This window comes from Topomyia yanbarensis, chromosome 3, assembly GCF_030247195.1.
Source record: "Topomyia yanbarensis strain Yona2022 chromosome 3, ASM3024719v1, whole genome shotgun sequence".
In the NCBI taxonomy this organism is placed as follows: domain Eukaryota; kingdom Metazoa; phylum Arthropoda; class Insecta; order Diptera; family Culicidae; genus Topomyia; species Topomyia yanbarensis.
This window is the reverse complement of record NC_080672.1, coordinates 54,391,521-54,518,392: the sequence shown is the minus strand read 5'-3', so window position 1 is coordinate 54,518,392 and position 126,872 is coordinate 54,391,521. Positions and strand designations below refer to the sequence as shown.

General features: G+C 39.9%; 3 protein-coding genes across 4 annotated transcripts; 2 read left to right on the top strand and 1 right to left on the bottom strand.

Annotated features, from left to right (window-relative positions):
* Positions 1–14,382: 14,382 nt before the first annotated feature.
* LOC131686737 (activated Cdc42 kinase Ack) lies at positions 14,383–91,567 on the bottom strand. 2 transcript variants are annotated; one of them, XM_058970675.1, is made up of 6 exons: positions 90,774–91,567; positions 50,034–51,147; positions 49,798–49,971; positions 49,578–49,735; positions 47,542–49,510; positions 14,383–15,792 (listed from the first exon to the last, which is right to left on the bottom strand). In XM_058970675.1, the coding sequence occupies exons 2-6, from the start codon at positions 51,134–51,136 to the stop codon at positions 15,699–15,701; spliced, it is 3,498 nt and encodes a 1,165-aa protein (XP_058826658.1). In that variant the 5' UTR covers positions 51,137–51,147; positions 90,774–91,567; the 3' UTR covers positions 14,383–15,698. The 2 variants fall into 2 exon arrangements, with proteins under 2 accessions (XP_058826658.1, XP_058826657.1); XM_058970674.1 differs by lacking the exon at positions 90,774–91,567 and adding an exon at positions 60,602–60,866.
* Positions 91,568–98,006: 6,439 nt separating this feature from the next.
* Positions 98,007–102,272, top strand: LOC131690390 (inner centromere protein B). Its single transcript, XM_058976119.1, has 4 exons — positions 98,007–98,370; positions 98,988–101,074; positions 101,130–101,437; positions 101,523–102,272. Exons 1-4 carry the CDS (start codon positions 98,290–98,292, stop codon positions 101,714–101,716), a joined length of 2,670 nt encoding a protein of 889 aa, XP_058832102.1. The 5' UTR covers positions 98,007–98,289; the 3' UTR covers positions 101,717–102,272.
* Positions 102,273–119,040: 16,768 nt separating this feature from the next.
* Positions 119,041–120,429, top strand: LOC131691730 (leucine-rich repeat transmembrane neuronal protein 1-like). The gene is made up of 2 exons (XM_058978342.1): positions 119,041–119,161; positions 119,220–120,429. Exons 1-2 carry the CDS (start codon positions 119,139–119,141, stop codon positions 120,139–120,141), a joined length of 945 nt encoding a protein of 314 aa, XP_058834325.1. The 5' UTR covers positions 119,041–119,138; the 3' UTR covers positions 120,142–120,429.
* The last annotated feature ends 6,443 nt before the right edge of the window (positions 120,430–126,872 follow it).

The window sequence follows — 126,872 nt, the reverse complement described above, 5'->3', positions numbered from 1 at the left end:
ATAATTTATAGTTGAAGCACCGACGTGCCACATGGAACAAAAAATGCGTCAAATGTTGTCCTAATTGTTTAAATTAAAATACGTTGTTACACTAGCGGCGTGCGTCTGTATAATGGTTCGCGTGGTAGTCTTCGTCGATAACACAACAGTACGCAAAAACCAAGGTGTATCGACGTTGTACAAGGTATGCTAAAACAAACAAACTTTCTTTTAGCATGTTGAAGATCGTTTTTCCAGCTTTTTACTATCCTATGTATGCACTATTTAACGAAACTGTCCGTTACAAGCAAAAAAGTAACAGAATACATACTTTTTCAATGAATTCTGAATACTGTTTTGAGGCACACATACGCAGCTGACGGAATGGCACACCTTCTGTAATATCAATATACTTATCGAGAAGCCTGCCCAGATTCAAACATGGCGGAGCGATCTGTAGTAGTTTGACAGTAGTGATCGCTTCATTTCAAAACAATCGTTATTTTGTATGGGACACTTTTCGAATGCCTCTGTCATGTCGGTTCGTTGGTGGTTGAAGTACACACGAAATGACGAAAAACATCGTTTCTGTTTTATCTCTAGCAGATCAGCGTCGGTTTTATGACCATTTCAATATTTTCTCAATATTTGTCGATAAAAATGCAATTTTACTTCAAAACGGAATCTCGGGATTGACTCAAGTGATATGTAGATTAAAAGTGTTGTTTTATGTAAAAATGTCTGAGGAACATTTTATGTATTACTAAGAAAAATGAACTTTTAATTTTTACTTGAAAAAATACCATTATTGGCAGCACTGCCGCTAAAATTAATATTTTTTTCTAGACTCCTCCAACAATTTCCTTCTAAAAACGTCTTGCAGGTTTCTAGAGTGAATAGAACCGGAGATATAATCAAAAGAAAATCAAGGTTTTTAGTAATTTGTGAAAACGGGGGATGCTCCCATGGACCGAGGGGTGATCCAATTGATACAAAAAAAAATAGATTTGGATATATTGGCCCTAGATGAATAATTGCTCTAAAATTTGTTCAAATTTGTGTAGGTCGATTTCAAGTTTCCATCTTGTCTTGATCACTTCGCGCGGAAAGTTCTGCTATTAATATTCCCACGGTCGGCTGTGTGAAGTTGAAATTGCTTTAGTTTAGAAAACATAGGATACTCTCGGTAGCCGGCTACCCAGAGTTAAAAAAGAACCAAAAACTAAACAAGATCTTCTGTTTTCGAGTGATCGTGTTCTCGAAAACTAACTAAACTACTACCTAATAAACTATGCTTTACAGGTCGCATCGCTTGCTTGGAGGGAATCCTAGACCCTATTCCCTTCCAAACCACCAACTCCGCGACACCTATGGAAGAGTCTGATGAACCTTCTGTATAAGATTCCGCATTTTATTCAAACGATCGCCATATTAGAGCCATAGTACTCAAGTGAGAGCAAGGATGTGAAGTAAACAGATCGGAAAACTAGATGTGGCAGAGTCATTAGAACAGGCTTAATATCGTACGGGCTTAATTTTTGTCTTCTGCTAATGAGGGTCGAGCTTAGGCAGCATAACTACGAATCATCCTGCCGCTTCTAGTTTTCCGATCTGTTTACTTCACATCCTTGCTCTCACTTGAGTACTATGGCTCTAATTTTCATAACTTTCCCTACCCAGTAATCTCTAGCTAATTGAATGTCGTTAAAATGTTTTTCTATATATTTTGATGATTTCTCCAATACACACTTAATTGCTGGCCTACTTGGCTCAAAATTGAATGAGTCTTAGAATAAAATGGCTAACCATTGGGGTATCCCAAAATGACATCATGTTAAAAAAGTCATCGAGCTCACTTCCTAAATGAAAGGTTAGGGTAATAGAACTACTTTCTTCTTAGGAGTGAATTGGCCAAAACGCTCCCTACTTTTGAATTTCGATTTTTTGAAAAATGGGCCGATTTTGGGTAATATTTCAAATTCATGCCTGTTGAGTAGTTCTGAAATGTCCTAGATCTTTTGAGTATTTTTTTATTTTCCTGCAGATCCAAATGTAGAAGTTTGGTTAGTTAGTTTGTAAAAATTTTGGATTATAAAAGTAGCAGTAATCGATCTGTAACTTAGTAAAAAGTGTAATTTTTGGTATCATACGTTAGTTTTTCCTCAAAACTGGGTATCTACAAAATCTTAAAAGTATAGGAAACACTTCAAATAGTTTCAGCCGTGTTGAATTTAGGGGCGTAATTTTTCGGAAGAAAGTGTATAGCTAAGTGTATGTGTTTTTCAGACAACAAGTTGTTTAGAAACGGGCCAGCTTCTCAGAAAGAATGTTGAGATAAACCGAGTCAAAAGCCCAAACTGATGCCATCTGCTCTTTGCTAGCATTTGGAGATCTTTTGATAGCAACGCAAGACAATCGTTCGTCCCTTTGAATTTGCGAAGGCCAAATAGTGTATCTGACAGTAAGACATTTGCTTCAACCCAATTGTCGAGGCGAAACAAAATCATTTTCTTGGACAACTTTCGGATACAGGACAGCATTGCAATCGGTCGATACGAGTGGCGGTCAGAGGAAAATTTTCCTGGTTTTTGGATGGCGATGACCATCACTTGCCTCCAATCATGAGCCAATTACAATGACAATGTTGCCCTAAAGAAACATATTAAATAAATTCATCAAGCGCCTCTTGGTAGATTCTTTAATATGCTAAAGTTGAGGCTTTGTTGTTACATGATAAGAAAGCAAGTGAAAACTCCACTATCGAAAACGCTGTTTCGTTCGCGTTATCGTGAGAGGACGCGGTGCGGTAGATCTTCTGTGCTGGACGGAATCCGGACAAACCTTCTTGGCAAAATCAAATATCCAACGGTGTAAATATTCCACGATCTCGTTAGTACTGTTTCGGCTATGCCCAGTAATTACGTTTCTTGGCTTTCATCAAACTCTTCATTCGCGTTTCTAACATTGCGGGTAGCCCGTCGTCCCGGAAGGGCTTATACGCGGCGGCCTTCTTCTTCTGTAGCTCTTCCTATCAATATTTCATGTGAGGTTATACGGTACATTAATTGAACCGTTAGCATAATTAATTACGATTGGCAGATGGTCGCTGCAGTGGGGATCAGAGACTACCTTCCACATGCAATCTAATCACAGTGATGTTAAACGAAGTCTTAAGCACTCGGGTGCGCTAAAGGAGTTAGGAAGATGGACAATCATCATGAAGACAACCCCATGTCGTACCGTAGGAATTAATTTGTCCTAATACTAGCCACGGAGAGGTGTTTCAAAATATAACAAAGCCATCGGTGGGTAACTGCCGTTCTAGGGGAATACAAGTGGAAACAATGCAAAGGTATTTAATTCTAATTTGACAAGCAACAACCTCAATGTCTGGGTGAGGACGATTCGATAGAAAAAGTAAAATTTTTTGATCCTTAAAAACAGTCCTCCTAAAGAATTTGCTCGATCCAGGCGAATAAAATTAAAATCGTGAAAGATGAGCTCTATTTCTGAAATAAACCATGAATCGCATTTCATTTCATTGGCATTTATTAAAATTTTAAGAGAATGGATTTTGGGAATAATGCTTTTGCAATTCCACTCTAAAACAGTTATGAAATCCGTGACTTCAGGTCGTTACAACGAAGCTTAGGAGAGAATATGTTCCTCCTTTTTCTATTGTTTCTATGTACATTAGCAGATACTATGGGGATGGGCTGGGAATTATCAGAGTCGCCTTCGTGAATACAAAAGTTGGTATAGATTTTCGTAGGGACCGGTGACGTATATCTCTAACATTTTTGCAAAAGATCACATAGAGGAAACGCTTCAGTTTCTCCTTGCGCTGTTTGGCGAGAGACCATGTGCACTACCCCACAGTAAAGACACTTTTCGACATCGTACCACAAAAACCATCCGCATGATTCCCACCGCTTTTCCCACAACGAACCATTAATGCTGCAATGAGTGGCTGTGTGTCCAAATTATTTGCAAATATTTCAGTTTATGACCCGTCGTACAAAAAGGTGAACAGGTAGACGAACCTTGTCAAAGAGGAGGTTGTTGAGTAGAACAGACTCGGCGAATGTTGCCTTATAAGAGTCTGAATTGGCATATGTCCACTTCCCAGCAGCTGCAACTGATGCTAAATGAGATCGTATACACTTCACTTCTTCACTGGTTGAAGCATGCGGTCTTTAAATCAGCCAAGGTCGTGTTTCAACTGATCCGCGCCATGCAAACTCGAATCGGAAAATCCCCATATATTTCGACCTGGTTGACTGGCACATATACTCTGTACTCTTTCGTAAAAGACCCTTAGCTAGCAGTATCATTTGTCTGCTTCAAACTATTTACCACCCACCGATGCTTATCAGGGCGAACTTTCGATAGTTCTGTCACAGCCGAATATCGCTCCATCAGAACTCGAGAAATCTCCATCAGACTTTAAAAAAATGTTGTCTTTGGCCTGGAAAAAGATCGCGAAGGGGCAAGTTTTATTGTATTTCGACCTCCATCTCAGCTTGGAGGCGAATCATTGTCAGAGGAAGACATTTTTGCACGGGTCTTTTGCCAAGTACTGGATGGAAGGGAAGGCAAGAATGGGTAATGTAATAGAATAGCGGTACTTGTTTAACGATATCCAGGCAGTACACAAGAAAAGAAACAGTGCTACTCTACTAGCACTCCTTAAAAGCGGATTAGCAAGCTTTGCACTATACTTTATCGCGTTAAACTGCACTTGGTTAAACGTCTACTCGGTTCGAGAGTCACAGTACGAATGGGTGCCCCGATTGTGATTTCTTTACCACTGGCTCAACGCAATGGAAATCGATCAATCCCTCGTATGACTTAAAACACAGAAGCAGTATGCGACCGCGATCTCCGAAGCAATCGTTCAGAAGATCGTCTGCCGGAGCACACCAAATTATTATTTTTTTACAAATCATTAGTATAATTATAAACATAAATAATGCCATTAAATGTGGATATCAATATTTTCAACACAAAAAGTGAAAAAACATCTTTTCCAGCTTTAAGCTGTTGGTGAGGACAGAGGAACGGAAGGCAAATTCCATAATTCGTTGTTTGTCAAAATTCGACATTTCTTTTGGTACCTTATTTGTTTTGGAATAAGAAAACTACTTTGACTGGGTTATTTAACCCTCCGACAGTCACACTATTATTTACATTCAGGCGACCAACTGCAGCTCTAAGACCTTTTCGTCTGAATTTGACAATGATGTGTAGAGATGGGTAAACCGATTCAGTTTAGTGAGCGAATCGTGTCCGATTCACTCGGGAAAAAAATAATCGACTCTTGGTCGATTCAGTGATTCATTAGGGAATATTAAAAAACATCTGTTTGATTTCGATCTGGAGTAGATATTTTGATTCCATATATACAATAAAGAGTGCGTGTGAATAGAACTTATTTATTTTTGTGTGTTTCATGTCCACTGCATTTGCTAGCATTTTTTTAGGATCATAGTGCTTCATTAGTTCGATGCAGCGCATTCATTCAATTATTTTCGGTTCAAATTCAATTTCAGTTTCCAGCTGAATTTTGTTTCTGTGCTGGCTTTGAGTGGGATTATCGAGCAAACATGCATCAGACAAGGATTACGCAATTCACTTATGCTCTAAAATTTAAAAGATGTATTCTGGAGTCACATATACCAAATAAATGGTTTTATTTGTTAATTAATTTATATTTTTTCTCTGAACTGAAGGTATTAGATTCTGTGTGATACTTAAATAATAAATAAATTTTACAAGAAATATTCCGTTCTAAATGTTGGTATTATACATTGCCCAAAGTCGCCTAACAAAAGATTTTTTTTTTAAATTCGCAACTTTTTGAAAAAGAATTGTGGCTCAATCACTTGTTTTCAAGTTTTCTTTTGATCGATTCGCTATTCATTCGCCCATCTCTTAATGTTGTGCACTCGAAAAATTTTTTGCCATTATGTAGTTTTTTTACAGTGCACCAACCAAAACCAGCTCCTCTGGGCAGTACGCCCTTTCTCTCCATCAAACTCAGCTGGGTCGAGTGTGCGTTTCACGCAGTCGCAGAAGACGAAATCAAAACAAACTGCCCAACAGCCCGTTGAACAGCGAGACTGGAAAATACAATAATCAAATCCTACAAGCTACAAATGCCACAAAGACTAAAGATGAAGAGAAAATGCGTATCGTAGATAAAGTGAATCTACTACAGTAATGGTTCGGATGAAGATGTCCGACCTTTTACGGTGCTCGAAGCTTTTTCAAGCTGCTTCAAGGTGTTCAACAAAATCTACTCCTCTATCATCCGTAGTAATTTCACATTTTGGGGCTATCGACACTCGGTGCGGTGTACGGTTATTTTATCACAGTACATTGTACCCCGGGCGGTATCTCGTTTGATGAAAATTTGTTCCATCGTGGGTTTTTATACCGTACATCATAAAGCAGCGTTCAACTCAATCAAGCGACTGAAAATAGGCATATTAAAAATGGGATGACACTAGATAATTTAGGTCGATTTGCAAATTAACCATCGCTTGCTTCGCCCAAAATTCCAAGTAAGAGCATTGTTACGAGAAGGGCTATCACATAAATCTGAAAATCTTTAGTAAAGAAATAAAACCTACAGTCGTTTTCACATTATTTCGAAGAGCCGTGCCGACCGAACGTAACATAAATATAAACAACCTACACATTCTGCACAACATCCGCAAGGGTTATCACCCGAAAAACTGCACCTCCATCGGTCTAATGATGTAATGAATGGGCGTCAAACATGCGACTCCAACGCGCTCCGTTCGAGACCATTAGCATATTTTTCCTTTCGATAGTTTTTGATCAGTGATGTTTGTTCGCCTCTCGACGCCCTCCGAGTTACCGATTTGGTCGATAAACGATGCACTGGACGGTAACGAAACACAGCACGTGGCCTAGCCATTTCTAGGTGGAATTTTCTTATCATTCGAAGCCGAATAAGACAGACAGACCTCTTCGGCGAACGATTTCCCCCGCGATTTTATCTCCAAATAACAGTTACATAACAGTCCACGATCACCATCCTGCGCCTTTCTCCTTTTCCCATTATCATCAACATTGTGTGCCCCATCAATCGACGTTGGTCAGGTATTGAATTGTTAATTAATTATGTGTTTTGTTATCGTTGCCTGACGTCATTCTTTATTGTTATGTATGGTATCTTTTCCTGCAGTGTGACGATGCGAGTCAAGCGATGAACGAGCGGCGAAGTATTGTGAACGGAATAAAGGGTTCGTCTCTTTTCGGCCACTGTTGTCTTTTAAAGATGCGAGATTGGCACATGTTGGATAGAGTGCGCGGTGAGTTGATTATCAAAACACTTCCGTACGTGTGAATTGTACCATCACTGTAGCCAGTAGCTTCCATCAACGAACAAAGAGACACCATTGCAGGCCAACGTTAGAAATGTTAATTGGAAATTCCGTGACGGGGCTGACCCGTAAACAGCCTTGAGATTCAGCGAGTTTGTACAATGATTTCCGTGGTTGCTGACCATCACCGAAACGAGACCTAATGTAATAAAAGCAAACTTGAAACTATCCCTGTGGGGCATGAGCGGACACGGAACAAACTGCTCTAAGCTGGCTTTACGTTCATTAGAACGCAATAACTAATTGTTCGCAATGAAAACAAGTTACAACCATGACGGTACTGGTTATTTTTCGAAAGACAGAAAAATCTCCAGGTGTGATTCCAGTGATGTATACCCGATCAGAAAGTCGTAACAGAAAGCAATCAAATTTATATCTCATGTTGATATTTATTACTCACAGTGCTATCTTTATGATATCCCAATCAGCAATGCAGGTAAGCTTATATCAAGATTATATCTTTTGGCGATATCATTGGATATTAATATTAATGTACGCAATATTCTTTCACAATTATCTTTGAACGCTAACGGTAAACTTTGAAGGATCGTTACATTACACAAAAGGCCGTGTATTTGCAAATACACTGAAGTTTCTTTTAAACGGACCACTTCAATATAAACTGTGGTAATACTACACCTGAATTATTTGATGTTTTCCTCTGTTGTGACAATCTGAATAGCGTCCAAATTTCCTCAATACCTAAAACAAAGTATAACAAATACTTAAAAATAGTCGTTGAACCTAACTATTTATCCGTTACGCAGATTTCCTGTCCGAAAAAAAATGAAGTGCAGTGCTGATCCATCCACTATAGCGCTCTCTGACATTGCAGCTCTCCGAACATTTATCTACGTAACCGCATAATAGAAACCACTCATCATAGCTTGATCCCTTCGTAGTAAGTAGAGGACGCTTAGAATCCACCGTTCCGTGGAAAATAGCACGAAAACCGGAATTTCCTGTCCAGATTTTTTAATAAGTGCATGTTTGTTTACATGGACTTCGGCAACGCTATGGCATACGCAGGTCTGACAAGAGGGGAGGGGGGACGTGGTGTATTCCCCCGAGGGGGCCCGGACTTTGAACAGAAGGAATGATTTTGTCAAATATTATTTCAATAACAATTTATTTGAAAATCCAATCAGAGTATCAATATTGACGAATCCCGCGCCAACTTGAATAAATGTTGGCAGCACACTCTCAGGTTTTAATGAAACTTTCTGTACATGAGAAATTTGTCACAAAAAGCCACTTTGCATACCTCGTTTTTTTTTTAGAGTTGTCCTACTGGAACTGTAGAGCTCCCCGTCAGAATCACATACTACAATGTGCAGACGAGACAGGCAATGTTGCCCACTAAAACACTGCATTAGGCCAATTGTAGCGGGCCGTGATTCTGAATGTGATATTCATTGTACGGTTCAGGTATGTGCGGGCGCAGGGACTCGCGATCGCGTGTATCATCGCGAACAGCTCGAGCATTTGTACGTTAACGTGTTCGATCGCGTGTGCGTTTGTATGTCGTGTGTGCTAACGTGTATTTAGCTTCGCGTGTATGAATTCTATTTTGTAAAAGTGTGCCTTTCGCATATTCGCGTGTGTTCTTGGATAATCGCGCGCGGATCGTGAATCTAATACTTTACTTTTTGGTGTACTGCTAAGATGCTAAAAGAGTGTGAGATCTTCCATATCACATCCATATTCTGATAGTTAGTTTTTGGTGTACAATTCACATTCTGACAGGGAGTAAGTTACCCCATATCACTAGAGTCCTCGGTCATGTCGCCATGTAACGTGGTGTCCAGTGGATATGAGAGCTTTCTTTTTTTAATTGATCCAATTGGAGGCATGGACCCAGTCTGCTGATATCAAGGATAGAAACATCCGGAAGTGACCCATTCATGATCGTGCGAGTGCGGGAGTTTTTAAGTACACGCTTGAAACCGCGTTTGAAAATTTATAGGAGCTGAGACTTTATCACCGGGATGTTATCATGTTATCGAGATCGCGGATGTAGATGCCGGGGATGGTCGCGAAGGGCTCAAGCATTTGTATATTAACGTGTTTGTCACGTGTATGTGACTTCGCGTGTATAATTTTGATTTTATACCGATGTAGCGTGTATTCTTGTTTGATCGCGCGCGGACCGTGAATCTGATGCTTAATTTTTAGTGTATGGTACAGATGGTAGTCCGTTTCCCCGTATCACTTGAGTTCCAGGTCATGTCACCATGGAACGTGTTGTTCAGTGAATATGAGCGTCACTTTTTTGATTGGTTCAACTGAAGGCATTAGTCCAGACTGGTAAAACTTTCGGACGTGACCGTTTCATGATCGCGCGAGTGGTGGGTTAATGTTTGAGACCGCGTTTGGAAGTTTAAAGATGCCACGTTTACTTAACTACCGGGGTGTTTTCATGTAGGCGAAATCGCGGGCGTAAGTATATGTGGATTATTGCAATTGCATGGTGGATTATTGCAATTGCATGTGCCCAGGCTTGTGTTATCGCGAAGGCCACGAGCGTTTGTACCTATGAGTATAGATAGCGTATAGTAGAGATATACTAATAAAAGGAATCATAACATGCCGAATAAAAAGTGTATAAATTGAACAATATTATTTTGGTAGACATAAATAACAAAAAAGCAAACTAATAGATGTACAAAAGAAACAGACTAATGAAATAGAATAGAAAAACACATGTAACATGCAATCAAACTTGTCTAAATGCAGCAAATGTTGTATATTTAACATTAACGACAATTGCATGCTGTTAGATTTTCATCATGCTATGCTGGCCGGGAATGGATGACTCACGCGGTGCGTCGGTAAATTTATTTTACCCTAATTTATATAACCCGACTTTTCCGAATGAATAGAACCAAATGCTCAGATTGATCACCAGAAGTATTAGCCACTATTCTATCATATACGTCAGCTCTGCATCCATTCACTGACCCAACTGTCACAAATACTCAGACGAATACATACATAGATAGACATACGACTAGCACATAACAGTTGTACACTAGTACGAAAAACTACCATTATCACAAAGCTACAACTAATAGGTTTCTACTTATTCTACTTTATTAAATTAATTTAATTATTAAATTAATTTAATTATTAAATTAATTTAATTAGTCTATGCACGATGACGAAGTCGGCCGATAAATGGACACACAATGACTCCATCTGTGAGCCCCGTCCACGAATACCACCAATAGAACAATATTTGCAAACACGGCATACAGCAAAAGTCAATCTACGTCGATCTGCCAGCCGGCCACGTCACCGCGCATAGACCAGTGGTTTAGCGCTGGTATGCGCAGGTGCAGAGTATGAAGAAACATATAACATAAAAAAGGCGCATAAACCCTCTCGGTCTCCTCGATGCACAACTATCGAGGCGTAATGCAATACCCATCTTAAAGGAATTGTCTGTCAGAGGTTCTGTAGGACTGATGCACGCAATATGCTTGACGATGTTTGCAATACCGTCAAACCCCTAAACCTTGGGGAGGGAACTTTGCATACTTTGTTTTTCCAAAAATAATCTAGACTGTCTTTTGAAAAGGGTCAAACTTTTTTTACCAATTTTTTTTTCAAATGACTATAGTCTAAAAATGACTAAAAAATCCTACAAAAAATTGTTGTGGAAGTGATTTTCACAAAATTTGTTAAATTTTTGAATGAAAATATTGAAAAAATTCTTAATTGTCTCCTACACTGAAAACAATCGATTTAAAAAATTTAAAGTCGTTTTTCTGAAAAAAAAAAACCATCTTTCATTTTGATGAAATGTTGTTCCAAGATAGATAATTATGTTTTCTACCTACCGTCAAAAATTCAAGCTGGGTACTTTCAAAGAAAAAAAGTTAAAAACTTTTCCTTGTCCCAACAAATTTTCTTTTTCAGTGTATTTTCATCGAAAACTAAACCAATGAAAGTAAAAATCGTGTCAGAATCTAATTTCCCAACTGCTAGTTGCCTGATACATGCAAAAAAAATCAGTAACGAATTTGCTATATATTCATAACAAACTTGAATGAAGACTGATTTATTTATTTTATTATTTTAATTTATGTTAATCATTCTATCCCTTTTATGAATAACTTTTTTAGACTAGTAAAAAAAGTTAGAGGTTTTAAAAAGGTTCTTTCTTGAACCAGAAGTTTGTGAGTCAGATTTGGAAGACCAAATAAAATTGTTTTTGTTTAATTTTCGTAACTGTTCGACAAGTGATGGACAATTTTCATCAGGAAAATTTTTCTCCTTTTCACCTAAAACACTAATTGACCTAATTGACCCGAAAATGTCTTATAAACACTATTTAACTCCATTAACACAGCATGTACCACAGGAAGTACCAAATGATGTGATTATCGCAAAGGACAAATCTGCGGCTAAGGTAGCAGATCCTTTGGATAATCTGATGGCAAGGGATGAAATGTGGTACAAAACCACAAACCTCATAACCTTGCACGATGGATTAAAGTTACTTTTCCAAACCAACTTTTTAAAAATATTTCACAGGTGGAAATTGGAAGCGTCAAAGTCACCACACGCAAAAATCAGCTTGGGACCGTAAATGTGGACCCAATTATACGGCCGACCGTATATTTCCTTGGGCAAATGCCAGGAACGACGGCCGAGATCGACGAGGGAGAAGATTTTCGAAGTTTCCCGGACGAAGAAATGAGAAGGGACAAAACAGCAAAGTAAATTTGTCTCATCGCCTATTTGGCGATGGAAACGGATTAAATTAATGAAGAAGGATAAAAATTTAATTATAATTGATTATAAAGTTTTGAATTAAATAGAATTGATAAATGTCAATTCCTTTCGATATTTTTACATTAAGATTTTAAGAGGGAAGAGCTGTTATGTGACGCTTTCGATAATAATATACCTCCAAACATAAATGTGTAAATTTTTAAACATTACAAAGCCCTTCGTCGATTGTCTAGTACTTCACTTTATATAACTGGTAGATGCAAAACCTGAACATTATAAACAAGTTTTCTCCTATTATCGTGAAATTCGTCTTAAATATTAATTTTGAATGGCATCAGCAATTGTGAGACAATATTGCTGTTACTCATCAACTGTATTTTCGATAGTGCAACGAAAAACATTTACATAGGCTCAGTTTCATGAATCAATGCGTTTTCGAGTTGCATGATTGAGTATTTCTCAAAAAAAAATTGTTAAGCGTTCATTAAAACAACAAGTCACTCGCTGTTTACACAAAACTCCCGGTTGCCAAAAATAGTAGACAAAGTAACTTGGTAAACCGTGCGGCCAAATTCACTGTTTTTCTCTTCGCGTGTCTTTCTATTTAAAACATGGTCTTTGACATAGAGCAGGTCTCTTTTGACAGTTAACGTTCATACCGTACAGTTCTCGACAAACATATGATTACGGCCTAAAAGCCAACTGTCAAAATCCACTTTGAATGGAAATTCCGGACAAACCGTTACCTGCCGAACACAGTTCACAACAGTTTATGAAAGAGAAAACTTTTCTCTTTCGGTTACTATAAACATCTGTGATTGGCGCGTAACGGTTTGTCCAGAATTTCCATTCAAAGTGGATTTTGACAGTTGGCTTTTAGACCGTCATCATATGTTTGTCGAGAGTTGATAGTCCGAAATCCTTGTTGGCTGTACAAGTGAAAGTTTTTATAATTTGAAATAAAAATTGTTACTTTTCACGAAAAATTCCGCCATTTTTATGGCGGCCGGTGGGTGGACCATTTTATAAAAGTGTTGAATTGGTGAAACATGCACAGTGGAAATGATTTGCTTCTCCCAAGTATCCCTTTCTTGGTTAATTGTGCATTTTCCCTTATTCGGTCAATCATGAAGTGCAACTAGGGGCAGTCTAGTTAAGCTAAGCTTATTTATTATTTTTTCTTAAATTTGGACATTTTATTTAATTCATAAATTATATTTACTTTTTATGTTATTCATTTAGCAGTATTGTTTTAATATTAAGAGCCATAGAAGATACTTTAGAAAAAGCAAGGCGGCGAAGGATGACAGTTTAGAAAAGAGTGGAAGATTAAAGTTTCTCGAAGACTTAACTCTTTGTCTCCAGGATGCATTGGTATTTTTATCATTCCTATATCCATCCAATCATATTTCATTCTACAATCTTTATAGACCGATTTAATCGCATTTTTTCTACCTAGAGTTCCACGATCTGAGAATATTTAGAAAAGCATTTAGACCCACGGAAGGTATGCTCCGAGTGACCCTAATTACTGCTCTACAAACTAGTCTTTGCAGTTATCTCATTTTTTTCCACACGTTAGTCTCTTTAGTTTTAGGCCATCATATTTTTGAAGCATAAATTATTCATGGGAGTTGAACTTCGTACAAAGTGTGTGCGACGGGTATCGGAATAATCGCCGCGCTTATAATTCCACCACAACTTCATACACATCACCAGCGAACATAACCAGTCGAAAATTAAAATTAAAAACCTTCACAAGTCGAGTGCGCGCTGTAAATCGCAGTTGGCATAATTGTGGTCGGTACGAGAGCACCACATTTGTTTAACACATGCGGTATACTGAAAAAATTGATTACAATTACGCCTATTAGTAGAAACTTTACTGCCACAGTCGACTGTAGAAAATGCAAACAGTCAATCGTGAGATAAGTTTTATGAATACCTGCCCCACCTGATTCGGGCAGCTTGTATCTGTCTGAGCTCTCATTTGATTGATTGATGGTTTAATTTTCCTAATTGTAATTTTCGTTGAATCTTGTTAAAATTGAACCCACATTTTTTATATTGTGCATTCGTTATATTCTTCTTTTGAGAAACAAAAATGCAAAGGCAAATGAATGTTAATCAAAAGTCTGCTAACAATTTTTTGACTAATGGCACAGGCATTTGTAGTTAGACAATCAACGGCAGTGATATTTAATACAGAAAGTTTTAAGTAATCGGATATTATTGAAACTAAATTAAATTAAATTATTTGATTAAAAATATATTTTCATAGCGTTTTTGTAACATGTAAATAAACTATTTTAATGTTATTATCTAGCGGCCCTTTTCACATTCATACGCCGCGCATGAGTAGTGTTTTGTTCGCATTATGCGAGATTTCCTAAATCTGTTCCAACTGCCCACGTGTGGGAGCCGAAGTCGGCTCCATCACATACAACCTCTTTCACCAACTATAATTGATCGCTGTTCGATACTAACTGTATCGATTCTGAATGAGCATTTCGCTAGCCTAATTCTGTGCTTCTCTTTCAATTAAGCTCACCAACGTCTGATAGCTTGTTAACATAGGTATAAATATTTGCGAACGCATCTTCACGCACACTGTAACTGGATATTAGTTGTTCGACTCGGATCATCGGACCTATCTAAGGCATGTAAGACCGGTATATGGTTTTAAAATGATGTACTACTATTTACTATTATTATTATAGAGAAGCTCCGACAGGGCCGTTATCATTCTTCGGGTCCGGTTTTCTAGCTCCATCCCTAAAATGACTATTGTTTTTCCCAGCCATAGACGGTCAGTAGCGGTTAGAGAAGCTCTCGAATATTTTTATTTTTCATTACGCTATTGAACCACCGCCACGGAGTGAGAGTACGATCATCACGCGATACCGTAAATTATCGTTGGTTTATAGTTTATCTTATTTTCATGTTGCTCGGTACTCCCGTAGTACATGGTACTGTTTAGCTACAATGGGCGGTACGTTGTTTAAAGCCAATTTATGAGAAGCCGATGTTAGTGATGCTGCAGATTCTGTTCAGTTTAAATGATTTATACAATATACTTGGCTATGTTAAGGAGAGAGCATTTGATTGCTTAATTCGAGTTTATTTTCTGAAGATTCTGTTGCATACTTGCTGAGGGGTTTCGAAACCGTTTTCATGTATATTTGGATTGACAGCTCTTGTAGGTAGCCGTCAGTAGATTTATACATCAAATCAATTAAAATAAAAAAAGGTTTCTGAAGTGATCGCTAGTTACCCGAAAGACAATTTCTCCACGAAGCATTTCCACATAAAGCTCTACTTCGAAGTAGCGTGTTCCAAAATCCAGACTTCACACAAATGTTTTTCGGGTAACAGGTAATGCTATTAAACATAAATATTTACATTGTCATGTAGTGAAGAATGGCTCAGTAGTTAAAAGTATAAGGACTATCTGCACTGTCCAGCAATGACTTGACCCAATTAAAACTTGCAAAAGTGAATCGTTGTTCGAACGGGACTCCAACAGTTGAATTCTTACTATGGAAGGGGTAAGGGAGGAAGCGATTAGGTCTCCAGCAGTATGGACGCCGCAAGCTGAATGCTCCAGCCCGTTTTTAGTAACGCTTCTTCGCACTTGGTTCGATTGGCCACACCGAGGCTGTAATGAAAATAGAAGAAGGGAAAAAACACGATATAATAACAAATTTGCAGACTAATTCACAACTATGTGTGCCTTAACTCGATCGATTGAACAGTACAGTTGTAGGAAGTATGATCACTTCATTAATTTTTCTAGTGTTTGACCGTTTTACAGTCTACGGTACAGTGGCAGTGATTGGTTAATTAGTTGTGGCTATCATGCAGAAACGCATGCGCTATTTTATTCGCTAATCAAAAAATTCATTATGGTGAAGTGTGAAGTTGTGAAAGGATGACCACAGACTAACAGATATAATCAAGCATAGCAGTTTTTCACTCATAGCGCGGGTCTTTTTTTTAGAGTTATCTTACTGGAGCTGTAGAACTAGGTTCATGGAAGGGCACCCCGTCAGAAACACTCACTACAATTGCAGGCGAGACGGGAAATGTCACCCACTAAAACACCAATGTAGTATATACAGGTATGGCGAAGAGGGCTCTTTGGAATTCGTAAGATGAATCTTACATGAGTGGTGTGAGTGATCACAGAATAAATCGACTTGCTTTCGTCATACCGTTCGTTCCGCTCCCATTGAATCGTGTGAACGCTATGACGTCGACCGGATGTGCTTCTGGATTGTTTACATATTTTTGGTTGCCAATACTAGCAAAACCGCGTGTTCTGCCACACCTATATACCTATACCTCATTGCTAAAACACTGCTTAAAGTAAATTGCAGCGGACCGTGATTCTGAATGTGATATTTATTGTACGGTTCCGATATATGCGGGCGTACGTATTTCACGATCGCGAGGGGCTCGAGCGTTAACGTGTTTGATCACGTTGGCGTTAGTATGTCGCATGTGTTAGCGTGTATGTAACTTTGAGTACATAAATTCGATTTTATAACTGTGTTACCATTCGCATATTCGCGTGTGTTCTTGTATGATGACGCGCATACCGTGAATCCGATACTTAATTTTCGGTGTACGGTTCAGATGCTAGAAGAGGTCTTCCACATCACTCAAGTTTCCCGTCATATCGCCATGGGGAACGTGTTGTCATTTGAATATGAAATATGAATATGACTGTCATTTATTTATTGGTCCAACTGAAGGCATAAGCCTAGGGTGCTAGAACCGACGGTAGAAACTTCCGGACGTGACCGATCCATGATCGCGCGAGCAGGGGATTAATGCTTGACATCACCTTTGTAAATTTATAGGTGCTGAAACGTTCACTTAATTACCGGGGTATGTTAATATTGGCGAATTCGCGAGCGTAAGTATGTGTGGATAATTGCAATTGCATGTTCACGTTTGTGATCTGCTTTTTTGTATTACCGCGAAAGCCACGAGCGTTTGTACGTTTGGGATGAGAGATTGTGAACGTGTGTAGGAAAATATGCAATTGATCGTGTTAGTGACTGTTAGAATGAATCTAATTAAAGATATACTAATAAAAAAAGAATCACATACCGAGTAACAAAAATACAAATTCGTTTATTAGAAGCGTATAAATTGACCGATATTATTTTTGGTATACATGAGTAGTGGGAACGTAAATTCCTAGAAGTACAGCAGACACAGACTAATGTAGTAGAAGAAAAGAACATATGTAACATGCAATCAGACAGCTTAAACTCATCTAAATGCCAGTAAATGATATTCTTTACCATTAACGGCAATAACATTCTGTTAGAATTTTATTATGCTATGGTGACCGGAGATACCCTAATTAAACCGATTAATCCGATTTTCCCGAATGAATCGAATGAAATACACGAATAAAACATCGGAAAAAAAGTAATCAACGATTCCTAGGAAGGATTACAAATGCTGCAAAATTTCAAAATCAGTTACCTATTTCTGCTTGTATTTACCGAAACCAACATTCGGATTCACTGCCTCCTTCATTCATTAACTTTCCAACTGACTTAAATTTCATGCGGAATGGAATGCTTAAGTGCAGAGGAAATAAAAATTACTTTACCAACCAAAGCATTAATTTATTATATGGACAGTTTGAAGGCAGATGTTGGCATCTTCTACATTTTCGAGCATAAGTGAACTGCGTAATCTACATCTGGTGCACCTTTGTGCAATAATCCCTCTCAGAGCTGGCATAGAAACAAAGTTCGGCTTGCTTCTGAAACCGAACATATCCGAACCTGAATGCGCTGTATCGTGAAACCGAATAACGAAACATTTAATTCATCTCGGCGGGCATGAATTGAAATTCGTTTCTCTTTCGAGTTCATGCCGAGATGTCAATTTTTTAAGTTCTAAGGATTACTCACTATTCTATCATATACGCCAGTTCTGCATCCATTCCCTGACCCAGCTGTCACAAATACTCAGACGAACACGTAGACGTATGACGAGCACATGACAATTATACACTAATCCTAAAAGCTACAATTATTACTAAACTAACACTAATAGGCTTCTATTTTCCATTTCTTTAAGGGGGAGTAAGGGTTTCAGCGTGAAAAAAAAACACCTTTTTGCGAATTTTTTTATAACTTTGCGTGAAGCGAAGTGATGAAAAATTTTGTACCCTATAGTGTATCATTTCATTAACATGTTGCAATTTTTCTATGCAAAAATATCGACAAACGGCTCGGTGACGAAGCTTTTTGTAGAACGTCTCTGGAAAAAAACATGGTTTGCGGTGTTACCTGCCATTCAAAAACTACTTAACCGATTTCTTTCAAACTTTGCATACACATTCTATGTTAAAAATACCTAACCCCTACGTTGAGTTTTTGAGATTATTTTTCATTTAAGAGGGTGTTTACTCATAAAAAGGTGGAATTTTTCGTGAAAAATAGAAATTTTTATTCAAAATGAGTAAAAAACCCTTAATTGCAAATTTATCTCAAAAACTCAACGTAGGGGTTAGGTATATTTTATATAGAATGTGTACTGAAGCGAAGCTGACTGATAAATCGACACACAATGACTTCCAAGGCAAGCCGTACAAGTTGTTCCACAGCTTAATGATCACTGCCATTAAGCTGTTGAACAATGTTTGCAAACACGACCCACACCAAAACTAAATCCACGTCGACCCGCCAGCCGGCCCACGCCAGCGTGTGCAGGCTTGTGGTTGATCGTTAGTTAGGGCTGATGCAGAGTATGAAAAAACACAAAACATAAAAAAGACACTCTCGGTCTCCTCGAAGCATCATGGTCGAGGAATAATACAGTAACCATCTTAAAGCAACTGTCTGTCAGAGGCTTTAGCACTGAGATTTCCCAAAATATCATTGGCAAACCTTTTTACTTGTGACTGAGATAGTGACCCCATTGATCACGTTATGACCTTTTGAAACATCCACCAAATTCACAAATTTAGTAGTTTTCCAAAGTATTTTTGAAGTCGAATTAGAATTCATTCATTTTTATGACAAAGACATGGACTCTGCCAGCCAATCTGGTTCAAAGCCAAATAAGTATGCATTGCTCCAACACCAATTATGTTCCGATCACAAACACGAGTTCAATGCAATAATAATCCTGAAAAAAAACTTTCGAGAATGTCAGAGTTTTTGAGCCAGTTTGGCGGATGTTCCGAATCTTCCGAAAAGCCTCTACATAACAAATAAGAGGTCTACCAAAGTCACAAATAAGAAATTATGCCAATGCTACTTCTACAAATAATTTAACACTTCAGAGTTCTAGGACTTGGTTCAGGAATTGATGGTACCTATAGGGTCGCTCCCGAACTTATTGTCTAATGTAAACTACCAGTCAAAAGTTTAAGCTCACCTGCTTTTTTTAATTTTACATAATTGAGAGGGTTTCTCAGTAGACTTTTTCAAGCACGTGCGTCTTGACTATATCATGTTGCTACACGCTACTGGTCAGAGTGTACGAGGGGGTTTGATGCCTTTGGATGACGCGTATATCACAAACAAACTTGTTATGACAGTTTGTCCAATGTAATGACATTTTAAACAGCATCCCAACACATATAGATAATGACAGTATTGAAATAAAACTACATGACTTGACACCGCGTACTAGTCCCACCGCTATCAATCTACTCATGTCAAAATATGGAGAGGTGGGTAGTGTTAAAGAAGATACTTGGAGGAACTTCTTCCCAGGACTTTGCAACGGCGTTTGTGTGGTGAGAATGCGTCCGACAAAACCTATTCCCTCCTACTTGACACTCACCACCAGGTCACCTCAAGGTGTTACATATTCTCAACGAACACTGGTCACGCACCCAGGGCAGATTCCTACGTGCGAATACTGTGATCAGCCGCTACACCACGGAAAACCTTGTGGAGAGGCTCGTGTGCTAAACCACAACAACTGCGGACTAGGCAGTGACCAGCACCAGCTCAACAACGATCAAACCCAGTACCACCAAACCAACTGCCATTACCAACAGCGAAGTGACAACTATTACACTAAATACCTCTAAACCAACAACCAACACCAGCAATAAAGAATCAAATACCGATGAAAAAGGATTTATAACAGCGACCTTTAAACACAAGAAACAAACAAGAACATCCGATCGTGAGTGTCACGAATGCAGTACCGATGACGACATGGACGTGAACGGAAATGCGAAAGACCGAATGACCCCCAAGATGCGGCAGACAACGTACCCCATGTTTCACCACCAAGGAAGAGGATCTCAACACGCAGCAGCAAACTGCGTCAACAAGACCCGATGGACACATGAATGTTAATTTAAATTTTTACGTATTGTGAAAATTATAAAAGAACCACGACTCAGTTATGCTAACGCATTGAGCCGTGTCAAATAAACAAAAAAAGAAAAAAAAATGTTTGCCAAATCACGGGCATACGTTTGTGTCGAAGATCGCGATTGCATCTTCGCTTTTGTGATCGGGGTTGTATTGTCGCGCAACACACGAGCGTTTGTATATGAACGGGCTCGATCGCGTGGGCCTATCGAGCTAGGTAGCTCGACGGTTTAAGTAGGCACCAAGATGGCCTTCTCCTCTAGTTAACTGAATGGTTGGTATGGTTCACTTCACTGCCCATGATCGCATTTTTGTCTCGTTTTCTATGTGATTTCCTATCTTTATGGGACAGATTTGCGACCATAGACAGTTCACCTTTATATCGATATCACAACTGAATTTTATTAAGACACGTTTTATGCATTCACTCACCTGAGTCAATGTGAACGATGGAGATTATCAGATGGCAGTTCTAAGCCAGTTTCCAAAAGTTTCCTGTTTCCTGGAAATGGCAACTGACGATCCCCTTTCCAATCGAGCCTTTTTAGCAGCTTGTCATCGGTGTTGTTTTGTGTATTTGATATGTATGCAGAGCCGTAGCGGTGTCATCTGGCGCCCTTGGTGAAGTCTCAGTTTTGCACCCCCTTTGGTGTTAAATTTGTCATTCTTTTAAGTTTAATATTCGAACCATGACTTCGTATGTGTATGGAAATAGCTCTTTTCTCCTAAGGCGGTGGCCACAAAGGAATTTGCAGTATTGTCAGCGAATATGCCGCGGTAAACATGAATCCTCCCGAAGAAAGACTTCAGATGTAAAGATTTAAGCGGGCGTCCAGTGTAAAGTGCTCAAACCGAAGGTTATTTTGGTTTACGATTTTGAAGGCAAGTTAACAATGGATCTTTTTTGTAATGTTAAGATTTATTTTACATTCATTGTGTACGAAAAAACTATATTTTCTGTCACGCGTAGCCACACATACGAGCAACAGTAGACGTCCAACCATTTTCACGTCGAGGAGCACCGCGGCGAACTCGATAACTCTCGATAAAATTGTAGTTGGTCGATGAACCACAAAAAAAAGAAAAAAGTTCGAGTTTCGGAAAATGGCTTCATGAAAACCGAAAAATCTCATATTTTACTGTAAAATTCGCTCATTTTGAATTTTGAAGAAAAGTGAAAATAATAGGGAGAACAAATTTTTTATTCAGTTTTCTGTGGTTCATCGACTAGCTACACATATTGCACATTCTCGTGAAAAAAATCAAGTCAATTCGTTGATTAGTTTTTGAGTTATCGTGTTCGCCAATTTGGAAAACGCGGTTTCGAGAAAAACGCTATTAAAGGGGGTCCCACATCAAATTGCATCACGGAAAAAGCCCTGTAGAAAATAACCCAATGGGTATTTTCTTTTGAAAAAATTGGGTAGAACTAGCTTAGAGTGTATTGTTTACACTGTATTTTTATCGCTGTCAGTTTTTCGAAAATTGTGGCCGATAGCTTGAAATCTGCGTACATTATAGCAAATATGCACGAAGAATACATTGCTGTTTAAAACAAAAGAAGTTTAGCGTGGCTACAGAGATTGCGGGAGACTATTCTAGAAATTCAACACTAAAAATTAAGCGCATAAAGAAGTCGATTTTTGGCGCACTACACCAGACGCCCCCTTTAAAGAACTTCACTTAGACTCGAGGAGCAAATGTTTCAGTCCGATAACATCAAATTCTTTCGTGAATTGGGAGGGTCAAAGTAATGTTACAATGCAGTCGGATGTTTCCTCATTTTATAGGTAATCACATAAAAAGTTTTGTTGACTTGACAAAACAGTTTCGGTTAAAAACCGTTGGGAATGTCATCCCTTGCGGACCCACAAACTTACCATATGTTTGCAGGTTTATCCTTTAGCTTGTCTTTTAATTTATTATATCTACCGTAATTTCTGTTTTCACATTGCGCCGGGCTTTAGGCCCGGGCATAAATAAACTCTCCTGAAAAGACTCAGATTCCGACCACCCGTTTAAAAACATTGATTGAACTCGGTTGGACCCTATTTGCGCTTCTTTTGGACCAAAGATAATCCGCTAAGTATTATAAAGATTTTGACAGAACTAACGCAGACATATTCTACTGTGACAGATATCCCGAAAGGTGATCCAGATAAGTTCAGAATTGTGATATTCTGTCTAAAGCAAGTAAATGACATACTATGTTGCGTTTCGGCTTCGCCTCATCAGAAACCGACACTAACACATTGTCGGAATAGATTAGCGCCGGCTTGACGCAAATCCCTTAAAACTAAAACACACTATGTGTTTCAATCAAACGACTGATCAAACGTGATGTCCCGTTCGAGCAGAAGTTCTGTTTATGCCGATGAGACACAAGTGAAGCCGAAACTTGTCTTGGCTTAGCAGGCCTATGCGAAAGCACTATGCTATATTTCACCCTAAGGAGGAAAATTTGGTAAAACCAAAATTTCTCACTAGGGTGAAAATTTGTTGGTAAAAACCAGTCTTTGTACAGGAGGGCACAAATCCTTATTTCATACTATGTTGCGTTTCGGCTTCGCCAAGACAAGTTTCGGCTTCACTTGTGTCTCATCGGCATAAACAGAACTTCTGCTCGAACGGGACATCACGTTTGATCAGTCGTTTGATTGAAACACATAGTGTGTTTTAGTTTTAAGGGATTTGCGTCAAGCCGGCGCTAATCTATTCCGACAATGTGTTAGTGTCGGTTTCTGATGAGGCGAAGCCGAAACGCAACATAGTATGAAATAAGGATTTGTGCCCTCCTGTACAAAGACTGGTTTTTACCAACAAATTTTCACCCTAGTGAGAAATTTTGGTTTTACCAAATTTTCCTCCTTAGGGTGAAATATAGCATAGTGAAGTAAATGACGTTAGTGGCGACAAGGCTTGTAAGAAGGACTTTCGCGTCTAAATCTCTTCTTACAAAGTTGACATTGACGGTGGGGTCACTGATTCGAAATTGTACGTGGATTTACTGAAGTACGGAGTTGGCTGTTTCAAGGTCCCTTTGCATCATCGAGCAAAGATTTTTGAATGGAAATCGCACTGGATGGGACAAAATTGTCTGTCCCTTCAAACTCATATCCGGTGAACTTTGGTGTTTAATTACGTATTCTTCGACAAGAATCGTCTGCCTGTTCGGCTGTTTTACCGATAATCGTGATGGTGACTTGCATTAAGAATGCTGAAGAATATGAGAATCCATATGATCAAGGATCCTAGGAATCTAAAGCGTTCCCTTTAAATACGATCTAAGCACTCTAGCAGAAAAACTCAGTTTCTTCTCGAGCAAAAATTGCATTCGTTTTGCAACCCTTTGGTACATTCTCTTGTTTTTCATTGTTCAGTTCACTTGGAAATAGCACATCATCTTCACTAATTTCATGATTTATCGTCACAAAATTTAAAAAGCCGGTCATGATTTCAGCGCCCCTTTGAGGATGACGCCCTTGGTGGGGGCCAACCGCATGCTACGGCTCTGTATGTATGGTGTACTTATTTTGTATATGTTTTGGGTATGAATTAAGCACTTTGAAGGTTCCAGATTCTAAATTGGGGTAAACCCCTGTATTTATGCGTAGGTGCATATAACCTAACTTAAATTAAGTCATATTTTTTGTGTTTCGGATTCTCCTCGTCAGTAGCTAGCAGCTGAGTGGGCCGCTAGCTAGACACTAGATCCAAAAAATAACACATGTGTACGGTACAGTGTACAGTAAACGACTGATAGTTCTTATTTTACATTGGCGTGTAAGTCACAAACGGGGGACCTTTTCTCACATTCGCGTCACTTGGTGACTAGAAGAAAATTTTCTTCTAGTCACTAGGTGATGTGACTGTGAGAATGGGGCCCCAGTTTCGATTCAATTTGGTCCTCATCAGTAAAATAAGAACTTCTGTACAAACCGGGACATTAGTCTTGATCAGTCGTTCACTGTACACATAAGTTATGTGTTAGTTTTTGGATCTAGTGTCTAGCTAGCGGCCCACTCAGCTGTTTGCTACTTACGAGGAGAATCCGAGAGACAAAAAATATGACATAACCTTGAGAGTTTCTTTTGATTGTAATTATGTAGCAACGACAATCTAGTTCGATTCCTATAACGTACAAGCTTTTGAATGTTCGCGCAATCCGCGATTTTGAGCGTACGGCACAAATCTAGAAAAGGAGTGAGCTCTCCCATGTCAGTAGAGTAGGTGAAGTCCAAAGTCATGGAACTAGGTCTAAGGTAGGAGCTTCCGGACGTGCCCGATTCACGAGCTTGTGCGAACGGGTGTTTTTAAATTCGTAAGTACTAAAATATTGACTTGATCAACGGAACGTTCTTATGTATGCGAGATCGCTGGCGTAAATGTGCGCGAATGATCGCGCACCCGTGACCAGTATTATCGCGAAGAAACCTAGCGCTTCTATGTTAACGTGTTTGATCACGTGGCTCTTTTTATGTAAAGTTTTAATTCTGAGTGTACGGTGCAGATGAAGGGACAACATGATTGGAGTCTACAACGATTGTTGTCTAGTGTATATAATTTTTGTATTTTTGAGTCGGAGTTCCCGGACGAGTACGATTCCTGATCGCGTGGAAGCGACCGTTAGTATGTTGGCTCTTGAGACCGCGTGTATAAAATCGTAAGTGCTAACACGTTGACTTAATTGACGGGACGTTTTTTATGATTGCAAAATCGTGGGCATAGGTATGCGCGAATGATCGTGTTTGCGAGCGGAATGTATTATCGCGAAAGCACAAGCATTTATAATTTCGTGTGTACTAATACGTTTCTATAACCCTGTAGTCATTTTCCTATTTCGCGAGCTTTTGAGTGTCATCAGCAAAACAGCAAATGAAGATACAACATATTAATTAGACATGCATTCCGTTAGGTTTAGTTACGACTCGTATGTATCTCTAATTCTATATATATTAGATTCCATGTTCAAATTTATTCCGAACAACGAAAAAATAGATACTATATGAAACATTTGCTGCGCTGTGAATGTTGTTTGAGTTATAAACGTATTAAGTCACAATAGAGGCCAAGTTCCAGTTGATTTGTTTTCCGTATGAATAAAATAACACAAAAAGAAGATCATTGAAAATGTTTGCATCTCGACCAGTAGCTTGCCCTCCGTTGTTCGTTGCACACAAACTATGCCACAAAGCAAATGAAACATCAAACCCCGTCAATTACAGCCAACTTACGATAAGTTTCACAAACCTCTTGCAGCCCCCCAAAAGTGTCCATTCAAAACATCTTCGAGTGAAAGCGTCATCCCCGTATCGGGAGAAGTTTCCACCGAAATGCTGCTGGCTGCGTGTGCCACGCGCTTTGCTTTCTCGTGAAGGATCATCGATCGTACCGCAAGCCATCGACCACTTAGTATGCTCCAAGCAAGCAACCAACCAACAAATGATCGTAGTTGAAAGAAAATCTCGGCCACTTAAAGTGTCCATCGACAAATTGGGCCGAAATATGAAATGTTCATTTTACATAAAACCCTCGATTTGAAGCGGCAATGGGCACTTGATTTTTCGTACGGGTGCGTAAATGAAAAATTTGTTGAAATTTTAGGCGAACCTGGCGGGCACGTTGTCGGGGTGCAAGCATCAGGTGTGGTCACGATGGGTGATGGATAAATGAATAAAATAAACGCTGGTGCAATCAAAGAAGCGTTTTGTTAATTTGTTTTGGTGTATCCACTATTTACCAAAGCCAACAGAAGTTGGGTTGAACATGGTGGTTTGTGTGATTACACAAAAACTTTTTTACATCAGCTGATTTCACACATTTTGTCTTTAGGGGAAGATGGGGTAAAACGCACCCCCGGGGCAAAATGCACCCCTTGTTTAAATCGAAAACTGCTGAAAATTTGTAGAAAAGGGTAACACCTGTCGAAAGTCCTTCATAGTTAACTTACTCTGTCAAAGTTTGATAACCGTACATCAATAGCAACTCGAGAAATAAAAAAAATACTATAACGTGCTCTTCTCGTGTAATTATTGTGGCTCCTGCAACAAGGATTTTCCACGGTGTATTTATTAGAACAATTTTATGCAAACAAATTCAGCATCTCTGAAACTTCGGAATATGAAAGAATGGGCTTTCCCCTTTCATTTGAAACTAAGATCAAAATAATCCGTCGGGGGGTCCAGAGCAACTTTTTTTTTGAAGTTTTTTTCGTAACAATATAAGTTTTACTATTGGAGATAGTTCATATTTCTGTCCCTAGATGGTGCTTTATACATTCGAACAACACTAAAAGTGAGAATTGTATAGAAAATTTAATTATCTACAAGTTTGTTGACCACTAAAAATTGATCTGAAATCATCCGGAAAAGTTGTTTAAGATTTTAACAAAGTTATATCTAAGATAGTTTCACACGAGGCCTAGTGATTTGGAAATATGTTTTCTCGCACTTATTATATTACAAAAAAAAATAATTGGGTTTAGTGGCATAAAAATATTAGACGGGATTCATTACGTTGACAATTCTAATTGAACTTCTGAAAATTAGGATGTTTGACAGAGTCAGAAAACTAGTTGTGCTTTTGGTTTGTAATCTTTCCCGATAGGTTCGAAGGGACTACCATTCATCGGAAGGTATTGCTTGCTTACAAGGGTTTGCTTACATTTATGTTCTGTTACACGGGTGTTTTAGAAAGGACCATACATCGTATAATTTAGGTTATGATCGCTTAAGTCAGCTATTATAATTTCGTTCAAGACACCGTTTCTAGTTTAACGCAAACCACAGCAGTAACTGTCCAAATTAGTGGCTAGTGTGAAATTTTCTCCGCAAAGCATATTGTGGCAGTTGGATTTTACGGCCATTTCCTATCAATTATGCGATATATCGTTACTAAATTGATCCTAGATTATGCGATATGTATTACTTTTGAAAACAAAATATGATTTGAGTATAACAATTACCTTATATACTTAAAAGTCCTAGAATATATCCTAAAAAAATTATCTTGATCCAAAAACTCAAAGTTTTTTGTTCACTGTTTGTCACATTGAGTTAATTTTGAAAACGGATAATCAGCGTTTTGAACCAAGCGTTGCAATGAAATCTGCGAGATATTGCAATGGTGCGTTAAAAGTTTCATTGAGTTTGTTCAAATATAAAGGTTGAAGTTCAGGACAAGTCAATTTTATACGAAGATGCTAACAGAGTAGGAGATTCATGTAAGAATAGTTATCAGTCATCCCTGAGAACAATCGAAAAAATGAAAAAGATGGCATACATAATTGAAAAGGCTGTTTCTGCGGAAGAAATCACTTACCATCATGAAAAAGAATATTAATATCATACTAGTTTGGTCAAAACTTATCTAAAACTTCTCATCCCACAAATATGAATGGTGCCCTGTATCAGAGAATTATAATTTTCAGCTAAAAGATGACTTTCCAAGCTCTCAAATTCCGCTGAATTCACTATTGAACTAAACACAACTATTTGGCAAATAAAAAAGTGCTTGTGAACTAACAAACCACTAGGTCTTCTGTGAAACTAACTTAGACTTAGAATTCGTTAAAATATTAAACTACTTTTCGGGATAATTTCAAATCGGTTTTTAGTTGGTAACAAAGTTGTAGACAATTAAATAATCTATCAGATTCTCACTTTTAGTGTTGTTCGAATGTCTAAAACACCATCTAGGGGCAGAAATATGAACTAGTTCCATTGTAAAATCTATGCTTTCACGAAAAAAAACTTCAAAAAAAAAAGTTGCTCTAGACCCCCCGACGGATTATTTTGATTTTGGTTTCAAATGAAAGGGGAAAGCCCATTCTTCCATATCCTGAAGTTTCAGAGATGCTGAATTTTTTTGCATAAAGTTGTTAAAAAAAGACACCGTGTTTCAGCTGTTATAAATGCCATTTTACTATTATATTAGTGCATTCCAGTTCTATTTATCCCGTTGATCATTATTCTGTCGCACTATATATGAAAAATCTACTAAATAGTTCACTTTTTGCTAAATTTATATCTCTGCTCCATCGGGGGCAAAATGCCCTCTTCTCTGATTTTCCTGGTTTTTAATCGAAAACAGAAAAATCGTTCTGAAAACCTACCAATTGCACAACCTAAGGCTATTTAATGGCACACTTTTGTGATATCTCGTTAGAAAACAAAACTACTTGCTTGTTCGCCGAGCATTATGCCCCGTTGTTGCGGTGCATTCTACCCCGTTGTTGTAGTGCATTATGCCCCGTTGTTGTGGTGCATTTTGTCCCCGCACGGGTGCGTTATGCCCCGCTTATTTTTCAAAACGTGATTTTTAATGATTTTGAAGAATTGAATTATTTTCATGTTTTTGAATATTTTGCAAAGCGTTATGATTTTGATTACAGAGAAAAATGATGGCTAAACGATATAATTAATTAAATTCTCCCAATTGATGCTCTGTAGCTTAGTTATGATAATATTCCCTTAGGGGGTGCGTTTTATCCCATCTTCCCCTATATTTCAAATCGTTGAAAACGCGCGAGGCCGTTTATTTTCGCATTAGTATGGGATACATTCCATTCAAACTATCTATTATGTTTTAATTTTGGTAAGTTTTGATAAGAACGATTATTTTTTGTGGCGGGCCGATGACACTGCCAACGTATGGTGTTGGGGCGGAGTGAAAATAAAACACCGGATAATAGCAGCACGTTCCATCGGTGCAGTGCAGCTTTATACTGCAAATGTATTAATTATAATTAGGCCAGAAAATCATCTTAAATTTACCTACACTTTCGGTATTTTTCACCGGATTGGCAAGCCACCCTACACGTGGGGAATTTAATACACAAATCCTAAGCAAACTTTTAGTTCTGTAAATGTTTTAAATAACAATTAGGTTTTACTATATGAATTCACTATTTTACGATTTTAAACTAGAATAATAAATTTAGGTTCAATTTTAGTTTTAACCACTTCCATAGGATTAGCAAATATTGAATATTATAGCACTATCAAATTTATATTTAGTTATTTATCGAACTACTTCACAACATCACTGTTTTCAGATTCGCTGACGTTTCTCCCAGGCCTACACGCTAAACGCGCATACCCCAGATTATAGGCTGTGCGCCCAAGAGAAACATCCCCTCTCCCCCGTAACACTGGCCACCGATCCTAGTTTTACCATCACCCTTTATATCGAAGACCGCAAGTTTAGCGACAGGTCTACGTAGGAACCACCCCCCACCACGCAGTTCTCACAATAGCTTGAATGATCCGTCCGTCGCTCACGGGTACGAGCTCCAACACAGCTATTTCTTTTTCCATCGTCCACGACCAGCACCAAGTCTCCAACTGCTACCATCTTCTCCTCATCGAAACCCTTCGTCCTTTTCGTCAATGTCGGCAACATTTCCTTGATCCACCGCTTCCAGAAACAATCCAGCTTCTCACAGCTTGTACATTCTATTCTCTACAGTAGAGTTGCGAATACCGTTTGAGCACCCCAACAGAAAGTGGCTCGGGATCAACGCTTCACTTTCGTCCGCATCCAAAGGTAGATAAGTTAGCGGTCGGCTGTTCACAATACTTTCGGCTTCTGTGCCGAACGTAAGAAGTGATTCGTCGTCCAGTTTCCGGTTAATGTTGTGCGAGCCCATCATCGCCTGTTTCACCGATCGCACCATGCGTTCCCACGCTCCACCCGTGTGGGGCGACGAAGGAGGAATGAACACATTGAACACTCACTTGGTTGCCGTACTGGTGAATGTTGCGGCAATATCCTGCTGGATCTCCTGCGTCAGGATGCGTTGAGCGCCCTGGAAGTAGGTGCCGTTGTCTGTGTGTATTTCTGCTGGAGCACCTCGACGGCACACAATACGACGAACTGATTTAATGCAGGCTTCTGTCGAAAGGTTGTAAACTACTTCGCAGTGTACCGCTCGAATAGTAAGACAAGTGAACAGAGCGATCCACCGTTTGGCGGTAGGGGAATTATGGTTAAAACCGACACCTTAAGCTTAACAATTTTTATAAGTTGCCACAAAACCAATAAAATTATAATTTTTATGCAGAATTCTTCTTCAGAAAATTCTTAACAAGACTTAATTTTTTCAGCGCTTCAAAAAATTAATTTCATTAAAAAATATTGGTTGTAAAACTTGGAAAACAAAGTGACTTTTTGTAAGCACTGCGGGTAAAACCGACACCCCATAGGGGTAAGATCGACACCCCCTTTAATTTATTTTCTCTCCACTTTATTAAAATCTTTATCTTTATTAAAAATGAGATATATGCGTGATTAATAAAGTGTGAGTATGTATGATGCAAATATGTGCTTTTTATTGCTTCATCATGTAGTGAGGGGAAGACAGTTCGAAAGCGTAATACTATAAATAAGAGTATTTTATGCTATAGGATTATTTATTGATATGAGTATTTCCAAATAATCCTTGCGCACATCATTGCAACCTCCAGTGTCATTTTATTTGATAAGAGAAGATTTTCAAGCGTTCTACGCAATGTTGCTTTAGCATCTTCATCCCACCGAAGCACTGTGAACACTGATCAGCTGCATTCGTTCCATTTCCTTCTTCGCCTTTACAATAAACTTCATGTTCATATTCAGACACGAATGAAGCCGACGGTTCGTAAGCGTTCATGCGAATGAATTATCCATACAGTCGGCCTTGCTACACATCAAGCGAACGAACGAACTGCACGAGGAAGCTTTGATATGAATAACGAATATAGGTTCAGAAAACTATTCATCCCCCAAGCGATGATCATTTATACCTATAGGCGAAGATGACTAGTTTTATCTTCGCTGAAGAGCGGCCCTCGAAGAATTATATTTCTATTCTGATGCATTATACTGTAGGGATAGACCGGATACTAGGGAATAAGCCAATGTATGCGCTGGAAACCACATGTTTTGGACAAAAATCTGTTAAGGTTTTTTAAATGTCCCTAAAAGGTGATGAATGTGGTTGTGTTTCTGTATAATCTAGTTAAATTATAGTAATATAGCGGTATAATTCTCTTACGTTTTGATACAGTACTAGTGTTGAACTTAATTTGAAGTGCATTCCAACTGAAATGAAGGTTAGTGGGGAAAGCGTATTAAATCCTGCTCTAAGTAAAGACATACGATACTGTGTTGGAACAGTTTTATGTGTGCTAAAATATTCTTGTTTTCAAACATTATAATTTTGTTACGATAGATTGTTACCATTTCAAAAATCTACAGATTCGGTTGCATGTCTGCAAGAAGCAAATAATACAAAAATCGAAAACGAAAAAAGCGTATTTTTCCATACCGTGTTTTCTATTAAGGGTAATATTGATAATGCAAATATTCTCATTTCGTTTCTCTGATAAACTTTAGTCGATAAAATAGTAATTGCAATCGAATCATTAATATCCAAATCTCATTGGCGGACTAGACTACTTAGACAAAACTAGGTGGGAATTCCAATGTTGACCTATTTTTTTAAATTAAAATTTATTCCGCATTCGATTAGACTTAGACGCAGAATTAAGTGATTTTTAAAAAATCGATATTTCACAGAAATTAATTTTTTTATTGACTTTCTTTGTCGTTTGAAAGCATCGTTTTTTTTTCAAATAAGGATAGTAAGTTATAGGATGTTTTTCAAAAGCGACACCCTTCGATTTTTTTTAATTTAGTTTATTTGATGTGGGCGAATTGGCTTTTTTTATCGAAAATTCCCATAACTAATTAGATGAGCAGATCTGAAAAGCATTGTAAGTAAGGATTTCGGATCATATTGCATATTAAGTAGCCGATGAACGTATGGTGAAGCTGTATTTTTAAGCAAAAGGTATTTTATTTCTCAAAGTTATTTTCAAGATCGTTTACAACTGTTGGAAGGATGTCGTTGTTCATTTTAATCATCATAATATTTCTAAGTATTTGATCGCTTAGTTTCATTCGAGAATCTATTAAAATTTGTTTCGTATGGCTGAACAGACGCTCAACGGTGACTTGCGTAGATGGCGCAGACAGTACAGCACATGCCAGTCGGTACAGCCTCGGACTTGAATATTTTTGCTTATTCCAATACAAAATTACATCAAAACTATCCTCGCTCGTGTTGGTAAACTGTGTTTTGGACGATGATGGAGTTGCAGAGGGTATTCGTTGAGACGTTATGGCTACCTTTTCGCGCGTCTCCAGCTTGATTATGTCACCCAAAATTTCTTGTTTTATTGGTTGCGCTGGATTATTTGCGGTGGCTTCTTCGCAGAAGTAACCACTTAGATATTTTTCAACAAAATCTTCCTGCACTATATCATTATTTGAATCCCCATCGACTTTGAAACCAGTCACAATGTCTAGTTGACTGTTCAAGTTAACGAGATATTTCTGAAAACATCATTTTGGTACAATAATCATTTTATAAAGTGCTACATTCAATGTTGAATATGTTTGAAATTTAGAATGCGAGTGTTTGAATTAAATGCATCACATACATCAGTATACGAATTCTGGAGTAATCATGTTAAGCTAAGAAAAAACTCAATTTTTTTTCTTAGCTTAACACAGGAAACAGGAAAACAATGTCAATGTCCTCCTGTTCTGTATTTTATTCAGCAAAACTTTCTGAGGACGAGTTTGAGAGAATGAATATTTATGTGCGAAAAAAATATACACTGAAAAAAATTTTGTGTCATTTTTCACAAAAACAATAATTTGTGTTATAATTTAAATTGTAAAAAAACCCATTTTTTCTAATTTTTTATATTTTGTCAACGAAAACCACAAGAGAAAAGAAACATTTTAAATGTGATTGTACGATGGAGAACTTATCGGTAAAAAAGGTTATCTAACAATAACATTATACATGTTTTTAAATTTCATGCTAATTCGCATACAAAACTGTAATTTCATTACAGAATATAATTCTAATTCTTATTTCAAATCAAAATGCATTTAACAAAAATCTTCCAAAATGCGATAGTTTTCGAGTTATTTGGAATTTTTTTTCCAACAAAAACAGTTGATTCGTGTGATTGTTTTTTTTTAAAGTAATGCGGATCCCAATTATAAAATGTCAAGAATCTAATGTTTATCGTTTTAAAGACGTAAAAGAAACTTTTTCAGTGTATTTGGATCATGGAGAAACTTTCAAGAAAATTTTTTTCCTAGCAACAACTTTTGACATATTTTTATAGTTTTTACTATTTGCATTCAAAAATACAATTTTCTTTTTGAATATGATTCTAATCGCTATTTTAAATTAAAATGCTAATAACATAAATTTTCTGAAATGTAGTAGTTCTCGAGATATTGCTAATTTTGTTTTAACAACATAATTCTTTTGTTTTATTACGACCTTTTCAGAAGTTATTCGCGTTTCTCCATTAACAATAATAAGTTTTTCAAAAGGCCCATAACATTTCCTGTAACTTTCTCTTTGACATCAAGATGATATTGTAAACCATTTGAAAGCTATACGAAAACATTCAAAATACTATTCAACCATAGTCTTATGATTAAACTAAATATTTTCGATCATATTTTGGTTGTTTAAAATAGCGTTTAAAATCATATTTAAAAAGAAAATTGTATTTTTTACTGCAAATGGTATGAATACAAAAATATGTCAAAAGTTGTTGATAGGAAAACTTTTTTATTGAAAGCTTCTCCATGATCCAACTTTTTTCAGTGTATATGTTTTTTCGCACATAAATATTCATTCTCTGAATCTCGTTATCAGAAAGTTTGGCTGTATAAAATACAGTAACTGAACGAAAAAATTGAAATTATTGCACGTGCAAAATCAAATGTACATCAAATAAAAACTTATTAAAGTTTCAAGTGAGCAGAATTGAACTAGTAGAGTATTCAACAACTTTAAAAACATTTTTTTTTAAATTTCGAGTTTGGTAAACATGAAAATAAACATGTGATCCACAAATATTATATAAGCGTATATCAGCACCTTCTGAACTGATTATTGATCGGATGATTTTCTCACGATATTGACGAATAACTAAATTATTTTATATTTTTTTGAAAAACTCTAAGATGATTCTTTTGAAAAATAATCATTGTTTTCGTGCTAAACGGCTTAAAATTAGTCTGCAAATTACTTTTTCTCGCAACGTATTTTTAGTATACTAGTGTTATCAAAAGTGTCATGAAAAGTAAAAAATGCAAAATTATTTACCTGTGCGATACTCTTATCTTCGGCGCTCAATCTACCCGAGCCGATGAAATTAAATCGAGGGTCCAAATAGAGGTTCGTTTTAAAAATCGCTGTTTGTATTAACATTTTGACTCTCGTCTCCATAGCCTTCAGAAGTCGTACTGCCAAAATATTGTGTTTCATTAAATTTAGTTTCGCTTGGCAGATAAGCCAATCTGCATAAAACTGACTCAAGGGTACATGCTGTTTTTGTAGCTTTAGCGTCAATTCAAAGGTAGGTTCAAACGCTGCGCAAAATAACTCGATGAAATTCCAATGGTTCGATAAATCTAAGAAATTAAAATTTAATACTGTTTTCGATTTAAAAAAATTAAATAAAGTTACCAAGTGATTTATCTTGATTTGCCATTGCAGCAAAAAACGATCTACTTTTCAGTTCACTAAGATATTTGAATAAAATATACCACATATTCCATCGAGTTTCGTTGGTTTTTGGCGGCAACGGAAATTTCTGTGCGATGAAAAGATGATGGTGTACCTTATGACGCATTCGGATGCAAATTTGATTTATTGCAGCCATTCTATTTTTATACATTTTCATAATATCCCACACAGCTAACTGAGCAGTGTGGGCAGCACATCTTGTACTCTCAAGATCGTTGAATACAATTTGCTCCTCATCGTCATAGGGTTCCAAAAAGTATTCTGTATTTCCATTTGGTTCAGAGTCAAAATCATCCAAAACATCTGGATCATATACTGATGTTTCTTCCTGTTCATCATCATCATCGCTACTTTCATAATCCAACTGAGATGGCTCATTATGCATTTTAATAATATCATTTTCCGTGGGCATCAATACATTCAGACCCATATTCTCTCCATCAGCCATTATGCGCTTCAGTTGTGAAACAGCAGCCACCATATTCGCCCCATTGTCGCTGGCAATTGTCAAAAGTTGATTTCTCGCGATTCCGAAATCCTCTGCTACAGTTTCCAATACAACAGCGAGATTTTCTTTTGTCTGTCGCTGCACCATTTCGCATAAAGCTTAAAAATATTATGTTATACGCATGTTGCAACAAAGAGACAATAGAGGGATTCCGTGAGAAATCGGCCGATCACAAAATATGACCATCGTCAATTCGAACAAAACTTTGAAGTTGAGTTCAGTTTATGAATCTCTTTGATTTTCTCTGAGAATTGCAATGTTTTGATACAAGAGCAATTTTTGAAAGGAGCGTAGACATTTCTACGTGCATTAATTTCAATTTTTTTTTGCGCGTTTACTGTATTTTATACGGCAAAACTTTCTGAGAACAAGTTACAGGGAATGAATATTTCTGTACGAAAAAAATATACACTGAAAAAAATGTTGTGTTATTTTTCATAAAATCAAAAATTAGTGTTAAAAATTTTGTGTTAAAAATTGCAAAAAAAAACATTTTTTCTAATTTTTTATATTTTGTTAACAAAAACCTAAAGAGATAAAGAACATTTTGAATGTGATTTTATGATGGAGACCTTATCGGTAAAAAAGTTTTTCTAACAATAACATTATGCATGTTTTAAATTACATACTGATTGACATACAAAACTGCAATTTTATTACATAATATAATTCTAAGAAATTAAACGATTCTTAAAAAATCTTCGAAAATGCGATAGTTGTCGAGATGTTTGTTCCAATATAAACAGTAAATTCGTGTGAATATTCCCTTTTTAAAAGTTAATCGTGTTACCCCGTCATAAAATGTCAACTATCTAATGTTTATCGTTCTAAAGGCGGAAAAGAAACTATTTCAGTGTATTTGGATCATGGAGAAGCTTTCAATAAAAAAGTTTTCCTAATTGCATTATAAAAATATGTTAAAAGTTGTTGTTCGGAAAACTTCTTTATTGAAAGATTCTCCAAGATCCAAATACACTGAAAAAGTTTCTTTTGCGTCTTTAAAACGATAAACATTAGATAGTTGACATTTTATGATGGGGTAATACGATCAACTTTTAAAAAGAGCACAATCACACAAATTTACTGTTTATATTGTAACAAAATCCCAAATATCACGAAAACTATCGCATTTTGGAAGATTTTTGTTAAATGCATATTGATTTTAAATGAGAGTTAGAATTATATTCTGTAATAAAATGATAGTTTTGTATGCCAATCAGTATGGAATTTAAAAACATGTATAAAGTTATTGTTAGAAAAACTTTTTTACCGATAAGTTCTCCATCATATAATCACATTTAAAATGTACCTTTTCTCTTTAGATTTTTTTTGACAAAATATAAAAAATTAGAAAAAATGGGTTTTTTTCACAATTTAAATTTTTAACACAAATTTTTGTTTTTATGAAAAATGATACATGTTTTCAGTGTATTTGTCTTTCGTACAGAAATATTTATTCCCTGTAACTCGTTCTCAGAAAGTTTTGCTGTATAAAATACAGTAATCAAACCAAAAAAATTGAAATTGGTGCACGTAGAAATGTCTACGCCCTTTTAAAAAATTGCTCTTGAGTCAAAATAATCTTACTGATAGTGAAAAATGTTTAGTCTTACATGCTGCTGAAATGTGTAAAGTTTCATTGGAATCAAAGATGGTTAGCCACGATTTTGAAGATTTTCGGACGGATCTTCGTGGAATTCCTCAATATAATTTAAGATTTTACTGATACAGGGGAAACCCGATTTTGTCAGCCCAATTCGACAAAATTTTATGTACGCACAATTGAAAGTTCGCGATTTAAGAAACCGGTATGATCATCGATGTTCTTTGGTTTCCTATACGTTGTGCATATTGAGTTCTATATGGTTACTACATATCACATGACGCAATGTCAAACAATTGGGCATGTTAAACATGTTAAATGTTTCGGCTCATGTTAAACGTGCTTGTAGCGTTTCAATTTGTATAACTGGGTTTGGAGCTCAAGACAAATCAGCATTTAATTCTGCGTAGCTTATGAACCGAACAAAATTCGTAAAAAATTGTTATGATATCATTTTTATCAACTTGAGTTAGAAGATATGACCTGATACTGCCGGAAGTTGATAGCTTAAAATATGCTTCGGGGCTGACAAAATTGAGTCATCGCGGCCGTACTAATTCTCAGTAAAACTACTTTTCCACAGTAAACATTCACAGTCACAGCATTGAAAATCTACAATTACGGCTGAATTTGAATATACAGTGAAGAACCGATTTTTCAACCCCCGATTTTGTCAGCCAGCCAGGGTTATAAAGCTCAGTCTAGGGACTAAAGATAGTTTTTATTAAAAATATTTAAGAAATATGTTTTGTCATTGTTCCCATTTTGTCAACCTACAATACACCAAGGGGCTGAAAATACGGCTATTCGCTGTATTTCACAAACATAAGGAACATTTAAATAAATCTAGGATTCGAACTGACATACATTTGATTGCATAGTAAGTGGTCCTACCACTCACTCTGTTCCATCTACTAAGAGCGAAAAAAGTTGTCTGTCCATTTTCTTTCTAAGATTTTTTTCTATTACTTACCTAGATGCCTAACTTTAACTAATCCGTGTTCATCTGTGAACTGAGCGTTTATTCCGAAAATTGCTCGGCCACGACGTGAAGCGGAGTCAATCTTCATGTGAACCATCTTTCCTGTAAATTCACGCTTTATTTTATTTTGAATTTTCAACGCAGCTTCACTGATAAGAATCGTCAATCCAGTTCTTGTCACTGTTAGTCCAGCAGCCTTCCAGAGCGGTGCTACCAGCGTGCGGATACCTTCCCATTCTGGGTATCGTAACGGCAATCCATGCGATGTTGCCAGCTGAAGTGTTCCGATAATGATGTCGGACCTGTTTATCTCTACAGACAACTTTTCCGTTCTCACTTTCTTCGATAATGGTTCTCCTCCTCGTTTTTTTTCTGTCTTCCTTTCGCCTAATTGCAATTCGCTCGCGACATCCGGGTGAATAGCAAGAAAATGACGTTTGAAGTTTGCTGTAATTTACATATACAGAATACATTCGATAGTTGTTTATTGAAAAACACTCTCTCTCATATATATATATATATATATATATATATATATATATATATATATATATATATATATATATATATATATATATATATATATATATATATATATATATATATATATATATATATATATATATATATATATATATATATATATATATATATATATATATATATATATATATATATATATATATATATATATATATATATATATATATATATATATATATATATATATATATATATATATATATATATATATATATATATATATATATATATATATATATATATATATATATATATATATATATATATATATATATATATATATATATATATATATATATATATATAACGTAAACGAAGTCAATCCCGTGCGCAAAGGAGAGGATACATACCTGCAACGAATACTTTCTGCTCATATTCGCATTGCTTGCCGTTTCTTAACGCGCAGCACCGATAGGATACTATCTCCCCTTCAGCTGCATAAACTTTATTCACCACATTTCGGATCTTATCCGAAAGCGTTGTTGTGATTACTGCTTTGCTCATTTTATTGATTTTGACACAGATTAATCCTTTTACGACCTATATTCGATGAAGGCTGAATGAAGAATGACGCGTGAAGAATGATTTGTAACGAATAGCTGGTACATTTCATTCGTGCCGTCGCAAACATTCCACGAATAGGAATGTGCCTAGACGCAAATGAACACACGATAAGGCGGTCCAACTAGCATCTCGAATCATTTTGTTGATTCAAAAACTTTTGTCACCTCCACGCACAGAACGATTGAACGTTAATTATTGAAGCTTTTTCAAAAAGACATATCTAACAATGCGAGACTCTCGTTTAGTTTTTGTTCTGTTTATAATTCAGTCACTTTAACATTCACCCCTCAACTCTTTGCATAATAGGCTAGTCAAAACCGCAATCTTTTGATCTGTACTATAAAATCAAAGAAGTAAGCAAAGAATCTCATTGTTAGATATGATGTTTTGAATAAAAACTATAGAATTCTGTATCATCTTCAGAGGAATCGTTCATAAACCATATAGACCGAAATTTGAGATTCTTTGACACCCCCTCTCCTCCCTAGTTGACTTAGGTAGACTTTTACCAAATCCCCTCCCCCTCCCCAAAAGTCTACGTAGACTTTTCGATTTATTTTATTTGTGAAAAATGTGAAATAAGCAAGAAGCACATAATAATGTTCAAATAAAAACCAAACGTGAGGCGTTCGGAATTATTTCAAGCTTTTTAAGTATTGAATATAATTTAAAAGTTCAAGGGAATTTTAAATCAAAATATTTGTTTCCGAAATACAAAACTCGTATTTCGAGTATTATAAGTTTATTACAACTTTGTGAAAGGTATCCTTTTCAATTCCAGCATACTATCAGTAGGAGTTATTCGAACACCATGTAATATGTAATATAACTCAAGTGGAAGTCCAAAAGATTTCAAATGTTTGTATAACGAAATACTTCTTTTCAAAGTTAGTCACTCGATTATATTTAAAAAAGATATATTTCTATAACCACCCAAACAGCGACCTAAATCAACAGTGCTGAAGTGCTAAACTAGCAAGCACTTTTTGCACTTACTGGTGCATTCAAAATTGATAAATAATAAGAAACAATTTGAAATTTTGATGATCGATAATACTATTATCTAGACTGACATATTAAACCAAATATGCACACAAATTTAACTTTTCGTGAGCAAATTTTAATTTTCCTAAGATAATTGGATAATCTAAATTCCCTTATTAGACGAAAGAATCGAAACTATCCAAATCTTTCTAAAAATATCAATTTTCTTATGTAATTAATAGTATATATCTTATGTAATTAATAGTCATATCACCTAGAGTATTATCGCAAAGCTTCAAAGTTGCGCCGCGGCGGGTAAAAAAGTTTAATTTAACTGGCGTTTAAAGATTTTGAAATCAGTGTAAATGATTGCAAGGGAAATTTCAAACTAATTAACTCGATTAACTTTGTTATAGAAGTTTGACTACACTACCGCTTGAACCACCGCAAGTAATAAATAAAAAAATAGTCTAAAGTTGACCATTTTTGAATTTTTAATGATTCATACATTTCATGGTCTAACTAGTGGTGTCTCAGATGATGATTCCCGATTGCATGATTTTCGCAGTTAAAATCTTAGTAATACGAGAATAATAAAAAATCAGAGCCTGCGTAGACTTTTGCTAGACCCCCCCCCCCTCCCGTCCCCCTCATGAGTCTACGTGGTTTTTGAACGGCTTCAGACTTGTTGTCTGAATATGTACACTAACCAATGACAAAATTTATATTTTGTTCATACTCAATTTTTATTTTAATCCTACTATCCGAAAAATATTCTTTGAATTGAGGACCTAAGAAAATCGTCAACTAGTTTAAATTGATTTCGACATCATAAAAAAAACTCATTAAAGTATTTATAGTCTATAAGATACATTACAACCGTCAAACATATTCTAGTAGGCTGCTAAGAACATGCCTAGATACGACAGCAATGTAATAAGCACATCGATTTGTGAGATCTTAGCAAACAATGACCAGAAAGAGGAAACAGTACTACGCTTCATCAAAGAAACCAAACTCGAATGTATTTCCATTTCCATCTTTATGTTCCATTTCGCCCCATTGACACGGATCGGAGATCAGCAAATAATCGTTATGTACTAGTTAACAATCAACCAACTCCGAAAATATCTAATAAGTATTTCAGTACTACCTTGGTCAAGCAGACGACCCTTCTGTTGCTGATCGAAAAACATTTTTTTTTCCAGCCCTCTGTGAGGAATGCAGAACGAAGAATCATATGCGAAGAATGGCTACTGGCGAATATCACCTAAGCCATTCGTGTGCCGATCCGAACGATATATGAACGTGAACATTCGCATGAATTTGCGAAATGAACAGAGAACGATGCGAAGAAGGAACGAACAGCAGACATCAGATTCGTGTGTTCGTTTTGTTTATTATTATTCATTTGCGTTGTTTGTTGCTATCGGGTGGCGAATGGTTGAACGCTATTCGAGGTATGGGTGAATAACACGAAAATTATCCCTTTGAAGAAGAACGAATGAGCTAGCATAGCGAAGAATATTTGCAACATTGGTTCTACGTTCTGCTAATTGGATTCATTCACTTATAAGTGACACACACACACTTCGAAGTAAAACTATCTTTTTCAGATTTGATTTTTCGTACTCTGATCATCAACGATCTATTGGAGTATACATAATATCATTGTCTCATTGTGATAAAATTCGTCTATGACAAACCAAGAGAACACTAGAAATTCGGTTTGATGATCTTTTTGCAGAAATAGCAAAAGCTTCGTTAGAATCAGATAAGCAAAAAGTCCAATTTTTGATTTTTAAAGAGACTTACAAGAAATAAACACAATAAAAGTATTTCTGTGTATTTCTGCTAATACTACAGTGTTCTAATAGGCTAATTGAAGTGTCACAAAGATCCACAGTATTTTGAAATGAATCGCAACTATACACAACAGGGTGTCGGTTTTACCTTAACCATAGGGTGTCGGTTTTACCCCAACAGCGCACATTTTTTTATAAAAGCAATTAAAAATATTGAATTTTTCAAACTCGTCTTCAATGCACCTAGTTGATCATAGGACAGGCCGATAATAATAGGTACTGAAAAATGGGGTGATTTGAAAAGCTTTTGTTCGGTTAAAACCTTAAAATCTACCAACGAAATTTTACATCCAGACGAGTATGAACGCTGCTGTCGAATGTTTTGTTAATTTTTATGACATTCGGCGCACTAACGTAAATCCAATTTTTCTTCAAATGCTCTAAATAAACGTACTAATAATATTGTATCATTATGAAATGAATAAAAATTTGATTTCTAGGAAAAGTTGTGGGGTGTCGGTTTTACCCACAGTGTCGGTTTTTCCCACAATTCCCCTACTCCGTGGCTTGCCGGGCTACAGAAAGTGACGCCATCCGTGGATTTCTAGGGACTACTCTTCGCAGCTTGCAGACGAACAACACCACCTTCCGAACAACAGCTCTGAGTCGAGGCACATAATAACTTCGCAGCAACTCGTTCGCTACTGTTTCTGAATTTGCATGCTGAAACTATCGGTGATATGCTTCCACCATCAAACTCGTCACCCGACGATATCCAGGTAGGATAATTGGAAATTTCAGATCTTTACTCGCACGCTTGGCCGCTCCAATTAGCCCATCTACTCGAAGAACAACGGCACTGCCAACGAGCGGCGTCAACCGGTACAACGGACTGTTTTTATCTAAAGCTTTCTGTTCTGCTTGTGATACGTTACGATTGTGAGAAAGTACCGCGAGCTCCACCGGGTAGGCTTGCTGTTGTGCTAGTCTTACCAGGAATGCTTTTGCTTTTCGCAGGTTGTGTAAGATGCCCGATGTTGGTCACGCCGCCGTAAACTTTCTGCTTTAACCTTCCGCAAGTCCCGCATATGGCCCACTGGACGAGCAGCCGCTGGTGCCGATTTCGCTTGATTTTCAGAGCAGCGTGCACTCAGTGCACTAGCGCGACTGCCAGAAGGTTAAGTTGAAGACGTAACGGCAAACGTAAGCGGTAGCTCGGTGCATTCGTTCCCACTTTGAAAACCGGTCGTAGTCGATCATCGATGGAAGTGCAGAAACATCATAGTGAACATGACAAGCGCGTAACTCTTCCTCAACAATCTGCCGAACCACCCTTAGCTTCGGCCACTCGTCATCGGATAGCAGCAGAAACGTCGGTCCCTTGAACCATACTCCTTCAGCTTCCAGGGATGGACCACTCCCCCATTTTGTAGCTAAATCTGCTGGATTCAGCTTCCATGGTACCCATCGCCACTCGTTCACATCGGTCGCCATCAAAATCTCTCCGACTCTACAAGCCACGAACTTGAGTATTTCCGAGGATCCGTTCTTAGCCACCCCAGAACCGTAGACGATTCAGACCCCAAATACTGCTCCGTTACTGGTACTGTATGGGACTCCAGAACAAAACGTATCAATCGTGCTCCGAGAACCGCCGCCTGCAGCTCGAATCGCGTTATCGTTAAACGGTGCAACCTTGGATTTCGCAGCTACTAAAGTGCATCTGGGAGTGCCATCTGCGTCGATTATGCGGAAATACGCGACCGCTGCATATGCGGCTTTGCTCGCATCGACGAACACGTAGAATTGCAAACGATGATCACCCATCAATTTGTTGATAATTGTTAATGAAAATGAAGGGAAACCATCATTTTATAAGATGATGAGTAAACATCTTGCTAAAAGGGTGTCAAACATAGTGGTTTGTAATATTATTCGCAGAGCTTGGTGTGCTGTTCCGAAATGTAATTTGTTGAGCACCGTAGCCGCCGCAACATCATTTCCCGTTCCTCCTAAGTTAGGCTAAACCTTCATGAGATGGTGTAAATTAATGAAACTCTCCAGATCACGCGAGGCAAGAATATATCCGGCTAATAGGAAAGTTTCAGCTTTGTATCATACACAGCCGATCCTTCTCTCTGATAGTGTTCACTGAATCTCCTACGTAGTCCAAAATATGAAAGGTATTGGTACTGATTGGGTCTCGGTTTCGAGTTGGAACTTTTAATTATGTAACGAATTTTTATAATCACAATAATACCCCGATTACATTTCGAAGAAATGTATGAATTAAAAACTTGCAAATGGCTGTAATTTCAGAATAATTGCAAATAAAACTAAATTTCTTACTCGATTCATTTATATTTTGGCAGTAGTAAGCTTTTTCCGAGAAGAAAATGAAGTTTTTGTTGTAAGCTACGACTCACATGCGGGTGAAAAAAAGCAAACTGTATCACTTTGTCAGTTCATGAGCTGAATCATAGGTGTCGCATGACTAATTTTGGTTTAGCCGCAAATCGCCAATCAAAAGATCCGAGAATTGAGGATGTTCGTTTCGTTTCGTTTTTTTATTTACGTGACTTTAAAAATTTTCATTCGTCACGGAATTGAGGATGTCCATGATTCTAAGAGATTAAAGGGTGTCCCACATCAAATTGCATCACGGAAAAAACGCTGTAGAAAATTACCGACTGGACTGATCCTTTTCAATCTTTGAGACAATAAAATCTAACCCATTAGTGAGCCTTTGGCATATTTATTTCATTCAACTTCAACACCATAACCGTACGCTCGCACCTTACGCTTAACTCCACTCATTAGGTTCTATACAGATTGGACCTCCTTGGATTACTTCCGTAGTGCCTGCATTTCTCATAATTTTTCGATAAGCCTTAGTTCCAGTTCGGGGGGGGGGGCGGGGGTTCATGTCCTTGGGTGCGAAAGTGACCCCGTCGGAGTCGTACCTCTCCAGGACATTATGCGAATAGTGGCACGAAGCTAGACCCGGCCAGAAGATCGTGGGGCCTCGTGTTGCTTCAACCAAGGAAGCAGACGCTTCTGTAGAAACTCTTCGAGGTAGATCTCCCCGATTACAGTCCCGGTAGTCACGAACGGCGCACTCCGTTTGTCACATGAGCAGATCGCTTGCCAAATCATGTATTTATTGGCAAACTTTGAATGTTTCTACTTCTTTATTTCATTCGAAACATCACACTTGTGCTGGGCGGTGAACAGTAACTGTCTTGACGTGAGTCTCATCATCCATGATGAGACAATGAGGCTTCGTCAGCATCTGGGTGTAGTTACCAGCCCCATAATTTTCCCACCGTATTTTGCCTTTCGTAACGATTTGGAGCCTTCTGCACTTTGTACATATGCAGTCCCTCCCGCTCTTTGGCTCTCTCAACGAATAACTTGGGCAGATTCATGTTTTTGGCCACATCCCTGTTCGAAGCATTTCACTACTAACCCCGATCACTAATAGAACATCCATTCTGACCGTATTTCTCCTTCCGTTCGATGCTCTGAGTATGGTAGTAACGTTTAATCATACGACTCACCGTTGATTGCACGATTCTGAGCTGTTTTCTAGGTGACGCCATATCAAATAAATCAATTTCAATTTCAATTTTCGAAAGACTGACAGCAATAAAAATATTGTGTAAACAATACGCTATAAACTAGTTCTGCCTAAATTTTAAGGAGAAGATACCCAATGGGTTATTTTCTACAGCTGTTTCCCGTGATGCAATTTGATGTTGGACACCCTTTAGTCATGATATTCGAAAATTATATTCTTATTATTTAGGAATTCACTGTTAGATTTTTCGCGCAGGGTACAGTACCAGTCAACAGTATCTCATGGCTTTGTAAACTATTTCACGAACCCGAATTGTGACCCATCAATGTATTTTTGTGCTCAGAGCAGTTTTCGTTTCCATTCCGGACATTACACTGGACCTTATCTTATGAATAACAATGTTTCTAATGTTAGGACTATTAGAAACATCGTTTTCAAATAACTATTTTTCGTTCCTATGATTAGTCGCTACTCTAGCAACTGGACAGAAACAACAATGTTATATTTTATGAAACAATCACGGAACAAAAATAGATCCATGAATTACCTACTTCAATTAAAAATTACAAGACTATGTGCAGAGTTGCATGAATGCGAAAATGATTAGGAATACCTTCTAAAATTGTGAACATTTTCAAAAGCACGCGAGAATCAGTTAACGAATTCGTGAATAACAGTCTGAGTTCCGTGAAATTGTTCAGGTAAAAATATTAAGATAATGCCTACAACTGCAAACTTCATGAAGTATATCATGAAGGTAAAAACATGTTTCATGATTTTGGGAACAATTTCGCGATCGCGAATCGGGAATCAGTTCACAAGGTATGAATGGATCCGGAACAGGAAACTTCGTACGCGCTTATCCACAGACCACTGCAGGTACCGCGGGTAACAGTGCTCCGGTGTCCCAAACAAAACGATGCTTCTTCTTCCTCGGATTGTACACGACGCCCAAAAGCACGTACAAAATCTTACTATTGTCGAATACGTGCAATTCTACCGATGTAGATTTATGTGCGTATCCCTTCCCTAAATACCCGTCAATCATCCCACGAATTTTGTCGTACAGCTCGGTGTAATCGCTTCTTCGAACACTATAACCGTTTTATCGGCATAGGAAAGATGCCACCACAGCCGGCGCGCTTCGAAACTCACAGTTGTACTCCTTAAGATGTCGTTCACTCTTCTGTCTTCTTCCGATTCAGAAAATAAGGCTACAGAGATTCCTGAGTCCTGTGACTGGCTCTTCAGGAGGTCATGAAGAACTTGATTTGACACGGCACTGCATTCAAGGTGTCCGATTAATTCCACGTCCGAGTGGTGTATACCCGTCGGCCCTTAGACACTCCAGCCAAGCTTCGATTTAACCGCTATCGGTTCTTTAGGTCGACAAATTCTTGATTCGATCGGTGCAAACAAGTGTATATCCTTGAGCCCAATCAAAATTTAGGGAGCTTCTAGCTGAAATTCAGTAACTGGTAGGCACGACGATGAGAGTACCAGTTCCGAAAAGTTTAGCGTGTGTTGTAGAAGCTTTAAACTTTCGCGTAGAAGTTTTAAACTTTCGCGTCTCATCAGAATCCAGCACTAACTTAGTGACAGGATTAAGCTAATGCCGGATTGACGTACCTTGATTACTAAAATACGTTGTGGTCATCCCCTTCCGTCGAGAAACATTCCGGCGGAGGAAAGCTGAGCTGAACTCTTGATATTGAGTCTGAATGTTTGACACCAACTAGGAATAATTCTATTCCCATTTAAAAAAAAAATTGAGAAATGTTTTGGTAAATTTAGATTATCCCATATCAATAATCCCAGCAAAAATACTATTAAATCGTACTGTAACAAGCTGCATACTCACCGACAAAGCCGCTCGACCTTGAAATGCCTCACGGCTAGCGTATGATCCCAGTTAACCGCCGTCAGTGCATCTCTCGCCTCGTCCTCGTTCGCTTCCGCACCCAGCTCACTTAGTAAAGCTGCGACCTGTTGATCCTGCTGCACAAGCCTATCCAATCTTCGCTGGATCTGTTGTGCAGACAGAGGTGCCGTGGGAGCAGGCCTAGTAGGCCTCAACAGATCTTCATTCGAAACCTCATCGTAGATAGCGGATATGGGAGGTTGAGATGGTAATTGACTAATATTACTGTACACTTGTTGCTGCTGTGATGCTAGATTGGTAGGGACTCGTTCGTAATAGGAGGAGGGAGTGGCAGCTACTGTGTCGTAAATGTCACTTCCTATCGTAGAGTAAATGTCATTTCCATTGTACACACTATTGTAGATGTTGTTAACCGGTGCGGGTTGAGGAACTGTTGCTGGCTGTGACGATTGCAGCTGTTGTAGCTGTTGAGCAGCTAAATTCAGGGCGGCTACGTTTGGCGTTGAACCATACAGCCGAGTATCGTTTTGGATACGAGATAGCGGACGGTTGGAAACTGCCACATAGTTGTGCGTTTTTTGAGGCGTTAGACCGGAATGATTCCCATAAACCAGCTCGTTACTGCTGGTGGATACAGCAGCATTTCGTTCCATCCACATTTGAGTCAACACGCTACTGGTGTCCGGTTGAACATTATTCTGCTTTTTTGGCGAAAGCGAACATTGTACTGGTGCAGCAGTGCTTTCGTAATTTTTTCGTTGAAAGTTTTCAACCACCCCGGCGGCTGAGTTGTTTGCGTATATTTGATGCAAGCTTGTGTTCAAGCTTTTACTCGATCCGTTGTTCACCGCATGATAGTTTTCGAAAGCACCTGTGCTTTCATATTTAGGCATCACGCACATTAAACTGGAGATATGATTGATACCTTCTTTGCTATTAGCTTTAGCAACATAAGCTTGTGAGTTATTTAAACTGTTACTTTCGTTTTTATAGATATCTTTCTCTAACTCTGCCAGGAATGTTTTATCTAATTTTTTTGGACTCAGTTTCAGAACACTTTGATCATTGTCCAACGTTATGTTACTCAAATTCACATCTAGCGAATCGTTCAATCCCTGCTCTATACTACCATATGAACTGCCTGAAGCATTCTGTCCTCCAGAACTCATGCTAGCCATCATCGAATTTGATAACTCTTCAAAATCACTGACTTTCCCATAGTTTGAATTAATCTTCGAAATAGCCCCTCTACTGACATTACCGTAAACTGGCATACACGTAACCATACTGTTAACAGATGATTCTTCCAACGTCTGCTGCCTTTTAATGGATTCCATCAAATCCCTGGCACTAACCACACTGGAGGGGCCACTTTCGTAGTCAGAAGTACCATTCAAAGGTGTCTGAGCAATTGAATTGCTACAATCAATTCCAAGCCTAGTACGCGGATCGAATGGGTCCGGTTCTGGGGTAGCATCAGCAATGTTCAAAGTGTTTGTGTACTTTGGAGGCATCTGATAGGGAGGGGGTTGCAACCGAACAGGCTCTTCCACCGACGGCGCCGGTGATTCTTCTTCCTCCAACGTTGGCACTTCGATGGGTTCGTCGAGAATACTGGTGAACTGTTGTCTGGCTCCACCAGCCAACTGGTGGTGGTGAACAGCTGACCCAATGGCTACCATCGGATCCTCTCCGGGAGATGACAAATCAATAAGAATTCCTTCCGCGGATCCGCTGCCGCTGGACGGTGGTAGATTGTGAGGCTGTGGTGGTCGGAGCGGACGGTTTTTACAGTCTTTCAACATCTGCTGCTGTTGTTTGAAGTGGTTTTCGTTGACCAGTTTGTTGTAGGAAAATTGCTTGTGGGCGTTACTCTTGCGCTCTTTGGCGTACTGCTCCGAGATGCATTTACCACGGCGGTCGGCGTTCAGTGTATCCTTGTTTTTACCTAAAAATAAAGAAGTGTAATATGGTACAGTGTAGAAGAAATTGATTGCTAATTCCAAAGAACTCACTTCTTAGCTTGACCTCTCCATTCATCTCAAGGGTACTAGGATTGCCCCAGGAGGTTCCAAATGCGGCTCCGTGTGCCGTATGTCTGAAAGAATCATGCAACGGTCGACTAATAGTGCCGGTTCCGCTTCGATTCTTGAAAGCATCAACTGCCACATTTCTACAATCGAAAAATTTCTAAATGAAGAAAATCTTAGAAACATTGGTTGAATATCCTCCTACCTAGGAAAAGTACCGATGTCATAAGTACGCTGATTTTGACCTTTGATGAACTGCAGCTCTGGACGATCATCAATAATTGCAATTGAATCCCCTTGCTCCACTGTGAGACGATTTTCTGCCTTGAAGCTCATCACTGCACGATATATTGGAGGAGGCGCACCTGTCAAAAACTCCCTATAGAAAAACAAAAATATTAGTTTTTAAAAGTATACACTTATTCAAACGGTAGAACTTACTTAATAGCAGCAAAAGTCGGCCGCTCTGCCGGTATTTTGTCCCAACATTGCAACATCAACTGATAAACGTCCGGCGGACACGCATCAGGATGATGCAACCTCTCTCCTTCACGGTCAATCTTTCTAAGAATCTGCGATCCATTCAACCCTACCCAGGGATCTTCTCCGAACGTGAACATCTCCCACAGGGTTACCGCAAACATCCAAGTGTCTGATGCGTGACTAAACTGTCGATAGCGCAGAGATTCCGGTGCACACCAAGGAAACGGAACTTTCTTATGCTCGGTCATCACGTAGCAATCTTCTTGCTGTGGCAGCGCTCGCATCAGCCCAAAATCACCGATTTTAATTTTGTTTCCCGTGGCCAGCAGGACATTTCGACAGGCCAGATCCCTGTGCAGAAATCTTTTGCTTTCCAAGTAAGCCATTCCAGTGGCCACCTGAACAGCCCAGTTCCAAATCAACGGAAGGGAAGTGTTTCTGCACTGTTCCCGCAGAGTATCCAAAAGCGAACCATTCGCGGCCAACTCGGTAACCATCATCATAGGCTGCGACAACACTACGCCATGCAACCGTACTAAGTTGGGGTGATTCAGTGCATGCATAGCTTGAACCTCCTTGAAGAAATCCTCAATCACTCCCGGTTGCGACAACGTATCCGCTTTCAGTACCTTCACCGCAACGGGGACAATCTGTCCTCCCGGTGCACGCCACTCGCCACGTCTAACAACGCCAAATGAGCCATCACCCAATTTGATCGACATTGTAATATCTTTCTCGTGAATCAAACAGGTCAGCGCCAGAGCCGAAGGTTCTTCACTTTCCCTCACCGCACTCTTCTTCTGCGGCTGCTGCTTTCCACCGCCGATCAGTTTGCAGAGGATGTTTCGCCGCCACTGTTGAGCTTTTTTCTTCTTCACAGCTTCCATCAAACGCCGGATGCCCGGTTTTCCCAGTCCAATCTTTTCCAGATCGTCCACGTGGACGTAATCGAAGTGAGCGAGCCGAGTAATTTGTAGCTCATCTCTTATCCGTGGCAGGAACTGGTCCAGCTGCACATCCTGCAGTAGCTCCTCCAGCCAGGCCGTCTCCGGGTCAGACATGTTGGTGCGATCTGAAAGAAAGTGAATAAATAGTGATGAAATGATGGTATGAATTTGTAAACGGAAGCAAAATGTGATACTGTTATCAACTGGAGTGGTTGATGGTGGTCGTATTGCGGTCAAGTTGGGAATGGTAGTCATATCATAGGGACTAAAGGAAATGCAAGCGACGAGAGTAAAAGTCAAGGCTGTGTTGTAGAGATAGTCTGGCGAGTGGTCCAATTTGTATCGTACTCCAAATGAAACGGAATTCCGTTTAGCAGGGAAATTGATATGATTCTTAAAAATAAGGCTACATGTCAAACAAGTATTAACAAGAGTTAATCAAATTATTCTGAAAATGGTGACACATGATTCAAATTGATTGAATTTATTATTTGGGTATGATCTACTTTATATAACGTCGTTAGGCAATTTGTAGGATGTATAGCAAACAGGGGCAGCAAAGTGACAAGAAAAAATGACTCTCATCGGCCCACCCGTGAGTCGATTCCTAGTTCCACCTAGATTTCTATCTCATTCCGTTGAAAAGTTAGGCCGTCTATGCGGTGACATGTGGAACTAAAATTTTCCAATTAAAACATGACTCGTATTATGTACTAAAATTCTTCTAAAAATATTAATGAGCCAAATCTAACCATTATTCCACAAAAATCTAGTTCGTGGTAATCGAGTACTAATACAAAACTATGCACTTCTAGGCCCCATGTAAAACAGACTCAGACATCACTTCGTTAAAAGTTTAATGGTTTCTTCTAACAAAGCCGGATTGATTTAAAATCTCCGAGAAAGTTATAGACAATTACATTATCTTTATTGTTTCCATTTGTAGTGATGATCTTATGCATACAGTGCGGTGAAAATGCGAGCTAGTGGGTTTTCTCCATGTAAATTGTCGACAAAGTTCATATAACCTTCAGGCACAGTGGTTCGGTAGCTAGAATTGTCCGATTTGCTATAAATTTGGAGTAAGTAATCCTGACGGGAGTAGAAATTAAGTCAGGAATGAACCGATTAAGCTTTCCAAACTGCATTATTCTTTCTGAGCAGTCTAAGGGGCAGCCACAAAAGATAACCTGATTAGTGGTCGAAGTAGGCGCGGCCGATCCATGTCCAGCAATATAATATATATTTCTTTGGGTGAAACTGGTTTATTATTCTTTTTTTCGAGAGTTGTCCTATTGGAGCTGTAGAGCTAGGTTCTCGGAAGGGCACCCCGTCAGAATCACATGCTACAATTTGCAGACGAAACAGGCAATGTCGCCCACTAAAACACTGCTTTAGGCCAATTGTAGCGGGCCGTGATTCTGAATGTGATATTCATTGTACGGTTCAGGTATGTGCGGGCGTAGGGACTCGGGATCGCGTGTATCATCGCGAAGGGCTCGAACATTTGTACGTTAACGTGCTCGATCGCGTGTGCGTTTGTATGTAACGCGCGGACGGTGAATCTGATACTTATTTTTTCGTGTACGGTTCAGATTCCAGAAGAAAGTAGGTTCTTCCATATCATTAGAGTTCCCAGTCATGTCACCGTAGAATGTGTGGTCTAGTGGATATGAGCTTTATTTTTTTTTTATTGGTCCAACTGAATGTATGGACCTAAATTGCTAGAATGAAGGTTAAATATTTCCGAACGTGACCGATTCATGATCGCGCGCGTTTGCGGGTTCGCGTTTGAGACCGTGATTGTAACTTCGTAAGTACTAAAGCGTTCACATAATTACAGGAGTGTTATCAAGTTTGCGCGATTGCGGGCATCGGTGTGTGTGTAGATGATCGCGAAGGGCTTAAGCGTTCGTATGTTGACGTGTTTGTCGCGTGTGCTCGCGTGTATGTGACTTCGCGTGTATAAATTCGATTTTGAAACCCTGCGGCCATTCCCGGTCATGTCGCCATGGAACGTTTTGTCTAGTGGATATGGGAGTTATTTTTTTCTTAATTTTCTTAATTTTTCAATTTTATTTATTTTTTATTAACATGGACCTAGAAGGTTGGTACCGAGGATAGAGACTTTCGGACGATCCCGATTTATAATGGCGCGAGCGCGGGAGTTTGTAGATTGACGCTTGAGATCGCGCTGGTAAATTTATGAGTACTGAGACGTTCACCTTATCACCGGGGTATAATCATGTTTGCGAGTTCGTGGGTGTAGGATTCTTGGAAAATCGCGAGGGGCTCTAACGTTTGTACGCTGACGTGATTTTGTAATATATTTGCGTGTTCTTGATTGGTTCCGCGAACCGTTAGTCTGGTATTAAATTTTCGGTGTGCCTTTAGAGTTCTGGCAGAGAGTGGGATCCCTTATACCACCTTATATCCCGGTCATGTCGCCATGAGGCGTGTTGTCTAATAGGTATGAGAGTATTTTCTTAATTGGTCCAGCTGAAAGCATGGACCTAGACTACTGGAATCGAGGATAAAGACTTCCGGACGTGACCGATTCATGCTCGCGCGAGTGCGGAGGACTGTAGATTCACGCTTGAGATCGCGTTTGAATGTTTATAAGTGCTGAGACGTTCATATTATCACCGAGATGTTATCATGTCTGCGAGAGCGCGGGTGTAGGTTGCGTGAATGATCACGAAGGGCTCAAGCATTTGTATGTTTGTTTGTCACGTGTATGTGACTTCGTGAGCATAAGTTCGATTTTATGTCGCCATGGAACGTGTAGTTTAGTGGATATGAGCATCATCTTTTTGATTAGTTCACCTGAAGGCATCGGACTTATGCTACTAGGGCCGAGAATAGGGGCTTCCGGACGAAACCGATTCATGATCGCGCGAACACGGGTATTTGGAGGTTCACTCTTGAGACCACGTTTGTCAATTTATAAGTGCTAAACCGTTCACTCAATCACCGGGGTGTTATCCTGTTTGCGAGATCGTGGATGTAATTGTGAGTGGATGATCGCGAATGACTCGAGCGTTTGTATGTTGGCGTTTTTGTCGCGTGCTTCAATGCTCGCGCGTAGATGTATTGTCTAGTTTTTATTTCTATTGGTTCAACTGAAGGCATGAGATTGGATTGCAAAGATCAAGGGTACAGACTGCTTGATGTTACTGATTCATGATTGCGCGAGCGGTGGGTTGATGCTTGAGACCGCATTAGTCAATTTTTAGGTGCAAACGTTCATTTAATTTCCGGGATGTTTAAATGTTGGCGAGATCGCGGGGGTTCGCATTCGTGATCAGGTTTGTGTTATCTCGAAGGCCACGTTTGTACGTTTGGAATAAGAGATTGTGAGTTTATATGAAAATAAGTAGTTTGTGTTAGTGAGTGTTAGCATGGATCTAATTTAAAATAGAGCAATAAAAGAAGGGTTTCTGCAGAGAGAATGGGGCCCTAAACCCACATTGTATATTATTTGACCATGGCAGTGGATAATAAAGGTCGCCAAGTTAAGTACTACAATTTATCACAATGTAGCTTAACTAAAAAGAAGATAATCGTATCCCAAGTTTCTGTGATATAATCACTGTAATACTGCTTTGGTGGAAAAGCATCTGGACCCCATCAAGGTGCAGTATCATGCCGAGGTTATAATATATATTTCTTTAGGTGAAACTGGTTTATTTATAAGCGAAAAAAGAGGCCAAAGCTGAACTAAAATCAATGCCCTCAATCTAATGAAAAATGTATACTCCTCTGGAGTGGCAAATTGCTATAGGGGAGTGCACCTATGACGGCAAATGATTTTTGTCTAAGCCATTCTGAGCTATTTTTACTAGATTTTTCACATTAAGTCATAGCTCTAACGCCTAGTTGTGTACTTTGAAGAGTGTTTGTTGATTAAGAGCTATTTTTAGTGTGGTCCAACTGAAGCTGCAAAGATTGGGAGGGCTCCCTGTCAAAACCACTCAGTACAATTGCAGACGAGACTGGAAATGTCATCCTCTGAAACACTGCTTAAAGTGAGTAAGGCTTTTACGGTAAAAAAATAGTATAAATTTTTAGAACTATTCAAAACTATTGGTACAGTAGATTTTGAGTAATGATGTACACCGCAAAACAAGTTTCACTGCCACTCGCTCAGTTTTCAGTGTTTTGCAATGAAAATTTTAGAAAACATTGTTCAATTGCTGCATTTTTTTAGAATGGTCTAACTAGAACTGTACGGCTTGGTTCACGGAAAGACTCCCTGTCAGAATCACTCACTAAAATTGCAAACGAGACGGAAAATGTTTGTATGTCGCATGTGCTAATGTGTATGCAATTTCGCGTGTATAAATTCGGTTGTACAACCACGTGCGATTTGCATATTCAAGTGGGTTCTTGAATGTTCGCCCGGACTGCGAATCTGATACTTAATTTTGAGTCTAATAAGATGCCCATATCACAAACCTCCCCTTAAAAGCATAAGAGTCCCATCCATAAGGCTCAATGAGTTTTTCAATATGGGACTTCACGCAAATATTCCCCTTAAACTAGTGACGTTCGTTGGCGCGTAAAAAAGCCTTTCTCATTCATGCGAAATAGCGAGAAGAACACTCTTGGTAATCCATGTTCTTCGTGTATTCACAATCGCCCCTTTAATGCATTTCTCGCTTGCGAGGTAACACAGCACAAAGCCTCCTAGAATCGCACTACATATTAGATGAAAACTTGGCATTCACGCAAACTTTTATCGCTCAAGATTTTGATTCACTCGCGCGCACATGCTGTTCGCACAGGCCCGCGAACGAACGGGCTTGATGTGCTTCACGCTCATTTCACAACACTGCCTTGAACTTATTACCTAGTGTATATGAGCATAATTTTTGACGTAGGACTTACGTTTTTCATCATACTGAGTGTCATTTAAATATTTTCAAAACGGAAGCGTTACGCACACTTTGAACCTTAATGACTTGCCTCCTACCAAACGAATTGCTAATCTTGTTTCACAAATCGAAAGGAAAACGTCGAACGCTTGCTACCAATACCCTGCTTGCTATGTAGCACTTATTCAAATCGGTCAAAAACTACTATTAATGCGAAGCAACCTATAAAAATATGTGCCATAGCATATCTCAAAGCCAGACGAGTGTGAGGCACACAGCAGTAGTCACCAGAGTGACAGAAAAAAATGACCTTTATCGGCCCACCCCTGAATCGATTCCTAATCCCACCAGGAGTACTCATTCCAAAGAGCGGAGCGGAGCGGAGCGGAGCGAATCAAACAAGTCTAGCTACCGAACCAACGTGCCTGAAGTTTGTGTGGTATTTTTCGACAATTTAAATGGAGAAAACCCACTAACTCGCATTTTTGCTGCTAGGTGGCACTGTATGCATCGTATTATCACTGTAAATGAAAAAAACAAGATAATTTAATTGTCTGCAACTTTACCGAAGACTGCTAGTTATCGCTAATTGCATGCACCGAGCCGCAAATCTTGAACAGAAAGAATTGTGATTAAAGTCACCCTTGTTGGATGACCAGATACTAAATTTCAACATCGGGAGAGAAAATGATTATTGGGATTCAGCCGGCGTAGTGAACTGACTGAAATAATTAGTTTGCACAGATCCGTGCCAGTAACGGGGGCCAATTGAAACAAAAATCTCCCACCCAGAGATCAATTTCTTTGGAAAACAAATTAGCCCTTATCAGCGCTATCAAGCCATCAACCAATAATTAAATTTGAAAATCTTTTCCTTCATCAACTGTTATTTTTATATTTGACGGGTCAAAATCAGCACACTCACGGGAAAAACCGATTCAAAATCATCTGACTGAAGCCCATTTCTGGTTAGTTCCCGCTAATTACGTGCACCGAGCAGCAAATCTTGAACAGTTTTTGTTCGAAGCTCCACCTCTTTGACGATGGAAGTAAACTGATTTCATTGTATAGCCAGCCATTTGGTTGCGAACGCAAACTGGACCGAGTACAGAGCCAAGAGGTTATATGTGGCCCTAATGGCATATCTCGCCGCAGAAATATTCTGTTGAGTGTTCGTGTACAACCGTGTGTTCTGTTGAGTGTTTGTGTAAAGGGCGAACACGAAATTATTGCGACACCGAAAATGTCATGCCAATTTTCTTATAATGTTTAAAATCAAACCAAAATTTTAGGGTAGTTTTATACATATATTTACTTCAAAAATCAAAAGAAAAGTTAATCGATGGAGCCTTGATGTAAAATTGAACGCATTTTCGCTTGATGCCCTCCATCAAAGTCTTTACAGTGTCATCCGGTACCAGCTTCTCAGTTTTTTTTTCCATTTTCTTAACATGTCCTTCTCGTCTTTGACTGTCTTCTTGCTCTCCGAAGTTCCCGCTTCATCATTGCCCAGTACTGCTCCACCGGGCGCAGCTCTGGACAGTTTGGCGGATTCATGTCCTTTGGAACAAAACGGACAGAATTGGCCTCATACCACTCCAGGACACTTTTAGGATAGTGGTATGATGCTAAATCTGGCCAAAATAGCGGAACTTCGTCGTGCTGCTGCAAGAACGGCAAAAGGCGCTTCTCGAGGCACTCAGATTTGTAGATCTCGCCATTTACTGTGCCCTTTGTCACGAAAGGCTCACTCCTCAGTCCGCAAGAGCAGATGGCCTGCCAAATGAGATATTTGGAGGCGAACTTCGACATTTTCTTCTTCTTAAATTTGTCGTCCAGATAGAACTTGCTCTTGCCGGTGAAAAACTTCAACCCCGGAATTTGCTTAAAATCTGTTTTACCCCGGAATTTGCTTTATATACGTTTCGTCGTCCATCACACAGCAGCCATATTTTGTCAGCATCTTCTCGTAGAGCTTCCGTGCCCAAGTTTTAGCCTTCGATTGTTGCCGCTCATCGCGGTTTGGGAAATTCTGTACCTTGTATGTATGTAGTCCAGCTCTCTTCTTTGCATTCTGGACGTAGCTCTGCGACATGCCGATCTTTTTAGCCAAATCACGGCTTGAAACGTTGGGATTTGCTTTAATCATCCGCTTCACCTTTCCCTCCGTCTTTTTGTTCTCCGGTCCCGGTTTTCTTCCAGCTCCTTTGCCGTGGTCCAACGTCAACCACTTCTGGAACCGCTTCAACACTCTGGAGACGGTTGAATGGTGAATGTTCAACATTTTTCCAAACTGCCGGTGCGACAGGAAATTCCACGTGTTTGGAAAGAATTTGTTCTCTCGACTCGCGTTGGTTCACCTCCATTTTCGTTGAATCGAAAAACACGACTTCGAGTTTGACAGCATGTAAACAATACACATCAATGAGAAAGTGTGCAAAATTTGGTTGATTTTTACCCAATGGTAAAAAAGTTATGCCCTGTTGAATGTGTCGCAATAATTTCGTGTTCGCCCTTTACAACCGCAGTTTTTAAATCTGTCGCTTTTTACGCACTTTCAGTGATGTCCTTGATAATGCCGGCAACCACTGTATTTCCGGCAGCTCTTTGACTCATTTGTGCAGTACAGCTCAACTCATCGAATTGTGCATATTTCTTTAAGATCCTGAGTTCTTCTTCGCTAACTACTCTCGCTTCAACCAAGACTTGTTCGCATTGACGAACCATTCCTCATGGTTATAGCAATCTGCCCACTTGCGTTTCTTAAAGCGGCTTAATTAATATTAAAGCCCTTTATAGGAATCCACAGCATACTTGAGGGTGTCCCTGAACATATTCTCTACGAACAATCTATTGAGCAGTTGGAACATTGCTCTATCAGCTCAAAAAGATAATTTCTTGAAAATTCTCGTTCATCCTGTTCAGTATTTGAAAGAACAAATTTAATGTTTTCTGACCAATGTTTAAGACAAACAGCAATTTAGAAAATCCGAAAAAAAACAATTTAAAATCTTCTAAACTTCAAAACAACCTAAATCTTCAAAGCGTGAGGATGCGTGATATTTTATTTATAGGTATGATTTGAGAAGCCCTAAGCTTTCTAAACATATTAAACTTTTTGCTAAGAAAGGTTTACTACATAAACAAAAATGCTTTTTGACAAAATCGATGAGTGAAAAAAAACTCAGAAATCACCCGTTTATTAAGCCACTCTTATGACTTCTATTTGAATGTATCCAGTTGAATCAATGATTCAATTTACTCTACATACCTGCATTATTGGTTCCCATATCAAGTTTCTAGTTGCGAATACTTCTATCTTCCAGAAGAGACCCCGAAACATTTTTTTTTCATCGAACCACTTGCAAAAAAATACAGTTGGCAGAAAATGGCAAAGTTTTAGCAACTATCTTTGATCATACATATTCAAGATATCTTCAAAATGGCTGACACTTTATACTACAATTATCTAAGAATGTAAAAGCGATCAATACACGAGGTTCAATAAAATTTTAGTTTTTGAATTTTGGCCTGCTTTTTGATAGAAATACTCTTATGTGCGAAGGTCCGGATCCAGATACTTGTCTGGATCTAAGCACTAAGCTTGGGCCTAATTCATGTCCGCATCTGGTAAGGGGAAAAGGGAACGACCTAAATCTGGGAATTGGTCCGGATCCGGAAACTGGTCCTCATCTAAACTGAACCAGTACGGATCTATGGACTAGTCCGGATCCGTGGTCTGTCCCGGACTCGGGTTCTGGGTCTGAGCCTAGATTAGAACCAGTACAAAGCATCGTATTTTATTTCACTATACAACCTATCCAGTAAAATCCGTCATTCAGCCTGTATGGTTGTGTGATGCACATACATGCATAGCAACCGAAGTTCGTTATTCCTTTGTTTATTACCTTTGCGGTAATATGAGTTTAATACCGCAATGCGCATTTATGTGGTCTGTTACCAAAAAGGCAATAGAATCTTACCCAAAAATAATAGAACCGTACTAGTCGGATTTTGGGTGTACAAGAATTGTTGATACAAACGGAATGGTTTCAAGTCTTCTATAAAGGAAAGTGGAATAAATCATCGACGTAATAGACACGAATCATCGGCAAATTGAATAGGTTGGTGGTTTCTGGTGCGGACATATATGATAATAAAAGGGAAAGGAAAGTTGAGTGTTGACATGCAAAAAACAATAGTAATTAACGGAAGGGATCGTTTTTATCAACAGTTCGTGCAATTAGCACTGTACGTACGTGGCCCACAGGAAAAATTAAAAATACAATAGATTTCCGTTTACAAGTATATTTCTCATTCGACCACGGATGTGTTGAGGGTCAAAGCAGTGAAAGTAGTTTTAGCCGAGCTCGGGCTAATGAACAAAATACGGAATACAACTCTTTTTCTAGCGACTATCTATTGAATAGCTACTGGCTTCGTACAGCATACAAAGCCTGAACATTTTTCGTCGTATTTGTCATTAATTTCCAACGATATTTCATTCATTAATGCTAAACTTTTTTTGATGATTGAAGTTTTGAAACCAAATAGACAACAACTTTGGTTTTTTGTGCAGTCATAATTTCATAATTGAGTAATCGTATTATATATCGTTATCGCTCTGCGATACGCAACGTTGCATCTTTTCAGTGTTCTTTTCTAGCACGTGTAAAAACGAATACTTCCTCCATCTACTTACGTTCCGATCCAGCCATAACCATCGGCAACATATATGTATTTCAGCCTACTGTCATTGTATATTAGTCAATAAAAAACACGTTCCGCCAACGAGTTACAATGTCACGTTCCACACTCTAGGTAAGGACTCGGCTAGGCGCTATCAAGCTTACCGCGTGCATAAACTTATGTTCCCTCAAAACTCATTCATTCTTTTCTCGAATTAAAATTGACATTTACAACCTCTAATCATAACGCCTAAAAAAACTCCGCGCCACCCGATTCTCTCATCTACTAATTCAACGAAAAGCGGCGATGCTGCCGACTAATGCGAAACTGATTCGAACAAATAATTTAATCGATACTGGCATCTGCTCTGATTTGGAATGATTACACAACTCCAAGTCAGTTGGCGCGCACGGCGTAAAGTTTACCGTCAATGCACAGTGGTCCAGATCGCTAATTTAGGAGGAATTTTTACTTTCTGACAAACCTGTATAATTTAGCCGTATCATGTCTTAGGATGAATTTGTGTACTTTAGAAGATGCTTCTTTTTATTGGAATAGTTATTAGGGTGGTTCTAATTTATCTAAAATACGAAAATAAACTTTTTACTGATGAAAGATAGAGCTCCACAGTCTTCCACAAAGTTGTAAAGTAACTTATTTTGAATAAATTTGTTGAACATATTAAAGCTCTATCTCTTTTAGTTTTTGTTATACAAGAAATTTAAAAAAAAAGATTAGGGTGTTCCTGAAAAAAACGTTTTTTTAGTATAACTTTCGTATCTTTTACTTTTTGTTAACACAACCTTTGAACAGCTTATTGAAAACTTCAAGCCGAGTATTTTTCTCCAAGACACCGAAGGTCTAACTTTTTTCTTTAAAAAGTTATGGACACTTTTCGTTAAAAAATAGCCTATTTCAAGGCTCAATATCGCTGATGCGGGCACCTAAAATTGAATTCTGTTTCCACCACATGAAAGACCATACTTATTAGTATATTTGAGCAAAAATTGGCGAATACGATATTTTTTTAAAATTTGCAATTTAGATTTAAAGTTTGTAGTTTTGCAGGTTCAACGCATTAAAGCATTTACACACATATCGTTGTATTATGAAAAAAGCCACTTTCAAATATCATTCTCTCATCGCAGCAAGCTTTGCATAAGTGAAACGACTGTCAAAAAAGGTTTCTGATTTTATTCGTTTTAAATAAAACTAGTAAATATGGATATTAGTCGAAGAGAGTTGGCGAATTTGCTTATTGCTGGTAAAAAGACAGATGAACTGCTTAAGTTCATTACAAGTAGTAATCCAAATGTAAAATTGAGACTTGTTAATGTTCGAAAGAAATTTTATATTTTGTTAAAACAACCTTTGAACAGCTTTTAGAAAACTTCAATCCACGTTTTTTCATAACTCTGAAAGTCTAACTTTATACTTTCAAAAGTTATGGAAACTTTTCGCTCATAAATAGCCCTTTTTCAAATGTCATTATCTCTGATTGGGGCAAATAAAAGTAAGTTCGGATTGAACCATAGAAAAGAACATACTTTTAAGTATATTTGAGCAAAAATTGGAAAATATTATTTTTTTTAAGCATGTAATTTTAAATTTACTAACCAAAGTTTTAAATTTTATCGCATAGCGACATAAAAGAAATTGCCTAAAGCCTTTGTATTTCCTTTTCTGTTTTGCTTACATATCAACAATACAGAATGTGTTCATTAAAAATAATTTGGCTATGACAACAATTTATGATTTATATAAGGAGAATTTATTCAATGCCAATTAATTCAAAAGTAGATGCATTGCATTTTCAGGTATATCCAGCGGTCCTCGTTGAATTCGACGTTTACATTTAAGAGAAATTATAGGATCTGATGAAACAAGAAGTCTCTTGAAAACGTCATCAAGATTGACGAGTCGATCGAATTTGCGTGCGTGGAATTCTCGGAATCTGCGAATACTTTTATTCCTGGTTTCTTGAACTTCTTCACTGCACATACCTACTGGCAGCATGTTATGTTGAATAATGCTTCCTCCATGGACCAGGAGTTTATGCACGGTTGGTGAGAGAGCGTACCAACCATACAGGCGTACATAAAGCAATCGTGTATCTTCGGCGTAACTCCGGTAAGCATCTGCGTTAATTCCCAATTTGCTGTTGATGATTGTTAATAGCACATACATACGTTCTAGCAACATTTCGTCCAACCCGGTTTCTTCTGCAACGACATCTCGGTTTCTGAAAAATTTTCGAGCTGTGTTACCATCGTTAGAATTTCCGCCACCTGGCAAAGGTTCGCTAATACGAAGACCTAAACGGTCACGTAACGCTTGTCGAATTTTTATTTGTCGTTCCTTAAGCTCGCTGGTATTTTTGCCTACGCGCCAACGCGGTTTTGCTAGAGCTAAACGGTAAGCAATATTCAATAGTAACTCCATTGCTCGTATTAATGCATGTAAAGGTGAAAAAACATATAAACTATCCGGTGGATCGCTGGCTTCCAGTAAAGGATCATTCAATCGCTTTCCGGAGCGTTTGCATATATAACACGCTTGAGACGGTGTGCCTGTTACGTCATTCACTACCTTCGTATCAACCATGGAAAATATGAAGCTTGAACTAATCGGAATCTTGCGCATATTAACATTTACTATAGTCGGGACTAATTCATCGATTTGCTTGTTCATCGCGGCAACTTCATCCTTTGTTAGTTCAGGATTTTCCTTCTTGAAAATTAATTTTACTGGTCGGCACAGGGATACTGAAGATGGAAAATCATTATTCCAAAGAATGCAATCTCTTGACTCATCTTTCCGGCGACTAACTACACGTAAAGGTACTATAGATAGAGCAAATATATGCGAATCGTTATACTCGAATAGTTCTCCATTTTCATCTTCGTCAACGCACATTTGCTTGTATCTATGTTCAAGTGGAAAAGAGACTGTCAGTCAAAGTTTAGAAGAAAAATAATGTTGCCTACCGGGAATGGTTGCTGCTTCCATCGCAGCCCCACTTAAAGATAACAAACGTATTATCCTCAGGATGCAGTGGTAGAACTCCAATATTCAGAAACGAGATGAGTCGTTCCACGGTATGGTTAACAAGAGCTTGAAGGGGAACATACGCACAAGAAGGCTGAACAGAAATTCCTGAAAAAAATTGTTGATTCAGGGACGAATCTTTGAGAATAGTACATACCGATCGGATAGCATAGTTTCTTTTCTTCTACTATTTTATTATACGCGGGATAAATGTCCAAACCCTTCTGCATAACTGAGCTGCGTATGTTTTGGTACTGCGCCTTAGAAAAATCATTTTCACAAATAAATCTAAGTGCCTCCTCCGCAGTAAACGCTTCTGCAATCGGGACAGCCATAGATCCTAAATTCTCTACGGTAGATCTGACGGGACTTTTCGACAATCGTTCGATTTGTCTGCCAACTAAACGGAAACCAGTAGAATTAGCGTTGACGGCTGACGCTAAACCAAGTTCTTCCGTGGAATACTTATCGCGCAACTTTCCTAATCTTTTTATTTTGGCTCTGCGACATATTTCGGAAAATGGTTTCCTCTTTCGGCCTTTACCTTTACCTTCGACTTCGAATCTTAGCTTTCCTTCAAGCCACACAAAATTTTCCAGCTCAAACCGAATTTGCGTGCGCTTACTCCGAATCCACAACCTTCTAAATTCCAACATGAAGATTTTTATTTTCTTCCGAGCACTAACAAGTCTCAATTTTACATTTGGATTACTACTTGTAATGCACTTAAGCAGTTCATCTGTCTTTTTACCAGCAATAAGCAAATTCGCCAACTCTCTTCGACTAATATCCATATTTACTAGTTTTATTTAAAACGAATAAAATCAGAAACCTTTTTTGACAGTCGTTTCACTTATGCAAAGCTTGCTGCGATGAGAGAATGATATTTGAAAGTGGCTTTTTTCATAATACAACGATATGTGTGTAAATGTGTTAATGCGTTGAACCTGCAAAACTACAAACTTTAAATCTAAATTGCAAATTTTAAAAAAATATCGTATTCGCCAATTTTTGCTCAAATATACTAATAAGTATGGTCTTTCATGTGGTGGAAACAGAATTCAATTTTAGGTGCCCGCATCAGCGATATTGAGCCTTGAAATAGGCTATTTTTTAACGAAAAGTGTCCATAACTTTTTAAAGAAAAAAGTTAGACCTTCGGTGTCTTGGAGAAAAATACTCGGCTTGAAGTTTTCAATAAGCTGTTCAAAGGTTGTGTTAACAAAAAGTAAAAGATACGAAAGTTATACTAAAAAAACGTTTTTTTCAGGAACACCCTAATCTTTTTTTTTAAATTTCTTGTATAACAAAAACTAAAAGAGATAGAGCTTTAATATGTTCAACAAATTTATTCAAAATAAGTTACTTTACAACTTTGTGGAAGACTGTGGAGCTCTATCTTTCATCAGTAAAAAGTTTATTTTCGTATTTTAGATAAATTAGAACCACCCTAATAACTATTCCAATAAAAAGAAGCATCTTCTAAAGTACACAAATTCATCCTAAGACATGATACGGCTAAATTATACAGGTTTGTCAGAAAGTAAAAATTCCTCCTAAATTAGCGATCTGGACCACTGTGCAATGCGGTGAGCAAATCTTAGCCTGGGACAGTGTCGTAGCTATGCGGTGATTGAAACAGGAAATTAATTTTGATTTTCAATTCGTATTAGGCACCCCGCACTTGCAGCGCCACTGTATTGACTGGAAATAGAAACCGGTGAATATCGAATGTACACCTACACAGGGGCAGACCACAAAAAATGCGAGCTATATGTAAGTATAATTACCGAACGCATGGGTAGGTTGTTTGGAAACGACTTTCAGAGATGACTGGAGGAAGTGTAGGTAGAAATTTAGGTTATTTGGATATTGATTGTATTTATAACGAAAAACAAAATAAATTATTTGTTCGAGTATGCGGAGTTGGGAAGTTAGAGCAATTTTTTGTACTACAAACAATTATGGGACGCACTTTCGTGTTTCTAGGTTTGTGTTTTCAGAACAATCATTTGATCGATAATATTGTTGAGTCAACAATCGTTTAATTTATATAAATAACCGTATGTAGAATTGATCATAAAATACAACCCCTTTTAATTCAACATCCACTTTCATTGAGCGTGCCGCCGGACGGTGCAATGCAATATTGAAGATGCCATTCACTCCACGATGCATCTGCGCAAAACCATCAGACTCGCTCTTACGGCTGTTACCCAGTTTAAAATGTAAATAAATAATAAATTCTCGCAACACATCCGCCGCCGTCGTTTGGAACACGAGCGATCTTTTCGCTGCTGTATGGCTTCGGGGAACCCTCACGGCATCAGACCGGTTACATTTCTGACCGTTTCCGGTTTGGAAGTCCACGACTCAGCCACAGATCAGTTCATCTCGTATTGCAAACATTTGTGACGTAAAGTGACCAGAAGTATGTGCGCTGGATCTCACTACATGTAACTAAATACCCGTTCAAGAAGTATCATGATAGTTAATATGCCGGTTTCTATGCGTCGATAAGTTAATTGTATGATGGAGTACCAAGTGTCTGATGTACGAAGAGAAATCGATCACCTTTCTTAGCTATGTGTTCCTCCTTTAATAAAAAAATGACATCAGTTACCACCAATAAAGTCACCCACAAATGCATGAGTGATGATGAAATTAGCTCGAGCAGACCGAAAAGGTGCCACATGACGACGCAGAAACGACACGAAAAAAAATAACAAGATCGATGACGACGATATCTGCTTCATAGACGGATCCAGCGAGGTTCATGTGACCTGCTACCTCAATATTCAGCCAGAAATAACCAGGTACAGGGTTGTTACTGAAAATGTCAAAATAAAAATACGCAAATCCGCTCATCTAATGAAGTTTTCCACCTTGTGTACATTAGATTACTTTATTATGATTGACTCGTCAAAGTTCAACTTTACACGGAAAAAATCCGTTCAAAGATTCATGAAAATAGCGCAAACGTTTTACGAAAATCGTGATCAAGTTTCTGAAATTATGAATAGTCCTCATTTTCATAAAACTATTTGTTTTTCAAATAGACTAGTTCGCGCCAAAAAAAGGAAGACGTTACAATAAAATATTTTTGGGTTACTATGATTGTTTCTTGGATATGTTTGGGTTTTGTTATTATTTTTGTTCATAATTTGGAAATACACTGTTTTGTATAAACTATATCAACTATACTACTACGTTCACACTGCGAGTTAAAACGTGTTTTAACGCTATCTTCATGAATTTTTTCTTCTTGTTGCTAATAATTATAACGCGTTTTAACTCTATAGTGTGAACATAGTATAAGAGCCAAAAGTTAAATGATGTTAATGATTCCAGAAGCTTAGTCCCAATTTTTGGTGACATTTATTCATGAGTTTGACTATTGGATGCAGTGCGGTAAAATATCAATTTCAAACGAAAATATTCGTTTCAAGTGAAACTGCGAGTGTTTCACTGTAAGCATACCACCACTATATCAGTTGAGTTCCGCTGCCGTCTTCGTTTGAATCACTCAGAGTTCACTGTCAATTGAATAACAGGCTCTGGTCATTTGACGTTTTTGACTGTTTAGTTTTTATTGAAAACCTACCCTACATTAGCACGGTCTCAGCTAATGGAAGTGAACCATTCCAATGAACCACTCACAAATGAATATGAATGAACACTCACTGACATGAAAATAACTTCGACCAAGATAATAAATACATACAGGGTAAAGGATGATAAGACGAGACAACTCAAGACGGATACAGGTAGGAACATTTTTTCTCTGTATGAGTGAGGTTGTCATTTTTTTCGAAGAAGCTGATAAATCAGGAGGATATGAAAAAGAAAAGAATAAACAAATGACGTAGTGAGCTTCTCTGTTAATATAAGTTTTGTTTTGATTTGGTAATAATTTTTTTTTATTAGTAGTTTCGAGATAAAAAGTGTTCCTAAGTAATCGAATCGGAAGATCCGAGGTGAAACCCAGCCTTTTCTCTCTTTTCATCGTGCGCCAAAGAATTGCGATACTCGTCCGGATGATTATGTTTACTACCAGGGGCCCGGCGGCCATGCTTAATTTTAGAAGTATAAAACAAATACAATCAAAAATGACAAATGTTCCGAACCTTTCTTTCTCTTCATCTTGGAGCAGTGGTCTCTGTAGTTTTAGTTTTCTTGCCTTTCTTGTACCCTGCTGAATAATTGATGACAGATGAGTGTATGCAGCTATAATACACATAATATTGACCGTTTTATTAACTCACATTTCTCCAAAATGTATCTGGAACTAATCAATTCAACTAATTTATCACATACTACATGTTTCTAGTAAATTTGGCCAGCAAACAACCTATTCATCAGAATCAAATTTGCCACCAAAAATTGATATAGAGATGGACGTACTACCAAAATACAGAAGGAGTAAAATGTCGAACTCGTTAAAGGTCCAAGATGATAGATGGTTAAAGTCATTTTAAATGAAGGCGCAGTTGGTTGAGTGGTAAGCGTGACAGCCACCCATCCCAGTTGGTCTGGGTTCAATCCCAGCCAGGGTTTCGAGATTTTTATGAGGTGAAAATTCTTCCTTCGGAAGGGAGGTAAAGCCGTTGGTCCATGAGTTTATGGATCGATATCTAGTTACTAACAAATATCCATCTCCCGCGATACTTGTGGAGTGCGCATACGGCCTCTAGCAAAAGCAAGTATCGGGCTAACATTCCTTCCGCGATCTATTCATTTGAGAGGATCAAACGAAGGAGGTTGACTATGAATTGCGACTCATTTGAAAGCGACGGTGAATGAAGAGCCATGAACCGAGCTTCAGATCAACAGCAACTGATGCGTTAAATGAATATGAATGCTACCGTAGACGAATGATTGACTGCGTTCATTCAGTTTCGATTGAATGAAATGATATTTTACTGCACTGATTGGATGTTTCGGACAGAGTAGCGTAATTCATGTTCAAAGCTGTGTGGTGTCCGGCGGGTTAATTTTTTTGCAATATTTCAGCAAAGAATTTAACCACTGGGAAACTGCTCCCATGTCGTAGGAGGCGACTAACAACATGCTAGGAGTTCCTAGGTCAAGGTATTGATCCGTACCGAAGACTTAACCTGAACGAACCATAAGGTTGATAAGGTTTTGCATCATAGCCTTTATCCATTCTATATTGAGTGAATCACTGACATATAGTCACCTTTTCTGATTCACTATTCCCGATTGTGTACCAAAGTTTTAGGGCCGCTGATGGATCAAAAGCCCTTGTCGTTGTGTTTATTGTATTTATTGCGCATAATAAACATGTTGTTTGCAATTTGGCATTTAACCCAATTATGGAAACGTTTCTGATAGGGAGAGTGGAGATGCCAACTTGTCTTTAACATTTCGCAGTGAATTTCTTCATATTCATTTGGGATATCTTCTATACTTTTTGTACGCTTGCTTTGTACTGCAAACTTTGGAAATGATAATTGAAGTGTTAATAAGAATCGATACTCCCGATGGCTGGCGGACTTCAAATTGCTCGTTTCGAATTATCGAAAAGTGATCGCGAGCGACTTTCGTACATATTGCTAAGATCATATTGTCTATAGATGAAGAGATACCTCTATTATATTCCATGCGGCTTTATCCTTTTTTGTAAGAATTATTAAAATGTCTATTCGAGCGGCATTCATATTTCTACTGGCATAAGAAAATACACAATTTTTGTAGCACAAGTTTATTTATATCTCTTTTAGTTGTGGAGTTATCGAAAGTTAGTGCCAAAAAAGCAACATTTTGGTATGCAATAACATTTCAATCCGAACATTTCCGCAGCCAAAGCCATATTCATTCGAATCTATAAAATAAACGCTATCAAATTCAGGGATAACGATTTGTCGTATGCTGTCTCTTGCATTCAAAAAACGCCAATAAAACTCTAATAAGGCCATTCAAAAATTACATCACTCATTTAAGGGTAAAAAGAAGAAGCATGAAGCGTAGGGCGGTCCGAGTTACCCCTACATTGTAAAAGTATGGAAAATCGTCGAATTGCGCTGCCGTGAAGAGATGAATTTTATGGCTCCAAAAAGTAGCTGACAATTGAACCTTTGGCCAATAAGTTCTTTCACACTTATCCACCTGTAAGGGAGATTTGCTTAAGTTGTCCGAATAGCAGAGACTAATAGACACAGCACTATGAGGAAATTCCTTTAAAAGTATCGATTTTCTCAGAACACTATCTCCACCTTTTCTACGCGGTCCCAAACACTCATTTACTAGAGTGCTACCCCTCAGGCTTGAGAACAATTTTTAAATGATGGTCTATCCCCCGCATGCTTGTCCTATGTCAGTGGCGTCATCATCGCAAATGCGGCCTCAGCCCCAACTGCAAATATATTTAAAATCAGTCTTTCTTCTGACCTCGCACAAAGCAGAAGCAAAAAAATCGCTACGCTATAGCAGGCTATAGGCACCAGTGAATCAAGCCAGCTATTGTTCTATACAAGTGCACAAACAAATCGTATCGTTGCCCCCGGCTGCGGAGTGAAATGAGTTTGCCAAATGAAACAAAAGTACCCGTGCTACGGGATAACACGATTTCGATCAACTTTAATAAAACTCGTGTTAGACCCACAGTTCAGGAAGTGGAACAGTTAGTTAAGGTTAAAATGGAGCTTAATCTCGCTGAAGTTACGTACATTCAGTTGCACCACGTTGAAATCTATGTTTTGATCACGTTCAGAAACTTAGCACAGGCAGAAAACTTCATTTAATAACACAAGAATGACGATCTCCGTACATATGGAAAACGACATGGTGGACGTGCGTATCCATGATTTGGGCTCGCGCACTAAGGAAGATTACATCAAACGAATTATGTCGCAATATGGAGAAGTAGAATCTATTACGAATGACACCTGGAGAAATTTTTTCACCGGCATTCTCATTCGTATTGTGAGGATACGAGTGACTAAACCTTCTTACATGACTATCGAATGCAATTCACCGAAGGATGGCGTGACCTATAAGCAAACAACGCTTATCACATATCCCGGGCAGACCCCAACATGCCAATTCTGTAACCATACAGCCCACTACGGAAAAACATACGCCGAAGCAACTAGCCAAAACTCATCTACTACAGCCAATTCTAACAAGCAGCCACCGACACCTTCAGATAAACCAAAAACAACGATTCAATTATTTAACCAATAATACAGATACAACGACCACGACAACCGCTCCCAAACCAACAACTAACATCGCCAATAAAGAAGCAAATACCGATGAAAACGGATTTACAACAGCGACCCGTAAGAACAAGAAACAAATAAGAACCTCTGATCGTGAACAACAAGAAAGCAGTACCGATGATGACATGGACGGGAACGATAACGCGAGAGAAGGCAGAACTGAATGACACCCAAGCGGCTTCAGAGCCAAGGAAAAGGATCTCAACACGCAGCAACAAACTGCGTCAACTAGATCTAGCAGATAAACGTTCTTAATTCCTTTTTATTTTTACTTATTGTAAAAAAAAATAAAAGACCCACGGCTCAGTTGTGCTAACGCATTGAGCCGTTTCAAATATTTAGATTAAAAAAAAATTAAAATGACTGTTGAAGCGGACGAAGCATTGTTTTCGTGTGTTATGTCTGTTAGTCTGTGCGAATATTACCGAGATCCCCTATATTTATTAGGGCTTTAACCTTTAAGATAGTTATTAAGTTCCTTCGCTTAGATATTGCGCTCGTAGGCAACGGAAGAATTACACCAGCACTCAGTCCGGGTGTGGCTGAGGGATGGTTGTCAGATAGTGTGTTTAAGGTCAGAACGCTCGCGGTCCGTCTTAGATGGCTTCAAAAATGTTGGTATCCTTCAAGGACGCGAGTAGTGTCTCATTCTGCGCTGAGTCTTCGAGCTCCCAGCAGTTTAGGAGTAGGTGCTCTACCATGAGTTTCGTATTGCAAGTCGGGCACATTAGAGGGTTGATAAGGATGATGGTGTGGTTGGTTGATCTTCGTGTGTCCTACCCGTATGCGTTGAAGTGTTCTTTGTTCCCTCCGGTTTTCGCGGTCTGTCCACTTATTAACTTTTTACCTTCTGAGGATAGCCTCGAATGTCCCTCCAATACTGGACAATAAAGTACTTAGCGGCTTTCGCTTTGAATACCCTAGTAATGTCGAATGATAAGACCTTTTTGGAAAACAGAGCGCGTGAATGGCTGCCGAGTGCGGCCAAACGGTTAGCTTCCTCGTTACTGCGGATTCCACTGTGCCCGGGATCCCAGCATATGGTAGTTAATGGGTCGTAGGATTGCTCTATGGCTTAAACGTAGGAGTCATTGGAGTGCTGAATACAGTGCTTTGATGACCGAAAGGGAATCAGAGGAAATCACAACCGGAGTATCTACAGGTTTCTTGATAATGGTAATGGTGATGGCGGCTGTTTCTGCGGAGAAAACTTAGTGAACAGAGGGTAGACGACGAGCGAGGCTCTCTACAATTCCGCTCACTAAGTTTTGAGTCGTCAGCGTAAATATGTAGATGATTAGAGTATTTGCGTTCGACTATTCAGAAGAATTTAACTCTGACTCTGCTTTGGCAGATACAGCCAGGGTGCTGCCTAAGCTTGGGCCACGCTCATGCTAGGTGCGGTTGCGGACTCGATGCAGCTGTGCGATTTCGTATTGACAAATGTGGTATGGATGTCCATGGCTGTTTTTAGCAGCGAAATTCATCACCACATGTGTTTTCCAAGAAGCCCACGGTTCATTTCAGGATGTTAACCGCCAATGCTCATAGGCAGGGAAGTATGCCGGTCTCAGCGTAGGCGACTTCGGCGGAGGTGCTGGGCAGTAGATTCGAAGCCAGTCTGACTGCTCCGTGATACAGCGGTGACAGGATATCTACTAAGCCCACCCAATTGCGGGCGACTATGGATGAGGGCCTGGCTGATGTTGAGTGCGGTTCGCTTATTCCACTTCGGGTGACGCGAGCTGACGGATAAGTCGTTTTCCAATTTGGCAGTCCTTTTCACCCGTCGGAAGTGCGGAAGAAAAATCATCTTCCAGTCGACAGTCACATCAAGGATTTGAGGCACCTTCTAGAAATGAATTGCGGTTCCAGTAAGTTTGACTGGCCTGCCGGTGTTTACATGATGAGAATTGAAGCAGTGCGCAATAGCGCATTTTGAGCTGAGATATGGAAGCCGACTGAGTCGCGCTGCCTGTAGCTCCAGTCTTGTGTGTACAATCGATTTTCTGATAGCTATAAGTATGATATCGTCGGCGTAGAAAAACACGTATATAGATTTCGAGACCGTGGCGAAAAGGGAGTTCATGCTGACCCGGAATAATGTGACTGCCAAGGCCGACCCTTGGGGAATCCTGTTAGCTTCACGAAACAAGTTCGACTGCTTACCCCCAATGCCCACCCTGAAACTGCGGTCACTGATGAACCACTTGATGGAGCAGGCGTACAACCGCGAACACCCCATTGGTGCAGCTGGCGAAGTACTCGCCATACCGTGTTTTAGGCCTTGGTAAGATCTGGGATGACGATGTCCGCATGCAAGTCGTTAGCTATGATGTCACTTATTATTTCACCGAGGTGGCCTAGATGAGCCCCTTACGTAATAAGAACTGTCGATCGCGAGAAGATCTTGTTCCTCGAGGAGGGTCATCAGGCGTCTGTTTTCCATTCTTTCCGTCGTTTTCCCAATACAGGGGAAGAGACTGATGGGTAGGATGTCATTCGGGCTCCTGGTTCCCTCGCATTCCTTCGGAATGGAAATCGCAGGAGCAGTTCCCCAGATGTCTGGGAAGGACCCGTCTTCCCATATCCTCTTGAATCCGCCTAGGAGTGCTCGCTTGACAACCGGGGATAAATGCCGTAATAGGGTATAGCCAACATTTTCCGACAGAATTACCCTTTGCAGTACTCAGTGCAGCGGCTAGTTCCACTCCAGAGGATGGTTTATTGTAATCCTGGCTAGCATCTGGTATGAATGTTGTAGGCTTCTATGGTCCTCTCCGTTCTGAGGAAGGCACGTTCAAAGGGTTCAACTGTAATGGTGCCGTTGACCGATAATGCGAAACCGTTTTGCTTTTTTTTGCCGTTTAGGACATTGACCCTTCTCCACGGATTCACAGTCGACGATTTGGAACTGATCCCGTTCAGAAAGATGGCCCGCCTGGCCTGATTCCTGAGCCTGCGGAAATTCGCCGATCTACCATTTCATCGATGATTGTCAAGGGGGATATTTTTAAGAGTTCGAAGATCTTTTCGTCGATCTTTGATAGCCCTCGCTACTTCTGGGTTCCGCCAATGAACCGCTCGGTTTGATGGTACTCCGCTAGTTTGAGGAATGCATGGTTTTGCAGCCTGTGTCATGAGGTCATGACAAGCTCCTCTGGTAAATAGGCGTGGTCTCCATCGAGTGCATCCGAAACGCTCAATCCCAGCCGAAGTCGTCTTTGGATTTTCTAAGGCGAAAATCTCTGGTCACGAAGGGATGTAAATCCCTTCGATCCCGGTCCAAGTATTAATGGGCTGATATTTATTGCCCGAGTGGTGCAGTCGTCTCTCTGGAGTCGGTGATAGGCACTCAGTGCGGGTAGAGGCCCGCAGAAAATATGAAAAGAAATATGAAAAAAAATATTCGATCATAAAAAATTTAAACGGGCTACGTTTCTTGTTTTCCAAAAAATACTGAAGCGAAATTAAAATATATTTTGCACAAGTGTGTACCCCCTTTAGCAACGGTCTGAAGCCGCCTATAATCTGCTTACACAGTCTATAGTCACGATATCTCTTAGTAGTATATTAAGCGTCAAACACATTGTGTTATTAAACTTGTAAAAATAACAAAAATTATAGCAAAGTACCAACTTCGATCGCATTTTGTTTTGATAATCAGATACTATACTAGCAATAATATAGAAGTTGGAAAAGGATTCAAAATAGAAATATTTATCTTACTGAGCTCGTTTAGGACTCTTTCGCATTCGTCATTCGACAGATCGATTATAATCGACAAATATCATCTATGGTCTAACAGCACTCTGGCGATGTATGTATCTCAGACCGTTCGGTCGTACAACTACCCACCGACGACCAGTCGGATAGAATGTCAGCCGGCGGTATTCCATTTACTATACGCTCAGCTCAGGTGCGGTAAAGACTAAATAAACCTAGCAGGCAGCCAGACATTGCATTGCAGTCTCAAGCTGGCAAATTCACAACATATAAACATACTGGTAAGTAGAACTTGCCTCTGCTGATGCAAGGCTATCGCATTCCTTCGAATGGATGCATTTCTGTTTCATCCGTATAAGTATGTACTCTCTGGCAGTTGTCTGTCTATGTTTAGCTTGGTGATTGTATTTTTCATTTTCTATGCTGCATCCCATTGCATAAAATTATAAACGTTACGCGAACGGTCACCGCAAAGCTGCAAGAGCAGAGTGGTAAGAGTCACTGTACTAATTTTGGATCGGTGACGATATCTAGGAAAATTGCTTTCTGTCTACCATTTGAATGGAACAAAGTTCTCATCAAAACACTTTTAGTGGTAAAAGGCATAAAAAACGAATTTCGTTTCCTAAAATTGTAACACATAAAACATTCTTTCGTCGGTTTATCACAGTAGATATAAGAATGAAATATACCACAGGAGGCACGTTTCCGCGTAAACTTGTTCATTTGGTATGCAATCGTTGAGGCGTTGGATGCGTGAAAATGCCGTAAAATTTGGATTTGAGCTAGAAAGGTTGTTGATATATCCCCTGATTCTATTTTTAGAAGCGCATACCGATATGCCCAGTCGCAGCGGTAGGGAAGAATCGTATACCGTGTTCTTAGATTTGATTGACTGCCGTCTCCATTCAAAATGTGATCAGTGCGAGGTACTGCAATCGAATAGGGTGAGTGAGCCAACTTTGTATGGTTAACCAGCTAATACTCATCGCGCGTTGCTGCGACATTCAACGAAATAGGAGCAATTTGTTCCGAAGCGCCATCTGGCGGGCAGATAATCTCCAACCAAACCAAGTTACCAAACTCCATCACGGCCAGTTTTGCTGTAGCTCGCCTATATCGTCCACTGTTGGTGCGTGTCCAGGCCTGCCGAATTCGTCCATCGCCGGACACGATGACCTCCTCTAAAGGGCGAACACGAAATTATTGCGACACATTCAACAGGGCATAACTTTTTTACCATTGGGTAAAAATCAGCCAAATTTTGCACACTTTCTCATTGACGTGTATTGTTTACATGCTGTCAAACTCGAAGTCGTGTTTTCCGATTCAACGAAAATGGAGGTGAACCAACGCGAGTCGAGAGAACAAATTCTTTCCAAACACCTGGAATGTCCAGACCTGTCGCACCGGCAGTTGGGAAAAATGTTGAACATTCACCATTCAACCTGCTCCAGAGTATTGAAGCGGTTGACGTTGGACCACGGCAAAGGAGCTGGAAGAAAACCGGGACCGGAGAACAAAAAGACGGAGGGAAAGGTAAAGCGGATGATTAAAGCAAAGCCCAAAGTCTCAAGCCGTGATTAAGCTAAAAAGATCGGCATGTCGCAGAGCTACGTCCAGAATGCAAAGAAGAGAGCTGGACTACATACATACAAAGTACAGAACTTCACAAACCGCGATGAGCGGCAACAATAGACAGCTAAAATTCGGGCAGGGAAGCTCTACGAGAAGATGCTGACAAAATATGGCTGCTGTGTGATGGACGACGAAACGTATATAAAAGCCGATTTTAAGCAAATTCCGGGGTTATAGTTTTAAACCGGCAAGAGCAAGTTCTTTGTGGACGACAAATTTAAGAAGAAGAAAATGTCGAAGTTCGCCTCCAAATATCTCATTTGGCAGGCCATCCGCTCTTGCGGATTGAGAAGTGAGCCTTTCGTGACAAAGGGCACAGTAAATGGTGAGATCTACAAATCTGAGTGCCTCGGGAAGCGCCTTTTGCCGTTCTTGCAGCAGCACGACGAAGTTCCGCTATTTTGGCCAGATTTGACATCATGCCACTATTCTAAGTGTCCTGGGGTGGTATGAGGCCAATTCTGTCCATTTTGTTCCAAAGGATATGATTCCGCCAAACTGTCCAGAGCTGCGCCCGGTGGAGCAGTACTGGGCAATGATGAAGCGGGAACTTCGGAAGAGCAAGACGACAGTCAAAGACGAGAAGGACATGTTAAGAAAATGGAAAAAAAACTGAGAAACTGGTACCGGATGACACTGTAAAGACTTTGATGGAGGGCATCAAGCGAAAATGCGTTCAATTTTACACTCAAAGCTCCATCGATTAACTTTTCTTTTGATTTTTTAAGTAAATATATGTATAAAACTACCCCAAAATTTTGGTTTGATTTTAAACATTATAAGAAAATTGGCATGACATTTTCGGTGTCGCAATAATTTCGTGTTCACCCTTTATCACCCCGCGGATCCAGCACTTCCGGTTGCTATCTTCTACTACGTAAACCAAGTCTCCTACTCTTAACGGTCTCGACCACTTCGTCCTCTGGTTCAGCGAAGGAACGTACTCATTGACCCGACGTTCCCACAAAATGCTAGCCAACTGCTGCGAACGCTGGAATGCGTATCGAAGGGCTATACTGCTGGATGAGGTGGGGGAAGATTCACGCTAGGCTGATTTGGGAAGAGTCCGCGCAAAAAGTGGTTTGAAGTGAGTGTCTCCGCTTCGTCAGACTGTTGAAACAGAATTTCCCCCGTCAACCGTCTCCCATCATCAAGCACCACGAATGCCTCCTTAGCCGAAAGAATGAGACGCTCCCGTACTCCTTCCATGTGAGGAGCCAAAGAGGAATTGAACGTCCACTTCGTTCTCGCGCTAGTCAGCTAATTCGCACGATTTGTCGGATAACTCCCACCAGTTCTTAACTGGCCCCTAAGAAGTTCGTCCCATTGTCGGACAGAAGCTCCATCGGCCAACTTCACCGGCCAATGAACCGGTGAATCGTCATCAAGCACAACTGCGTACTCAGTCCGTGAGTCACCTCTAGGTGTACTGCGCGGGCTACCAAGCAGGTGGACAATGCGATCTATCTTTTCTCCGTTCAGCGTGCTACAGTAACATTAAAAGGGGTCCAAATAATCCACACCTGTGTAACTAAAAGGACGAAGATTCGGTCTTAGCAGCTGCGCTGGTAGCGGAGCCATTCGTGGAACTCGAGGCCGACTTCGATGGACCTTACACCATACGCAAAACGACTGCATCAAGCTGCGGAATGTAGAACAACTGCTTCAGTTCGTTCTTCACCACCTGTCGATATCCGTGTCCGCTCTTCTCGTGGTAATGCGGAACAATTCGCTGCGTGATTGAAAAACGTAGATCGAATGACAGCAGATTCCGCCTTCTCAGTTCTGCCCTCCATTCGAATCAGTCCATTTTCATCAATCGACGGAGTAAGTTCATAGAGCCATTGGCTCACCTGCCGATCCTTATTCCTGACCAGCACCTTCAACTCATCGATAAAACACTCCGCCTGTGGTATCTTCATCAGCCACAGTTCCGCCTTCTCGTATTCAGCGCCATATGGACTGATGTAGCTGCTGTCGGTTGTAGTACTCTGCTCTTTCTGCTCGTTGCTGTTAGCATTTCAATCGGTAGCCTTTTGCTCTTCCGTCTACAGGCGTCCACGATAGCTTGTGCAACTTTCACATCGTGCAGCATCAAGTGAACCCGAAGTTCCTCCGTAGTGCTAGCTGAAGGTAATTTTTTCTTCGGCCACTCTTCCACACTGTCGTACAAAAATTGTTGCCCACGTACCCACGGGTTGGTGGGGTGTATCTCTCAACCTTTGATTACCAGATCCACCACATTCAATCTCGTCGAAATCGATCGCCAATCTGTCAGCTTAGTCAAACTAAGAATTTCGAATCCAAGAAAGCCCCACTTCTGCGTCGATCCAGAACACCACTCTACTGATTGTGAAGTTGTGATTCTCCTCGATCGTTCGTGCCAACCTTACGGCAAGAACCGCTGCCAGGAGCTCTAGGCACTTTACCCCGCACGGAAGTATTGCACGAAAGTATGTCACGCATCCGTACGCCATCTCGCTGGCAAAGATGTGAAACTGGACTTATTCGACCTCGTCAAACTCGCATTTCCGAATTTCGAAGCAGTTTAAACACCAGCTCCTCTGAGAGAATGTTGCGCAACCACTTCCTGAACGACACATCATCGATCGCGTCATCCCAGTCGCAGCCTGTCCGCCAAAGATCCCCAACCAGCATTTTCCGAGAATTGTAACTGGAGCGAGAAATCCTGGTGGATCGAATTGCGCCATCACAATGCTCCGAATAATTATTTTCGTTGGGCGTTCTTCCTCTTGGAAAACCTTACTGTACTCTACATTCCAATCGGTCGCAAAACCGAACTCGTCTTCAACCGGGTCCGTAACGACGCCTAGCACACGCTCACAATCGACGTTGTTGTTCCGGTTTCAATGCACTGCGAAATCGACACTCCTTTCTCCCATCTGTTCGAGAAATCTAGCAGAGTTCGACACCCAGTGTCTGATCCGAAATCCTCCACACGACTGGATGTACTTCACCTCGCTGGATCGCTTCTTCGATAATATCCACGCTATCGTAATAATCATCCACGTAATGACGCTTCACGATCGCTTCTACTGCTTCAGGGTACTTCTCCGCGGAATCTGCTGCGTTTAAAGTCTTCACGAATTCAGCTGAACAGGGCGAACATGTGGCACCAAAGGTGGCGACGACCATAACATACACATGCGGAGCATCTTCACTGTTCGTTCGGAACAAAGACCGTTGCGCTTGCTTATCCTCAGGTCTCATCCGGATCTGATGATACATTTCTTGAATGTCACCACCAAATGCTATTGACCGTTCCCGGTCCTTTGAGTAACAAGTTAGGAGATAGTCCGTTCACTAGTGCTGTAGCATCCCAAACTAGGCGCACCTTCCCCGGCTTCTTCGGATTCACCACGGCATTAAGTGGTAGGTACCACGCAGCGGTTCACGACGTGCTTTGCAATTCAGTATCACTTGCCTTGTGCGCATAGCGTTTGACTTGATAGTCCTCAATCTGCTGGCACACGTTTTTCTTCAAGGCTGAGTTACGGTCCAGAGCCTTCATCCAGCGTCCAACCATCGGATAGCTGTCGGGGAATCGTCTCCACGCAACAGCAACCCTGTTTCGGAGCGATCACCCGCTCGCTTCGTCGTCGTCTCAAGCATCTCTCGAGCTCTTTTCTCCTCCACGCGCTCCGGTACAGCGACCGTCGCAATCGCTGTCTCATCTAGCATGTATTGTTCTCGCATCATATCATGCAGATCTTGATTGCTTGCTGGAACGATCGAGTGCAGATTCAGGTAAGTGTGCGCACTTGGTCTCCGGCTTTCTGAACCAATCAATCTTCAACCGCACGGCAATCGGTTCGTTCGGCTTACCGACCCGTGACACCGACGGCACAAATAAGTTGACGTTGTCTAGCCCGAGTAGGATTCTCGGCTTTCCCAACGAACAATCTTTCACTAGAACGCCTGCTAGATGGGAAAAAATTTTCACCACATCTGCGAATCGTACGATCTGCCTCGGCAGCACCAACTCTGATACCGTTCGAGTGTTGAACAGCTTTCTCCTTTGAACCCTCACCAACATCATCAATTCGACCTTCCTCCAATCGTTCTTAAAGCGGTTGATATTGCCCGTCCACGTTATTATCAACGGTTCAGGAGTACCTTCTGCTTTCAGCCACCTGGTCACCAGATCATCTACCAATGTCGCCGAAGACCCTTCCTCGAAAACCGCAGTGGTATCGAACTGCCGTTTGCCCAGGTAGAGCGTCACCGGCATCATGCGGAAAATAACCGTACTGTTTGCCTTCTTGGAAGCATTGCACTCTACCTTCTGCAGCCGCACCGATTTCTCCACTTGATGCAAAAAGGGATGACCTCTCTGAACCTGGCGGCAATATTAATCCGCTTAAACTCCTCACAGCACCTGATGACATGATCCGTTCGATTACAGATCCAGCACGGCTTGGTTACTGTCTCTCTTCGAATTTCATCAGAATTCACCTGATCCGCGTCATGAAGATGGACGAACTACTTCTTTTGAGAATTTTCTTACCCCATCCGCGAGGGCTCGCGCTTGCTTGGCGACGACGTCGCGAGCTCCGTCGCCTCAGACACATCCGAAATGATGTCATTTGTGAAATTCGTGAACATCCGCAACGTAGCTCGGTGGCAGCTTGTCAACAAATTCCTGCACCAGCATCGGATTGTTTAGGCGGTTGCTTCAAGGTGGTCGCATAACTACTTCACCGTTATCCCGAAGCTGATGACCGACTCCAATCGATCAACTCTCGGTGACAGTGCGTTCCTCACCTTCGACTGCAACGCTCTGAGCAGCTTATCCTGTTTTCCGATCATATTCCGTAGATCCCTGGTCACAGCCGGAACAGAATCCGGCAGTGCTAGCCGACTCCTGACCCGCTCAAGCGCGTAACTCTGTAGACAGTCCTGCAAAAGCCTCAAATTCTCAAGCTTTGAGAACCCACAGGCTGCAGTCGTGTACTCGAAGGTGCTGATAAACCATGGCCAAACGTCTGCATCCTCTTTAAATTTGGAAAGGTTCTGAGAGACAGCTTCGCGAGCAGCTAGCTAATCTCTTGTGATACGACCAACGATACACCCCGGCCCGTTTTCTTCTCCGCACATTTGAAGACTGTTGCGACTGCATCCACTCGGCGGGACCTCCGAAACTTCTGTCACTCGCATATTGGTCACTTCGCTCGGACAGGCCGGCTTCGACAACGATTGAGTTATCCTTGCCTTTGATAGGCTCCGCGATAATCCAGCATCCAGTTTTCCACATTTTCTTCTAGTTTGGAGGCAGAAGCACCGCCGACAGCTCCATATTGGCCCATCAGCGGCATTGACCTTATTAATGCTGTCGTCGAGCTGCTTACGACTAGCATCCCGCTTATTCGAGAATTCACGCTCTGCGGCCAATTGGCAGTCAAGCATTTTCTGCTCCTGCTCTAGCTGCAGCTGCTCCATTCTATTCTGCGCTTGTAGCTCCTGCTCGCGTATCTAGCTTCATCCGCCTCTCGCTACACGCCTGCTGCTTAGCAAGACGCTGCTTCCGCAACTCCATCTGCTTTGCAAAGGTCATCTCCATTGCTAACTTCTTCCCGCGCTTCTTCGCCGTAGTCTCTGGAATTTTAGGACGCCGCGCGCTTTGCGGAAGGCATCGCGGACAACGCCAAGTAATGTTTGTTTGTTGACACATACGCACGAGAAATGATCCCAGTATTGACATTCTTCGCATTGAACCCGATGTTACTGGATTCCGCTAGATTGCAGTACAGACACTTTTCGTGCATTGAAGTAGAAGAAGACATCATACACACTATCCGAGAAACAATTTTTGATTTTGTTCGGACGGAAGGCGAAACAATATTTTTGAAAATTCGCCTTTTTTACTGTGCAGATCAAACTAAACATACTTCGTTTTAATTTACAGCAAATAATCGATTCTTTGTCTTACACAGAATTGTTTGTTCTCCTTACTTTACGACTTCCTCTAACGCTGTCTATCGCAATTGATCTGAAGTTTTGTGTGCACATTTTTTATTTAATAACTGTTTTAGTAACTAATTTGTATCGCTCACTTACTTCGTTTTTATCTCGAAATTGTTAATCTCAAACTGTGCCGTTCGTACTTTGCCCAGTGTTTGTCTCCGCGTAGCTAATTATAAATAAATATTAATCCACTGTTATATATTGTTTTACAAACTTACTCCTTCTGGATCTTGTTTTCTTCTGTACAGCTCACTCTCAAATTTAACCACCATCCGAAATTATTCTCCTTGCTCACAAATTCCAATTTCCTACTTCCTCTGCACTTTTTTTTCCTCTTATGTTGCTTGTTTACCTATGTTTCACACCTCCTCTCCTCTGTAAATTCAACACGAGTGCAACGTTGCAACTGCCAGTGATGCCAAAACATCCCGGCAATTCACGTTACGTCACGCTCTTTTCCAACTACCAACTACATCATTTATGCACGGCCCCTTGGTGATATCAAATACAAATATTTGTATTTGGTGATATCTTCAGAGCAGACTATTGTTATTGTTATTTATCAGTGTGCAGTAGGGCTGTCTCAACAACCTATTTCTGCAATCTATGTGCATTAACTGTACACCTACCGTCTCTCCGTTGCACTTGACAGTGTGCTTTATGGTCACACCTACGAACGCGCACCCGGCATCCCATGAGCGTTTTGGCGGCTCGGAGGCTGTCCTTCTATGTTGCTCAGGGATACATTGGTCCTATACACATACATGCATACAGGCATACATACGGGCTTACATTCAAACATATATACAAACTATTCGGCGCAAGTTTAGAGCGTGTAACGTCGTGTCTTCTAGTCTGTCATCCTATGGAAAATCATCTTACCATCGCCTTGGGGTCAACGTCATATATCAAATTTCGCATTGAATCCGCTTCTGTCTCTTCCTAATCTCCTTTTTGTCTCCCAGGTCCAAAGCGGATCAATCGACTATTAATTGAAACGGTAAACATACTAGCAGTATTAGTCCTTACTCGCGAATACTTTTCCTACAACTGTGCTGGTTCTTCTCTATCTTATAACATAACTCAATTATCTCTGTTCTGGTCAATATACATATTCATTACATTATCGACCAGGCAAACCCTTAATTTTTCTATTATTATTATCCTGAGTAGCTATACCAGTGAAGGAATTTTAGGATTTCGCAAAAAGAATCTCTGCCAATAAAGGCGCAAGAAATATTTATCCACTATTCCCCATAAAGTTTGCTCGAACCGAATGTCCGCCTGCCCAAGTAACAATTTTAGTTTTATTGTAAGCTTAACGCTATGATTAAAACTTTCTTATTAAAACCATTTACAAGATCAAAACATTCAGAACACCTCTTCAAGAATTTGTTAAAACTATTACTAGAGCAGGTGGGCCCATTCTACAAACGGCTTTCAGACTATTATTATAAATGCGTTTTAGTTTTAATACACAATACTATAAGAAGTCCTAGAGATTTCAATAAAACCCTTTTTTAAACTTTGTGGCAACCTTAAGCATTTTAAACAAACAATAAAACAGTTTTATGTAATTACCTCGTAGGTTAAATTAGTTATATCTGTCTACCTTTTCCTCAACAAAACTCCCACATTAAATAACTTGACAAAACCCAATGCGAAAAAATGTTAAGAAAAAATTTGGAGTAGAGAATTACCATCGAGATTATAAAAAAATATAAATTCAACGCTCCTGTTAGTATGCGGTTCAATTTTTATGGTGAATATCAATCGGATAGGTCGAAAAACAATAACGCGCTGTTGAATTAATCAGAAATATTGAAATAAATAAAATATATTCAAAAATGAGAATTAACAATATATATTATTCCGAATCCCACGGCACATAAATTAATTTAAAAATGCCCTTAACAGCATAAAACTCTGGCAATATTTTGTGAAATAATCTTGAAAATCCTTGCAATTGAAATATGAAGATTTCACACCCTAAATATGGCCTCAACCATTTCTTTGCATGGTGGAATACATAAAGCGCTTAAAACCATTCACCCTGCAATACTGCTCTCTAACAATATTATTACTTTAATGCAGCCCGATAAAAATATATACGCAGTCCATATTGTTTTATCGCTAGCCAATTAATCTGACTGAAGAGCAATAAGTTTTATGGCAGCACTGTGCCAGCATAAAAGCCTTTTTGTGTGTACATGTTTGACAGTTCATAACAAGTTTAAAAAAAGTCTAACAAGTTTTAAAAAAAGTGTAAGGTATAGTTTTGCTTCATTTGGTGTCCGTATACGTGGTAAAATGCCGTTCAAAATAGTGCAAACTATTGAAGAAGGCGAAATTTGCCTTAGTGTTATACCAGCCGGGTGGGAAGTTGATGGTGTGCTTCACTGGCCGAAAAAGAGTGCAGTTTCTAAACTATCCCAAGATGAAAGCTCCGTTCCAAACCCGAAATGGGAACGAATGAATTGCGTCAAAAAGAGGGAGTTTGCAACCAGAGCAGAAGCGGATTTGGAGATGGCAAAAATGGAAGTTGTGTCAGATACTGAAGGTGATGAACTAAACGCTGCAAGTCCTCCAACGATGAAGAAAACTCGGCTAGCAAATCAAAATAAACGTTTGAGCAATTTTGTAATCGATTTCAACGAACTCGTTCATCTTCCTAGCGGAAATCAAAACGAATATCAGCATTTGGCCTTACTCCGAATCATTACTGGTTCTCCCGGATATAAATGTGGATCAAAGCTCTGACCAAATTTTCATAGTACCGCAGGAAGATGACGCCGTTGCTCAAACTGGCAATCTCTTGGAAGTAATTGTTTCGAACCAGCATCGGATCATAGAAAATCAGAGTAAAATGATGTAGTTTATGGCAAAATTACAAACAAGCCTGGAATATCTAGCCGAAAATGTTATCGAAAGCAGCGCAAATTTACACAACATTTCAGTTGAAAAAGTTGATAGAGTGAAAAGTCCAGTTAACTCAGTGGAAGAGTTAGTTAAATTGGAGGAGATTTTGAAAGATGAGAAAGTGATGCAAACATATACCTCTAACATGAAATTTGTTTGTGGCAGTGATGGGAAATCAAACGGAATTGATTGCTGTTATAAGCTCATTGATTACTTCATCACACGGGAGTTTTTGACTGATTGTTCTTGGACGGGAAACAGCCGAATCACAGACGAAAACAAATCGGCCAATAGTCAACTGGTGGAAGGATCGGACTCTGGTGGTAAAGTCCCTCTGAAGTTCTACAAAAACTTTCGCACGTTATTCCTGAGACTGATTTTGGAGGCTGATAAGGATTTCACAGAACTGAAATGTGAAGAGTTTTTCAAACGTGTAATAAAAAACAGCAAGCAAAGGCTGGGTGTAAAGGCGTGTTCAAAACACAAAAATAGACCGAGGAATCTAAAATACACTGAGAGAAACCCAGTTTTGGAGACCGGTAACCGTGAAGCAGTTGTGAAGGACGCAATTTCAGAAAAAAAGATATATGTATTCATTGATTTTGTATAAAAAATCACTGTTTAAAATAAAATGATATTTTGGTAAATCTACAAAGTGTGAAGTAATGGAAGTGATTTCCTTTTTCAATGTCGGTTGCTTTCTAATGGCATTTACTTTGAGATTTACATTTTCAGTCAATTGATTAAGCTCGCTCAATCGTTTTGCGATCTGGGCCAGCGGTCTTCTTCCGGTACGCATAAGATTTTTTATTTGATACAACTTACTCTCAAATGGATACGCACTAAACTTTGATAAAACGCCAAATTTTTTAACATCGTCGACTAAATGACTTAGGTTATGTACGTTGCTGGTAATGTAATCCTCTCCATAAATATCACGAAAATGTTCAATGTAATGCAATAAAAAAGTATGTGCCAAGTCAAGCAAATAGTTGTGCTTTTCAGAAGAACAAATAGTTATAGCGCAATACAAAACCAAGAAATGTTCGTACACATCTACAGGAAGGGCCGGTTTCAAGACAACGATTGATACATAGTAGAAAAATGTTCGAAACTCTAAACCTTTCCAATGTGCTAGACAATCGAGACCACGCAATGAGCGATGTATTTCCGCTGGCATTCGTAACTGCAACATTGTTTTCGATATGTCTGATGTTATTTTGGCAGACCACTTGGTTCTGTATGTTCCAATGCTTCCGTCTCTCCATCCCATTAAACACTTTTTCATAATGCCTAGATCAATAAGGTGGAGGGAATCACCAACTGGAAAATCATCTATCATGTTGATAGGAAGTCTCACAAGAGGAGTATCGCATTTGTGGTGAGATTCATATATCTTGTTCCTAAAACTATTATCGGTCCGCTTGGAGCACTCAGTCCTAGGGAAATAGTTGCAATGAGAGATATACGAATATTCTCCAGGAGTGGTATACTTCTGACATCCGTTTTGAGCATTGAAGTTAGCAACTCCTAGATTAATATTATTTAGTTAAAATTTATTATATACAACCATTGTTTAAATGTTTATACCTTTTACGAAAACCCTTGCTGGAGAGTCACATACAAAACATTGAATTTTAACTGTAACTTTTTGACCATTGATTATCACACCATTTTTACATACGTCCTCCATTTCGTCGGAAAATGGAGTCAAAAAAGATATGACATCGTTAGGCTTATGTTTTCCTGCATATATACCGATTATCATAGGTTGAACGTATGGCATTTCTTCTATATTAAATAATATAGGCCAAAATTCATTCGGCTTCGTAATTTCCGACAATAAAGTATCAAGGCAATGCTTAAATCCATGATGCCAATAAAATCCACCTGCTAATGGCTGAAGCGAAACTGTTTGAGATGTTTTTAGAAGTGTTCTAGGGTCTTGCGGTAATATATTTGACAAACGATTATTCAATATACTTAACAGTTCCTTTAATGCATTTTGCTTTACATTGAACGAAACTGCCCAAGATCGAAGATCAGCGATAAGCTGTATATTTTTAAGCATCTCGTCTTCTATTTCCGGATCATCATCTTCAACTGAATAATCAATTTCTCGAACATTTTCATATTCCGTAGCTTGAATTTTGGTTGGAATTTGATGCAATGCATTTTCAGGGGAAGGTTTCTCGCCTGAGCCATGCTGTATTGATTTTGGGTGGATTTCAGAATTGTCATGGATCGGTAAATGCTCTCGTTTACTTTTATTGCGCTGCGGTGTAAGTTCGGTGTTGAGAATTTTGATCAGGTTCTTTTTTACCTTCCTTTTAAAACCGCCGGTGTATTTTATTTTTTTCCACTTGTCATATCTGGCCATTTTGTCTAGCGTTTTCAAAAAGTTTTATCAATAACTCAGCCAAACGATTCGAAAGCACGTTTCATAAAACCTTGAAGTTTTTCTAAACCAGGATGGTTGTATAAACGATTTAAACAAGGTACAAGGTTTTATCATACACTGATAGTAATGCTTAATAGGATTAAATTAACTTTCTTATTGCTGTTTCGTTTAAAAGTTTTATTGTGATCCCACAGACACTCATAAAGTTTTTTTTAAGGCTGAACGGCATCTCTAAAATGTCAGTTTTATTCTTGAGCGCATGAAAGTACTAAAGGATGCTATAAAACACTTTGCAGAGCAAAACTTATCTGGTATATCCAGCACCATAATAAAACCATATGGTACATGTGTTGCTATTATAAAACTTTTATAAAAATTAATTAGGATTCATAGGCTTTGAAAATGTTACTTGGGTGGTTCGACTCGAATAGACCACACCGATCCGAAAGGGTTGCTTATAATTTCTGAGAGCTGGTGTGCTTGGTCGAGTTTAAAAATCATAAGAACAAGTCCTGAATTATAAACTCATACTCACGATCAAAAGAGTCGACAACTAGTAGGATCCACATGTCCCCCACCCAAGCGAATTGATCAACTTGCAAGTAGGAGCACATATCTACCAACCAGCCAAGAAGACTTCCGAATCAATTAGAATGGACCATGTCAGTCGAAGGCCACAGGCCCAGCACCATCTCGTACAGTGTCATTGTCATTTCTCAGCCCACACCCTGGCAGACGTTCATGCGCCTATCTAGACTCTGTCAAGATGAGAACCTACAAAGCCTAACTGTTCGTATGTGCTAGTCCGTATAGATTTTGGTTTGCTGAAACGAAACAAGAAAAGCAAAATAATTGTTATTAGTATCGTAGTTATAATAAATAAGTAAACAATTTCTCATCTGTTGTTTGTTTCCTTGTTCGTAGTCCTCCTTCCTGTTCCTGATCTGTTTGGGCTATTGGCTTTCCGTTTCCTTGACCGTCACGTTCTCTTGCACCGAGTTGCATATATTGTAGCAAAAGAAACAAATGAAAAAAAAAATGAAAATAAATGGATGTCTGCTATCTGTACCTAAATTGATGTTGCTTCTAAGTTTTGCACGTTCCAGGGGGAACTTGGCCTTGATCCCAGTGCTCTGTCGCCGATGTTACGTGATATTCGTTATGGAATATTCTTTGTTTGGGGGCTATTCATAAACAATGTTGTTCTTTTTTTATCCCTGATCCGCTGGTACGTCTAAAATTCATTTTTAGTTTTCATCTCGTTACGTGACGCTCTTCCCCTGTTGTCAATGTCTGATGTCATTTATGAATGGTCCCCTGGTGATATATTTAGAGCAGACAATCCAATGAAAAATAGGATTGACAGGATTTTAAAGCGCTCTTGGCGCCTTGTGTCACATCTTCATGTTTGTTATACATACTAAGAATACCAAAGCATGTGATGCGATGACCGGAAGATTAGAGAAGCAACTCCTCCCCTTCCCCCATCTTCAGAGCAGACTATAAAATGAAAAATAGAACTGGCAGAATTTTAGTGCGCTGTTAATTCGAACAAATTGCAAATAATTCGAACACTTCTTTGTACAAGCAAATTGCTAACAACTGTGTTTCACAAACTAATCGCAAAATGCTTTGTGGTTATTAAAATTTGCCAAATAACCCACAACGACAATCGTGGTCAGTAACCACTAGGCATTCAAAAGTGATCCAAACTCCTTCTACTAAAGGTAGTTAATCACAAACCCTCCCGCGTCGTTCCTTGTGCATAGCAACAACGGAGCAATCACTGATAGCAAAGCTGGCATTCCACTGTGTAAAGTGTAAATCATAAGGTTGACGTCAACCACGCTTGAATGTGATACCTTCGGAAGAACTCAGCTCAACCGATCACCGTCAGTCATGATTCATCAGATACCCGCTAATTCGGACGTTTAAAGTTTGGGCTGAATACTGTCGTCGGCCAAAGATCCATTTTAAACGTACAATGAAACAATGAGGCAAGATTTATTTTAATTAATTTTAATTGCAATAATCATGCCCGCGGGGGCATCCCAGATAGGTCTCCGCTTAAACGTTAATGTATAAAACAAGTGAAAAACTCCACCAGTTCATCAGGTTCGACGAAACACAAGCGCAACTGGAGCAAAGGTCACGCTCAGGCAAGATCAGCTGCATCGTTTGCGCGAAGCATCAACGAAAAAAAAACTGTAGCTTCATTCCACATTCGTTTTTTTCTGTCGAAATCCGTCTGCAAATCCAAACTGCGCGTTGTTTTTATTTTCGCCAGATGGCTGGCAAAGTAGAGAGTGTATTTCAGAAACTTAATTATGTGGAAATCATTTTAGGGACCTATTATGTACAGCTCGATCTCGATTAATTTGATGATAGTTTCATTATAATTATCGGTGAACAACACCATTTAGAAGCAAGTTGAACGTCAATGATCCGCACGATCATAATCAACCAGTGCAAGTGTGATAGCTTGCTCATTGGATAGTAAATAAAAAATCGAATTAGTGATCGTAACTTCGAGACGGTCAACTTTGTTAACAAACATCATTCAATAAGGTGGAGGCTAAATTTATGATTCAACAAAAACTCCCAGTTTCCGAAATAAAAACATGGATCATCTTCTGCCATAAATTTAACATCAACAAAAAAGTTAAAAGTAGTAATATGTATGAAAGATGCAATTCTACCTAATTTTGAGCCTAAACTGTAAAAACAAATCCAACAGTAAAAATATGAGAAGTTCCGAACTCACACGAAGAAGGAAATCTTTCTGGCTCCCTATCATAGCTCATATTCAAAAGCTTTGTAATTTGAATCGTTCATGACACATATTACGAACTTCCATAGAATTCTGGAAAACTGGCATTGACTCAGAACGCCTAAAAGAAACCTAAACAATAAATATTATTTATGTTCGATGTTTACTCAGGTTAAACGTTTATCTCGGTATCGAACTAAAAAGAATATTCTTAGCATTTCTAATGAAGAGAGTCATTCTATTTCCCTTCCCTTCGGCAACTTCTTGCAAATATTGAACCAAAGAGACAAACATCGACAACTGCATAAAAACAAGGACAGGTAGGTAGATAAGTGCAGGTGCAATTTTGCAGTTTCCAGAGTGAACTGAGCTGAGGAAGCAGACTGCACAATATTAATGACGATGATGCTGATGAATGTTTCCCGTAACAAGGCAGATGTTCGGTGGTGGCTACCTTTTTATCTCTCTCTCGTTCACGCAGATTTCTTGTCGATCGTTTACAGCTCTGCTCTGCCTTGATATTATTCAATCCTTTCAAGTCAGCTTGACTTCGCGACAGCAGCCTTCGGCGATTGATTGCTATCGATTACGGTGCTCGACGTCGGCTTCAGTAGAACACACAAGATAAAAAAAAACAAGTAAACTGAACGTTGCTTCTCGCGTTCACTTCACTTCCATAATTATTGGCACTTCTTGTTGTTGCTGTTGTTATTAAACTGCTTTTGTCGATGCTACTGGTACCCACTGTTTGTTAATTCACTACACAAACAAGACACACATTTTCATTCAACTTTACGATATGCCTCGCTTGCTGCTAGCGAGAACAAACTTCTCAAGGGCTTTTCCACCACTCTCCCGGACACGATTTGGCGTAGAAAAACTGGCTGAAGTGTTGTTCTATTAGATGTTTTCCTCTTGCCGAAAAACACAAACTAATCACACTGGCCTTGCATTATCCTGCTGATGATGAATTTTTAAAACATTCTCATTGATCCACCCCACACAGCTGACCAGCAGTGTATTCAATCACGTTTACGCACTTTGCATAATAAACACACGATTCGGATCGCGGCCATCGATTTGTATCGTAATTTTTTTTTCTGCTTCACACAAATTGACCCGAACAACAAAACCTCTAACCACAGCGATTCGAACGCCGACGGAGAAAAACACGTCCGCCTCGTACACGGGCGAGTCACGAACACGACGATCGTCCGTTGTTTAGCGGTATGAACCGTACCGTATGAACGTAGCCAATGAACGCCTGATGGAGAATGAATTTGTTAAAATGCGGCAGGTAGAAAGAGACGGATGACGAACGAAGACGAAACGGAACGCTTTTTGAAATATGACAGCTAATGACAAAATAACGGTTATCGGTTAACGGCATAGACCCATTGAAAAATCTTTGGGCCATAAGTGAAATATTTCGATTTTCATATTCACCCTGTAGCTATTAAAAAGACGGGTCATTCCATGTCAGATTTACAACCAAAATTTTAATTCCTTATAATTACCCGAATAGAAATGTACAGTAACAAAACCGTGATTTTCACTGTGACAGTACAGTATGTTTACAATAATTTACAGTAAGTTTTAGTGTTATGCTACAATACAAAAACAATAAACTTTAACGTTTTTATAGTAAATTTCAATGTAAAATAGACTTGTACAGTGAAAAAGGGGGGTGGTTATGTATCTTAACATTAAAAAAATCAGTTTTTCTCCATACATTTTTTTCTCGAAAACAGTAAAATTTAATGTGAATGCACTGTATCAGTTTTTTGCTGAACAGTGAAATTTATTGTTACATGAAATTTTGTTGTAAACCTACTGTGAGAACTTGGCATCAAACAATGTTGAAACAGTAATAACTATAATATTTATTATTTTATGATTGTTTGTAGGGTAAATGCTATTGTAAAATTCTATCCGGGTATTCTTTAGCTAAAAATAATTGACACGCATTTTTTGTTTTGGTTGAAAATGATATTTTTCAAGTTATTAGTTTTTGAACTTTTGAGGTTTGTAAAAGTGAACAGTTTTCAATCACTGATAACTCGGAAACAATTCGATATATGGAAAACAATATTAAATAAAAATAGTTCCGTTTTCAAATGAACTTACCAAAAAAAATTACAAAATGATTTTGTTTATTATATAACTTATGAAATCTTCGATTATTAGAAAGATTGTGTAAAAGTTTGGGAATGGATATCAAAATACTTTGCGAGATATTACAATTATAAACTAAAAATTAAGCAATGTTACACTAAATTCAGTGATAGGCCTGTTAGAATTGAAATCTCTTGCAAAATACTTCGAGTTCCACTCTGAAATTTTCACACTATCATCTTAATATCAAAGATAAACTCAAGATAGAATGGTCAGAGATTTCCCATGTACCATCAAAATATGACCCCTCGTTGAACCCGGTTCACCGTCAGGGTGACAGCTCTTTAATAAAAATGCGTATCTATGACAATAAGTTTGTTGTGAACATATAAACCAATTTTTCGGCAGCAAAATAACAAACCGTGAAGTACTTATAGCTCGATAATTTAATATTAATTCTTCAAAAGGGCTAATAAGATTTTTGTAAACAAACCTATTTCGGTCATTATTCCGCAGCCGAGTTGAATTTTTATTTCGACTATGTTTTTTATTTCGACTATGTTAGTCACATTTTCTTTTTTACATTTTAACGACATTTGATTAGCTAGAGATTACTGAGTAGGGAAAGTTCTGAAAATTAGAGCCATACCCAACAAACATCAGGAGCTGAACTATAAGACTACTTGTCTGATTAAAAGCAGATTAAGGCCTATAGCAGCTGAATAAAACTTTCGCTGAGCTATTTAAACATTAACAGTTTATTCAGCTAACTTAAACTCAAGTATTCGCCAGTTCAAACTAGGCTGAACTATACCACTAACAAATGTTGCAGCAGCAATATTAGGGACGATCCATAAATGACGTAGCATTTTTTGGGTGATTTTTAACACCCCCCTCCCCCATTGTAGCATTTCGTCACAAACTTCTATATACCCCCCTGGTAATTACGTAACTTGACGGTAATCCTCACCCCCCTCGTTGTCCCCGTAAAAAATTGAATGAAAATCAAAAACGATGTTAGTTAGATGAAACGGGTAAGATTGTCGTGACATCAGGTCAACCCCTGTTCCCCTTTAAAAAAGCTACGTAGCATGACATGACCCCCTACCCCCCTGTCGTCACACATCATCACAAAATACAAAGTTCCCCCCTCCCCCATATAATTCTACGTCATTTATGGATGATCCCCTACATGTCTTCAAGAAGTTGTTTCCACCTATAGATTTGCCTTTGACTTTTAGCTGAATTATGTGTTTAACATGGGTAATTGTTCCTACTCCAAAAATTGACACGATTAGCAAAGTATGACGAATGGTAACCGACCTGGGTTCGAATCCCAATACAGGCACATTTTTTTTTTACTTTTACATGAAGAACTTCTCAAATTGGCACATTTAGAACCCTTTTCTTATTCTATTTGTTGCTTCAACGGTTTGCTCTTGTATCATTTACACAGTTTCCTATAATTTTATGCAGTTGATTAACAATTTAAATTTCGTCGTTGCTAACAAGAAGAATTAGCATTAGCAATCCTAAAAAAATCATACCAATGACTTGCATATACATACACACTTAACTCAGCCAACGGAAAAATTAGTAATTTTTTCAATGTAAAAGCTTACCAAATCACACGCGCCCTTTTGTATGTAAATTTACTTTTTAATCGAAATTGTCTGTTTACTTGTAAAACATGAATATTCTCATATTGAATACAAGAGAAACTTTTTGCTCGAACGTTGCTGTAAATTTTTGACACCTGCATTGTTACCATGGATTTTTTTCTACTTATCGACTTGCAGACAAATGTATAATGAATTAAAACGTATTTTCATTCCAATAAAATTCAATTGATAAAAATAAATAAACTATTGAATTCGAATAGCGACTTCCGCTTACCAAAAAAAAGTAAGATTGAAAAGAAAATTATTTGGCTGGGAGTGGTAAATAAACCGACGAGATTGTCCCCTTAGAATTATAAATGGCTTCAACCCATCATTCAGTTACCACCACTTTCTTATGCACCCATTTTTACTTATCTAAATGTTTTGTGACAACCTTAAGTCCTCATGTTGGATACAAAAACGTCTAAAATCATAAGTTTTCGCAACTAGTAAATTGTCTAATTTAAAATTCCCGAATATTCTAAAAAAAATCGAACAAAAAAAATCAAATAACAAAACGTATCGTAGGCTGGGATTCGAATCCAAGCCAACTAGGTTAACTCAAATCAACAAGGTAATACAATTTTTTTCTAACTGTAACGTAACACTAATAAAAAATATGGCTTCCAAAGAGATTGATGGCGTATGTAACTTAAAATAAATATATTTTTTTAATAATTTTCCTATGATCATTCTCTCAGCTGAATAGCGGTAACGAAAAGGTTTATTGATAAAGCTGAACTGTGGTTCGTGCTGAATAAATTCTCCAAATCCCTCCGGCACTCGCGCCAAATTTTGTAACACGAGCATTCGCGCGTTGTACTTTGTACAACACTGATAGTCTTTAGAATGCTTCGTGATCCGCATCATTTGGAGCACTACTTTCTTCTGCAAACTTGGGCAGTAGATAATGGTCTTTAGGATGAGCGAATTAACATGATGGAATTCTACCGCCAGGTGGTGCTAGTAAGCATTATTTTTTTTCGATCTACTGTATCTAAAGTATCTGATTTTTCAGCAGATATGTGTCTTCGGCAATGTTATTCTAGTGATCAAAGCCTACGAGCTGGTATGCGAAATAGTTTGGTATTCTGCTACTACGTGGCGCTAGTGGCCATACCATTTTTGGCCTACTTATCTCGAATTCCTGATTAGTTAGAAGGACGGTATCTTCGATATAATTGCACAAGATATAAATACCTACGAAGCGAAACACTGAATAGTTTGAGATTCTACAACTAGGTAGCGCTAGCGAGCATGCATATTCATGATTTCTGAATCTCAAGTTTGCAACTATTTAGAAGTATGATAGTATAATTCATGTCATAAGTGAGCTATACTATATTCGAATCAAATCAGTACGTTGAAGAAATTGAAGAACAGTTGTGCTTGTTTAGCATTTTTCTGTATTTAGGAAGGTTGTGTTATTATTTTTGTGCATGCCCCTTTTACAGATTACCATCGTGAGTGGTTTATTGGTGTTACAGAAATGGTACACATGAGTTTTACGACTTCCAAATCTTAATTTCTTTGCGTACATGTTCCAAAATTATAAATGAATAAATTAGTTTAGTTGAGTTAGAGGAACGTCATCTGACAATTTATTAAACTTATTTTCGGAATATCATCGATTTATTCTTTCCCTTGTGATATTCATCATTTTTGGTTTAAGTTCGTAGAAAAAATAGAACAACGACCTTCCAAAGAGACGAAACTGAGATACAGTGGGTCGAAAAAATTACACGCTCAAGTTCACTAGCGCTTCCTAGTTGAAGAATCCCATATTATTCGATGTGCAACCACAGGCTAACAGACATAACACTATGAGGGAATTCCCTCAAAAAACATCGATCCGACAATTTTCCCAGAACGCTAGCTCTACCTTTTTTCACGGTCCCAAACACTCATTTACTGGTTGGTTACCCCTCAGGTTTAGGAATAATTTTTCACTAGTTTCACCCCATATGCCCAGTAAATGAAAAGGACGAAGAATTGTTTTTGAGTGTTATGTCTGTTAGTCTGTGGTACAACCTCGAAGGTATTAATCTCATGAGCAACTTTGACGAATGCACTTACTCGCTAAAAAATCAGGAAATTGAGATACCTTAAGTTGAACAACTGACAAGCTCACGGTAGTTTTCTGAAGCAACCGTTATACCACCTCATAGGTTTTGATCTGCTTAGCAACTTCGTCGAAGATACTGACTTTCTAAAAAATCTAGATCTTGAGATATAGTAAGCTGAAAAAATAACATGCTGACTAGCGTCACCTAGCAGCAGAATTTTATATCAAACTATTTTATCTTTCACTGACTAGCTCTTGATCTTCTGAACAAGTTTGCCGAAGGAAGTAACCCTCCACATGATCGAGATCACGAGATATATTGAACAGAATATTGTTTGGTCGAACTTCCCGCATCGCGCGTTTCATTGGTCTGGTTTCATCAAACAATTTCAGATTGTATTGTTGCACTTGAGGTATATCAGTTCACAAAAATGAGTATATTCTGGTTGCAGTTGAAAATCGAAATAGTGAACTTTCGCATTTCGCCAGTCAGTATTTTACTGAATAATGTTTATGTACCGAAAAAAACAGAAGAGCTGATAAATTCAGTGAAAAATATTGCGGGTTTCAGTAAATTATTCAAAAAATTACTGAAAATCGCTAAAAAATGAAAACTATTCCGCAAATTTTGAAACAATTTGCTGACAGCTCCTTAAAAATGTCACTTTACTAAGCAAGTCGTCAAAATAAATTACTGAACAAGTTTGGGCTGGGTCAGTGTGTGCGCTTTAGTTTCCCACTCTGAAAATAGGGAAAAAACGAAAGGCGCAAGTCAATTCTTCGATCTTCAACTGCAACCAGAATATCTTGCCTAAAACATGATTTCTGAGGAATACATAGTGGTTTGGCATTGATAAATGTCTTTGGAACTAAATGATAACGAAAAATCCCAGTGTTGTACGAAGTACAACAGCGCGAGTGTGACCGTTAAAACGTTTATAAAACCACGAAATGTTTGTTGGGTAGTACTCAAGTAAGAGCGTGGCTTTTCTTTTGTCGGTTCTCACGGTAAAGATAGACAAGTCTGTCTATGCCAGGAGACATACTGTGAACTCAAGTGATTCGTAGTTATGTTGCCTAAGCTCGACCCTCACCAGCAGAAGACAAAAGTTACGCCCGTAGGATATTAAGCCTGTTCTAATGACCATGCCACTTCTACACTAAAAAAAAGTAAACGTTATGCCTATTGACACATAGATTTTTGCAATTAACGGAGGCATATAGACACTCTTTGCTGGCACATAAACCTAATGTGTGTATTTACAAGAAATATTAATCTTACATTCTCATTTCATAACTATTAGGCACATAAAACCCCATTCTATAACAATATGCACATATAACTTATGTGTGTGCATACATAGTTTATAAGTTGACACATAGAAGGTATGTGTGCGCATGATAACAATAGCATTTCTTCTTCATATGAATTTTAAGCGGTTTGAAGCAAATAGAATTAACGTTTGGATTTTTTTCAGTGTAGTTTTCCGATCTGTATACTTCAAATCCTTGCGCTTACTTGAGTACTATGGCTCTAATTTTCATAACATTCCCTACCCAGTAATTTCTATCTAATTGAAAGTCGTTAAAATGTAAAAATGAATCAACATCTTTACCAAATACATATTTGTATTTGCTAGGACGCAAAAAGTTTTTAAATAGATATTCGTAGAATGTTCTCCCTTTTCAAGTGTTGTCTTTTATCAGTGATTTTTCTAGCTGCGAAAGATTTCACATTGAGCTTACAACGAAACATTTCACACGGCTATCATATGCCGATATTTTTCGCATCGGGCCCAAAAATTTAAAACGACCGCCCATCAGCAGCCGATAAGTTTCAGTTCAGCGTACACATTTCAGATTCCTTTTTCATTTTTTCTGTTTGCTCGGTTTTGCGGTAGCCGCCGTTGAGTTTAAGGTTTTTTTTCGAACCCGAATAGATTTTGTCCGTTTTGTATCCTACGTTTGCTGAGGGATTGTGATTTTTCAGCTTTGAATGTTGCCGTGGACCTTTTGAATAATATAGTTCCCCATATTTTGATCGGAGATCCCCGCTGTGGGTATGCATTAACGTTTTTTTCTGGTTCATCTAACTTTATACGCAGTGGCCAACGGTACAAAACCTCACTATGGATGATTTACTGGCCAAATTTGAGGAGTTGGTTCTACATACACTGGAAGCAGAATCTCGCCTGGAGGACGAATTCCAGGTAAGAGGGATACAATAATTGACAGCGACTGTGCAGATGCTAGTGTTACGCCCCGCCAGAGATTGCGCTTGCTAATGCAATTCCAATGGGAATTTTTGTTAGGGTAGTTGTAGCAATATCCGCTGTGCCAAGGTTGATTAAAATCTTCAATCCCCTTTTTTGTACAAAAATTTGCAAAATTGCGTCTTTCGTATTTGTTTAGATCTGTCTTGTCCCATCGCTCTGTCTTATAAACAGCAGTGACATGTTTGTATTTTAATCCGCTTTGTTCACTATAAGAAAACATGCCAGTAGTTAAAATACGCCATTGCTGGTTTTGGTTCCTAAGTTGCACATTAAATGCATTAAATATAATTACGTATATTATGAGAAATCAAAATTTTCCATTGATTTTTTTTTAAAATACGCAATTGCACACCATATGCAGGTCAAAGTAATTTGAAATAGTTAAATTGCATCGAATAGTAATAGGTCCTTATCCCAAAGTAACTATATCTGCTACTGTAATTATAGGGTAACTTACCTTAAATTTAACTAGAAATAACATCTGTCGATCGGATGCTTGTTGGATCATGTTTTAGTTGTTATCCTGTACGGATTTTTTTGTGTTATTTCAGAAATGCACCCAGAAAGTGGACGATTTTGTGCTGCAGGCCATTTGTAGCGGAACACCAGTTCAGAACAAGAAACGTCCAAAACGGCTAGATTCGATAGATGACTGCGGCCGTGATCAGGAGCACGAAACGTCGAATGCATCCAACAGTAGCTCTACGGTATCACGTGCAAGTCACAAGAAGAAGAGCGTCCATGATAATCATCAGCAAGGGATGGTGCAATCAAAACCTCCACCGGAACTTGAAGAAAGTCAAACTCGTCCAGGTCGTACGGCTCGTTTGAAGGCTGCTCAAAATTTAAAAGAACCTAGTTTATCCTCGAAACTGCGGCAGCCTGGCATTACTATTAAGAAAGAGCGAATCTCGACGGGCGTTAAAAAGGACCAAATCGAACCGATGGAGCTGGATGAGGAAAATGATGCCAACTTGATGAATGGCGTGGCTCCGTTGGAACAAAACAAGGACCAACCCGAAAAGAGGAAATCAAACGACGAAGGATTTGGGAGCACTAACGAAAAGGAGAAGGAAGCTGACGAAGTTCCATCCAGAGAAATGTCCATTATGGTTATTCCGGTACCTGTTCCAAAGGTTGAGGTACTGTCGGATGATGAAGCCACTGAAAAGATGCCACCTCCTTCAATGCCTCCTCCATCGTTGGCGCAACCGAAAACAAGAGCTCGGCAGAAGCGGATGGACAAATCAAAGACCAAAAGTTCACACACATTTCCGGTTCCGATCAAACGGGAAATAGATACCGATGAGACTTCTTCGGCAGTTTCATCGTCAGAGTCAACGCTATCGAATGTCTCTACAACAAAAACTTCGGAACGTGTTCGAAAGAAGAAACAATCGGCTCAAATAGAGATGGAAAAAGTGCACATAAAAACGGAAAAACTATCGATGGAAGAAAAAGTTAAGGCGAGCAAATCTAGAACAACTGAAAAGGCCTCAGCTAACACAAGTCCAGCACAATCTGAAAAATCCGTCTATGAAGATGCTCTTGAAGGTGATGCTGTGATGCGTCATGTTGCCGTATCTCTAGATAAAGTGGTCACCGGGCCAGTCGAGAAAAATCAAACATTTGCTATAGATAGTAAAAATGGAACATTTTCCGTGCCTGCTTCAAATGGCACCTTTGTTCTACCTTCTCCGACGGGTGCCGCAAATGGTACTTTCCAGATTAGATCGCCGGAAAATGCTGTCAATGAAACTTTCGATGTACGTCAGCTGCCCGGACCGGGTAACAGTACCTTTGTGATGGAAAACAAAAACACCAGCGAGAAGCAGCAGGCACTTATAAACGCTAGCATCATGACCGAGGATAATTCCCAAACTGAAGAAAGTCCGGAGAAACCCAAATCTAAGAAACCTTCCGTTGCGAAGAAACCCGCAACTTTAGCTAAAATCAATCCTAAGAAACACCACGAACTGTTCAGTTTACAGAGTCCTATCAAAACGCGAATAGAAGCTTTCGAAAAAGCGGCCATCGGTTCTCCAATGCATACTCGTACGGGAAAAGTGACAACCCCCAACCAGCCAGCACGACTGCCACCAAAAACATCTACTACCCCTCTTGCGTCTCAGCGATTCCCATCAACTGCTAAAGTCACAACGCCAACTACGCAGAACTCACTCCTCCAGGGCAAAGGCATATCCTCGTCTGCCTCTAAGCTGGCCCATCTACAGAAAAGACCGATAACCGCATCCGGGACCCTCGCCAAATCGCAAAGTCTTTCCAGGGAACCGAGTTTTGACCGATTGACAGGCACCCTATCGGCGGCCTCCTCCAGTTCATCGCTGGCCATAGACGAGAAAAAGAAAAAACGCGAAGAAAAGCAACGTCTTGCGCAGCAACAGCGCGAACAGATCGAGAAAGAGAAACGTGAACACGCGGAGCGATTGATGCGCGAAAAGGAAGAAAAACATCGCAAACTGGTCCAGGAGAAGGAGGAAAAACTTCGGGCCGAGCAGGTCAAGAAGGCCAAAAAGATGGAGGAGTTCGAGAAGCGGCGTCATCTGGAGGAATTAAACCAGCGACAACTAGCGGAACTGAAGCGTGAGGAACTGGCGAAGCTGGAACAGCAGCAGAGGTAAGTAACGATATCCGGGTTAACCAACATTTTTATCAAATCTTTTTTTCGGCAGAGCCGAACGGGAACAGGAGATACTCAAGATAAACCAAGCGAAGGAGAATTACGAAATCAAACTGCACAAACAGATGTACCAACAAAAGTTGCAGCAACAGCAGAAACTCCAACAGGCCAGTCTCCAGCAGCAACAGTTGCTGCAACAACAGAAACAAAAATCCGGTTCTACGGCAGCAGCTCCAGCGGAAAAATCATCCAAGGCTTACTTCAACTTCGATATGATCCAAACGGATGATTCGACGGACGACGAAAGCGTCAGTTCTAGCAAAAAGACCAAACGTCCCCCTCTGCCAGCGTGGAGTTCTAGTAAGTATCTACCTACCATACACCTCAGCGCGCTGGAAACAACGCAAAGCTAATTCTGTAAACATTTTTTTGTTTTCTATTATAGAAGAATCCCGGTTCCAACTTATCAGGACACAAGCGGAAATACACTTGAAGGTGATCGATCAGTTCTTCTCGGTGGCCCCAATGACACCGGACTTGCGTGAAATCTTCCCCTCAATTGATGCCCGAAAGCTAAAGCGAAACTCGAGCGCTGTGTGGCGGACACCGCCACGATACTCGCAAATGCCCAAGTACTGAATCCGTTGGGTGCCCCCTCTTAATTACTGTCTATCTTAATTGACTCAATACTAGCTACTAACGTAAATATTCAAATGATAGCTTGTGTAGAGTGTAAGTGTTTCTGTGTTTGCGTGTTATGAGCTTGGATCATCGCAGTCGAATAGAGTATTTTTCGAACATTCTGAGTGGACGTATTTTACAATGTTTATGTGGTCCATCAAAATACATAGTAGAACAGCCCCCCTAACAAATAATCTGATCGCAGTGACATTTCCGATACAAACTCGATCGACGCCCAAAAGCAATTTATTTGTTTACGTCTCTGTGTTATGTTAATCGTTCGATCGTAGAAGAAAAATCAACGTCGCGGTATCATTCATAGAAGCTTCAACACGTTTTTGATTACTGTTTATTTTCGCTTCGAATAAGTATTTCTGATTCAGGGGGACTTTTGTTAATATATTTCTTTGTCAAAAAAAGAACATCCCCGTTATTTTGATCTATACCGAACTCGTACGCATTAAGTATTAAAACAATATTCAATAAATATTCCAACATTTTTAAAATCTGATAACCTGTCTTTTTATTGTTATCAGGATAACACGACTTGTTTGAAAGAAAACCCATTACCAACACTCGTAGACGGAGTCTGTCATCCTGATTCAAGGTGTGGATTCCTGAAACGATAATGGGAATTGGTCGGTGTTAAGTCCGACCGGACTAAGTGACAATATATTGATTTCGAAAAAATGAGTTATAAAAAACGTTATAATTGGACATTAATTTTTGCCATAATTCTTGTTTATTGTTACATATTTCAAATCTGGCAAGAGTTTAATGTAGCTGAAGAAATTCTCCAGTGCCATCATTATCTCATTTTTGGATGTTTCGCGGCTTAGTTCGGTCTGACTTAACACCGACCAATTGACAATTAGGACGTTCAGTGATTATGGGGTCTGTCCTGAAACCAACGATCTCCTCCAGTCTTTCTAGTGAGCATAGCATAGCATCTCTTCCGGCATTCGCGCATGTCATTTATCAACCCCGGTGTCAATATATTTAAGTACTTGGTTGCAGAGATTCGAAATCTTAAATTGAAATGCCCATTCCCGCATAAATTTACCGCAGCCAGCATTCGATTTCAACGTATGTCTCATTCATCCTTCCAAGCTGACGGAAGTTTCGCTCTGAATCGAATGCTTTCAGTTCAGCGGGATGGCTACCCTCCTCCTGATAATAACATGGATGTCGAACAAGATTCACCTTCCAAAAATTGCCCGAATCATAGAATATGTCAATTGTATTTGCCTGGTCTTCTTTCGGACCAAAAATGAACCATTGAACATATTACAAATCTTGCAAAACCTGACGAAACAGTTCACGGCTGTCACTGAAATTTAAAAAAAAATCCCGTCCTGATAAACTTAGAGTTTTGGTAGCCAGCTCAAAGCAAGCAAATGAGATTGCTTCTTCCGAGCTCTTTACAAAGGAATATTTTGTCGATGTGCCTGCTAATAGAGTAGAAGTAGATGGCGTAGCCCACGATGAAAGTTTGACATTTGAACAGCTGTTGGAGTACGGGGCTGGCTGCTTCAGTTGGTGAAAATAATGGATTGCAAACGTCAGAAGTCAGTATTAATCGTGGGCGATGGTAAGAAATCATACCTTCAATCAAATTCATGAACTGCCTGTAGCAATGGACCTTATTGCTACAATGTGTTGTGAAAAATGCGGCGAGAATCACAGATGACTCTTGCAGTAGGAATGCTGAAAAGTGTTCTTACTGTGTGGAGAGTTTGCATGATATCTCAGCATGTCCCGCGTACAAACTACGCGGGGACAGACTAAAAGCAACTTTGCTAAAAGGAAAGCCACGGCACCATCCTCAACAAACATCTATGCTCTCTTGCCTTATGACGAGGGCGAGGTTGCCTTCTAACGAGGTCGACGCTTCTTCCCCTAAATTTCCTCATAAAAAGCAGAAGGTGTTCGCTAAATAACATAACTGTTGAGCGGGAGCTGACAAAACGTTATTCGGCCGTTACTGGGATTAAAAAGGTTCAGTCAGATAAACTGCGCGTAGTCGTCACTGACTTGAAACATGCCAATGATATCGCTAGCAATAGTCTATTCACGATAGAGTATCGCGTCTACATTCCCTCTCGCGATGTGGAGATTGACGGTATAGTAAGTGATGCGGGTCTAACTGTCGATGTTTTTTTTTTTTTTATCTTAAATACGTTTATTTAGGCCCAAATGCTTTAGCTTAACGAGGCCGATAATTCATTTTTTTTTTTTAATTACATGTCACATGTTAGTGGGGGAAAGGAAAGCCGTATTTAGGGGCGGCTTGCTCCCCTCTTATGTAAGTAAAGGAAAAAGGTAGGAAGTGGGATACATATTGTGTAATTGACATCGTCGTTTGCTGATTGATCATTGTGGCGGATATGCACACTTTGTTGTAGTGTTGTAGTTTCCAGCCTGTAATCGCAGGGGCGAGGGGAGGGTCGATATTTTGGATAATTATTGGCACTCTGATACTGTCATGATGTTCTCTATATCATCTGCATGTGAGGTATGTCATGATGTTCTTAGTAGACGGTTATCAAGAAGGGTATGCACCGAAGACTCGTGAAGCAATGCCATATTGTAGATACAGGGATAGGTTGGTGAGATTCTACTGTGAATGAGAGAGGGGAAAATGTATTAAACTTGGACATGAATGGTTTTCAAAAAGATATAGATAAGAAAAATATAGGGGTGGTCACGGCTTGCCAGGACGTCCCGGACTGGCACATAGGGTGATCTACCTCGGGCCCGAAGGGAATCTATTAGTTGGGACCTGGCAACACAGTACTCTGCGCACAGCCAAACAACATGCTCGATGTCGTGGTAGCCGTTCTCACAAACACAATGATTACTTTCAGCAAGCCCTATACGACGGAGATGCGCGTCAAACGAGTAATGGTTGGACATGATCCTTGACATCGTACGAATAAAGTCCCGGTTCACATCCAACCCCTTAAACCAAGCATTCGTTGATACCTTCGGGATAATGGAATGTAGCCACCGTCCCAGATGCCCATTGCTCCATGAGGTTTGCCAACTATCGAGCGTCCTCTGACGAGAGATACTGAAAAATTCGTTGAAGCAAATTGGTCTTTCGTAAGTGTCGCCTTCTAATGCGCCCACCTTGGCTAAAGAGTCCGCCTTCTCATTGCCCGCAATAGAACAATGTGACGGGACCCAAACCAAGGTAATCTGGTAAGATTTTTCAGATAAAGCACTCAGATATTCCCGTATTTTCCCCAGGAAATACGGTGAGTGCTTTCCAGGCTTCGCCGCACGGATGGCCTCAATGGAGCTGAGACTATCCGAAACGATGAAGTAATGGTCTGAGGGCAGGGTGTCAATGATCCCGAGAGTATACTGAATGGCAGCTAATTCTGCGACGTAAATTGAAGCAGGATCATTGAGTTTGAATGAGGCAGCAAGATTTTCGTTGAAGATACCGAAGCCTGTGGACCCGTTGAGAATTGATCCGTCAGTGTAGAACATTTTGGCGCAGTCGACTTGATGGTATTTGTTATAGAAAATATTTGGGACCACTTGTGGGCGAATATGATCCGGAATTCCACAAATCTCTTCCTTCATGGATGTATCGAAAAATACAGTGTGATCAGAAGTATCTAAGAGATGAGCACGGTTGACGTTATACGTAGATGAATTGATGTTCTGTGCCATGTAATCGAAGTACAAGGACATGAATCGGGTCTGAGAATTAAGCTCGACAAGCCTTTCGCAATTTGCAATCACCAATGGGTTCAGAATATCGCATCGAATGAGTAATCGATATGAGAGGTCCCAAAATCGATTTTTCAGAGGAAGAACGCCCGTCAGCACTTCGAGACTCATCGTATGGGTCGAGTGCATGCAACCCAAGGCAATACGCAAGCAACGATACTGGATTCGCTCCAGTTTGATGAAATGTATGTTCGCAGCGGAGCGAAAGCAGAAACATCCGTACTCCAACACTGATAATATCGTTGTTTGGTACAGCCTGATTAGGTCTCCTGGATGGGCACCCCACCATGTTCCAGTTATTGTACGGAAAAAGTTGATCCTTTGTTGGCACTTCTGTTTCAGATACCTAATGTGACATCCCCAGGTACCTTTAGAGTCGAACCATACCCCGAGATATTTGAATGTTGAAGCCTGAGCAATAGTTTGATCCATTAATTGAAGCTGTAGTTGCGCTGGTTCACGCTTTCTAGAAAATACGACTAGCTCAGTTTTCTCCGTGGAGAACTCGATACCCAGCTGGAGAGCCCAAGCAGACAAATTGTCCAAGGTATCTTGCAGTGGTCCTTGCAAGTCGACGGCTTTAGGACCTGTAATAGAGACCACACCGTCATCTGCAAGCTGCCTTAGCGTGCAGGAATTGACAAGACATTCGTCAATGTCATTCACGTAAAAATTGTAGAGGAGAGGGCTTAGACATGAGCCCTGGGGAAGGCCCATGTAGCTAAATCGTGATGTCGATAAATCGCCATGCGAGAAATGCATTTGTTTTTCAGACAACAGGTTTAGCAAAAAGTTATTTAAAATTGGCGAAAGACCATGCTGGTGCAACTTCTCATAAAGAATGTTGATCGAAACTGAATCGAAAGCCCCCTTAATATCCAAGAATACTGATGCCATCTGCTCTTTGTTAGCATATGCCATTTGAATTTCTGTTGAGAGCAACGCAAGGCAATCGTTCGTCCCTTTGCCTTTGCGGAAGCCAAATTGTGTATCTGACAGTAAGCCATTTGTTTCGACCCAATTGTCGAGCCGAAACAGGATCATTTTCTCGAACAACTTCCGGATACAGGACAGCATTGCAATCGGACGATACGAATTGTGGTCAGAGGCTGGTTTTCCTGGTTTTTGGATGGCGATGACCCTCACCTGTCTCCAGTCATGTGGGACAATGTTACCCTCAAGAAACCTATTAAATAAATTCAACAAGCGTCTTTTGGCAGAGTCTGGCAGATTCTTCAATAAGTTGAATTTGATTCTATCTGGCCCCGGGGCTTTATTGTTACATGATAAGAGAGCAAGTGAGAACTCCACCATCGTAAACGGTGTTTCGTTCTCGGTATTGTAAGGCGACGCGGCGCGGTAGATTTTCTGTGCCGGGGCGGAATCCGGACAAACTTTCTTGGCGAAATCGAATATCCAACGGTTTGAATATTCCACGCTCTCGTTAGTACTGTTTCGGTTTCGCATACGTCGGGCCATGCCCCAAAGAGTGCTCATCGATGTTTCTCTTGTTAACCCGTCGACAAACCGGCGCCAGTAACTGCGTTTCTTAGCTTTCATTAAATTTTTCATTCGCTTTTCTAATATCGCGTACACTCGATAACTAGCAACTAACCCGTCGTTTCGGAAGGTTTTATACGCGGCAGCTTTCTCCGCGTACACGTTTGAGCACTCTTTGTCCCACCACGGGTTGGGAGAACGTTTTTGGGTGTTCACGTCGGGTACTCGTTTCGTCTGAGTTTGAATCGCGCTATCGAGAATCGAGTTGGACAAAAACTTATATTCTTCCTCCGGGGGAAGTACCTGTGTTGAATCGATAGTTTTGGATATCGCAGCAGCGTAGCTCTTCCAATCAATGTTTCGTGTGAGGTCATAGGGAACATTGATTGGTGCCGATGGTCTTGAACCAGTGGTGATTGCAATTACAATTGGTAAGTGGTCACTACCGTGGGGATCAGATATTACCTTCCACTTGCAATCTAACCGTAGTGATGTCGAGCATAAAGATATGTCCAGTGCACTTGCTTGCGCAGGTGGTCTAGGGATCCGTGTCATTTCCCCTGTGTTCAGAATTGTCATATTGAAGTTGTCACAAAGGTCTTGAATTGTCGAAGATCGATTATCGTCGTATAGACAGCCCCACCCCGTACCGTGAGAGTTAAAGTCTCCAAGAAGCAGGAGGGGCGAGGGAAGGTGTTCAATCACGTTGGAGAATCTTCGATATCCCATCATGGCCCTAGGAGGAATGTAAATAGAAGCAATGCAAAGATCTTTGCCTTTGATTGTTGTTTGACAAGCGACAACTTCAATGCCTGGCGTCGAAGGGAGGTTGATTCGATTGAAGGAGTAGCACTTTTTGATCCCTAAAAGTACCCCCCCCATATGAGTCTTCTCGATCCAAGCGGATAATGTTAAAATCGTGGAAGTTGAGGTTTATATTAGAAGTTAGCCATGTTTCACATAGGGAAAATGCATCACAATGATTGTAATTTAGCAAGTGTTTTAATGAATCGATTTTGGGGATAATACTTCTGCAGTTCCACTGTAAAACAGTGATCAGATCCCTGATTCCGTCTAATAAGTTAGCCATCGAAGGATACGATCGCTGTAAGGAGGGGCCATTGTTCAGTCAATTGTTTTAAAAATGTTCTTACTGTTGGTAGAATAGCAACCAGCAAGCTTTTCATAGGATCGGTAATGTTGAAAGCTGTGAATATCCAGTCCACAATGTCAGAAAATTTAAGGAATCCCGTTTTAGGGTGAGTTTCTGACTGTAAAATTGGAGCACTTGGGATTTTTGGTGCCCCAGGGAGTGCTGGGAACTCCTGGTTGTATCTCAATTTCCCAAAACCAGGAGGTATTATCTTCGGATTTGTACCAGCACTTCCAGTTGATGAATTATTTTTATTTTGTACCCTTGTTTGGGACAACCTAGGACCCTTACGAGGAAGTTCAGGTGAGTTTTGATTAGGTCTTTTCCTAGAGTTTCCAAGCGGAGCCAAAGAATGCCCCTCGCAAGGGTCGTTAGAGGCGTTATCGTCAGTTGGCAAGAGAGCGAATGGGTTTTCGGAGATAAGTGGAACAGCTCTTTTAAGCATTTCTGCGTAAGAGCGTCTGGAGCGATCTTTGGCGGATCGCTTCAGTTTATCCGCGCGAAGTTTGTACGTTGGGCATGTCAAAAGTGCATGCGGATTCTCCCCACAGTAAACACACTTCTCAGCGGGCCTACTGCAAGTATCATCCGCATGGCGTTCCCCACATTTACCGCACCGTTGCTTGTTGCTACAGTAGGTGGCCGTGTGACCTAGCTGCTTGCAATTGGAACAATTCATGACCCGCGGTACAAACAGGCGTACAGGTAGACGAGCTCCTCCCACTTCAACGTAGCTCGGAAGTGCAGATCCGGCGAAGGTTACGCGAAACGAGTCTGATGGATAGTAATTACCATCTTCGATGGACTTTGAGTGCAATTGCTTGCACTCCAAAATCTTAACTGATTGAAGGTTAGGGTCCTTAAAGCGGCCAGCCCCATCATTCATCAGATCATCGACAGTTAGACCCGCATCACTTACCACACCGTCGATCTCCACATCACGAGAAGGGATGTAGACGCGATACTCCAGCGTAAAGAGGCTATTGCTAACGATATCATTGGCCTGTTTCAAGTCAGTAACGACTACGCGCAGTTTATCTGACTGAACCTTTTTAATCTCGGTTACGGCCGAGTAACGTTTTGTCAGCTCCCGTGCAACAGTTATGCTGTTTAACGGTTTATTTTTGGGCCGAAAGTATACCACCCAAGGACCAGCGGATCCATCCTGGTAAACCTTGACTCGGGGGGGCTGTGAGACATTGGGGGGAAGTGGATCGATCATAACATTATCTGTCTCAGTATCAGATATATGTTCTTCTTCCCCATAATATTCGTCTTCGGAGGGTGATCCTTCTGTTTGTTCCATTTTGTTGCGGGAGCAACACGCTCGACCGCACTGTTTAACTTAAATCAAAATAAAAAATCAAAAGCAATAAAAAGAAAAAAAATCGATAAGAAAAGTAAAAAACAAAACACTTCACCAGTTGGTTCCTGACGAGCTGGTAGGTGAATTGATCCTTCGTTTGTTTTATCCGTCACCCGCGTGACCTTCACACAATAGAGCTGATATAGCTCGTCTAAACAAAGCCGTCTTTCAGGCAAGAAAACTGTTTAGTAACTTCACTGCACCGATATCGTAGGTAATAACTATCACTCGCGGGACTGTTTATTACTAATGCTTTACTGCAGCCTCTGCCACAGCAAGCACCTTCGTACCACCGAAAAAACTAAACCACACCGGAGAGAACAAAAAGCACTTGTTTCCCGGTACAAAGTTGGGTTACGAATGATGACTGTCGATGTTTTGATGAATGATGGAGTTGGCCGCTGTAAGGACCATAACCTTCAATCAGTTAAGATTTTGAAGTGCAAGCTATTGCACTCATTGTCCACCCATCAGACATGTTTCGCATGACTTTTGCCGGTTCTGCACTTGCGAGTTACGCTGATGTGGGAGGAGCTCGTCTACCTGTACGTCCGTTTGTACCGCGGGTCATGAATTGTTCCAATTGCAAGCAGCGTGGTCATCCGGCCACCAATTATAGCAACAAGCAACGGTACAGCAAATGTGGGGAACGCCATACGGATGATGCTTGCAGTAGGCCCGCTGAGACGTGTATTTACTGTTGGGAGGATCCGCATGCACTGTTGACATGCCCAACCTACAAACTTCACGCGGATAAACAGAAGCGATCTACCAAAGTTCGCCCCAGACGCTCTTACGCACGGACCACCTGTCGATTGTAATTACAATCACCACTCGTTCAAGACCATCGGAACCAATCCATGTTCTTTAAGACCGCACATTAAAAAAAAGCGTACAAGCTTTTGTCTAACTTGATTCTCGATATCGCGATCCAAGCTCAGATGAACTAGTACCTAGCGCGAGCATTCAAAAACGCTCCCCCAATCCGTGGTGGGACAAAGAGTACTCAGAAGTATACGTAGAGAAGGCTGCGGCGTATAAAGCCGGGTTACCCGCTAGCTACCGACCAGGGATATCAGGGGCCACATTATGCTACCAATTCGAATCGACTTTTTCATACAAACTTGTATACAATAAACCAATAATGTCACCCCAGGTTTGCAGATAAGTCTGCAAATTGCAGATTTTTAAATTACACTGCAGTTTTTTCAGACTGCAGATCTTTTGCAGATATTTGAGTTCTTTGCAGATTTTTGTGGACGTCATGATGTAGATGACGAATTCTGGGACCACCAGCTGTGCAATACTTACAAATATTTCGTTCTCCGTATTGTAGAGCCTTTTGAAGAGATACTCCGTTCGCTCCAAAAAACCCAATACATTTATACAAATACAAATCTGTAGTATATGTATATTAAATATTTCATCATTTCAGTTGGTGCACCATATTGACGACTCTGATAAACGATTCTGTATAACTTGAACAGGTTTCGAAGACGGAGTACAATTTTGGGATGAGTTGCTATCCACTCGTTGTTTGGATGGTAGCTAAGCGTTCTCGAACCTTCGGATGTAAGTTTAATCGAGAGTTTCCCACACTATATTTAGAATATACGGCAAGCTTAGCGCGAGTAATCGAATAATGTTTCAATAGCCTACAGCTCGCCAGCATCTATTTTAACCCGCCTTTTCACCCCATCAGCGCAAGTAGAGTGGAAATTTTCCACATACAACCTGGCTAAGACAAAACTACGCAGCAGACTTCTTTCAACCACTATGCACGATTTTCTTTCAGCAAAAGAATACGTTAAAACTTATAAGAACGAAAACGGTTTTGTGGACGTTATTGTTGGCGCAAGAACTCGAACTGAGACTTTTATTCGCTCTCTTCGACCGCTTCGCTGCTCCTCCTTGAGCTCCAGGCCAAAAAAACCTACTGGAGTCTTACCCCGTAACATTCGTCCCCGACTTCTCGCCAGAGTGGAACCAGCCCTTCTCCGGATCAAAGCTCACCGACACCCTCAGCCAGGGGCGAGGAAAAGCTACCGGGACTGAAAACATCGGATACCCGCTCTCAGAAACATGCCACCGCCCGGAAACAGGGCCCCCTCCAGTGCTACAAATGAATCTGGAAGGGCGGATTCGCGCCAAACCCGACACCCAAAACGGTTCAGGGTACTCACACGACCAAAGACTTCCGGACCATCAGTTACTTCTCTGCATTGGTAAAACCTTCGAGCGAATGTTCAATTGTAGATTAATCACCATACTCGAACAACGCCACGCCTTCCGGAAAGGGAAGGGCATCGGCCTCCACATTGCCGCCCTTGATATTGACAAGGCATGCAACATCGTATGGCACGAGGGCATACTTCGGCAGCTTGACGGCTGGGGAATCAGAGGAAACCTTGGCCTCTACGTACAGCGCTGCCTACAAAACGGCCAATTCCGAGTCGGAGTCGGCGGCAGCGAATCTGGTACTTACACTGAGGAAAATGGAGTACTCCACGGATCCGTCCTGACGGTCACCCTTTTCCTCATCATCATAAACTCCATATTTGCCACTCTCCCCAAGGGTATATTCGACTACGCCGACGATATAGTAGTGGCTGTGGCGGGAAGGACCGAGGGCCGAACTCGCATCAAGTTGCAGTCAACGCCATCTTCAAGTGGGCAACCTCAGTCAGCTTCCGGCTTTCCACCTCTAAAAGCTTCCTCATCCAACCTTTGCTCCACATTCCATCGAGCCACCGACTGCCCAATCTAAATGGCCGATCCTCTAATAACCTACAAAAAGAAACCGTTCATTCTTTGACTTACACTGGAACAGAAAACTTCTTTTGGCCTCCACTTTCGGAGGGTAAAGACCGAACGCGCCAACCGCAAAAGACTGGTACAAACCATACGTGACCAGCACCGGAAGTGCAATTGGAACCCCGCGCTCCAAAGAAGTGAAGCACTGATCCATAGGAATTAACCACATCCTGCCCCACTCTACCACGGGTCTATCTGGACGGCATGGAAGTTACTGTCCAGCATACCAGCGAAACGCGCCTGCATAGAGACCGGCATCGTACCATTTCGCTGGAAAATCACTCCGGTCATCCTTCGGCGTGCGCTGAACGTCCTCGAACGGACATACGGAGGTGATAAATCTGCAACGATGAAAACAGTTCGAGTCCTTGGAACGCCCAACCTTCCCACATTGACATATCCCTATCCCAGATCCTCCGGACTGGAGAAGCCCCTGAAATTTCACGGTACAACGACGCATCTCGAATGACACCCGCATTTACACGGACGGATCGAGGAAGAACGGTGAAGTAGGAGCTGAAGCCAGTAACGGCGAAACAGACTCATCTCACCGTCTCCCGCCAGAATGCTCGATGTTTTCCGTCGAAGCCGCAGCCATCGCTCTGGCTCTGTCTCAACAGCCAGAAGAAACTGCAACCACGATATTCACGGATTCCGCACTCGGCAATAGAGATCGAAGCCGATTTCCTCACCTCACTTCATTGGATTCCCATACGCTGAATCTGACTTCCTGGCAGCGCGCGGTCGGAGAGCCAGAACTCTCACCAAGGCAGTGCCAGCCGCGGACATCATTCGGCATTTCGCAGAGACCCTCAAAAACAACTTCATCGGTCACATGAAGGTTGGCGCCATCCAAAAACCAGTTTGCGTATTGCCTTGGATTGCATGCACTCGACCCATACGATGAGTTTTGAAGTGCTGGCGGGCGTCCTTCCGCTAAAAAATCGATTTTGGGACCTCTTATATGGACTGCTCATTCAATGCGATATTTTGAACCCATTGGTGATTGCAAATGACGAAAGGCTTGTCGAGCTTAATTCTCAGATCCGATTCATGTACTTGTACTTCGATTAAAGGGCGAACACGAAATTATTGCGACACATTCAACAGGGCATAACTTTTTTTACCATTGGGTAAAAATCAACCAAATTTTGCACACTTTCTCATTGATGTGTATTGTTTACATGCTGTCAAACTCGAAGTCGTGTTTTTCGATTCAACGAAAATGGAGGTGAACCAACGCGAGTCGAGAGAACAAATTCTGGAATTTCCTGAGCTGTCGCACCGGCAGTTGGGAAAAATGTTGAACATTCACCATTCAACCGTCTCCAGAGTGTTGAAGCGGTTCCAGGAGCGGTTGACGTTGGACCACGGCAAAGGAGCTGGAAGAAAACCGGGACCGGAGAACAAAAAGTCGGAGGGAAAGGTGAAGCGGATGATCAAAGCAAATCCCAACGTCTCAAGCCGTGATTTGGCTAAAAAGATGTCGGCATGTCGCAGAGCTACGTCAAGAATGCAAAGAAGAGAGCTGGACTACATACATACAAAGTACAGAACTTCACAAACCGCGATGAGCGGCAACAATCGACGGCTAAAATTCGGGCACGGAAGCTCTACGAGAAGATGCTGACAAAATATGGCTGCTGTGTGATGGACGACGAAACGTATATTAAAGCCGATTTTAAGCAAATTCCGGGGTTGGAGTTTTTCACCGGCAAGAGCAAGTTCTATGTGGACGACAAATTTAAGAAGAAGAAAATGTCGAAGTTCGCCTCCAAATATCTCATTTGGCAGGCCATCTGCTCTTGCGGACTGAGGAGTGAGCCTTTCGTGACAAAGGGCACAGTAAATGGCGAGATCTACAAATCTGAGTGGCTCGAGAAGCGCCTTTTGCCGTTCTTGCAGCAGCACGACGAAGCTTCGCTATTTTGGCCAGATTTGGCATCATGCCACTATTCTAAAAGTGTCCTGAAGTGTTATGAGGCCAATTCTGTCCATTTTGTTCCAAAGGACATGAATCCGCCAAACTGTCTGGAGCTGCGCCCAGTGGAGCAGTACTGGGCAATGATGAAGCGGGAACTTCGGAAGAGCAAGAAGACAGTCAAAGACGAGAAGGACATGTTAAGAAAATGGAAAAAAACTGAGAAACTGGTACCGGATGACACTGTAAAGACTTTGATGGAGGGCATCAAGCGAAAATGCGTTCAATTTGACACTCAAGGCTCCATCGATTAACTTTTATTTTGATTTTTGAAGCAAATATATGTATAAAACTACCCTAAAATTTTGGTTTGATTTTAAACATTATAAGAAAATTGGCATGACATTTTCGGTGTCGCAATAATTTCGTGTTCGCCCTTTATATGGCACAGAACATCAATTCATCTTCTTATAACGTTAACCGTGCTTATCTCTTAGATACTTCTGATCCAACTGTATTTTTCGACACATCCATGAAGGAAGAGATTTGTGGAATCCCGGATCGTATTCACCCACAAGTGGTCCCAAATATTTTCTATAATAAATACCGTCAAGTCGATTGCGGCAAAATGTTCTACACTGACGGATCAATTCTCGACGGGTCCCCCTGGCTTCGGTATCTTCAACGAAAATCTTGCTGCCTCATTCACACTCAATGATCCTGCTTCAATTTACGTCGCAGGATTAGCTGCATTAGTATCTTTTTCAGCTCAAGATACTCCAGCGTCTTCTTCCCTCGGCATGATACTGTACCTTGACGTGACCGGCGGTTTTTTCACCAAAGCAGTATTATAGTGATTATATCACATAAATGATGATGGCATGATTATTGTCTTTTTAGTTAATTTACTTTGTGATCCAGTTTAGTATTTAACTTGGCGACCTTTATTACCCACTTATGCCATGGTCGGGTTTAGGGCCAAGTTCTCTCTGGGCATGGCGACGAGCCTTGACTTGGGGCTCTCCTAAATTTGGACTGTACCATGTCAGGGCTCCCGAAGATGATAATATACCAGACGAACTGTGGCAGCTCTACGTGATCATTCACGCACACCTAAACCCGCGATCCCAAGCACGATAGTACCCCGTGAATAATTCTGATAGCATTCACAAATCTACAAACGCGAACCACCGGGCGCCCGTTTTCGCGCAGTCACCGGTCGATCACGTCCGGAAGTCTACCCCATAGCCGCACGGCTACAGAACCGAAACTATACACGCGAAGCTCCATACACGCCATCACACGCGACATAAATAAACCCACGCGATTGAATACGCTACCATACAAACTTCTGAGTCCCTCGTTGCGATAGACAGGGGCGAACATACAACCGCGATCGTCCGCGCACGAATAATCTTTTCTTTATTCGGCATGTTTTGATACCATTTATTACTATATCTCTATACTATACCCTATCATATATATACAAATGTACAAACGCTCGTGCCTTCGCGATAACACAAACCTGGTCTCAAATGCAAACATGCAATTGCAATCATCTACACATACTTACGCCCGCGATTTCGCCAACATTGGAACACCCCAGTAGTTAAGTAAAAGCTGTAGAAACTATAAACTTACAAAGGGGCCGTACAATAATTACGTAAGGCTTTTTTTAGAGCCTTTCAACCTTCCCCTCCCGCAGATAAGAGTTCGTAAGATTTTGGTGAACTCCACCTCCCCCTACATAAGATCTTATCATGATTGATGTAATTAAAAAATAATATTGTTAATTCATTAAATTGTTCGATAGCGAAAACGATACTTTTAAAATTATGCAAAGAAAATTCAGGACAAAATTTAACTATACTCATCTGCAGCGATTTTGTTTGCATCGTAATCTCGCCCTATAGAAATTGCAGGAAAACTTTTGGGAGATATTCAGAAACTCCGATTTGGTCCACAAAATTTGCTTCGCTATGTTCCACATCCTTTGAATCTATTTCCTTGTGATGCAGAACTGAAAAGAATATATAACCTCTTCTGGTGTGAATTTATTATGAGTTCCAATTATAACGCTTATCGCACGCATATCTCTCTCATCTTCGAATTTTCTTGAAGTAAAATACAGTTTACACTCTGAAACTATTCGGCCAACAAGAAATTTTCAAAAAAAATTGAAGCACACTGCAATTCCAAGTCTGCCCTTCCTTGACAATGACGTAAAATATGCGCTCATTTCGTTTGAAATACAAAATGTTCATGGCACAAAAAATAAATAGTTTATTTTCTTATTAAAAGGATATTTTTCTTATTGATTTCATTTTTCATACTTGTTTTATGATATTGCGTAAGAAAGCACGAGCCCTCCCTCCCCCTCAGATAAGAATTTGTAAGATATTTTGAAACTCCCCCTCCCCTAAGTCTCCAACCTCGGTCCTAGATTTCGGTGGTTGGACCAATAAAAAAATGACGCTCATATTCTGACTCTCTTCTATCTTCTACCATACATTTAAAATTAAGCATCAGATTCACGGTCCACGCGATCATTCAAGAATACACGCCACATCATTATAAAATTGAATTTTGTACATGGGAAGACACACACGCGACAAATACGTTAACATACAAATGCTTGAGCCTTTCGCGACCATCCGCGGCACCTACACCCGCGATCTACCAAACATGATAACTCCCCGGTGATAAGGTGAACATTTCAGCGCCTATAAATTTTCAAACGCAATCTCAAGTGTGAACCTAAAAAACCCCGCGCTCGCACGGCCATGAGTCGGTTACATCCGGAAGTTTCTATTCATGGTATCAGCAGAATAGGTCCATGCATTCAATTAGACCAATTAAAAAAGAGAGCTCTCATATCCACTGGACAACACGTTCCATGGTGACATGACCGGGAACTCTAGTGACATGGGGCAACTCACTCCCTGTCAGAATGTGAATTGTACACCGAAAACTAAATATCAGAATGACGGTCCGCGTGACCATCCAAGAACACACGCGCATATGTGAATGGCTACGCGATTACAAATCGAATGTATACACATGCATGAAGTCACATGCACGCGACAAACACGTTAACATACGAACGCTTAAGCCCTTCGCGATCAATCACGCACACCTACGCCCGCGATTGCGAAAACTTGATGACACCGGTAATAAGGTGAACGCTTTAGTACCTTCGAAGTTTCAAACGTGGTCTCAAACGCGAACCTACAAATGTCCGTGTTCGCGCGATCATAAATCGGTCACGACTGGAAATCATTGCCATCCGTCCGAGCAACTCAAAGATTATTAAAATAATAAAGCTCATATTCACTAGACAATACCTTCCATGTCGACATCACCGGGGAATCTGATGATATGGAAGATCTCGCTTTCTTTTAGCATTTGAACCATACACCGAAAATCCTTGCTGTCCTTGCTGTCGAACACCTTTTTCAACGCGTTCTCCTTCTTCGCCATTATTATCGCCGGACGACCGCAACCGGCCTTCCGCTCCACTCTCAGGGATGCCAGGATCCGGTAAACTGCATTCACGGACACGTTTTCGTCTTGAAAGTGGTCTACCGTAAACTTTTTTCCACGATAACCATGCGTTTCGTAAAACCGTACAACACGCTCGCGGAGTACTTGCTGTTTCGACGCCATCTTCGATTGAACAGAGAGCACCCGAGCGAAAAGAAACATTCCATCCGTTTCTAGGGAGTCCAGATGGTGAAGGTGAGATTTACGAAAGAACAATTTGCTTCAATGAATTTTTCGGTATCTGTCGTCAGAGGACGCCCGGTAGTTGGCAAACTTCATGGAGCAATGGGCATCTGGGACGGTGGCTACACTCCATTATCCCGAAGGTATTCACAAATGCTTGGTTTAAGGGCTTGGATGCGGGCCGGGAGTTTATCTGTACGATGTCGTGGCTCATGTTCAACCATTACACGTTTGATGCGCGTCTCCGTCGTAAGAGTAATCATTGCGTTTGCGAGAATGGCTATCATGACATCGAGCATGTTGTTTGGCTGTGCGCAGAGTACTGTATTGCCAGGTCACAGGTACCAATCATTTGGCCCTAAATAAACAAATTTAAAAATAAGTTAGCCTAAAGATGTCCCCTAATCTTAAAATAGTAGGTTTGAACAATTTCTCCTTAGTTTATAAATTCAGTTTTACAATAATTTCATATTATTAGCCTCTAATTTTAAGAAGGTTAAAATGTAAAATTCAATGTTTGGCACCTTCAAGCATCAGTGATACCGTATATCCCCTCAAATAAACAAAATGAATAAAAAAATCTGCTCAGAGACAGAATATTCAGTTTGCAACTGAAGTTGAATTTAAATAAATAATTCAATTGCCGTATAATATTGAAACATCTTCAAATCCAACTCTGTACAGTAGGCCTGGCCGTTTTAATATTTGTGCCATTACAATATGCTTCAAATATTAATGTTGACAAGAAAAACACTAAAGAATAACTGCAGTGTTTTCCAGGATGCTTTTCAATACTGGCTGTGCAAGGGTTAGAATAGAATAAGATAGAAATTGAATTTAAGCCGAAAATAAACGATTTGCAGCAACCAACCAAACTTGTATATTAATACCATCGTCTCTGAATTGTGCGACCCACCAAGTTCAAGATCATTCGTGTATAACGCTGTTCATTCTGACCAAGCATCAAGCTAAAGTGCCTAACAAAAGATGACCAATGGATCGGTACACGTTCCCCATTTACTCTTAGTAAACTACATCAATTTCGTTTATTGATCGCACGTCACGGTGTACTGTTGGCCTAGTTTCTCAGCGAGATCTGAAAACTTGATGATGCGGTCAAGTTCGTTCGGCACAGTAGCATCATTGCAGCTCAACGATGCACCGTAACGGTTGGGTTCCGTAAGTATCATACTGCCACTGTTAAAAGAAGCACATTTTCAAAAGAACATTTTCTCAGCTTTTTCCTAGTACCATTGACCATCATCTTGCAAACGGCGAGCAAAAACATCACCTGCTGGGAGTTGCCATGCCGACATAACCGGTATCACTTTGACTGTTGTATCCGGCAGTTGGAGATCGACGATCGGACCACAATCGAATATGCAAACTTCGCCAAACAGCAGTACGTTCTGCTGGAGGATAGCAACATTTTCACAGTATCACCACAACTGTTCGAACTGATGGTGGACGCCAAGATGTTGGAGATTTCCGGTGGGTTTGTACCTTGGGTCCACTTGCAGCCCTCCGTCACCGTGTTGATCATATACGACAGTCAGACGAAGAAAATTTTTGTCGATCCAGAGGAGAAAAAGTACCGGCTGATTTGGTTGGAGGTTCGTAACGTTACTATGAAAGAGGTCCCACCGTATTTGCATCAGCTTAGGAATCTGGAACATATCGGATTAGTCAGTGCAGGTCTGGAGTACTTGGTAATGGACCAGTTTGATGGACTCAACAAACTGGAAGAGCTCGATTTGTCCTGTAACAACATTCTACAAATTCATATCAATTTTCCAATGAGATTACCAGCACTGCGCACGTTGCACCTAAACGGCAACAAACTAACGGCAATCGATATTGGCTACTGGCACATGCCGGAACTGACTACGTTCGATCTGTCCTCCAATCGACTGAAGTACATAGCGAACTACAACAGCAATCAGATGGAGAAACTGTGCGCCATCAAAGCCGAGCAGAACAGATGGAATTGTAAGTGGCTGGCTGAGTTCCTACACGCGTGCTTCCACTTCAAAGGGTATGGTTTTAGTGATACGCAGGTCGAATGCGACGAGGATGAGGAATGGCACGAAAATTGCTGCTACGGAAACGAAACCGAATCCAGTTATCACGACTATTTAAAGGAGATGCACCTGATTTGATTGGGTTCGGTGTACGCGTTAAACCAACAATTATGCCAGTATTAGGTTTCGGTTCTTAAATTCTTTCGGAAGTGTTCATTTTGATGCCAAAAAGCGTTTTAGAGTTTTAGGAATATACGCGTAGTACTGATATTTAGAAACCGGTTTCCATAAATTTAATTTTTTTCACCATGTATTTGTATATTGAGAATTACAGCATTAAGAGTATTTTGTGAATCATGATTACAATCGCACCTTCGAGCGTTATGTTGAACAATAGAGTACATCGCCATGTTTCAATCAATTTAACGTCACAAATGTTTCGGATTTCTCTCCATTTATTTTGATCCATCTAGCGTAATACGAATCAGTTTAGTCATTTTGTAGGGAAGCTATATTCAAGCATTATGGGCCACAGTTCATTTCGTTTCACTGAATCCTACGCCGCACCCGCTTATGTATTCGTCGACAAAGGATTCAGCCAACAGGTATAGTCTGCTAAAACAGAACACGAGAGAATACCTTGTACCGCCTACTATCGCTACGCCTCGATAGTTATTACACTCGAGTTTGTTCTTAGGGCATATGAGGCCATTCAACCAATCCTAAGACATTTCTTCTTCCACCCAGATCACGTAGTGGATTGCTTTGTACAGCCGATCGCTCCCGACTTTTCGGAGTTTGACCGTGAGTCCGTTCTTCTCAACGGCCTTACTGTTTTTCAGCTCTCGGACAGCCGTTCACACTTTGTGTAACGTGGGTGCTTCCTTTCATCTACTCTTTCCACCTGGCGGCCACTCGTATGCGATCTGCCAACATATTCTCGTCCCGGTCAATAATCATGACCAGCGTTTGAGCGCGTTTCCTCATGTTATTGATAATTTTCAAGAGCTTTCACGTGTCATTCCTCTGCCTCAATGAGTAGAGTGGGGTCAAATAGGTATGGGGGTTCAAAAGATATAGCGCATTATCTTTGCTATGTTATTGCAGGCTCATCTTGTGTGAATTATTTATTGTTTAGTTTTTCTCGTGTTGTTCCGCGAAAGCGCATTGTATTTTATCCTCAGTACTGTACATTTAATCAATGTAAAAAATGTCAAGTAAGTTTTTTCTTACTTAAAAATTAATGCTGAATACGAGCTTTGTGTTGGTTTTTCGATCTTTGTTTTCGAAAAAAAATACGTGCATCTACAGGAAACATACGCTTTGGGGCACTGATCGTCTCAAAGCTAAGCAACCACGTGAACCGGAATGAACAACTTCAATTACACACTCTGGCGGCGACGAGGAACCGAAGAAGTCATTCGCAAGTACAAAGCCAGACGCAGCATCCGAAAAAACATGTTTTTTTCAACATTTTCTTTCGCGGTTTCATGATTTTTCGCATCATTTGCCACTTCTCATTTTCTTACCTGAATGACGTCAATTTAATTTTTAAATAATCTGCAGTATTAATACTCTTCAAATTAAAGTTGTACCGATTATTTTCTATAGGTGTGTAGATTATTTTATTTATATATAAAGTGACGTATCGTACCCCCGGATTTTAAATAACGTCGAAAAAAGCACCTTCGCCTTATTAGATTTAGCTTGAAAAATATTTAGCCCGGCATAAAACCACTATTGTCAAAACGTTGCCAGATGTATAACCTTTCCAACGAGTGCTTGTCTGTCAAAATCAGAGCAAAGCACCATCGCACTAGCTCGCGAAAAAAACTGACCTACTTGACCTCAGTCTACTCTACTATTTCGTCGTATACACATGTTTACTAGGGTGGGACAAAAAATAGATTCCAGCTCCGAGCAACTTTTTGGGTACCATTTGGGTCCTAGAACATCTGTGCAAATTCTTAGCTTGATCCCTGAAACTATATTTTCGCGCCCACCATTTAAAGTTTACATGGGATTTTATATGGGAAAATTACCTTTCACAAAATAATTCCTCCAGGAGTCGCCCATTGCTTCTTAAAAATAAACCGTTATGTGGCTTTTGTAGAAAATTTAACACAGACACAAAGTCTTGAAAACTACGAAACGATCTGACGCTTGAGAAAAAAGTTATTAAGCTGAAACCAATTGATGCTCTGACGATTGATAAAATATTCATTGTTTCTAGCACCACTGTTGTTGGTTGTCCAATTACATGCAATTTTGTTTTGATCTTCTCTTAATGTCTCCAAATCATTTTTCTATACCGTCTGGCCACCTCGCAAGAGTTTTTAGGGATAAATTGAGTCTTCTTTTGTACATAATAAGAGAAAATTAAAGATTTTGTATATAATTCGACCGTCAGCAGCAGTGATGCTATGAAAAGTAAAATTTTCATTAATCTTCAGGGCATCAATCGGATTTTGCTTAATAACTTTTTCCACAAGCATCAGATCGTTTCGTGGTCTTCTAGACTTTGTTTCCTTGATAAATTTCCTATAAAAATCATACATCTATTTATTTTTAGGAGGTAACGGGTGACTCTTGGAAGAATTAATTTGCAAAAGACGTTTTCCCCATACGAATTCCCATGTAAACTTTAAACAGTGGGCGCAAAAATATAGTTTCACCGATCGAACTAAAAATTTGCAGAGTTGTTCTGGGAGTTAAATGGGACCCAAAAAGTTACTCGGAGCGAAATTTTATTTTTTTCATATGACTATGTCCCACTCTAATGTTTACTTGCTTCTGGCCAACTTTTTTTCGCGTTGCTCTTTGGCACTCAGCATCGAACCAGCCGTTCGGCTTTTTTCCACGTGTGATATCCAACACTTCCTGGGGCTGTTGTACTGACCATCTCGTGGATCTGTTGTCATGTAACGTTCAGGTTACCTATTGTTGGCCGATAGTTACACACAAAATCCAAAAGTGACACGTAGCTTACGTATATATGTCTGTTAGTATGTGACCTAACCTTAAAATGTAAAAAAGAATACTGAATGTAGAGGTGAAAACGTGAAAGTATTTACACAGCCTCCGCCACAGTATTGTAACGTAACGATTATTGAAACTAAAACGAATAAATAAATAATAACATAAAATGGAATAGGAAGGAAGACGAAGAACTTTATTAGGACAAAGGGTACTAAACATAAGTTTATTAAAATGTTACATTCCTTACAGAACTTAAAATTATCCTTCCTATATGAAAATTGTAATCACGTTAAATAAATGGATTATCAAATCGGAAACCACCCTTTATTCCTTGTTGGCATTCGTCGATATGGGACCATTCATAAATTACGTAACGCTTTTAGGGGGGAGGGGGTTCGAGAAGTTGTTACATATTGTGACATAGGGGGAGGGGGAGTAAGCTAGATCGTTACGTAACATGTTTTCATCGAAGAAAAACATTTTTTTTTTCAAGGAATTTGTTACGTAATAGGGGAGGGGGGATAACTAAATTTGTGACAATTTGTTACATGGGGGGAGGGGGGAGTCAATTTTGGGCAATTTTTGCGTTACGTAATTTATGAATGGTCCCTATCAGTATTGTCAGATACCGTGATAAATCAACAATTATTGTTTAGTTCCCGATTTTAGTATGTTTTAAAAAGATTCTGCTTTCTTGCAGAAAGTTCATCTGTAATTATAATACGTAACACGGTTTGCTGGTGGAGAATTGCTTGCAATCCAGAATTTTTGTTAACTGAAGAAAATCGCGAGAAAATGGTTCTTACTGGAGGCAACCCCATTTTTCAGCACATCATCGCAAGTAAACCCTATTTTGCTGACAATACCATACATCAGTCTAGCCACTGACCTCGTACAGACCAGAAGCTAAAACACACCGCTCGTTCACCGTAAAGCAAACAAATTTACCCGCGTCGTCTCGTTGCCCCACAGTGAGTGAAATGAGTGAACCGAAAACAAAGTGCGCCCACTAAGGGAAAATACAGTCGTAATCGACTTTACGCAAACTCGAGGAAGGCCTACAGTGCGCGATGTGGAATATTTGTTAAAGATGAAAATGGACCTCGATTTAACGTTAATTTCACACCTCCAACTACATCATACCAAGAATGTGGTACTGATAACGTTCAATACACTATCCGCTGCAGAATTCTTTTGTATGATGAATAACATGGAACACGACCACATACTAACAGACATAACACCACAGACTAACAGACATAACACTATAAGGGAATTCCCTCAACAAACATCGATCCGACAATTTTCCCAGAACACTAGCTCCACCTTTTATTCACAGTCCCAAACACTCATTTACTGGTGGGTTACCCCTCAGGTTTGGGAACAATTTTTCACTAGTGGTCTATCCCCCATATGCTTGTTCATATGTCAGTGGCGCCATAATTTCAAATGTGGCCACAGTCCCAACTACAAATATATTTAAAATGACCGTTAAAGCGGGCGAAGCTTTGTTTTTGAGTGTTATGTCTGTTAGTCTGTGATAACACTATGAGGACTTTCCCTTAACAATATCGATCCGGCAATTTTCCCAGAACACTAGCTCTACCTTTTTTTCACAGTCCCAAACACTCATTTGCTGGTGGATTACCCCTCAGGGTTGGGAACAATTTTTCACTAGTGGTCTATCCCACATATGTCAGTGGCGCCATAAATTTCAAATGCGGCCACAGTCCCAACTACAAATATATTTAAAATGACCGCTAAAGCGGGCAAAGCATTGTTTTCGAGTGTTATGACTGTTAGTCTGTGTTAACAGCTTAAAATGTATGCTACTTCATTTCGGTAATGTCGTTGGCATTACCTACCCATCTTTCTAATCTAAAACAGAAAAATTGTTTTGAAAACCCAATAATTGCATAACCTAAGGCGATTTAAAGCTACACTTTTGTGAAATCCCGACAAAAACCAAAATTGCGTCTTTGTCCAACGAGCTTTCTGTCCCATTGTTGTAGTGAATTATGCCCCCTTGATGTGGTGAAGTTTACCCCCACAAAAGTGCGTTTTGCCCTGCTCATTTTTCAAAGTGTAATTTATAATGATTTTGAAACATTGCAAATTTTACATATTTTTGAACATTTTGCAAAGCGTTATGATGGCGATTACAGGGGGAAATGTTGGTTGAATCATATTTATTAGATTCTCCCAATCAATGTTCTATAGCTACCCGGAATCAAAACAATGATGTTCCTACCACTGATGCCAGCGACAATCCTAATCTAGTGTTCTGTATCTACTTCCAACCAGTGCTCCGAAATTTCAAAATCAGTTACCTATTTCTGCTTGCATTTACCGAAACCTACATTCAAATTCAACGCCTCCCGCATTCATTAACTTTCCAACCGACTGAAATTTCATGCAGAATCGAATGCTTGACTGCAGAGGAAATATAAATTCATTCACCAACCGAAGCATTAATTTGTTATTATTTGGACAATTTAAAGGCAGAAGTTAGTATCTACATTTTCAAGCATAAGTGAACTGAGTAATCTATATCTGGTGCACTTTTGATCGATAATCCCTCTCAGAGCTAGCATAGAAACAAAATTCACTTTGCTTCTTAAACCGAACATGTCCGTACCTGAAAGCGCTGCGTCGGGAGAACGAATGACGAGGGAAACGAACCAAACATTTCATTCATCGCAGCGGGCATGAATTGAATTTTGTTTTCTTTCAAGTTCACGCAGGGACATCAATTTTTGAAAGCTCTGTGTCCAACTAATTTAATTCGCTAGTTGGACCAACTGACAAATGTCAAAAACTCTCCAAAGAAGACATTAGTAGTGTAAAAGATTGTTAGATAGATTGTCAAAGTCATGAGATTTTGATGTTTAGATGCTTTTTAGTTGGACAATGGTCCAACTAGCGGAGGTCCAACTAAAATGCGGTTCAGTTTAAAAGTGTCCAACGAGCAAATCACGACTGTAAATACAGTCGTGATTCGCTGGTTGGACATTTTTTAACTGGACCGCTTTTTAGTTGGACCTTCGCTAATTGGACCGTTGTTCAACTAAAAAGCATCTGAATGTCAAAATGTTATGTCAAATTTACTTTGACAATCAATCTGACAATTATTAGTGATGTGAATAAATGCAATTACACTACTAACGTCTCCTTTGGAGAGTATTTCAGCAGATCATCACAAGTAAGCCCCATTTCCCGGTCGAGTACGTAGGCAGGATACCTACCTTATCGTAAAAACATTCGCAGTGAGCAATCTTGCCCACCAGCTCAAGCTCGCTCACCGATACCCTAAGTTTATCCACTGACTAACAGACATAACACTATAGCACAGACTAACAGACATAACACTTAAAAACAAAGCTTCGCCTGCTTTAACGGTCATTTTAAATATATTTGTAGTTGGGACTGTGGCCACAATTTGAAATTATGGCGATACTGACATATGAACAAGCATATGGGGGATAGACCACTAGTGAAAAATTGTTACCAAACATGAGGGGTAACACACCAGTAAATGAGTGTTTGGGACCGTGAATAAAAGGTGGAGCTAGTGTTCTGGGAAAGTTGTCGGATCGATGTTTTTTGAGAGAATTCCCTCATAGTGTTATGTCTAAAAATATTTAAAATGACCGTTAAAGCGGGCGAAGCTTTGTTTTTGAGTGTTATGTCTGTTAGTCTGTGACATTAACTCCACCTTTTATACACGGTCCCAAACATTCATTTGCTAGAGGGGTTAGCCCTTGAGCTTGGGAACAATTTTTCACAAGCGGTCTATCCCTGCATGCTGTCAGTAGCGCCATCATGGCAAATGCTGCCACCGTTCCAAGTACAATGATGTAGATGGGGGAGATGTATTGTTTTCGAGTGTT

What these genes read in the sequence shown, in the direction of transcription:
- LOC131686737 (XM_058970674.1), bottom strand. Translation starts at nt 60,632, where the DNA reads ATGTTGCCGATGGTTATGGCTGGATCGGAAC. An exon ending in TGGAGAGGTCAAGCTAAGAA is followed by an intron (nt 49,511 to 49,577) that starts GTGAGTTCTTTG and finishes CTTTATTTTTAG; the next exon opens with GTAAAAACAAGGATACACTG. An exon ending in AAGGTCGAGCGGCTTTGTCG is followed by an intron (nt 15,793 to 47,541) that starts GTGAGTATGCAG and finishes TTTTCATTACAG; the next exon opens with CCTCGGTGTGGCCAATCGAA.
- LOC131690390 (XM_058976119.1), top strand. Translation starts at nt 98,290, where the DNA reads ATGGATGATTTACTGGCCAAATTTGAGGAGTTGGTTCTACATACACTG. An exon ending in AAGCTGGAACAGCAGCAGAG is followed by an intron (nt 101,075 to 101,129) that starts GTAAGTAACGAT and finishes TTTTTTCGGCAG; the next exon opens with AGCCGAACGGGAACAGGAGA. An exon ending in TCTGCCAGCGTGGAGTTCTA is followed by an intron (nt 101,438 to 101,522) that starts GTAAGTATCTAC and finishes TTTCTATTATAG; the next exon opens with AAGAATCCCGGTTCCAACTT.
- LOC131691730 (XM_058978342.1), top strand. Translation starts at nt 119,139, where the DNA reads ATGCACCGTAACGGTTGGGTTCC. An exon ending in CACCGTAACGGTTGGGTTCC is followed by an intron (nt 119,162 to 119,219) that starts GTAAGTATCATA and finishes ACATTTTCTCAG; the next exon opens with CTTTTTCCTAGTACCATTGA.